This window comes from Aegilops tauschii, chromosome 7 (genome assembly GCF_002575655.3).
Source record: "Aegilops tauschii subsp. strangulata cultivar AL8/78 chromosome 7, Aet v6.0, whole genome shotgun sequence".
Taxonomy (NCBI): Eukaryota; Viridiplantae; Streptophyta; class Magnoliopsida; order Poales; family Poaceae; genus Aegilops; species Aegilops tauschii.
Genome location: NC_053041.3, coordinates 148,918,330 through 149,032,394, shown reverse-complemented (window position 1 = coordinate 149,032,394; position 114,065 = coordinate 148,918,330). Strand labels below are relative to the sequence as shown.

The window sequence follows — 114,065 nt, the reverse complement described above, 5'->3', positions numbered from 1 at the left end:
CTGTGCGAAGTAAACTTAAATTAAATAAGTGAATGTTTGATGTACTGAACGCTAAGAAAAGGTAAGTACAAGACTTCTTGTGTCACTGTTTATGAATAAGGTAAAAGCTGAAATAGGAAGCATATGGATAACTACAGATTAAGGCTTACATAAACTACTGGCATCATGTTGTTCTCTTACTAGAGATTAAGATTTGCATAAGTACAGAACCAAATTTTGAAGCAAGTCGTCTTTGGTTGTACATTATCAGAATGTCCGTGTGGTACATTATAAGCATGACGTGATGGATTTTGCACAACTGTGTGACATCCCTTAAAAAGATTGTCCTTATCTGTTCGAAAACTTGACTAGCCAGAATGAAAGCTCATCAGTTCGAAATAAACACGGCAGGTTAAGACTAACAATTTCATGCTTGTTGTCTTTCTTCATCCATGCTCTTTGTTAACTACGTCAATCCATTTGCAACGGAATAATGTCAGACGCCTTAGTGCCTTACACCTAAATTTTGCAGCTCATCTATCTCTCTCAATATGTTATAATATCGTACTACTGTATTATCATGATCCCCTTCTTAAAGTATAGCCACCCCACTGTTCTGCGTACAGGAAGGACCCACAACAACAACAAAACAGGGGAAGGAGGAAACCAACCAATGTAGCGTTGGCGAATGGCGATATGCAGGCGGTAGCTCGGGCGCACTGGGGCGAGGCAACCGGCCATGTGCAGGCGGCAGTGCAGACGCGACGGGGTCGAGGCGACCGGTGACTTGCAGGCGGCAGCGCGGACGCGTAGGTGTGGAGGCGACCGGCAAGGTGCAGGCTGCAGCGCGGACGCCATGTGTCGAGGCGACCGGCGACTTGCAGGCAGCAGCGTGGACGGGTCGACGCGACCGGTGAGGTGCAGGCGGCAGTGAGGACGCGACGGGGTCGAGGCGGCCGCCTACTTGCAGGCAGCAGCGCGGACGCGCCAGGGTCAAGGCGACCGGCGAGGTGTAGGCTTCAGCGCGGATAGCCATAGGAGAAGAGAAGGGAGATGCGATCTCGAGGTAAGAAGGAAGGAGAGAAGAAAGCTGCGTAGGGAGATGAACGGGATCCTATAATAATGGATTAAAAACTGGCTGTTACAGAGGGTTATCCAATGGAAGTCCGATTTACTTTTTAATCGAGCACCAAATATTTGTGAAAAAGGTTGGATATGCGTGTGCTACTGGGTAGCTATTAGGCAGAGGCTGATTTTACCTGCGGGGACTCAACTTATACTAATGTTTAACGACCAAGCGTTTATGGGACATCATCGTTAATGCTAGTTTTCCTAGTAGTGCCAGCACCTCTTTCTCCTCAAAAGGCTCAGCAAGGGAAGCCAAATCACACAGACTGAACGCAAAATTGTCCCAGTTGAAATCCTTCGACGGGCGTACGTCCTTGTGAAGCATGGCCGAGAAATGTTCTTGGGCCACCCTTTCCTTGTCCTCCTGGGCCGTAGCCCAACCGGCTCCATTCCGTACGCGGCGGATGAAATTCTTTCTTCTTCTCGCGTTAACCTTGAGGTGAAAAAACCTGGTGTTCGCGTCCCCATCCATTAGATTCGCAACCCGAGAAGCCTGCCGCTTCCTAGCTCTTTCCAACACCGCTCGGCTTATCACCCGTCTCTTGAGTCTCATTCTAAGGTCACGCTCTTCCGTCGACAGCGGACGGAGATCCATGGCCATGTCCAATCTAAGGATAACCTCCGAGGCCATGGCGAGCTGCAGCTTCGCGTGTGAGAAGAACCCATTACTCCATTGTCTCCGCGCCATCCCAGTGCGCCGCAACTTCTCAGGCAAAATTCGGCAAGGCTCCGTGTGTGATGTGGACCTGGCCCAGGAGTCGGCCACCACCTGCCCGAATCCGGGGAGCTTAATCCAATAGTTCTCGAACTTGAACTTCCGAGGGCGCCTGGGGCCGCGATCACTCGAAAGAGACAGCAGGCAATGGTCAGAGAGCGAGGTTGCCAGAGCAGATAACACATGAGAGCCAAACTGAAGGTCCCATTCAGGGTTGCAGAAGAAGATATCCAGCTTGCAGAGGGTTGGGTTAGAGCGCTCGTTACTCCACGTGAATTTGCGATTCTGTAAGTGGATCTCCTTAAGCTCACAAACATTCAGTATGTTGCGGAACCGGTTTATGCGCGATATGTTAGCGTTCCGCTTGTTCTTGTCACGTGCCCTGTGGATTTGGTTGAAGTCGCCATTCACCAGCCAGAGGAGTCCCGCCGCCGGCTTTTGCGCTATTAGCTCGGTGAAGAAATCATCCTTGCGAGAGCTAGCTGTTGGCCCATAGACGGTAGTGAGCTTGAAGACGACCTCGGACTCAAGCAGCCTTATCGTAGCTGAGAGGTGGAACTCACCCAACGAAATATCCGAGGTGTCAAGACAGTCTCCATCCCACAGAAGTATGATCCCACCCCTGGTGCCTACAGCCGGCAGTGTGGCGTATTTCTTCAGGAGGAAACCACCAATGTAGGCGGTAGAAGCGTCGTCTAGCACGGCCAGTTTGGATTCCTGAATGCACAGGAGATTGCAAGAGGATGCGGCAATGGCCTCATGCACGGTTGCTCGACGGTCCGGACAGTTGAGTCCCCTCACATACCAGCTAATGACGTTCAAGTTGTGGTCTAACATTGAGAAGCACGAGTCATCAGGCAGCAGCCGCCGAAACGCGAGTCACGCCAGCACCAGAGAAAGTAACAAAGCACAACAGCAGCAATGGAACAAGGCGCAGTACATAGTATTAGATGATAGTGGCAGGTGCCAAAGCCCACACACCCAGCAAGGTCCGGCCATCCAACATGGAACACTGGCACACACATGCAAACAGAAGTTCTGAACTAACATTGGAACTAAACAGACTCAGGAACACAACAACTTGACGCGTTAGACTGCAGCCATGCAGTCCACCTGATCAGCCACCTCGTGGTCTAGACCAGCAGCCCCACCATGCTCGATCAGCGCCTCTTCAACGGCCGTCGCAAGGTCGCAGTCGAGGCGGAAGAGGGCCCGAGGTGCGCCAACAGCTAACGGGGGAAGCTTGCCCCGGCACAGCTCCGCGAACTTCGCGATAGCATCTTCAGTGACCTGGTCGCCTTCCTGCACAATGCCGACTCTACGACAAAGGATCTTCTCGGCCATCTGAGCCACCGGCGTGGACCTGTTCTTGGATTGTAGGCGCGCACTCCTCCTGTTGACCGAGAAGCCAGGGGCCAGAGTCTTGCGTCTCGCCTTGGTCGGCTTCGGCCTGGACGTCACCGGTGTTGGCAGCAGAGGGGACCTTCTCTTGAGAAAAGCTGGCGTGGAATCAGCTCCAGCAGATGCCGGGGTCGCCAACGGGGTGGCCAAGATGGGCGTCGTGTCAGAAGGCTCGTGTGTGATGGAAGGGGCCGGCGAGCAGGGCACAAACACCGGCGTGGAAGGCGACCTAGCCGCCGCCTCGATCGCAGCCGCACACTCCGATCCACCACCATGCAGCAACAACTGCACCTGCCGCCCTTGGTTTGCCAGGGCAGAAGCAGTCTTCGGCGGCTCAGAAAGTAGGGCCGCAGCAGCAGGCGACGGGGTAACCACCGCCGTGGCAGGTCGGCCACCCAGGCAGGCCATGGACGCCTTCTTGATGCGCCAGGCAAGCGCCGCCAGCGGGGATTTAGCACGATCCTGGAACTCAGGGCTTCTCGGCACCGTCCTGGAACTCCGGCGGCGTGTAGAAACTGGGGACTTAGCGCGTGGGCGATGCCCCGAGGCAGGGATGACCGTGCCATCAGGCAGCAGCTGCTCGCGGGAGAGGTCGACACGCCTGCCCTGGTCCTCCACCGCGCGGCCGCGCCGACGCCCGTTGTCGCGCCCGGAGCTCCTCCTCCCGTTACGGCGCCCATCGTCCGGCCTCCTTTCCGGAGCCCTCGAAGGGCTCCGGAAGAACCTCTCGCGCCAGGATCCCAGGCGGTCGCCGTGTCGCCCGCGACGCTCAGCGTCCTCGCGGTCCCGGTCACCGTCGCGACTATACAAAACTTGTATATACAAGCATTGCTTTCCTGGGACTATACAAAACTTTATTTGTCTATGAAGAGGAGATATATTGGATAGATCATGGAGAGCGTACATCCTAGACACTGTGACCTTTTGTTGCTGCTATCTGACCGATCGTTCTTATCTCAGTGATCTGTGCCACAAACTATTATAACCAGAGAATACCCCACATGTTATTGCGACAATTGGTGGATGAAAATTTGGGTTCATAGCATGAGAATTAAAATTTGAAATACATATGACTTATTATATTTGATTAGGTATATTTGTAACAATATTTACTGAACATAAGTAGAATAATTGAAAAGAAAACATTTTTCCATACATGGTTGAATGTTGTGGTGGTCTTTTTCATGCATGATTGCATGTTGAGGTGAGACTTCATAGTATTGAAATAGAAGATGTGGACATATGTGCAGGAGGTGTCTTATGACATACTCCCTCCGTTCCTAAATATAAGTCTTTTTAGACATTTAAAATGGACTAGGATGTATGTACACATATTTTAGGGTATAGATTCGAGTGAATTGCAGAAAACATCGACATTGAAGGCTAGAGTTGCAGAAACCACACTTCTACAGTTTTGTGCCAAAAATCACTAATTCCAAGGCTAATTTTTTGCAAAAACACTAGTCGTCCGGTTTGCTCGTTTTAAGTCCGATTATGACAGATGGGTCCCACTTAACAGGGTGGCGGTGACACGATATAACAGATCACAAATAGACAAAATTGCATGGACCAAACTGTAAAAAGGAACTAAGAGGATAAGGTTGGTGCTGTGAAAAAAAGAGGACAAGGTCATGCCTCGGCCTCCCGCTGCTCAGCCGGCGAGCTCACTCCACCGCCTGGCCATGGACGCCCAAGTTCGCCGGCGAGCCCGCCGTCCGGCGGACGCCCCACCCCGCCTCCCCTACATCCCTTCTCCTCTCTCTCTCTCTCTCCATGAGCTGCTCGCCCCTGCCTGTGTCGCTCACGGCCAACTCCTCGGGTTGCCTCCGGAGCTCCGCCCCCAGCCGCGAGAAACCGCGGCCGGCCACCTCGCTCGCGAGTTCCCAAGGCCTGTAGTTCGAATTAAGGGCCGGCCTCAACCTCCTCCCCGCACGCCGGGTGCTGCTCTGCACGGTCGCGAATACCCACAACGTCGGTGCTGCACCGGAACCGGCGGGATTCGGTCGGGAATCGAGCCGCCGCCGCCCGTTGACCTTCAATGTTGGGGGCTGGCCGCCAGCGAACCCGACAGCCGCCTCGTCCCCGCCAGGCACTGGATCCGGTAGGATCCGCCCCTTCTTGCTCTTTCGACAGGGGCGACCTCACGCCACCTTCCCCCCGGCACTCAACGGTAGCTTCCCGGAGAGGGAGTGGCCGCCGGCGTCCACCACCGGACCGGTGCGAGGTGAACGTCACGGAGGACCCGATTGCTTTCTTTTCAGGGGTCTTTTTGCAAATCATAAATGTATCAGGGTGTAATTTGCCTTTTCCTTTGCCACGTCACTCTATCCAGTGGGACCTACCTGTCATAATAGTGCTCAAAACGTCCTAAGCCGGTGACTAGTGTTTTTTGCAAAAAAATTAGCCTCAGAATTAGTGATTTTTGGCACAAAATTGTAGAACCGTGGTTTCTGCAATCCTAGCCTTCAATGTCGATGTTTTCTGCAATTCACTCGTGTAGATTCACTCATTTTACTCCGTATGTAGTCATTTGTTAGAATATCTAGAAATACTTATATTTTGGAACGGAGGGAATACTTATTAAGTTAGGTGCGGACAATATTTATTTTCTCCCGTTGCAACGTACGGGCATGTTTGCTAGTGGAACTAAATATGGTAAGCAATCCAAATATTTGGAAACTCAAAAATGGAAGGGTGTAGATTCACTCATTTTACTCCGTATGTAGTCACTTGTTAGAATATCTAGAAAGACTTATATTTCGAAACGGGGGGATATTTATTAAGTTAGGTGCGGACAATATTTATTTTCTCCCGTTGCGACGCACGGACATGTTTGCTAGTGAAACTAAATATGGTAAGCAATCCAAATATTTGGAAACCCAAAAATGGAAGGCACGTAAAAAAAAGAAGGACATGTTTGCTAGTGAAACTAAATATGGTAAGCAATCCAAATATTTGGAAACCCAAAAATGGAAGGCACGTTAAAAAAAGAAAGAAAGGAGACGTGGTCGGCAGGATTCGAACCTGCGCGGGCAAAGCCCACATGATTTCTAGTCATGCCCGATAACCACTCCGGCACGACCACCCTTGGAATCTATTTACCAAAAAAGGCTATATAGAGTGACGCGTGGACCTATTGAGGCCCAAATTAAGCTTAGTCGCTGTCTGGCCTAAACGCATGCAGCCCAGGCTACGGTGACCGCAAGGTAGGTAGTCCAAGAGCGGCCCAATTGGTGAAGGGAAATCGAGTTGACCCGGTCATGGTTGTTCCCGGCTGAAGAGCTACGGAACGGACTGGCTCGCGGAATCAGCGAGCGAGACGCCGCGTGATCCGGCCGGTCGTCTGACCCGGGAACCTCCTGTCAAAAATGGACGTCCCTGTCGTACGCTGGCGGTGGTCGATCGGCGACGGCCTCCGATCCGATCCGACCGACCGCGACGTCCCGTGATCGCGACAATGACCGGCGATTCATCATTGCTCAGCTCGTCACGGGCATGCGTGCTCAGATTTGGCGCGGGCACCCCCTCCATCGTTTTTACACGGGGCAGTTAGCTGCTCCTGCCCTGTTCACTCGTCTTCCTTCTTCTCAAGGAGTTAAATCACTCGTTAGATGAGGAGTATAATGCGTACAGCAGCTCTGACGTCCATTTCTCTGCCCACTTGATTTGTGATAATATTACAGTTCCATTGATCCCCTGCTTCCCCGCAAAAAAAAAAAACAAAAAAAAAGATTGATCCCCTGCCTGCGTGGGTACCATGCAGCGCTACACCGGTCGAGTTCATTTTTTGGGGCAAGAACAGGTGCTTACGTCAGCAAAATGATACTACTACTCCTACCGTGTCATTGTCGTTAGGCCGCAATAATCTACATATATCTCCTTGATCACATCTCGCTAAACATCAAAACGGCGTGGACCACCCGAATCTAATTTAAAACAATTAGAGCCTTCTAAATCCAGTTACTGCGCGCCTAGGAATAGGAAGAATATTGGTTAGCACGACGACACACTACCGGCAACGCTAGACTAATCTAGTAGCACGTACTGCTCGCATGGTGGTACGACGATCTCGCCTACCGGCTCCGATCGAGATGATTCCTTTCGGATACAAGTCACCAAAGACGCACTAAATCCATGGCACTTGAGCTTTCTTGATTTGATTAGAATAAAATGTTGACAAACCAACCAACGTTATCTGCTCGTGTACGAGCAGACGGACGAAACATGCGTGATTAGAACGTACATTTCGACGACGTCAGGATGACCGGCAAGCAGGGTAGGAGGGGTATATGCCTGTCACCGGCGCATCAACGGCGAATCGTGATCAAGGGCGAGCCAGGCAGAAAGGAGGGACGACATGCGAGCGCCGGGCCGGCAGCATGCAGGAGCAGAGGATGAGATGAAAGCTGAGGCGCAAAATGGCTCTTTCTGGAAAAGCGCCGCGGCGCGGCAGTAGAGGAGGGAAAAGAGGAGCGTAGGTCGTACCGCGTCCGCATGCATGCGCCGCGAGAAAAGGAGCCGCTGCCCCTGCGCTGGAGTGGACTGGGCAAGAGCGAGAGCAATAGTGGCACGCATCGGCATCGCGCAGCGTGGCGACTGTTGTGCTCCTTGGCTCTGCGCAGACAAAGCTGCTGTTCATGAATGTGCTGATCATCGATAGGTAGATGGATGGCGATGATGCGTCGATCTATCTCCGGCTGGCTGGCCTGGCCTGGCCTGGCCGGCGACGAAAGTGATAAAAGGAGGAAAAGCTACCGCCGGCTAGCCTGCGTTTTGCAGCCGTGCCCGCCATCTGGACGAAGAGATTCCTCTCCTCCCTCTCTGTCGCAAATGATGCAGGGAGGAGGCGGAGGAAAAGGACGCGACGCGGGACGCATTATGTGGGCGTATGTGTGCTCCGTGGGTGTGCGTGCCGGCAGTGTTTAGTCGTCGCTTTACACTCATGATCCCTATGAAAGAATTCCCTGCCTGTATGTCCTCTAATTTTGCTGTCGATCGCGCTAGCTAGTTCCTCGGGCCGGACGCAAGCACACATGCGCCTGCCAGTTCCTGCCTGCCTATCTTTTGAAAAGAGGAATGCGCGCGCCAGTCCTGCAAAAAGCGACCACCCTAGCGAGCGGGCGGGCTATGCCGAGGTCAACATCAGAGCCGGCGACGGGGAGGGAGACCTCCCTCACAAGAGCTACAGCTATAGCTTGGTCCTCGGCCTCGTCCCTCCATCATGCGTCGTCATCTGCGAGCTCATTCTGTCACTACTGTTCCCTCAGTTTTAAAATAAATGACCCAACTTTATACTAACTTTAGTAAAAATTAATATAAAATTGGGTCATCTATTTTGGAACGGAGGGAGTACGTGCCAGCACATTTGCAATGTGCCACTAGAGCCCAGCCCACAGGCCATCACCGGCAGATCAAGTCTACCACTAGTATATTCTCTTCTTGCTAATAAAATGTCAAGTGGTGAACGTCCCACGACAACACAACGCCCCTCATGAACATCTCCTCAAATCCATGTACGTCATAATATAGCACAACTTCATCAACGATCCAACAAATTCAACAGTGCAACAAAACAAATTAAAGCACAGTTCAACACATGCCAAGAGAAACATATGACAATTCGTAGATAGGTGATACAAGAACGAATCATTTGACACTTGCATTCTTCTTCTTCTTCTTCTTCTTCTTCTTCTTCTTCTTCTTCTTCTTCTTCTTCTTCCGGGTCCAAGAGGGAAGCGTCGGCCAACATGATCCTTGAATCCTCAGTCACGTCCGGATAGTCAATGTCGACGTCGACCACCTACTTGTCCACAGCTTCCTTCGTCGCACCCTCCCACTCACGCTACTTCCTTCGCCGCTCCCTCCGGGCGATGTTCTTCACCTTGCAACTGACCCCCACAGATGGGACACCACGGATGGCGCCGAGGAATCATCCATGCGGACGATGGGGGGCGGGGTACTCGGTGACGACATCTACAACGACTCAGACGCTAGCAGCGGTGCAGATGGGGCAACAAGGGTGAACGACGGTTCACAGGCAAGAACTGGAGGATGGGAGGAGGGCGATCGATTTTGGTGGAGTAGGTACTTGGAGGGATTTGGCATGGGTTCGGTATGTCGGATCCGACATGGCGGACGCATCAGGGAGCGCCTGGACCTCCCCATATTCGCCTCAAATATGGGCTAGCTTTAAGGGCTGTCGGGCAACTTAGACATATAACAACATCTCCAGCCGTTCGGCCCCCCAGCGCACCCGGCGATAGCGGTTTGGCCAATGCGCTGGCAGCTTTTTTGCCCTGGGGGCGATGCAGTTTCCAGCCGCGCCCCCAGGTTTCGGCCCCAAGACGCACATAAATTCAAACTTGTCTTTTCCCGCTGCCAAAAAAACACCACAAGTTCGGCAATCAACGGCGATCTGCCACAAAGTTCGGCAATCACCATGCCACAGTTCGGCGATCAAACATAAACGATAGTTCAACGCTCAAAAGGAAGGACGTGTAGACAAAGGAATGCATCAAACGACGGGCTCCTCCGGCGTGGGACTGGCCGGCGTCGGCGTCGGCGTGGCTTCTGTGCTCGGGCTGTTCGGCGTTGGCGTGGCTTCTGTGCTCGGGCTGCTCGGCGTCGGCGTGGCTTCTGTGCTGGGCCCCGGCATGGCTTCACCACTCGGGCTGGGCGTCAGCGTTGGGGGCGCCGTGGTCGACGGCATCTGGTTCAAGATGAGGCCGCGCTCCGCCAAGTACCACGCCTTGACCTGCTCGTCCATCGTCGACATGTCTGTTGGGGAACGTAGTAATTCAAAAAAATTCCTACGATCACGCAAGATCTATCTAGGAGAAGCATAGCAACGAGCGGGGAGAGTGTGTCCACGTACCCTCGTAGAACGAAAGCGGAAGCTTTAGTAACGCGGTTGATGTAGCGAACGTCTTCACGATCCAACCGATCCAAGTACCGAACGTACGACGCCTCCGTGTTCAGCACACATTCTGCACGATGACGTCCCTCAAGCTCTTGATCCAGTTGAGGACGAGGGAGAGTTTCGTCAGCACTACGGCGTGGCGATGGTGATGATGAAGTTACCGGCGCAGGGCTTCGCCTAAGTACTACGATGATATGACCGAGGTGTTAAACTGTGGAGGGGGCACCGCACACGGCTAAGAGATTGTCGGTTGTGCCTTTGGGGTGCCCCCTGCCCACGTATATAAAGGAGGGAGGGAGACAGGCCGACGGCCAGGAGGGGCGCGCCAAGGGGGGAGTCCTACTTGGACTCCTAGTCCAAGTAGGATTCGCCCCCCCTTTTCCTTTCTTCCACCGGAGGGAAAGGAAGGAGGGGAGAAGGAGAAGGAAGGAGGGGGTCGCGCCCCCACCCCTTGTCCAATTTGATTTGGGCAGGGGGTGGCGCGCGCCACCTTGTGGCCCTTCTTCGCTCTCTCCACTAAAGCCCACTAAGACCCATTAACTTCCCCGAGGGTTCCGGTAACCCCTCGGTACTCCGGAAAAATACCCGAACCACTCGGAACCATTCCGGTGTCCGAATATAACCTTCCAATATATGAATCTTTACCTCTCGACCATTTCGAGACTCCTCGTCATGTCCGTGATCTCATCCAGGACTCCGAACAAACTTCGGTCATCAAATCACATAACTCATAATACAAATCGTCATCGAACGTTAAGCGTGCAGACCCTATGGGTTCGAGAACTATGTAGACATGACCGAGACACATCTCCGGTCAATAACCAATAGCGAAATCTGGATGCTCATATTGGCTCCAACATATTCCATGAATATCTTTATCGGTCAAACCGCATAACAACATACGTTGTTCCCTTTGTCATCGGTATGTTACTTGCCCGAGATTCCATCATCGGTATCATCATACCTAGTTCAATCTCGTTACTAGCAAGTCCCTTTACTCATTCCATAATGCATCATCCTGCAACTAACTCATTAGTCACATTGCTTGTAAGGCTTATAGTGATGTGCATTATCGAGAGGGCCCGGAGATACCTCTCCGATACACGGAGTAACAAATCCTAATCTCGATCTATGCCAACTCAACAAACACCTTCGGAGACTCCTGTAGAGCATCTCTATAATCACCCAGTTACGTTGTGACATTTGATAGCACAAAAGGTGTTCTTCCGGTATTCAGGAATTGCATAATCTCATAGTCAGAGGAACATGTATAAGTCATGAAGAAAGCAATAGCAATAAAACTAAACGATCATTATGCTAAGCTAACGGATGGGTCTTGTCCATCACATCATTCTCTAATGATGTGATCTCGTTCATCAAATGACAACACATGTCTATGGCTAGGAAACTTAGCCATCTTTGATTAACGAGCTAGTCAAGTAGAGGCATACTAGGGACACTCTGTTTGTCTATGTATTCACACATGTACTAAGTTTCCGGCTAATACAATTCTAGCATGAATAGTAAACATTTATCATGATATAAGGAAATATAAACAACAACTTTATTATTGCCTCTAGGGCATATTTCCTTCAGTCTCCCACTTGCACTAGAGTAAATAATCCAGATTACATAGTAATGATTCTAACACCCATGGAATCTTGGTGCTGATCATGTTTTGCTCGTGGAAGAGGCTTAGTCAACGGGTCTGCAACATTCAGATCCGTATGTATTTTGCAAATCTCTATGTCTCCCTCCTTGACTTGATCGCGGATGGAATTTAAGCATCTCTTGATGTGTTTGGTTTTCTTGTGAAATTTGGATTCCTTCGCCAAGGCTATTGCTCCAGTATTGTCACAAAAGATTTTCATTAGACCCGATGCACTAGGTATTACACCTAGATCGGATATGAACTCCTTCATCCAGACTCCTTCATTTGCTACTTCCGAAGCAGCTATGTACTCCGCTTCACACGTAGATCCCGCCACGACGCTTTGCTTAGAACTGCACCAATTGACAGCTCCACCATTCAATATAAATATGTATCCGGTTTGTGACTTAGAGTCATTCGGATCAGTGTCAAAGCTTGCATCGACGTAACCATTTACGACGAGCTCTTTGTCACCTCCATAAACGAGAAACATATCCTTAGTCCTTTTCAGGTATTTCAGGATGTTCTTGACCACTGTCCAGTGATCCACTCGTGTATTACGTTGGTACCTCCCTGCTAAACTTATAGCAAGGCACATATCAGGTCTGGTACACAACATTGCATACATGATAGAACCTATGGCTGAGGCATAGGGAATGACTTTCATTTTCTCTCTATCTTCTGCAGTGGTCGGGCATTGAGTCTGACTCAACTTCACACCTTGTAACACAGGCAAAAACCCTTTCTTTGACTGATCCATTTTGAACTTCTTCAAAACTTTATCAAGGTATATGCTTTGTGAAAGTCCAATTAAGCGTCTTGATCTATCTCTATAGATCTTGATGCCCAATATATAAGCAGCTTCACTGAGGTCTTTCATAGAAAAATTCTTATTCAAGTATACTTTTATGCTATCCAGAAATTCGGTATTATTTCCAATCAACAATATGTCATCCACATATAATATTAGAAATTCTACAGAGCTCCCACTCACTTTCTTGTAAATATAGGCTTCTCCAGAAGTCTGTATAAAACCATATGCTTTGATCACACTATCAACGCGTATATTCCAACTCCGAGAGGCTTGCACCAGTCCATAAATGGATCGCTGGAGCTTGCACACTTTGTTAGCACCTTTAGGATCGACAAAACCTTCTGGTTGCATCATATACAACTCTTCTTTAAGATATCCATTAAGGAATGCAGTTTTGACATCCATTTGCCAAATTTCATAATCATACAATGCGGCAATTGCTAACATGATTCGGACAGACTTAAGCATCGCTACGGGTGAGAAGGTCTCATCGTAGTCAACTCCTTGAACTTGTCAAAAACCTTTCGCAACATGTCGAGCTTTGTAGATAATAACATACCGTCAGTGTCAGTCTTCTTCTTGAAGATCCATTTATTCTCTATGGCTTGCCGATCATCGGGCAAGTCAACCAAGGTCCATACTTTGTTCCCATACATGGATCCCATCTCAGATTTCATGGCCTCAAGCCATTTCGCGGAATTTGGGCTTATCATCGCTTCCTCATAGTTCATAGGTTCGTCATGGTCTAGTAACATGACTTCCAGAACATACCACTCCGGTGTGGATCGTACTATGGTTGACCTACGAGGTTCAGTAGTAACTTGATCTGCAGTTTCATGATCATCATCATTAGCTTCCTCACTGGTTGGTGTAGGAATCACTGGAACTGATTTCTGTGATGTACTACTTTCCAATTCGGGAGAAGGTACAATTACCTCATCAAGTTCTACTTTCCTCCCACTCACTTCTTTCGAGAGAAACTCCTTCTCTAGAATGGATCCATTCTCAGCAACGAATATCTTGCCTTCGGATCTGTGATAGAAGGTGTACCCAACAGTCTCCTTTGGGTATCCTATGAAGACACATTTCTCCGATTTGGGTTCGAGATTATCAAGTTGAAGCTTTTTCACATAAGCTTCGCAGCCCCAAACCTTAAGAAACGACAATTTAGGTTTCTTGCCAAACCACAGGTCATATGGTGTCGTCTCAACAGATTTAGATGGTGCCCTATTTAACGTGAATGCAGCCGTCTCTAAAGCATAACCCCAAAATGATAGCGGTAAATCAGTAAGAGACATCATAGATCGCACCACATCTAATAAAGTACGGTTACGACGTTCGGACACACCATTACGTTGTGGTGTTCCAGGTGGCGTGAGTTGTGAAACTATTCCACGTTATTTCAAATGAAGACCAAACTCATAACTCAAATATTCACCTCCACGATCAGATCATAGAAACTTTATTTTCTTGTTACGATGATTTTCCACTTCACTCTGAAATTCTTTGAACTTTTCATATGTTTCAGACTTATGTTTCATCAAGTAGATATACCCATATCTGCTCAAATCATCTGTGAAGGTCAGAAAATAATGATACCCGCCGTGAGCCTCAACACTCATCGGACCGCACACATTAGTATGTATTATTTCCAACAAGCCAGTTGCTCGCTCCATTGTTCCGGAGAACGGAGTCTTAGTCATCTTGCCCATGAGGCATGGTTCGCAAGCATCAGGTGATTCATAATCAAGTGATTCCAAAAGCCCGTCAGCATGGAGTTTCTTCATGCGCTTTACACCAATATGACCTAAACGGCAGTGCCACAAATAAGTTGCACTATCATTATTAACCTTGCATCTTTTGGCTTCAATATTATGTTCAAGATTCAACAAGATCCAAATATGTGTATCACTACAAATAAGTGCCACAAATATGTGTATCACTACAATCAAGATTCAACAAAAATAGACCACTCATCAAGGGTGCATGACCATAAAAGATATTACTCATATAAATAGAACAACCATTATTCTCCGATTTAAATGAATAACCGTCTCGCATTAAACAAGATCCAGATATAATGTTCATGCTCAACGCTGGCACCAAATAAAAATTATTCAGGTCTAAAACTAATCCCGAAGGTAGATGTAGAGGTAGCGTGCCGACGGCTATCACATCGACATTGGAACCATTTCCCACGCGCATCGTCATCTCGTCCTTAGCCAATCTTTGTTTAATCTGTAGCCCCTGTTTCGAGTTGCAAATATGAGCAACATAACCATTATCAAATACCCAGGCACTACTACGAGCATTAGTAAGGTACACATCAATAACATGTATATCAAATATACCTTTCACTTTGCCATCCTTCTTATCCGCCAAATACGTAGGGCAGTTCCGCTTCCAGTGACCAGTCCCTTTGCAGTAGAAGCACTCAGTTTCAGGCTTAGGTCCAGACTCGGGCTTCTTCACTTGACCAACAACTTGCTTGCCATTCTTCTTGAAGTTCCCCTTCTTCCCTTTGCCTTTTTTCTTGAAACTAGTGGTCTTGTGAACCATCAACACTTGATGCTCATTCTTGATTTCTACCTCCGCAGCCTTTAGCATTGCGAAGAGCTCGAGAATTGTCTTATCCATCCCTTGCATATTATAGTTCATCACGAAGCTTTTTAGCTTGGTGGCAGAGATTGAAGAACTCTGTCAATGACACTATCATCAAGAATATTAACTCCCAGTTGAGTCAAGTGGTTGTGGTACCCAGACATTCTGAGTACATGTTCACTGACAGAACTATTCTCCTCCATCTTACAGCTATTGAACTTATTGGAGACTTCATATCTCTCAATTCGGGCATTTGCTTGAAATATTAACTTCAACTCCTGGAACATCTCATATGCTCCATGACGTTCAAAACGTCTTTGAAATCCCGATTCTAAGCCGTAAAGCATGGCACACTGAACTATCGAGTAGTCATCAGCTTTGCTCTGCCAGACGTTCATAACGTCTGGAGTTGCTCCTGCAGCGGGTCCTGCACCTGTGACACCCAAAATTTCATTTGGATTTTTCAAATTTTTTACTTGACTTGAGGGAGGTGATTTAATTTTTTTTCAAAAGAACCCTCCCTTTCAAAATATTTTTTTTATGGAAAGAGTTTTATTTGGATTCACCCAAGACTTGTTTTTGGTCTTGGAGGTTCTTGATTTTTATTTTGGACTCAAGCCAAAATGCTTTTCACTTGGGAAAAATGTCTTTTGAAAATTTCTTTGAAAATGCTCTATAGCTTTTGGAATGATCTTTTCCCACTTTCAACAAATCTCCCTTGCCATGACCCATGTACAAATCCTCTTCCATAAACCTTTCCCCACCTTTGGATCATGATGTACCTCAACTACAGCAGGTTGAACCTCTCCATATAAATTTTTCCCATTTATTTCTATCAAAACAATTTCTACCTTATATCTTGATCATTGGAGGTTTACAAAGGAACTACTCTTTCTGCTTTGATTTTTGCCCCCAAACCTTTTTCCCTTCCTAGTCCTTTGAACCCTCAACCAAGATCCATGAAGATCCACTGGTCTCCAGTTCAAAATTTTCAAACTATACTTGCTGCAAGTTTGGACCAGATTTGCCAAATTTGATGAAATTCATTCAAATCCTTCTCCAAAAATTCTGGGTAAAATCAGGCAGCCTCTGGGTGCATTGAGTGGTCACCTCACCAAGCCCCAGCTCCAGGAAAATTTTTCTTCATACCTAATCATTTCATCGAACACCTTCAGAGCACTGTCAATATCAGGTTCAGTCAAATTCAGTTAACAGTGGCTGAATCACTGTCGTTTTCTTCAGTGTCTGTTGTCGATCTCGCCAGTGCCCGGCATCGCCGTGTTTCCTGTCCCCTCCCGCTTGTCCTCTGCACCGCACGAGCGCCTGGAAGCTTGCGGACATCGGCGACGAGCAGCAGAAGGTGCGCCGCCCCGTGACCGACGCCAGCGGAGCTTTGCGGCCGTCAGAAGAGTGGCGCAGCGCAGACGGCGCCGTCCGGCGCCGCCCAATCCACCGGAGGTCGCCGCGTGGTCTTCCACTCCCCAGTGCGCGCTGCCACCCTCGTCGTGAACCGCTGGGCGCGGAGCGCACTCTCTGCCGCCGTCGTGCCAGTATGGCGACCCCGACGAGGACCAGCGCCATTACGCCATGCCCGATCGAGTTTAGCAGTAAAACGGGACCAGTAACTCCCACTGATGCTGCCTGGCCACCTAATACCCCTGCCAATCCACTGCCTCGCCGTAATTGCTCGCCGGAGATTCTCCGTTCACGGCCACCCCCTCGAGCCGCCTATAAATAGAGGCCCCGAGCTCCAGCTAGTGCCCACACCACCTCTACACTCCACCAAGACCCCGCCTAGCCACTGGAAGAGCCCCGAGGAAGTCTCCTTCCTCAACTCCGGCCGCCGCGACCCGCCACGGGATCCAGCTCGATTCACTCTCGTGCGTGCACCTCTACCTCCCATCTCTTGCCAGTAGCTCTCTAGTGCATCCCTCCTTCTGACCCGTGCTTCAATTCGAAGTTTGCAGCACACCACCACAGTTCCCCACCATCGCCCGAGCCGCCGTCCGCCGGAGAAAGTGTCGCCGTCGACGTGGTGCTCCCCGACGCCCAAGTCCACCACCCACCGACGCGGAAGGACACGCTGATACTCTTGGTACACTCCGATCTCCCTGACTCGCCGTGGTTCGACGCCGACGACCACCGCAGCCTTCGGGCGCCGGCGAGGTCTTTCAAACCTGACATGTGGACCCCCCACGTCAGCCTCTCTTTCTTTCCCCGCGAACCGTTTTCTGTTGGCGCCTTCGGGCAGAGTACGTTTTCTCTGTGGGCTTGCGCGTTTCTATTCGAACCGTTTTCTGTTTTCTCAGTTAAACCCCTGGAACTTTTCTGTTTCATTACAGATGAGTCCCTGGACAGAAACCCTTATAACTTTTTAATAAAAAGTGATTTTTGAGTGATTCTTTTTCTGACAGTCTTAAAATTTTGTCTAGTTTTTTATGGGATTTATTTGAAAAAATTTTGGAACAACTTTTATGCACGCGTTGGTTTTCACGTTAGTATGCTTTTTCGCTATGCCGTAGGTTCCGGAAGAGGTGACGGAGCCGCGAACTTCGCCGAGCTAGACTCCGACTTCTCCGAACCAGGCAAGCATGTTTGAACCTTTGATATGATAGGTGTTTGCATGATTGCGTGAAAGGTTGTGCATGGCATACGAGTATCGTGAGCACCTCGTTGCATGTGAGGCAACTACCCGTGTGTTCCAAAGTTACGGTGATCTCTGACGAGAGATGGCCTAGTCATGTGGTGACATGAAGGGCAGTAAGGTGGTACTGTTGTAGCATGCCAGCCTTACGTCATCCATTGAATTCCGACGTTAACGTGGACGGAGTCACGTTATCGTTCTTCCCCTTTCCGTGCTACCACATGTTTTCTGCCAGAATGCGGTTTAGTAAGTTGGTAACCTCTTTCCGTGTACACACCAAACAGAGGGGCCGGGATGATGGTTCCATGGCCCTGGATTAAAGCCAGTCATCCGGTCAGGGGGCATGGGTGTTTCCGGTTGGGACCGAGAGGGGGGCACCCCTTAGAGCGCGCGTATAGAAATTTTGATCCCATGCTACGCGAGGTTGTAGCCTCCCCGTCTCAAGGTTTTTCTTGAACGTTGCCGAGGGTGATTCCTGGCTTCGGAATGTTGAATGGGTGTGTACTGGTTAGACGTGTTTCTTCCAAAACACCGTAGACGGAACTAGTCCCCGTGACTACTGAAATCCATTGGCTGTGGTTAAAGTACAAACTCTGCAGAGTCAAATCCTTTCGAGTCATCGTATCCATGGTCAAGTATCGTGATCAGTGTATCCATATCTATATCAAGTCCTCGTGGTTTGTTCTTCCTTCCGGTAAGTGAGCATGAGTAGTATAGCTGAACGTTACTCCTGTGGATGGACTAACCCTGTTGTTTATCTCATGCCTGATTATTCCCTGGATATGATTTAAATTCTTGAGTTACTAAGATGTTAAGTTATGAAGCCCTTTTTGTGATGTCGCTCAGACGTCCGACTGTGGCATGTTTGTTATTTACTTTCGTATAAGCCCTTTATGTGATGTCGCTCAGACGTCCGACTGTGGCAAGTTGGTTATTTACTTTTGATATAAGCCCTTTTTGCGATGTCGCTCAGACGTCCGACTGTGGCACGTACTATCCTTTATTTTCTATTATAAGCCCTTTATGTGGTGTCGCCCTGACGCCCGACTGCGGCATTGTTATTCTTGCATTTTCCTCTCGAGGAGTCATTCAGACCCTCGTTTGGCACCCAGTATTTAATTTGGGATTTCGGGAGGACTACCGCCCGACTTCTCTTTTATTCCCTATGCATTTTTGTCTCTATGCCTGAATGCACTTGTTAATCTGTTCATATGCTTCATGTGTACATTTGTTATATCTTATGTCCAAACTGTCTTGCGAGTACTTTCATAGTACTCACCTGGCTTATTGATTTGGCCAGATGTTGACGAAGGCGATCTCTTGGATGAAGAGTTTGATAGTGCGTCCGACGCCTAGAGGAGTCCCAGTCAGTCCTGTGCGATCCCGGATATTGGTCACTTGTATTATATACGCTTCCGCCACCCGCAATAAGTCTCCTCGAGCCTCACTCCGACGCTCGAAGAGCTGTAGTTTTCAGGAGTCATATCACCCACTTCGCGGTGATATTTCCACCACCATTGTTATCGTGAGTTAGTAGTTATGCCACCCTATCCGCCGTTATGTTTTATCGGCGTTCATGTAATAAATTGTTGAGCAGTCTCCGCTCAACCTTGTATTATATTCAGTACTCCTGGTATTTTTCTTCTGTGACCAAGATATTGTCTACCAGTGAGAAGGAATTCTTCTTTACTGGTCCGTAAAAGGGATTGGTCTCTCAATAAATATTTTATTGAAAAACCGGTCGTGACAAGCTTGGTATCAGAGCCAGGCTGACTGTAGGAAGCCACTAGGTGCGATCGCTAATCGGTTATTAGCGTCTTTTGTGCTTTTTCAGCATTTTGCAATTGTAGCTATTTTCTGTTGGTCATCATAAATTGATGACTTGACTACTCAGAATTTTTGCCTACTTTTGTAGATGGCTGGCAGCAACTGCGAGACTCGAGTGTTCACGAACGTGCCCGAGGGGTTTGTCAAACTCCTCGTCTCCACCACCAAGCTCGCGATTGGGCCAGCGACTCGTCCGGAGTTCACGCTTTACCAGCACAAGCTCAGTGACGACGTGTCTATGCACCAAGCTGTGGTGCAATTCAAGGGAGGACGTTCTGCAACTCGCCACTTCCGTTTTGTGGGAAGGGCCATGCCTACGGAGAGGCATGCCATGCAGATGGTGGCCCGTGAGGCGATAGCTCGTCTTCGGGACATCCTTCCTATGATGAAGACTCGTCGCTACCGCTACCTCCCATGCCATGTGCCATATACCTGTCACGATGCATTTTCCTGCCATCGGGGAGAGCGAGATGAAGCCATCGAGATGGTTGTGGAGTATCTCAAGGCTCTGGAGGAGTCTTTCGACAACCTCGTGGACGATCTTGTGGCTGCCCGCATGGACTTAGTCCGGGGCGGTCCTGCCAGCAGGAAGGAGCTTCTCCTCACAGCACCGCCTCTGACATTCGTCTCGTCTTCAGCCTCTTATGCACCGGCCGTTTTGGCCACTGCTCGCCGTCTGCCTACCACTGAGGAGTTCGACCGAGTCATCGCTCCTACTCCAGTCAGAGCTACACCGCCTGCCACACCCGCACTACCACCTGTCGCTCCCGCGCCATCACCGCAGCGCAGTGTTACGTGCCAGGAGCCAGCTAGAGAGGAGGTGGAGGTTGAATCTCCTGCACCACTGAGTCTTGCCCTCGGCAAGGGAAAGGACATCGTCACCATCTCCGACTGAGAGCGCCGAATAGTCGCGCGTTATGTCTGCTTGTATGATGTGTTTTATCTGTACGCTAGTTTGTATTAGTGTGTTCGCTGCATTCCGGAGGAGTATGCTAGTCTAAATAACATGTCAGGATTGTGTACGCACATCCTGAGTGCTGTATCGTGTGTTTGCTTTTCGCGTGTAAGATATATGCTAAGCAGTTCTTCTCCGTGCAAAATCGTTTATATTTTCTTGAAAACCTTGAGGTCTTCTAAATTGTTGCCTTTGCAAGATTTTCCTTGTGACACATAGTTCTTCTCATGGGTTTTGCAAAATAATACCCCAGACTGGAAAAATGTCTCGTCCGTGGACTCGCTCCATGCCCAATCAGCCAGAAGAAGTTTATGGGACACAGACTAGCAACAACTTCACTCAGGGACAGTCCAGTCAACAAGACAGCGAAGCAGCCTTGTCTCAAGTATGCCGTCTCTTCGAACAAAGCCAGCAACAGCACCAAGAGATGATGAATCACGTCATCAATATGGGAAACCACCGTGAACCCTATCAACCACATTCCAAGTTATCTGAGTTACAGAAGACTCGCCCTTCAACTTTTGCTCACACTGATAGGCCGCTGGAAGCCGATGACTGGCTTCGTGATATCGAGAGGAAGCCGATTATTGCTCAGTGCTCAGATAATGAGAAGGTGCTTTATGCACCACACTACCTTACTGGAGCAGCTGCAGCATGGTGGGAGAACTTCCTACACATGCATCCCAGTGAACACAACATCACCTGGGAAGAATTCAAGGAAGGCTTTCGTGGGGCACACATCCCCAGGAGCATCATAAAAATCAAGAAGAGAGAATTTGACGATCTCAAGCAAAGAGGCATGTCAGTGATAGAATACAACGGTCAGTTTACCCAGCTATCTCGTTATGCCTACGACAAGCACATGACAGAGAACAAGAAGATGGAAAAATTCCTGGACGGCCTGGCACCGGCACTAAAATGCCAACTGGTTGTACACACTTTCCCGGATTTTAAAACTCTGGTTGACAAGGCCATTACCTTGGAGAATGAACGCCGTAGTCTGGAAGATCTCCGTAAGCGAAAGAGGGACAAGACGACTCTTGCTCACAACAACCGAAGCAAGACTGAGGTTCCAAGGACAGAAGCAAGGAAATCCACGACTACTGATCTAAGGCCCGTCAGACAGTTTCATGCCAGGGACAAGGAGTTCACGTACCGTCCAGGGGTCACCTGTTATGCTTGTGGTGAAGAAGGGCACTATGCTAAACAGTGCCCAAAGCCGAGGAACTCGGCCCCCAAGCCAAACAATGGTGGGAATAATCCAGCCCCCAAGCGCAACAATTTCAATCCCAACAACAACCACAGGAAGGGTCACCTGAACCATGTAACCAGGGAAGAAGCGCAGAATGCCCCAGACATCGTGCTCGGTACGTTCCCTGTCAACACAGTACCTGCCACGGTTTTGTTTGATTCTGGAGCTTCCCATTCGTTCGTTTCGAAGAGTTTTGTTTTGCAACATGGTTTTCCGATACTTCCCTTGGAAAAATCTATGATCATCAAGTCCCTCGGAAATAAGCAAATCGCTCAGAGTTACTGCCAAGGAGTAATCATTGAGTTCGAAGGACTACAGTTCCAAGCAAATCTCATCGTGTTGGAAAATAAAGGACTGGATGTCATTTTAGGGATGGACTGGTTAACCACTAACAAAGGATTCATTGACTGTTTCAATCGGACCGTGATTCTCACTCACCATCACGGCAAGACAATAAAGGTTACAGCTCAAGAAAGGCCACGGTCACGGCAACCAAAACTGAACAAAGTGGACATTTCAGAACTGAGAAAAGTTCCAGTGGTATGCGAATTTCCTGACGTATTTCCTGAAGAACTGCCTGGCATGCCACCAGACCGAGAGATAGAATTCAGCATCGAACTAGCACCTGGCACCGCTCCCATCTATAATAAACCTTATAGAATGGCACCCTCAGAATTGGTGGAGTTGAAGAAGCAGATAAAGGAATTATTGGACAAAGGATTTATTCGAGCCAGCTCCTCACCATGGGGTTCGCCAGTGTTGTTCGCCAAGAAAAAGGATGGGACACTGAGACTGTGTATAGACTATCGAGCCCTCAATATGGTCACCATCAAAAACAAATATCCGATGCCAAGGATAAATGATTTGTTTGACCAGCTCGCACAAGACAAGGTGTTCTCAAAAATTGATTTGAGATCGGGATATCATCAATTGAAAGTACGGACAGAAGATATCCCTAAAACAGCATTCACCTCCAGATACAGATTATATGAATTCACAGTGATGCCTTTTGGTCTAACAAACGCCCCCGCATATTTCGTCCACCTCATGAACAAAGTGTTCATGAAATTCATGGACAAATTTGTTGTGGTGTTCATCGACGATATTCTGGTATATTCAAGGACACCAGAAGAGCATGCTGAGCATCTCAGAATTGTTTTGGGAGAATTAAGGAAACATCAGTTGTACGCCAAATTTAGCAAGTGTGAATTTTGGCTAAGGCAGGTTGGTTTCCTAGGCCATATATTGAACCAAGAAGGCCTGGCCGTAGACCCAGAAAAAGTCAAAGCCATACTTGACTGGAAGCCACCCGCCAACGTTACAGATGTGCGGAGTTTCCTGGGAATGGCCGGATATTACAGAAGATTTATTGAAGGATTCTCCACTGTGGCAAAACCAATAACACAGTTACTCAAGAAAGACAAGAAATTTGTATGGACGGAAGCATGCGAGAGAAGCTTCCAAGAACTTAAGAAGAAGCTAACAACCGCACCGGTATTAACCGTGCCAGACATACACAAGAGTTTTGAAGTATATTGTGACGCGTCCCGAAAAGGCCTCAGATGTGTACTAATGCAGGATGGCAAAGTTGTCGCGTATGCCTCCAGGCAGCTGCGAAAACATGAGGAAAATTACCCAACACATGACTTGGAGCTAGCAGCAGTCATACATGCACTCAAGGAGTGGAGGCACTTTCTGTTGGGAAATCGCTGTGAAATATATACGGACCATAAGAGCCTCAAATATATTTTCACACAGCCAGAGCTAAATTTACGCCAACGACGCTGGTTGGAATTGGTCAAGGACTATGATGTCGGCATTCACTACCATCCAGGGAAAGCAAATGTAGTGGCTGATGCCCTTAGTCGAAACCCCAGCCCGGACAACGACGGTCCGCAAAACTTGAGGCCTGAGTTTCAGCAAGAGTTCGCTAGGCTCAACATGGTGTTAGTCTCTGAGGGCACCGTATCAAGTCTGGAGATACAACCCACCCTAGTGGAACAAATTAAGAAGGCTCAACAGGGACATCCCAGCATCGAAGGTATAAAGAAGAAAATGAACCTTGGTAAGGCTTCAGAGTTCGTCACAGACAGTGGAGGAATATTATGGTATGGAGACAGACTTTGCGTACCTAACATTGAGGAACTCAAGCAACAAATCCTAACCGAAAGCCACACCGCTCCATACTCGATCCATCCTGGAGGAACCAAAATGTACAAAGACATTCAGGAAAGATTTTGGTGGCACGGTATGAAAAGGGATATAGCCGCATTTATTGCTTGTTGCGATTCATGTCAGCGCATCAAGGCCGAGCATCAAAAGCCAGCAGGGCTACTCCAGCCAAACAACATACCGGAGTGGAAATGGGATGAAATAGGAATGGACTTCATCGTCGGACTACCACGATCACAACGCGGAAATGACGCCATATGGGTCATCACAGACCGACTAACCAAGGTTGCTCATTTCATTCCCGTGAAGACTACCTACTCCACACAGAGACTGGCCAAACTTTATCTCTCTCGTATAGTTTGTTTGCATGGAGTCCCAAAGACTATAATATCCGACCGAGGCACACAGTTTGTCTCCAAATTTTGGGATCACCTGCAACAAGCTCTGGGCACGCAGCTAGCTTTCAGTACAGCGTACCACCCTCAGACTGATGGACAAACGGAACGTGTGAACCAAGTCCTAGAGGATATGCTGAGAGCCTGTGTGCTCACCTATGGATCCAGTTGGGAGGAAAGTTTAACATATGCCGAGTTTGCTTACAACAACAGTTACCAGGCCAGCTTGCAAATGGCACCCTTTGAAGCATTGTATGGACGGAGGTGTCGTACCCCACTGAATTGGTCAAAAACAGGTGACAGCCGTATCTTCGGCCCAGACATGCTTAAAGAGGCCGAGGAGAAAATTAAGCAGATCAGGGACAGACTCAAGACAGCGCAGAGCCGACAAAAGAGCTACTACGATCAAAAACATCGTGAGGTCAGCTTTGAACCCGGTGATTCTGTATACCTACGAGTGTCTCCTATGCGGGGCCTACAACGGTTCAAAATTAAGGGGAAGTTAGCCCCGAGATTTATCGGACCATTCTGTATAGGGGCACGAAGAGGCACAGTGGCCTACAAACTAGACTTACCCAAGGAGCTGTCAGACGTCCATGACGTATTCCACGTCTCACAATTGAGAAAATGTGTAAGTAACCCGGAGAAGCATGTATCTCATGAAAACATTGATGTACAACCAGACCTCACCTACAGAGAGAGGCCAGTAAAGATTTTGGAAGAGTCTGAACGGAGGACCCGTCAGAAAACGACAAAATTTTTCAGAGTTCAGTGGAGCAACCACACTGAGGATGAAGCTACATGGGAAAGGGAAGATTTTCTTCAGGCAGAATATCCATATCTATTCGAGGATCAGCTGAAATCTCGAGGACGAGATTTTTCCTAAGGGGGTAGGTGTTGTGACACCCAAAATTTCATTTGGATTTTTCAAAAAATTTACTTGACTTGAGGGAGGTGATTTAATTTTTTTTCAAAAGAACCCTCCCTTTCAATTTTTTTATGGCAAGAGTTTTATTTGGATTCACCCAAGACTTGTTTTTGGTCTTGGAGGTTCTTGCTTTTTATTTTGGACTCAAGCCAAAATGCTTTTCACTTGGGAAAAATGTCTTTTGAAAATTTCTTTGAAAATGCTCTATAGCTTTTGGAATGATCTTTTCCCACTTTCAACAAATCTCCCTTGCCATGACCCATGTACAAATCCTCTTCCATAAACCTTTCCCCACCTTTGGATCATGATGTACCTCAACTACAGCAGGTTGAACCTCTCCATATAAATTTTTCCCTTTTATTTCTATCAAAACAATTTCTACCTTATATCTTGATCATTGGAGGTTTACAAAGGAACTACTCTTTCTGCTTTGATTTTTGCCCCCAAACCTTCTTCCCTTCCTAGTCCTTTGAACCCTCAACCAAGATCCATGAAGATCCACTGGTCTCCAGTTCAAATTTTTCAAACTATACTTGCTGCAAGTTTGGACCAGATTTGCCAAATTTGATGAAATTCATTCAAATCCTTCTCCAAAAATTCTGGGTAAAATCAGGCAGCCTCTGGGTGCATTGAGTGGTCACCTCACCAAGCCCCAGCTCCAGGAAAAAATTTCTTCGTACCTAATCAGTTCATCGAACACCTTCAGAGCACTGTCAATATCAGGTTCAGTCAAATTCAGTTAACAGTGGCTGAATCACTGTCGTTTTCTTCAGTGTCTGTTGTCGATCTCGCCAGTGCCCGGCGTCGCCGTGTTTCCTGTCCCCTCCCCCTTGTCCTCTGCACCGCACGAGCGCCTGGAAGCTTGCGGACGTCGACGACGAGCAGCAGAAGGTGCGCCGCCCCGTGACCGACGCCAGCGGCGGCTTTGCGGCCGTCAGAAGAGTGGCGCAGCGCAGACGGCGCCGTCCGGCGCCGCCCAATCCACCGGAGGTCGCCGCGTGGTCTTCCACTCCCCAGTGCACGCTGCCACCCTCGTCGTGAACTGCTGGGCGCGGAGCGCGCTCTCTGCCGCCGCCGTGCCAGTACGGCGACCCCGACGAGGACCAGCGCCATTACGCCATGCCCGACCGAGTTTAGCAGTAAAACGGGACCAGTAACTCCCATTGATGCTGCCTGGCCACCTAATACCCCTGCCAATCCACTGCCTCGCCGTAATTGCTCGCCGGAGATTCTCCGTTCACGGCCACCCCCTCGAGCCGCCTATAAATAGAGGCCCCGAGCTCCAGTTAGTGCCCACACCACCTCTACACTCCACCAAGACCCCGCCTAGCCACTGGAAGAGCCCCGAGGAAGTCTCCTTCCTCAACTCCGGCCGCCGCGACCCGCCATGGGATCCAGCTCGATTCACTCTCGTGCGTGCACCTCTACCTCCCGTCTCTTGCCAGTAGCTCTCTAGTGCATCCCTCCTTCTGACCCGCGCTTCAATTCGAAGTTTGCAGCACACCACCGGAGTTCCCCACCATCGCCCGTGCCGCCGTCCGCCGGAGAAAGTGTCGCCGTCGACGTGGTGCTCCCCGACGCCCAAGTCCACCACCCACCGACGCGGAAGGACACGCTGATACTCTTGGTACACTCCGATCTCCCTGACTCGCCGTGGTTCGACGCCGACGACCACCGCAGCCTTCGGGCGCCGGCGAGGTCTTTCAAACCTGACATGTGGACCCCCCATGTCAGCCTCTCTTTCTTTCCCCGCGAACCGTTTTCCGTTGGCGCCTTCGGGCAGAGTACGTTTTCTCTGTGGGCTTGCGCGTTTCTATTCGAACCGTTTTCTGTTTTCTCAGTTAAACCCCTGGAACTTTTCTGTTTCATTACAGATGAGTCCCTGGACAGAAACCCTTATAACTTTTTAATAAAAAGTGATTTTTGAGTGATTCTTTTCTGACAGTCTTAAAATTTTGTCTAGTTTTTTATGGGATTTATTTGAAAAAAATTTGGAACAACTTTTATGCAGGCGTTGGTTTTCACGTTAGTATGCTTTTTCGCTATGCCGTAGGTTCCGGAAGAGGTGACGGAGCCGAGAACTTCGCCGAGCTAGACTCTGACTTCTCCGAACCAGGCAAGCATGTTTGAACCTTTGATATGATAGGTGTTTGCATGATTGCGTGAAAGGTTGTGCATGGCATACGAGTATCGTGAGCACCTCGTTGCATGTGAGGCAACTACCCGTGTGTTCCAAAGTTACGGTGATCTCTGACGAGAGATGGCCTAGTCATGTGGTGACATGAAGGGCAGTAAGGTGGTACTGTTGTAGCATGCCAGCCTTACGTCATCCGTTGAATTCCGACGTTAACGTGAACGGAGTCACGTTATCGTTCTTCCCCTTTCCGTGCTACCACATGTTTTCTGCCAGAATGCGGTTTAGTAAGTTGGTAACCTCTTTCCGTGTACACACCAAACAGAGGGGCCGGGATGATGGTTCCATGGCCCTGGATTAAAGCCAGTCATCCGGTCAGGGGGCATGGGTGTTTCCGGTTGGGACCGAGAGGGGGGCACCCCTTAGAGCGCGCGTATAGAAATTTTGATCCCATGCTACGCGAGGTTGTAGCCTCCCCGTCTCAAGGTTTTTCTTGAACGTTGCCGAGGGTGATTCCTGGCTTCGGAATGTTGAATGGGTGTGTACTGGTTAGACGTGTTTCTTCCAAAACACCGTAGACGGAACTAGTCCCCGTGACTACTGAAATCCGTTGGCTGTGGTTAAAGTACAAACTCTGCAGAGTCAAATCCTTTCGAGTCATCGTATCCATGGTCAAGTATCGTGATCAGTGTATCCATATCTATATCAAGTCCTCGTGGTTTGTTCTTCCTTCCGGTAAGTGAGCATGAGTAGTATAGCTGAACGTTACTCCTGTGGATGGACTAACCCTGTTGTTTATCTCATGCTTGATTATTCCCTGGATATGATTTAAATTCTTGAGTTACTAAGATGTTAAGTTATGAAGCCCTTTTTGTGATGTCGCTCAGACGTCCGACTGTGGCATGTTTGTTATTTACTTTCGTATAAGCCCTTTATGTGATGTCGCTCAGACGTCCGACTGTGGCAAGTTGGTTATTTACTTTTGATATAAGCCCTTTTTGCGATGTCGCTCAGACGTCCGACTGTGGCACGTACTATCCTTTATTTTCTATTATAAGCCCTTTATGTGGTGTCGCCCTGACGCCCGACTGCGGCATTGTTATTCTTGCATTTTCCTCTCAAGGAGTCATTCAGACCCTCGTTTGGCACCCAGTATTTAATTTGGGATTTCGGGAGGACTACCGCCCGACTTCTCTTTTATTCCCTATGCATTTTTGTCTCTATGTCTGAATGCACTTGTTAATCTGTTCATATGCTTCATGTGTACATTTGTTATATCTTATGTCCAAACTGTCTTGCGAGTACTTTCATAGTACTCACCTGGCTTGTTGATTTGGCCAGATGTTGACGAAGGCGATCTCTTGGATGAAGAGTTTGATAGTGCGTCCGACGCCTAGAGGAGTCCCAGTCAGTCCTGTGCGATCCCGGATATTGGTCACTTGTATTATATACGCTTCCGCCACCCGCAATAAGTCTCCTCGAGCCTCACTCCGACGCTCGAAGAGCTGTAGTTTTCAGGAGTCATATCACCCACTTCGCGGTGATATTTCCACCACCGTTGTTATCGTGAGTTAGTAGTTATGCCACCCTATCCGCCGTTATGTTTTATCGGCGTTCATGTAATAAATTGTTGAGCAGTCTCCGCTCAACCTTGTATTATATTCAGTACTCCTGGTATTTTTCTTCTGTGACCAAGATATTGTCTACCAGTGAGAAGGAATTCTTCTTTACTGGTCCGTAAAAGGGATTGGTCTCTCAATAAATATTTTATTGAAAAACATCACATGCAATCAAAATATGTGACATGATATGGCCATCATCATCTTGTGACTTTGATCTCCATCTCCAAAGCACCGTCATGATCTCCATCGTCACCGGCTTGACACCTTGATCTCCGTCGTAGCATCGTTGTCTTCTCGCCAACTATTGCTTCTATTACTATCGCTACCGTTTAGTGATAAAGTAAAGCAATTACATGGCGATTGCATTTCATACAATAAAGCGACAACTATAAGGCTCCTGCCAGTTGCCGATAACTTTTACAAAACATGATCATCTCATACAACAATTTATATCTCATCACGTCTTGACCATATCACATCACAAAATGCCCTACAAAAACAAGTTAGACATCGTCTACTTTGTTGTTGCAAGTTTTACGTGGCTGCTACGGGCTTCTAGCAAGAACCGTTGAAAGGATCGATATAGTTGACTAGAGGGGGGGGGGTGAATAGGCAACTAACAATTTTTAGCTTTTCTTTACCAAATTAAACTTTGCATCAAAGTAGGTTGTCTAGATATGCAACTAAGTGAGCAACCTATATGATGCAATGACAACAAGCACGCAAACAAGCAAGAGATATAACACAAGTAAACTTGCGAAAGTAAAGGGACGAGATAACTAAGAGTGGAGCCGGTGAATACGAGGATGTGTTACCGAAGTTCCTTCCTTTTGAGGGGAAGTACGTCTCCGTTGGAGCGGTGTGGAGGCACAATGCTCCCCAAGAAGCCACTAGGGCCACCGTATTCTCCTCACGCCCTCACACAATGCGAGATGCCGTGATTCCACTATTGGTGCCCTTGAAGGCGGCGACCGAACCTTTACAAACAAGGTTGGGGCAATCTCCACAACTTAATTGGAGGCTCCCAACGACACCACAAAGCTTCACCACAATGGACTATGGCTCCGCGGTGACCTCAACCGTCTAGGGTGCTCAAACACCCAAGAGTAACAAGATCTGCTAGGGATAAGTGGGGGGAATCAAATTTCTCTTGGTGGAAGTGTAGATCGGGGCCTTCTCAACCAATCCCGAGCAAATCAACAAGTTTGATTGGCTAGGGATAGAGATCGGGCGAAAATGGATCTTGGAGCAACAATGGAGCTTTTGGGGGAAGAGGTAGGTCAACTATGGGGAAGAAGACCTCTTTATATAGTGGGGGGAACAATCCAACCGTTACCCCCCACAACAGCCCCGCAGAGGGCTGTACTACCGCATAAGGCAGCGGTACTACCGCTGAGACCAGCGGTACTACCGCTCCCACGACGGTACTACTGTGGAGATTGGAGGGCAGGGGAGATATGGACATGGGCGGTACTTCCGCGGTGGTAGGACGGTACTACCGCTTAAGAGCGGTACTGCTGCTCTACTGCCGCTGCGAAGTACCGCACAATCCGACACGAAAAAAGACCCCTCGAGTCGATGCGGTAGGGGCCTGGTACTGTAGCGGTACTACTGCTGAGGACCCACCAGCGGTACTACCGTTGCGGAGCGGTACTGCCGCTTGTGACCCCTAAGCGGTACTACCGCTGGGTACCGCGGTACTACCGCTGGGACCAGACTCAGCCCAAAGAGAGAGGAAAGAAAATTCCAATGAAGCGGAAAGGCTCAGAGGGTGTAAAGAGGATGTGTACATGTTGATTCCACCCTAGCCTTACCAAAGCGGACCCCCTCTTGATAGTACGGTGACTCCTACGAAACTAATCCACCAAAAGAAGCGAAAGAGCTACACCGTCTTGAATGACACTCCGAGGGGAAAGAAATCGTCTCGTGCCAAATGATGAATCTCTGAAATGCTCAAAGCACACGATTAGTCCGCAAACATGTTGTCATCAATCACCAAAACTACATCTAGAGAGATATGCCTTAACAATCTCCCCCTTTTTGGTGGATTGATGACAACCAGGGATTTGCACAAGGATATATCATGAAAGTAAAGAAACTTAGAACTACAAAATATAGACGGGCTCCCCCTGAATGTGTGCACCTAGTTGGTAGTGCCTTTGGAATGTAGGACACACACATTAGGATCAACACTCCCCCTATATTTTATAGTCCAACAACCTAAGCATAGGATACATGAGAGCAGGTAATATAACATGATAGACAAGCAACTCATAAGATACCAAAGTACTAGAAAGACATAGATAAAGATAAGGTAGCATATGTCTTACACCATATATCTGGAACTTAGGTCTCACTGGCACACAACCAAACAAGGCAAATCGCGAGAAAACACAACGACACAACACAGAAAACGACGACACCATAAAGCACACCATAAAGCAAATCCCTAAGCTCTCTTCCCCTTTGGCATCGAGACACCAAAAGGGCAAAGAGCGACACTACGGCTCCAGGTGAAGGCAAACTGAGGAGCTCTCTCATCACATCCCAGCAGGGTCATCTACACCGCCATCCTCAGTCGGAAACTGCTCGGTGTCGGAATCGGTCCACGGACAGTGCTGCTGAATCCACTCCTCTTCCTCAGTGATCTGGCTCTCAGACCCACTAACAACGGTCGCACCTAGCTGACGCATGAGCTCCTTGTGACGCCCCCTGGCCTTCTTCTCAGCCACATGAGTCATGTACTGACCACGAGACTCCATGCAGAAGAGCTTCTTCATCTTGCGCTTGATCTTCTTTGCCCAAGAGGGCTCTGTCCCAGAAGGCTCATAATCCTCATCGTCATCATCGGCCTCAGTCCCATCCTCGGTCTCCATGTCAGCAGCAGTAGATGGCCCCCCGGATTTAGGGGCTGGGACGCCCCAACTGTCCTTCTTCCTCAGACGCTTGATCTCATGAGAGACCAATTCTCCAATTTCCAGCATCACCTGGGGATGGACACGTGCCCAGGCCTTCTCAATGAGCAGCATGATAAATGGACCATAGATCGGGCACTTGCGCTCAGAAATGGCAGTGAGAAGTTCAGACCACATAACATGAGAAATGTCCAGGGACTCGCCAGTGTTTGCTTCCTTCTCATGCTGGCCGAAGAGAAGCATATCCACGAGATAGGAGCGGACCATATCCAGATTCCCGATGCGAGCAAAGAGGGTCTCTCGAAAGACACGATGAAGGATGTCCAGGTAGGTAGACAACTCATATGTTTCCTTCTTAGTCACAGGGTGAACCTTCACAGTGCAGTAGGGCCAGGGAGCTTGCTTGTGAGTGGAGTTGACGTTGCGGCGAGGGCGAAAGCCAACAGGAGTCTCAAGCCCGCGATCTTCCACATGAAGTAACTCCATGAAGGCCTTCCACTTGACAGACAGTAACTTGCCATTTGTCATCCAGGTCAGAGTCCTTTCTTCATCAGTTCCAAGATGGACAGTAGCATAGAACTGAGCCACCAAATCTGCATCAAAGTCCTTGTTGAACTGCATGATTCTGAGAATGTTGAGCTGAGTACACATCTGAAGAGCTTCACCAAAGTACTCAGGATCCTTCTCCATGGCATCCGTGTCGATGGAGCAAACACTAACAAAGAGATTCTTCTTGGCCTTGATCACCTCAAAGTAGATGGCAAATTGAAAGCGGTTCCAGAATGGGCGGTTGACAAAATTGGGTTCTTAGTCTTCCGCATAGGGGTTGCGGCGACGCCTTTCCCAGAACTCCTTAGCAGACAACTCAGTCACAGTCTTGCCCTTTGGCTTCGTCCTGTTGGCAAGTTTCTTCTGATGTTGAGGCGGAGGAGCCGCACTTGAGGAAGCACCTACTGACTCAGAGGTGCGGTAGCGCTTTGAGGTTGCACGACCGGGGTTGACACGGCGGACTTGCTCCTCAGGACATTCACCACCTGGAACCAAACACACGAACAGAAAAACCAACATGAAATAAAAAGCGTAAGCCTCCAAAAAAAACAACATGGATCAAACAGAGGTAGGGGAATGATGGAATCTGGCAGGCAGCGGTAGTACCGCCCAGCCAATACTCCAAAGACTAGACACAAAGGCTTAGCTCAAAAGAAAAGAGAAACAAACGGCAAGAAAAGAGAGCAAACACAAAGCAACAAAAGCATCAGCACGAGGACAAGAACCACACACCTCTACAAGAGAGGGCGGTGGCCAAGGCCACCTATGTTTGAGTCAATTGGTATGGCACCGCGAAGAATTATCCTTGGGCCCATGACCAAAACCCGTCTTTGAAGCACAAGTACCATAAAAAATGGCTAATGTGAAAGAGTTGATCAATTTATGCATAATAAGGGGAGGGAGAGTTCATTAAGAGAACAACACTCCCCCTATGTCCATGCATACACCTAAACAAGATAACAAGTCGAGTATGGTGGGGAGTGCAAGTGTTCAAGCAACATTGCTCGAATCAATGATATTTAGCTCATGCCTTAACTCGCGAAATCTTGCTTCATCCAACGGCTTCGTGAAAATATCTGCAAGGTTATCATGAGTGTTGACATAGTTGAGCTCGATCTCCCCTCGCCTAATATGATCCCGGATGAAGTGATACCGAATCTCAATATGCTTCGTCTTGACGTGTTGCACCGGGTTGAGAGAAATCTTGATGGCACTTTCATTGTCACACCAAAGAGGCACTTTGTCACAAATGACACCGTAGTCCTTTAAAGTTTGCCTCATCCATAAGAGTTGTGCACAACAACTCCCGGCCGCCACATACTCCGCTTCGGTTGACGAGAGAGACACAGAACTTTGCTTTTTAGAAGACCAACTTACCAAAGAGCAACCAAGGAATTGGTACCCTCCGAAAGTGGACTTCCTATCCACTTTGTCTCCCGCCCAATCGGAGTCCGAATACCCTACAAGCTTGAAGTTTGCTCCTCTTGGGTACCATAAGCCAAAGTTTGGGGTATGAGCCAAATATCGAAAGATTCGCTTGACCGCCACAAAGTGGCTTTCCTTAGGTGCGGCTTGAAAACATGCACAAATTCCCACACTCAACATGATATCCGGTCTAGATGCACAAAGGTAAAGTAATGAACCAATCATGGAGCGATATACCTTTTGATCCACCGCTTTACCATTGGGATCGATGTCAAGTTGGCACTTGGTGGGCATTGGAGTGGACGCCGGCTTGACATCACTTAGCTTGAATCTCTTGAGCATGTCTTGAGTGTATTTGGCTTGGTTGATGAAGGTTCCTTCTCTTCTTTTCTTTACTTCGAAACCGAGAAAGAACTTCAACTCTCCCATGGAAGACATCTTGAACTTTGAGGTCATGAGTGCGGCAAATTCCTCATTGAAAGCTTTGTTAGGGGAACCAAAGATAATGTCATCAACATATAGTTGGCACACAAACAACTCCCCTTTGACCTTCTTAGTAAAAAGAGTGGGGTCGATTAGCCCAACTTCAAACCCACGATCTTGTAACAACTCGGTAAGGTGGTCATACCATGCACGTGGGGCTTTTTTAAGGCCATAGAGTGCCTTATCGAGTTGATACACATGATCGGGAAAGTAGGGATCCTCGAACCCGGGGGGTTGCTTGACATACACCAACTCATTAATAGGTCCATTAAGAAAAGCACTCTTCACATCCATTTGTTGCAACTTAAAGTTGTGATGAGAAGCATAAGCAATCAACAAACGAATAGATTCAAGGCGAGCAAGGGGAGCAAAGGTTTCACCGTAGTCGATACCCTCGACTTGGGAGTAGCCTTGTGCCACCAATCGTGCCTTGTTGCGGATGATGGTCCCATGAGCATCTTGCTTGTTCTTGAATATCCACTTCGTTCCAATGACATTGTGGTTCCCCGTTGGCCTTGGCACTAATCTCCACACCTTGTTGTACTCGAAGTTGTTGAGTTCTTCATGCATGGCATTGAGCCAATCCGGATCTTCGAGAGCTTCATATACCTTTTGGGGTTCCACACAAGAGACAAACGCGTGATGTTCACAATAGTTTGCCAATTGTCTACGAGTGCTTACCCCCTTTTGAATGCTTCCAAGCACATTCTTCATGAGATGACCCTTGGTGGAGAGCTTGGAAGCAATCTTGGCGGCACGACGCTCCAATTCCTCCTCGGAGGTGAGTTGAGGAGCGGTCACTTGATCATCTTGAGCGCCGTCTTGAGCTTGTTCTTGATCTTGAACTTGCTCGGAGGAGAGAACTTGACCTTGGGCATGACTTGGTGTGTCACCACTGTCTTGAGCATGATCTTGCCCTTGGTCTTGTTCATGAGGTTGAGGGCCTTCACTTTGTTCTTTGGAAGCGTGTGGGCCTTGGGTTGGTGATGGCTCCACTTGAGTGGAGCATTGTCCTTCTCCTTCGGCCACAAGGGGTTCCTCAATGGGTAGGATAAAACCAACACCCATTCTTCTTATGGCTTGAGGAGGAATTTCATCACCTACATCACAAGTGCCACTTTGCTCCACTTGGGAGCCGTTATTCTCATCAAACTCCATGTTACATGTCTCCTCAATAAGTCCCGTGGATTTATTGAGGACACGGTAAGCATGAGAGTTTGTAGCATAACCAACAATTATGCCCTCATATGCTCTAGCCTCAAATTTAGACAACCGAACACCTTTCTTGAGAATGAAACACTTACACCCGAACACCCGAAAGTACTTGAGGTCGGGCTTGTTACCGGTGAGTATCTCATATGGAGTCTTGTTCAAGCCCTTGCGGAGGTAGAGCCGATTGGATGCATGACACGCGGTGTTGATGGCTTCGGCCCAAAAGTTGTATGGAGACTTGAACTCCGCCATCATGGTCCTTGCCGCATCCATCAACGTCCGGTTCTTCCTCTCCGCGACACCATTTTGTTGAGGGGTGTAAGGTGCGGAATATTGATGCTTGATCCCCTCATCACTGAGAAACTCATCCAAGGTGTAGTTCTTGAACTCGGTGCCGTTGTCACTTCTTATTGTCAAGATCTTTGCATTGTGTTGACGTTGGGATTCATTTGCAAAGTCAATGACGGTTTGTTGGGTCTCACTCTTCCTCTTGAAGAAATACACCCAAGTGTATCTTGAATAGTCATCCACAATTACCAAGCAATACTTTCTAATCCCAAGACTATCAAAGGATGGAGGCCCAAAGAGATCCAAATGAAGGAGCTCCAAAGGCCTCTTCGAGTAAATGAGAGTCGTGGGAGGGTGAGCCTTCTCATGAAGCTTTCCTTCGATACAAGCACTGCAAGCACGATCTTTAGCAAAACTAACATTCATTAGTCCATGGACGTGGCCCCCCTTGAGAAGACTTTGCAAAGATCTCATATTGACATGGGCTAAACGGCGATGCCAAAGCCATCCCACGTCAACTTTAACCATTAGGCATGTCGCGGTCTTAGTGGGTCGCTCCGAAAAGTTAATCACATAGAGACCGTTCTCGACATGCCCAACAAAGGCTACTTTAAGAGTCTTGCTCCACAAGAGGGCCACGGTATCAATATCAAAGAAGGTGGAAAAGCCCATGATAGCAAGTTGACGAACGGAAAGTAAATTGTATGCAAGGGACTCAACAAGCATGACTTTCTCGATCGTGAGATCATGAGAAATGACTACTTTGCCGAGTCCCAATACCTTAGAGGACGAGGCATCACCCCACTCGACATTGGTGGGCATAGATGGAATCTTGTGCACGTCCACCACCAAGTCCTTGCTTCCGGTCATATGATTTGTAGCTCCACTATCGAGCAACCATGATCCCTCACTGGAAGCAAACACCTACAAGAGATCAATGCTTGGTTTTAGGTACCCATTTTGTAATGGGTCCTTTGATGCTAGTAACAAGGGTCTTAGGAAACCAAATAGACCATTCAATGTACTCATGAGGAGAACCAACACATTTGGCATAAACATGCCCATCACTAGCACGGCATAACACATAAGAAGGATTAAAGTCGCCGGCTTTGTTGGATGGGGTGGTATTGCCCTTCTTGACACCGCCACCCTTCGCATTGTTCTTCTTCTCCTTGGAAGCACCCTCTCCCTCCTTCACAAAAGTTTGCTTGAGAGGAGGAGGTCATTTGGTCTTGTCATTCTTCTTCTTGTTCTTGGGCTTGGGTGCGAACCCAATCCCCTCCTTGGCCACAACTTCCTTTTGGTTTCTCAAAAGGTCGTTGAGGTTCTTGTCACCTTGTATGCATGACACAAGGCCTTTCTCAAGTTGCTCCTTCAACTTAGCATTCTCCTCAACAAGATGCACATGCTCACAACAAGGGTTAGTAGCATTTGCATTATCAATTAACACATATGAGGAAAGGTGGCTTTCTCCTTAGTTAGCTTTACTTGGAGTTGATCATGAGACTCCTTGAGGCTAGCATGAACACCCTTCAAGACTTTGTGAGCCTTGTCGAGAATGTCAAACTCCTCTTTAAGTCTAGCAAGATCAACCCCAAGTTTTGCCTTCTCGGAGTTTAGCACACGAGACACAACAAGAGCATGATCAAGATCTTTCTTTAACTTAGCATGATCATCGTTGTATGACTCCTCAAGAGCCAAACGAAGACCACGCTCTTCGTCAAGAGCATTGGAAAGATCCGAAATCTCATCGGCATAGTCACGACTATGCCCCTCCATCTTAGAGATGGTATCTTCGTGAGCCTCGATCATGTCATTGGCTTCACCAAGTTGTTCCAAAAGAGCAACGAAGTGCTTCTTGGATTTACCCTTGAGTTTACCCATAAAGGTCTCAAACTCATTTTCCTCCATATTTGTCCCCTCTGTTCATCAATGCTATCCATCGAAGAAGGATGATTAATGATGGTAGTTTTGATGTTGGGGGTTACCTTGTTGGTGGCTTTAGCCATGAGGCACTTGGCGGTGATGTTCTCATTGGGTGAGTCGAAGAGAGACTGTCACGACCGGCATTCCGGGATATTAATTTCCCAGAAAGCGGCCCTTGTGTTCACCAGCCCCAGGATTACTGTTAGCTGATGAGGCACCAACTTGATACAAGAATTCCAAGCAAAGTACAAAATATGTAGTACAAGACCATTGTGGCCTAGGAGTACAACACTTGGTTTCTAGTGGTTGATGGCGGAAGCGGTTTGTGGTTCATCTGCGTCTATGGGACTCCATTTCCCACAAGAACAGCTGACCAGGATAACTCCTATCTTCGCGAGGCTGCTATCAACACTGCATAGGTTCCGGGGCTGTCGTCGTAACGCTCTTCTCCACGCAAGAAATCTGGCCAAGACAATAGCCAGGGACAAGCCAGTGAGTACGTTTGAATGTACTCGCAAACATTTAGAACACGGGTGTAATATAACAAGGGGGTAATCATGCTCCGGAATATTCCATGATCATAACGTCTGTCACGAAATATACGAAAATCTGTGATGCATGCATGCAGGAAAATTATGAACATGCAATACGGGAGTAAAAATAGAATGCACTGACCGAGTGTCTGAAATGACTCCTCGAAAGGTTGCAAATAAATGAGCAATGCCTCAGTCGGGCGTATGAGCGACACCACATAAAGGGCTTATAAAGAAAAATTAAATAACATGCATGCCGCAGTCGGGCGTCTGAGCGACGCCACATAAAGGGCTTATAAATAATAAAGAAATGACAAACATGCCGCAGTCGGGCGTCTGAGCGACGCCTCATAAAGGGCTTATAAAGGATAAATAAACAACAAGCTTGCCGCAGTCGGGCGTCTGAGCGACACCACATAAAGGGCTTATAAAGATTAATTAAATAACATGCATGCCGCAGTCGGGCGTCTGTGCGATGCCACATAAAGGGCTTATAAAGAATAATTAAATAACAAGCATGCCGCAGTCGGGCGTCTGAGCGACACCACAGAGAGGGCTTATATAAGAATAATCACAGTGAATATCCAGGAGGTAGAACAGTCCCAGGGATACTCAATAATTCAAATAATGTAAATGGTTAGTCCATAATAATAGTAAACATAATCCTCATACGTCGCAGGCCATAAACAAAATCTAGTCTAGCCGTTTCTCCATCCGAAGACCGTCACTAACATAATCATAATCCAATGATCTAGTCTAGCCGTTTCTCCATCCGAAGACCGTCACTATGCTCTAGTTTAGCCGTTTCTCCATCCGAAAACCGTCACTATCCTAATCATAATCCAATGATCTAGTCTAGCCGTTTCTCCATCCGAAGACCGTTACTATGATTCTAGTTTAACCGTTTCTCCATCCGAATGCCGTCACTTGACCCATCTCAGACTGTAGTCCTTACACATGGATGTGGCTATCCGAATAGATATAACCTCTGCAGAGTGTGTACTCTTTTCCCACGAGTAACGGATTTATTTAGTCCATCGGGACTAATTCCGCCTACAGCCTTTTAATTGAAAACACGCCTGACCTGCACACACCAGCTTAACTTACCGGTGTCTGGAATCACCCACAACACCTGTCAAGCCAAACTCTAAGTGGGGAGGCTATAACCTCGACGTAGCATGGGATCAAATTTATATCGCGCGCTCTAAGGGGTGCCCCCCTCTCGGTCCCAACCGGAAACACCCATGCCCCCGGACCAGGTGGCATGCCTACCGGAGGCCTCCGGTATCTTCCACCATGGCCTCTCTGTACGGTGTGTGCTTTGGTAAGGGGTTGACAACTTACTGAACCGTACCCTACCTGCGGCAGGGACAAGTGGTAGAATAAAACAAGAAGGGGAAGTTACTGAACAAGACTCGACTTACGGCCGACTCAGGAGGTCCAAGCATTCTCCATAAGACAAATATATTTCCATTAACAGATAAAGTCACCACCCATCAAACCTCACCATGCCGTACCGGACACACTCGTCTCGACGAGGAACTAGGGACAACTCGTGTCTACCCAAGACAGCGACCTTCCCCGCTTCCTTCCGGTATGCATGAAAAGCTCACGAGAATGACTACTATCATCAGCATGACCATTACTACCAACAAAGAATCTCCATTGTGCATTCATGCGAATAATTTCTATCGTCACATAAAAATAACGTATGCTCCAAGTCAAGTGGTGTTGTAACCGTATCAAAACACCTCACAAAAATATTATGCCAGAGTTCAGAATGCTTGCCTTCAAGTGTATGCATGTGGGGGTGCACTTTTTGAAGGTTGCCTTTTTCTCCAAAATCCTATTTTGAGAAATATTCAAATAACACATATTTCAAAAACAGTACAAAAATTTGTCCCAGATATTTTTGAAATAAATCTTAAAATAAACTAGATGAAATTTGAGAGAGGTAGGAAAAAGAATCAACTCATTTGGAGTTTTATTTTAAAAGATATAGCCAGTCAAAGATTAGTCAAAGTTCCGTTTTTAAATAAAACCAGAAAAGAAAACGCTTCGGGGGAAAATACGCTTTCGAAGCAGAGGCGACGTACTCGGGACTTTGCGCTATCACTTAACCAGAGAGGACGGGCGCGCGGGTCACTGACAGTGGGTCCAGGGGGCCCACTGGTCAGGTTTGACTGGTCTTCCCTCCCTCCTCTCTCTCTGCCCGAATGGTGGCGGGACTCCGCCGATCGCCGTCGACGAACGGCAGCTCCCCACGGGGCCCCGAGGGCAGGGATGGATCCGCCAGACCGGGGCGGTCCTCCCAGTGGGCGCTAGGCAGGTGGGGACGGAGGAAGTCACCGGCGACGAGCTCCGCGGCGGACGGTGGTTCGGGAGCAAAGGGGGCTTCGGGCTATGGTGGTCCTTGGTCGAGTCTGAGGCGCTGGGCAGCTCCGCAAGACCATGGGGAGACGTGTGGTGACGTTGGATGGACGAGGAAGGGTCTGGTGGCGACGCATTGCACTGGATTGCGGCGGCGACCGAACTGGCCGGAGGCGGGGAAGAGAGCTTCCCGACGTCGATTGCTGGGTGATGGGGGCACTAGGGGGTTAGAATGAGGTTGCTTGAGTGCTAGGTTGAGCTCGGGATCCCCTTAAATAGGCGCTCGAGGTCGTACCCGCGGCGGCCGTGGATAGGATCGCCGGCGACCGCGGTTCTGTAGCTGCAGGACTACGTGGCGGCGACGAGCGCTTGCCGATGGCTTGCGGATAAGCTCGGGCTGTTCCCAGGGGGCAGCTGGCGCGCGCGGGTGGCTTGGGCGGCGCCGACCACGGCAGAGCCCGCTGCCGACGCCGCCGTGCCGCCAAGGGAGCCCTGACGGCGGCGCTGTAGGGCGCCAGAGAAGCTTGGATGGTTCTGGTGAGTGGGCGAGTGCAGGGCGCGGCTCTGCAGGTGAGCAAGGGCCAGGGGTGTGACGCGGCGACTCGTGCGCACGCACGTGCAAAACGCGCGCTCTGGCCGCGCCCAGAGCACGCACACCAGGTGTTCGACGAAAAGCCAGCGCGTGCTAGAGAGCTTGGGCGATGCTGGTAGTTAACAGGCCAGGGTTAGGGATAGCTAGGAGGTTAGTGGACATGCTGGATGGGTCAGGGGCTCAAGTCCACAATGCAAACTAGAGAACATGCCAAAACTGTTCCTGCACACAGGGTGTTCGACAGAATGCCATGGGCATCTAGGCAACTCTTGGGATGGCCAAAATCTCCAGATCCTAGTCTCTTTAGGAGCTAAAGAAGGTGGTAAGGTTAGTTTGGCAAAAGCAGAAATTTGTTAGTGCAAGTTTTTGAGAAAACCAGTTTTGGGCAGAAACTATAGGCTATCATTGCATGCACTAAAAATACTCCAATGGGTCCAATCTCCTGGACTTAAGGGTTTGGTAGGGAGGACTGTAAGTAGGAAAAAGCTCATGGACACTAGAGCAAAATAAAATAGGGTTGCAGTACAAATCACCAAACTGGACCAGAATGAAGATGAGGTTGATTCACTCAAATTTTCCAAAGAACATCACTAGGTTTTTGTATGAAGGTGAATTATGAGCATCTACTGACATCTCCAAACACTTGGAAGAATTTTTAGAAGAATATTTAAATAGGTTGTAGTGCAAAAATACCTACTGGACCAGATTTGAAAATTGATGTAGAGCTCAAAACCTCCAATAACCAAAGGATAATTTTGCATAAAAGTGATGTGGAAACCTCACATGACATCCCAAAATTTTGGTGAAAATTTTAAAAGCATTTATCAAATGGTTGCAGTGCAAAAAGGGGCTCCAAATTTATGAAAGATCATTTTAAAAGAATAAAGCTCATGAAAAACAATTATGCAAATAAACCCACTGATAAAAAATTGATTTAATAAAGAGGGCATACAAGTTCCAATAATACTTTTGGAAAGTTTCCATTTGAGGTAAAAACCCACAATATTAAAGAGAAGAGGGGTTCTGAAATCAAAGGAGAAATCCAGAAAAATAAAAATTTAATTTCCTGGCAAAATTTTAATTAATAAAACAAGGTCAAATTTTTGGGGTGTTACAGAGACATCCGTGGAGTCATCGCAATGGCAACGGAGGCCATGGCAACTGACTCACCATCTTCATCATCGTCATCATCCTCATTGTACTCTTCTTGTACCACCAATGCCTTGGGAGGAGTCTTCTTGGTGAAGTTGCTCTTGTTGGGGAACGACTTGGCCTTGTCCTTTCTAATGAGCTTGCCACCATTGTCTTCCCTCTTCTCGTAAGGGCACTCCGCAACAAAGTGGCTCGCATTGCCACAATTGAAGCAAGTCCTCACTCGTTGCTTGCCCTTTGCGCCACTTGAATTGTTCTTGTTGAAGTTTGGCCTTGTGTTCTTCTTGCTCCAAAATTGCCTTGAAGCAAGAGCCATGTGTTCATGATAGGCATACTTCGTATCTTCGAGGTTGCCCTCCTCTTCTTCCTCTTCATCCTCTTCCTCCATACTAACCTTGGCCTTTAGAGCAAGGTTGGGCTTCTTTACTCTTTGAGAGCGAAGAACCGCATTGTCGGCGGTCTTGTCCAAGATGCTCATAGCAACGAACTCATCCAACACTTCACTTGAGGACAAGGTGTGGAAGTCCGGCCTTTGACGAATTACGGAGGACATGGCTTTGTGGTAGGGCAACATTGCCTTGAGGAATTTGCGCTTGATCCAATTGTCATCCGTGTCCTTACTTCCATGATCTCGGAGAGAGACCGCGAGTTTGGTTACTCTCCGAAAAAGCTAACGAGGTTCTTCATCTTCTATGATTGCAAACTCGCCGGCTTCATCTTGCACCACTTCATAGTTGGAGCGTTGAATGCTTGCGCTTCCCCGATAGAGGGAAACAACTTGGAGCCAAGCATCTTTGGCCACGGTGTAGGGCCAGAGATGAGGAATATCTTCGGGTGGGATTGCTTCTTGGATGATGAAGAGATCATTCTCATTGAATTGATGATCCACAACTTCTCTAGGAGTGAAGTTACTTTGGTCATGCGGATAAAAACCTTCTTCAATGATTCTCCAAAGGTTAGTGTTCACATGATTTAAATGACACTTAAAATGATAGACCCAAGAATCAAAATCTACATTCTTCTCAATCTTAGGAGCCGGGCCGGCATGATTTAAATGAGTGGAAGGGAGCGGTCCACCATAGACAAGTGGAGGTTCCATATGGGCAAAGATGCCAGTGCCATTTTTACCACTAGAAGAAGGAGCTTTCTCGCTAGTAGCTTCCCCTTTGTCGGAGGTAGCATCTGTCACCTTGTTGGCGGGATCACCCACTTTCAACGGTGCGGTGGAAAGCTTAAGCCCTTCTAAGTATTTATTAAACATGCTTTCGACCTCGGTAGTCATGGAGGTTTTCAATGTGTCCAACGCCACATTTAATTCCTCACGAGAGACCGCAGTTCCCCCATCTCCCGTAGACGAGACCGGATTCACACCGGAGTGCTCCTCCACACCGTCTACAACGTCAACCATACTCTTCGGACGGTAAAGTCCTTCAAAAGAGACGAGGCTCTGATACCAATTGAAAGGATCGATATAGTTGACTAGAGGGGGGGGGGTGAATAGGCAACTAACAATTTTTAGCTTTTCTTTACCAAATTAAACTTTGCATCAAAGTAGGTTGTCTAGATATGCAACTAAGTGATCAACCTATATGATGCAATGACAACAAGCACGCAAACAAGCAAGAGATATAACACAAGTAAACTTGCGAAAGTAAAGGGACGAGATAACCAAGAGTGGAGCCGGTGAAGACGAGGATGTGTTACCGAAGTTCCTTCCTTTTGAGGGGAAGTACGTCTCCGTTGGAGCGGTGTGGAGGCACAATGCTCCCCAAGAAGCCACTAGGGCCACCGTATTCTCCTCACGCCCTCACACAATGCGAGATGCCGTGATTCCACTATTGGTGCCCTTGAAGGCGGCGACCGGACCTTTACAAACAAGGTTGGGGCAATCACCACAACTTAATTGGAGGCTCCCAACGACACCACAAAGCTTCACCACAATGGACTATGGATCCGCGGTGACCTCAGCCGTCTAGGGTGCTCAAACACCCAAGAGTAACAAGATCCGCTAGGGATAAGTGGGGGGAATCAAATTTCTCTTGGTGGAAGTGTAGATCGGGGCCTTCTCAACCAATCCCGAGCAAATCAACAAGTTTGATTGGCTAGGGAGAGAGATCGGGCGAAAATGGAGCTTGGAGCAACAATGGAGCTTTTGGGGGAAGAGGTAGGTCAACTATGGGGAAGAAGACCTCTTTATATAGTGGGGGGAACAATCCAACCGTTACCCCCCACAAAAGCCCCGCAGAGGGCGGTACTACCGCATAAGGCAGCGGTACTACCGCTCCCACGGCGGTACTACCATGGAGATTGGAGGGCAGGGGAGATATGGACATGGGCGGTACTGCCGCGGTGGTAGGACGGTACTACCGCTTAAGAGCGGTACTGCCGCTGCAAAGTACCGCACAATCCGACACGAAAAAAGACCCCTCGAGTCAACGCGGTAGGGGCCTGGTACTATAGCGGTACTACTGCTGAGGACCCACCAGCGGTACTACCGCTGCGGAGCGGTACTGCCGCTTGTGACCCCTAAGCGGTACTACCGCTGGGACCAGACTCAGCCCAAAGAGAGAGGAAAGAAAACTCCAATGAAGCAGAAAGGCTCAGAGGTGTAAAGAGGATGTGTACGTGTTGATTCCACCCTAGCCTTACCAAAGCGGACCCCTTCTTGATAGTAGGGTGACTCCTACGAAATTAATCCACCAAAAGAAGAGAAAGAGCTACACCGTCTTGAATGACACTCCGAGGGGAAAGAAATCGTCTCGTGCCAAATGATGAATCTCTGAAATGCTCAAAGCACACAATTAGTCCGCAAACATGTTGTCATCAATCACCAAAACTACATCTAGAGAGATATGCCTTAACAACCGTTCTTACCTGCGCATCAAAACCACAATGATTTTTCATCAAGTATGCTGTTTTAACCTTCAACATGGACCGGCCGTAGTCAAACTCGAGTCAACTAAAGTTGGAGAAACAGACACCCGCTAGCCACCGGTGTGCGAAGCACGTCGGTAGAACCAGTCTCATGAACGTGGTCATGTAATGTCGGTCCGGGCCGCTTCATCCAACAATACCGCCGAATCAAAGTAAGACGTTGGTGGTAAGCATGAAGGAAATATGCCCTAGAGGCAATAATAAAGTTGTTATTTATATTTCCTTATATCATGATAAATGTTTATTATTCATGCTAGAATTGTATTAACCGGAAACTTAGTACATGTGTGAATACATAGACAAACAGAGTGTCACTAGTATGCCTCTACTTGACTAGCTCGTTGAATCAAAGATGGTTAAGTTTCCTAGCCATAGACATGAGTTGTCATTTGATTAACGGGATCACATCATTAGAGAATGATGTGATTGACTTGACCCATTCCGTTAGCTTAGCACTTGATCCTTTAGTATGTTGCTATTGCTTTCTACATGACTTATACATGTTCCTATGACTATGAGATTATGCAACTCCCGAATACCGGAGGAACACCTTGTGTGCTATCAAACGTCACAACGTAACTGGGTGATTATAAAGATGCTCTACAGGTGTCTCCGAAGGTGTTTGTTGGGTTGGCATAGATCGAGATTAGGATTTGTCACTCCGAGTATCGGAGAGGTATCTCTGGGCCCTCTCGGTAATGCACATCACTATAAGCCTTACAAGCAATGCAACTAATGAGTTAGTTGTGGGATGATGTATTACGGTACGAGTAAAGAGACTTGCCGGTAACGAGATTGAACTAGGTATTGAGATACCAATGATCAAACCTCGGGCAAGTAACATACCGATGACAAAGGGAAGAACGTATGTTGTTATGCGGTTTGACCGATAAAGATCTTCGTAGAATATGTAGGAGCCAATATGAGCATCCAGGTTCCACTATTGGTTATTGACCGGAAACGAGTCTTGGTCATGTCTACATAGTTCTCGAACCCATAGGGTCCGCACGCTTAACGTTGGACCTGATATAATGTTCATGCTTAATGCTGGCACCAAATAACAATTATTTAGGTCTAAAACTAATCCCGAAGGTAGATGTAGAGGCAGCGTGCCAACCACGATCATATCGACTTTGGAACCATTTCCCACGCGCATCATCACCTCGTCCTTAGCCAATCTTCGCTTAATCCGTAGCCCCTGGTTCGAGTTGCAAATATTAGCAACAGAACCAGTATCAAATACCCAGGTGCTACTGCGAGCATTAGTAAGGTACACATCAATAACATGTATATCACATATACCTTTGTTCACCTTGCCATCCTTCTTATCCGCCAAATACTTGGGCCAGTTCCGCTTCCAGTGACCAGTCTGCTTGCAGTAGAAGCACTCAGTCCCAGGCTTAGGTCCAGACTTGGGTTTCTTCTCCGGAACAGCAACTTGCTTGCTGTTCTTCTTGAAGTTCCCCTTCTTCTTCCCTTTGCCCTTTTTCTTCAAACTGGTGGTCTTATTGACCATCAACACTTCATGCTCCTTTTTGATTTCTACCTCCGCAGCCTTTAGCATTGTGAAGAGCTCGGGAATCGTCTTATCCATCCCTTGCATGTTATAGTTCATCACGAAGCTCTTGTAGCTTGGTGGCAGCGATTGCAGAATTCTGTCAATGACGCTATCATCCAGAAGATTAACTCCCAGTTCAATCAAGTGATTGTTATACCCAGACATTTTGAGTATATGCTCACTGACAGAACTATTCTCTTCCATCTTGCAGCTATAGAACTTATTGGAGACTTCATATCTCTCAATCCAGACATTTGCTTGAAATATTAACTTCAACTCCTGGAACATCTCATATGCTCCATGACGTTCAAAACGCCGTTGAAGACCCGGTTCTAAGCCGTAAAGCATGGCACACTGAACTATCGAGTAGTCATCAGCTTTGCTCTGCCAGACGTTCATAACATCTGGTGTTGCTCCTGCAGCAGGTCTGGTACCCAGCGGTGCTTCCAGGACGTAATTCTTCTGTGCAGCAATGAGGATAATCCTCAAGTTACGGACCCAGTCCGTGTAATTGCTACCATCATCTTTCAACTTTGCTTTCTCAAGGAACGCATTAAAATTCAACGGAACAACAGCACGGGCCATCTATCTACAATCAACATAGACAAGCAAGATACTATCAGGTACTAAGTTCATGATAAATTTAAGTTTAATTAATCATATTACTTAAGAACTCCCACTTAGATAGACATCCCTCTAATCCTCTAAGTGATCACGTGATCCATATCAACTAAACCATGTCCAATCATCACGTGAGATGGAGTAGTTTCAACAATGAACATCACTATGTTGATCATATCCACTATATGATTCACGCTCGACCTTTTGGTCTCCGTGTTCCGAGGCCATATCTGTTATATGCTAGGCTCGTCAAGCTTAACCTGAGTATTCCGCGTGTGCAACTGTTTTGCACCCGTTGTATTTGAACGTAGAGCCTATCACACCCGATCATCACGTGGTGTCTCAGCACGAAGAACTTTCGCAACGGTGCATACTCAGGGAGAACACTTATACTTTGATAATTTAGTGAGGGATCATCTTATAATGCTACCGTCAATCAAAGCAAGATAAGATGCATAAAAGATAAACATCACATGCAATCAATATAAGTGATATGATATGGCCATCATCATCTTGTGCTTGTGATCTCCATCTCCGAAGCACCGTCATGATCACCATCGTCACCAGCGCGACACCTTGATCTCCATCGTAGCATCGTTGTCGTCTCGCCAATCTTATGCTTCTACGACTATCGCTACCGCTTAGTGATAAAGTAAAGCATTATAGGGCGATTGCATTGCATACAATAAAGTGACAACCATATGGCTCCTGCCAGTTGCTGATAACTCGGTTACAAAACATGATCATCTCATACAATAAAATTTAGCATCATATATTGACCATATCACATAACAACATGCCCTGCAAAAACAAGTTAGATGTCCTCTACTTTGTTGTTGCAAGTTTTACGTGGCTGCTACGGGCTTAGCAAGAACCGTTCTCACCTACGCATCAAAACCACAATGATAGTTTGTCAAGTTGGTGCTGTTTTAACCTTCGCAAGGACCGGGAGTAGCCACACTCGGTTCAACTAAAGTTGGAGAAACTGACACCCGCCAGCCACATCTGTGCAAAGCACGTCGGAAGAACCAGTCTCGCGTAAGCGTACGCGTAATGTCAGTCCGGGCCGCTTCATCCAACAATACTGCCGAACCAAAGTATGACATGCTGGTAAACAGTATGACTTATATCGCCCAGAACTCACTTGTGTTCTACTCGTGCATATAACATCAACGCATAAAACCAGGCTTGGATGCCACTATTGGGGAACGTAGTAATTTCAAAATTTTCCTACGCACACGCAAGATCATGGTGATGCATAGCAACGAGAGGGGAGAATGTTGTCCACGTACCCTCGTAGACCGAAAGCGGAAGCGTTAGCACAACGCGGTTGATATAGTCGTACGTCTTCACGATCCGACCGATCAAGTGCCAAACGCACGGCACCTCCGAGTTCAGCACACGTTCAGCCCGATGACGTCCCTCAAACTCCGATCCAGCCGAGTGTTGAGGGAGAGTTTCGTCAGCACGACGGCGTGGTGACGATGATGATGTTCTACCGACGCAGGGCTTCGCCTAAGCACCGCTACAGTATTATCGAGGTGGACTATGGTGGAGGGGGCACCGCACACGGCTAAAAGATCAAACGATCAACTGTTGTGTCTCTAGGGTGCCCCCTGCCCCCGTATATAAAGGAGCAAGGGGGAGAGGTGCGGCCGGCCAGGAGGGGGCACGCCAGGAGGAGTCCTACTCCCACCGGGAGTAGGACTCCCTCCCTTTTCCTTGTTGGACTAGGAGTGGAGGGGGAAAGAGGAGGGAGAGAGGAAGGAAAGGGGGGGCGCCGCCCCCTCCCCTTATCCTATTTGAACTAGGGGGGAGGGGCGCGTGGCCCTGCCCTGGCCGCCTCTCCTCTCTTCCACTAAGGCCCACTATGGCCCATTAAGCCCCCGGGGGATTCCGGTAACCTCCCGGTACTCCGGTAAAATTCCGATTTCATCCGGAACACTTCCGATATCCAAACATAGGCTTCCAATATATCAATCTTCATGTCTCGACCATTTCGAGACTCCTCTCATGTCCATGATCACATCCGGGACTCCGAACAACCTTCGGTACATCAAAACATATAAACTCATAATATAACTGTCATCGAAACTTTAAGCGTGCGGACCCTACGGGTTCGAGAACTATGTAGACATGACCGAGACACGTCTCCGGTCAATAACCAATAGCGGAACCTAGATGCTCATATTGGCTCCCACATATTCTACGAAGATCTTTATCGGTCAGACCGCATAACAACATACGTTGTTCCCATTGTCATCGGTATGTTACTTGCCCGAGATTCGATCGTCGGTATCTCAATACCTAGTTCAATCTCGTTACCGGCAAGTCTCTTTACTCGTTCCATAATACATCATCCCACAACAAACTCATTAGTTGCAATGCTTGTAAGGCTTAAGTGATGTGCATTACCGAGAGGGCCCAGAGATACCTCTCCGACAATCGGAGTGACAAATCCTAATCTCGAAATACGCCAACCCAACAAGTACCTTCGGAGACACCAGTAGAGCACCTTTATAATCACCCAGTTATGTTGTGATGTTTGGTAGCACACAAAGTGTTCCTCCGGTAAACGGGAGTTGCATAATCTCATAGTCATAGAAACATGTATAAGTCATGAAGAAAGCAATAGCAACATACTAAACGATCGAGTGCTAAGCTAACGGAATAGGTCAAGTCAATCACATCATTCTCCTAATGATGTGATCCCGTTAATTAAATGACAACTCATGTCTATGGCTAGGAAACATAACCATCTTTGATCAACGAGCTAGTCAAGTAGAGGCATACTAGTGACACTCTGTTTGTCTATGTATTCACACATGTATTATGTTTCCGGTTAATACAATTCTAGCATGAATAATAAACATTTATCATGATATAAGGAAATAAATAATAACTCTATTTTTGCCTCTAGGGCATATTTCCTTCAGAACTCTCCTGTGAAGCTCTGTTGGATCGGAGTTCGTGGGACGTCATCGAGCTGAACATGTGCTGAACTCGGAGGTGCCGTGCGTTCGGTACTTGGATCGGTCGGATCGTGAAGACGTATGACTACATCAACCGCGTTGTTCTAACGCTTCCGCTTTCGGTCTACGAGGGTACGTGGACGACACTCTCCCCTCTCGTTGCTATGCATCACCATGGTCTTGCGTGTGCGTAGGAAATTTTTGAAATTACTACGTTCCTCAACAATGGCATCCGAGCCAGGTTTATGCGTAGATGTTATATGCACGAGTAGAACACAAGTGAGTTGTGGGCGATACTAGTCATACTGCTTACCAGCATGTCACACTTTGATTCGGCGGTATTGTTGGATGAAATGACCCGAACCGACATTACGCGTACGCTTACGCGAGACTGGTTCTACCGACGTGCTTCGCACACAGGTGGCTGGCGGGTGTCAGTTTCTCCAACTTTAGTTGAATCGAGTGTGGCTACGCCCGGTCCTTGTTGAAGGTTAAAACAGCACATACTTGACAAAAAATCGTTGTGGTTTTGATGCGTATGTAAGAACAGTTCTTGCTCAGCCCGTAGCAGCCACGTAAAACTTGCAACAACAAAGTAGATGACGTCTAACTTGTTTTTGCAGGGCATGTTGTGATGTGATATGGTCAAGACGTGATGATATATAAATTGTTGTATGAGATGATCATGTTTTGCTAAAGTTATCGGCAACTGGAGGAGCCTTATGGTTGTCTCTTTATTGCATAAGATGCAAGCGCCATGCAATTGTTTTACTTTATCGTTATGCGATAGCAATAGTTGCAAAAGCAATAGTTGGCGAGACGACCATATGACGACACGTTGATAGAGATCAAGATGATAGAGATCATGGTGTCATGCCGGTGACGATAGAAATCATGACGGTACTTTGGAGATGGAGATCAAAGGCACAAGATGATGATGGCCATATCGTGTCACATATTTTGATTGCATATGATGCTTATCTTTTATACATCTTATTTTGCTTGGTTCGGCGGTAGCTTTATAAGATGATCCCTTACTAAAATTTCAAGGTATAAGTGTTCTTCCTGAGTATGCACCGTTGCGAAAGTTCGTCGTGCCGAGACACCACATGATGATCGGGTGTGATAAGCTCTACGTTCACATACAACGGGTGCAAGCCAGTTTTGCACACACAGAATACTCGGGTTAAACTTGATGAGCCTAGCATATGCAGATATGGCCTCGGAACACTGGAGACTGAAAGGTCGAGCATGAATCATATAGAAGATATGATCAACATAGTGATGTTCACCATTGAAAACTACTCCATCTCACGTGATGATCGAACATGGTTTAGTTGATATGGATCACGTGATCACTTAGATGATTAGAGGGATGTCTATCTAAGTGGGAGTTCTTAAGTAATATGATTAATTGAACTGTAATTTATCATGAACTTAGTCCTGGTAGTATTAGCATATCTATGTTGTAGATCAATAGCTCGCGTTTAGCTCCCCTATTTTACTTTTGATATGTTCCTAGAGAAAACTAAGTTGAAAGATGTTAGTAGCAATGATGCGGATTGGATCCGTGATCTGAGGATTATCCTCATTGCTGCACAGAAGAATTATGTCCTTGATGCACCGATAGGTGACAGACCGATTACAGGAGCAAATGCAGACGTAATGAACGTTTGGCAAGCTCGATATGATGACTACTTGATAGTTTAGTGCACCATGCTTTATGGCTTAGAATCGGGGCTTCAAAGACGTTTTTGAAATGCCACGGAGCATATGAGATGTTCCAAGAGTTGAGATTAGTATTTCAGACTCATGCCCATGTAGAAAGGTATGAGACTTTTGACAAGTACTTTGCATACAATATGGAGGAGAATAGCTTAGCTAGTGAGCATGTGCTCAGAATGTCTGAGTACTACAATCACTTGAATCAAGTGGGAGTTAATCCTCCAGATAAGATAGTGATTGACAGAGTTCTCTAGTCACTATCACCAAGTTAATATAACTTTGTGATGAACTATAATATGCAAGGGATAACGGAAACGATTCCCAAGCTCTTTGTGATGCTGAAATCGACGAAGGTAGAAATCAGCATCAAGTGTTGATGGTTGACAAGACCACTAGTTTCAACAAAAGGGCAAAGGGAAGAAGGGGAACTTCAAGAAGAACGGCAAGCAAGTTGTTGCTCAAGTGAAGAAGCCCAAGTCTGGACCTAAGCCTGAGACTAAGTGCTTCTACTGCAAAGGGACTGGTCACTAGAAGCAGAACTGCCCCAAGTATTTGGCGGATAAGAAGGATGGCAAAGTGAACAAAGGTATATTTGATATACATGTTATTGATGTGTACTTTACTAGTGTTTATTGCAACCCCTCAGTATTTGATACTAGTTCAGTTGCTAAGATTAGTAACTCGAAACGGGAGTTGAAAAATGAACAAAGACTAGTTAAGGGTGAAGTGACGATGTGTGTTGGAAGTGGTTCCAAGATTGATATGATCATCATTGCACACTCCCTATACTTTCAGGCTTAGTGTTGAACCTAAATAAATGTTATTTGGTGTTTGCATTAAGCATGATTATGATTGGATCATCTTTATTGCAATACGGTTATTCATTTAAAATCAGAAAATAATTGTTGTTCTGTTTACATTAATAAAACCTTCTATGGTCATACACCCAATAAAAATGGTTTCTTGGATCTCGATCGTAGTGATACACATATTCATAATATTGAAGCCAAAAGATGCAGAGTTAATAATGATAGTGCAACTTATTTGTGGTGCTGCCGTTTAGGTCATATTGGTGTAAAGCGCGTGAAGAAACTCCATGCTGATGGGATTTTGAAATCACTTGATGCTTGCGACCCATGCCTTATGGGCAAGATGACTAAGACTCCGTTCTCCGGAACAATGGAGCGAGCAACTGTCTTGTTGGAAATAATACATACTGATGTATGCGATCCGATGAGTGTTGAGGCTCGCGGTGGGTATCGTTATTTTCTGACCTTCACAGATGATTTGAGCATATATGGGTATATCTGCTTGATGAAACATAAGTCTGAAACATTTGAAAAGTTCATATAATTTCAGAGTGAAGTGGAAAATCATCGTAACAAGAAAATAAAGTTTCTACGATCTGATCGTGGAGGAGAATATTTGAGTTACGAGTTTGGTCTTCATTTGAAATAATGTGGAATAGTTTCACAACTCATGCCACCTGGAACACCACAGCGTAATGGTGTGTCCGAACATTGTAACTATACTTTATTAGATATGGTGCAATCTATGATGTCTCTTACCGATTTACCATTATCGTTTTGGGGTTATGCATTAGAGACAGCTGCATTCACGTTAAATAGGGCACCATCTAAATCCGTTGATACGACACCATATGAACTGTGGTTTGGCAAGAAACCAAAGTTGTCGTTTCTTAAAATTTGGGGTTGCGATGCTTATGTGAAAAAGTTTTATCCTGATAAGCTCAAACCCAAATCGGAGAAATGTGTCTTCGTAGGATACCCAAAGGAGATAGTTGGGTACACCTTCTATCACAGATCCGAAGGCAAGACATTCGTTGCTAAGAATGGATACTTTCTAGAGAAGGAGTTTCTCTTGAAAGAAGTGAGTGGGAGGAAAGTAGAACTTGATGAGGTAACTGTACCTGCTCCCTTATTGGAAAGTAGTTCATCATAGAAATATGTTCCTGTGACTCCTACACCAATTAGTGAGGAAGCTAATGATGATGATCATGTAACTTCAGTTCAAGTTACTACCGAACCTCGTAGGTCAACCAGAGTGAGGTCCGCACCAGAGTGGTACGGTAATCCTGTTCTGGAGGTCATGTTACTTGACCATGACGAACCTACGAACTATGAGGAAGCGATGATGAGCCCAGATTCCGCGAAATGGCTTGAGGCCATGAAATCTGAGATGGGATCCATGTATGAGAACAAAGTGTGGACTTTGGTTGACTTGACCGATGATTGGCAAGCCATAGAAAATAAATGGATCTTAAAGAGGAAGACAAACGCTGATAGTAGTGTTACTATCTACAAAGCTAGACTTGTCGAAAAAGGTTTTGACAAAGTTCAAGGTGTTGACTACGATGAGATTTTCTCACTCGTAGCGATGCTTAAGTCTGTCTGAATCATGTTAGCAAATTGCCACATTTTATGAAATCTGGCAAATGGATGTCAAAACTACATTCCTTAATGGATTTCTTAAAGAAGAGTTGTATATGATGCAACCAGAAGGTTTTGTCGATCCTAAAGGTGCTAACAAAATGTGCAAGCTCCAGCAATCCATCTATGGACTGGTGCAAGCATCTCGGAGTTGGAACATACGCTTTGATGAGTTGATCAAAGCACATAGTTTTATACAGACTTGCAGTGAAGCCTGTATTTACAAGAAAGTGAGTGGGAGCACTACAACATTTGTCATAAATATATGTGAATGACATATTGTTGATCGGAAATAATGTAGAATTTTCTGGAAAGCATAAAGGAGTTTTTGAAAGGAGTTTTTCAAAGAAAGACCTCGGTGAAGCTGCTTACATATTGAGCATCAAGATCTACAGAGATAGATCAAGACGCTTGATAAGTTTTTTCAATGAGTACATACCTTGACAAGATTTTGAAGTAGTTTAAAATGGAACAGTCAAAGAAAGAGTTCTTGCCTGTGTTACAAGGTGTGAAATTGAGTAAGACTCAAAGCCCGACCACGGCAGAAGATAGAGAGAGAATGAAAGTCCTTCCCTATGCCTCAGCCATAGGTTCTATAAAGTATGCCATGCTGTGTACCAGACCTATTGTATACCCTGCCCTGATTTTGGCAAGGGAGTACAATTTTGATCTAGGAGTAGATCAATGGACATCGGTCAAAATTATCCTTAGAGGACTAAGTAAATATTTCTTGATTATGGAGGTGACAAAAGGTTCGTCGTAAAGGGTTACGTCGATGCAAGTTTTGACACTCATCCAGATGACTCTAAGTCTCAATCTGGATACATATTAAAAGTGGGAGCAATTAGCTAAAGTAGCTCTGTACAGAGCATTGTAGACATAGAAGTTTGCAAAATACACACGGATCTGAATTTGGCAGACCCATTGACTAAACTTCTCTCACAAGCAAAACATGATCACACCTTAGTACTCTTTGGGTGTTAATCACATGGCTATGTGAACTAGATTACTAACTCTAGTAAACCCTTTGAGTGTTGGTGACATGGCGATGTGAACTATGGATATTAATCACATGGTGATGTAAACTATTGGTTTTAAATCACATGGCGATGTGAACTAGATTATTGACTCTAGTGCAAGTGGGAGAGTGAAGGAAATATGCCCTAGAGGCAATAATAAAGTTGTTATTTATATTTCCTTATATCATGATGAATGTTTATTATTCATGCTAGAATTGTATTAACCGGAAACTTAGTACATGTGTGAATACATAGACAAACAGAGTGTCACTAGTATGCCTCTACTTGACTAGCTCGTTGAATCAAAGATGGTTAAGTTTCCTAGCCATAGACACGAGTTGTCATTTGATTAACGGGATCACATCATTAGAGAATGATGTGATTGACTTGACCCATTCCGTTAGCTTAGCACTTGATCGTTTAGTATGTTGCTATTGCTTTCTTCATGACTTATACATGTTCCTATGACTATGAGATTATGCAACTCCCGAATACCGGAGGAACACCTTGTGTGCTATCAAACGTCACAACGTAACTGGGTGATTATAAAGATGATCTACAGGTGTCTCCGAAGGTGTTTGTTGGGTTGGCATAGATCAAGATTAGGATTTGTCACTCCGAGTATCGGAGATGTATCTCTGGGCCCTCTCGGTAATGCACATCACTATAAGCCTTGCAAGCAATGCAACTAATGAGTTAGTTGCAGGATGATGTATTACAGTACGAGTAAAGAGACTTGCCGGTAACGAGATTGAACTAGGTATTGAGATACCGACGATCGAACATCGGGCAAGTAACATACCGATGACAAAGGGAAGAACGTATGTTGTTATGCGGTTTGACCGATAAAGATCTTCGTAGAATATGTAGGAGCCAATATGAGCATCCAGGTTCCGCTATTGGTTAATATTGACCGAAAACGAGTCTCGGTCATGTCTACATAGTTCTCGAACCCGTAGGGTCCGCACGCTTAACGTTCAGTGAAGATCAGTAATATGAGTTTATGTGTTTTCATCTATCGAAGGTAGTTCGGAGTTCCGGATATGATCACGGACATGACGAGGGGTCTCGAGATGGTCGAGACATAAAGATTGATATATTGGAAGCCTATATTTGGACATCGTAATAGTTACGGGTGAAATCGGGATTTTACTGGAGTGCCGGGGGGGGGGGGGGGGTTACCGGAACCCCCCGGGGGTTAATGGGCCTTGTTGGGCCCTAGTGGAGAGAGAGAGGGGCCGGCTAGGGCAGGCCGTGCCCCCCTCCCCTTGAGTCCGAATAAGACAAGGAAGGGGGGCGGCGCCCCCCTTGCCTTTCCCCTCTCCCACTCCTTCCTTCCCCCTCCTAGTGGGACTAGGAAAGGGGAGTCCTACTCCCACTAGGAGGAGGACTCCTCCTCCTGGCACGCCCTGCAAGGGCCGGTCAACTTCCCCCCTTGCTCCTTTATATACGGGGGCAGGGGGCACCCTAGAACACACAAGTTGATTGTTCCAAGCCGTGTGCGGTGCCCCCCTCCACCATATTCCACCTCGGTCATATCGTAGCGGTGCTTAGGCGAAGCCCTGCGTCGGTAGCAACATCATCACCGTCATCACGCCGTCGTGCTGACGGAACTCTCCCGTGAAGCTCTCCTGGATCGGAGTTCGTGGGACGTCATCGAGCTGAACGTGTGCTGAACTCAGAGGTGCCGTGCGTTCGGCACTTGGATCGGTCGGATCGTGAAGACGTACGACTACATCAACCGCATTGTTCTAACGGTTCCGCTTTCGGTCTACGAGGGTACGTGGACGACACTCTCGCCTCTCGTTGCTATGCATCACCATGGTCTTGCGTGTGTGTAGGAATTTTTTTAAATTACTACGTTCCCCAACAAAGCAGTATGACTATTATCGCCCACAACTCTTTGTGCTCTACTCGTGCATATAACTCTACGCATAGACCTGGCTCGGATGCCACTGTTGGGAAACATACTAATTCAAAAAAAAAAATCCTACGATCACGCAAGTCTATATAGGAAAAGCATAGCAACGAGCGGGAAGAGTGTGTCCATGTACCCTCGTAGACCGAAAGCGCAAGCGTTTAGTAACGCGGTTGATGTAGTCGAACTTCTTCACGATCCAACCGATCCAAGTACCGAACGTACGGCACCTCCGTGTTCAGCACATGTTCTGCACGATGACGTCCCTCGAGCTCTTGATCCAGTTGAGGACGAGGGAGAGTTTCATCAGCACGACGGCGTGGCGGCGGTGATGATGAAGTTACCGGTGCAGGGCTTCGCGTAAGCACTACGACGATATGACCGAGGTGTTAAACTATGGAGGGGGGGACCGTACATGGCTAAGAGATTGTCTGTTGTGCCTTTGGGGTGCCCCCTGCCCACGTATATAAAGGAGGAAGGGAGAGAGGACGACGGCCAGGAGGGGCGCGCCAAGGGGGGGGTCCTACTTGGACTCCTAGTCCAAGTAGGATACGCCCCCCCTTTCCTTTCTTCCACCGGAGGGAAAGGAAGGAGGGGAGAAGGAGAAGGAAGGAGGGGCCGCGCCCCCACCCCTTGTCCAATTCGGCTTGGGCAGGGGGAGGCGCACGCCACCTCGTGGCCCTTCTTCCGTCTCTCCACTAAAGCCCACTAAGGCCCATTAACTTCCCCGGGGGTTCCGGTAACCCCTCGGTACTCCGGAAAAATACCCGAATCACTCAGAACCATTCCGATGTCTGAATATAACCTTCCAATATATGAATCTTTACTTCTCGACCATTTCGAGACTGCTCGTCATGTCCGTGATCTCATCCGGGACTCCGAACAAACTTCGGTCATCAAATCACATAACTCATAATACAAATCGTCATCGAACGTTAAGCGTGCGGACTCCGCGGGTTCGAGAACTATGTAGGCATGACCGACACACATCTCCGGTCAATAACCAATAGCGAAAACTGGATGCTCATATTGGCTCCTACATATTCTACGAAGATCTTTATCGGTCAAACCGCGTAACAACATACATTGTTCCCTTTGTCATCGGTATGTTACTTGCCTGAGATTCGATCGTCGGTATCATCATACCTAGTTCAATCTTATTACTAGCAAGTCTCTTTACTCGTTCCGTAATGCATCATCCCGCAACAAACTCATTAGTCACATTGCTTGCAAGGCTTATAGTGATGTGCATTACTGAGAGGGCCCAGAGATACCTCTCCGATACACGGAGTGACAAATCCTAATCTCGATCTATGCCAACTCAACAAACACCTTCGGAGACACCTGTAGAGCATCTTTATAATCACCCAGTTACGTTGTGACGTTTGATAGCACACAAGGTGTTCCTCCGGTATTCGGGAGTTGCATAATCTCATAGTCAGAGGAACATGTATAAGTCATGAAGAAAGCAATAGCAATAAAACTAAACGATCATTATGCTACGGGTCTTGTCCATCATATCATTCCCTAATGATGTGATCCCGTTCATCAAATGACAACACATGTCTATGGCTAGGAAACTTAGCCATCTTTGATTAACGAGCTAGTCAAGTAGAGGCATACTAGGGACACTATGTTTGTCTATGTATTCACACATGTACTAAGTTTCCGGTTAATACATTTAGCATGAATAATAAACATTTATCATGATATAAGGAAATATAAACAACAACTTTATTATTGCCTCTAGGGCATATTTCCTTCAATGTCCGCCCCCATCAAGAACGCAAGGTCGGTGTTCCTCTTCTTCGCGGTGAGGTTGGTCCGGAGAAGGTCGAGCTTGAAGGTGTTGTTCATCATCAATGTTGTCCACCGCTCCTCGGATTTCTCCTTCCTCTTGGCGACATGGTTCTTGGCATCGGCGATGCACTGCTCGATCAACGATTGCAGCCGCTCGGCAGCCGGTGCGGCGTCCTTCTCCGTCTTGGCTCTTTTGTTGCCGTCCGGGCGCCCATCCGCCGCCCTCGGGCCAGGCGCGTCCGGCTTGTACGTCTCCTCGGCCTTGGCGAGGCTGCGCCGGATATCCGTCCACTTCTCGCACTTCTCGATCCGGGTGAACACGTGGAGGAACTTGAACTCTTGGTCGCTGCTGTCCTAGCGGAACATGGTGATCATCCGAATCATCTGCGCCGAAGAACAATTGTCGGCGACGTGCTCGGCGAAAAGAAGCGAGAGCCGGCGGCTGTGCATACCTGACCCTCGAAGTTGGCGCCGCTTTCCGGGCGAGCCGCGATCTCCTCAACGATCCCATGCCATTTGTTGAAGGCCGTTTGGATGATCGCCAATGGTTCGACATGGCCTTTGCTCCGCGCTGCATGTGGATGGTCACGAAGTAGGGGTCGACCAGCTTGCGCTCATCGAACACCGACTTGATATGCGTCCAGTACGTGTCGGCGTTCTGGTTCGCGCCGGTGACAGGGTCGAGGCTGACGGTCTTCCATGCTTCGGCGAGGTACTCGTCTTCTTTGGACGTCCACTTGACGCGCGGCTCGTCCGTCCTGGCCCCCTGCTTCTTCTTTTTCCCTTTCCTCGCCGGCGCCGACGTCGGCTCCATCTCCTCCTCCTCCTCCCCCTCCTTGCCGTCGTCGAGCTCGTCATCCATGTCGCCGTTGGGGTACATTGTGTCGTCTTGCGCGTGGAACCCGGGGGAGGAGGCGGCGGCGACTAAGCCGCTCGTGATGATCTCGTCCATGTCGGCTTCCGTCGCGTCCGGGTTGCCGAAATATGACGACGAGGCTTGCGAGAAGGGCAGGGCGCCACAGCGTAGAGGCGATGTCGGGGAGGTTGTGTAAGTCGGCGGCGAGTAGTTGTACAGGGGGTACTGGAGGCCAGCGAACGCGGGCAAGGGAGTGCGCTGGTCGGGGTTCAGGCCGAAGGGTGAGGCGCGCTGACCATGTGGGAAGGTGATGTTGGGGTTGAATCCACCATGCGCGTCGCTGTCGACGTAGCCAGGCGAGAGTGCGTACCCCCAGGGCGGTGGCGGCGGCGAGAAGCTGGCCGGCGACGCGACGCTCTGCTGGCTCCACGCAACTTGCGGGCCGTGGCCGCCGGGCGGATTCATCATCCCCGCGCGAGACGCCTCTTCCTGCTCCGCCGCCGCCAACGCGGCCGCGTCCCGGGCCTTCTTGGCGTTGAGCATATTCCACCGGTTGGTGGTGACAGCCTCCCGGCGCTGAACCTCCACCCTTCACTCGACGTTCGACATGCCCGGTGGTTTTGCCATCGGCGCCCTCGGCTTCCTCTGCTTCCGCTGGGTGGAATCGGCAGCGGCGCGAGGGGCCGAATACTTCTTCAGCGGCATGGCGGGATGGCGGCCGGATGGCGGGGAGCAGGAGGTGAATGGCGGGAGAGGAGGGGCAGAAGGGGGGAAGCAATGAGAAAATAGAGGGAAAAGTGGGGGGTCGGCGGGAAAAGGCCTGTCCCTTGCCGACAGAGCGGACCCACGCGCCTTTTGGCTTCGGCCGGTGCCCCCCGGGGGCCTGGGTTCGGCTCGGGTTCGCCGGCTAATATTTCGACCCAAACAGGCGATAAACAAGGTCCTGGGGGTGCGACTGGGCCGATATTTCGGCGCCGGCACTAAAAAAGAGCCCTGGGGGCATGTTGGGGGTTGGGGGGGGGGGGGGTGGAGATGCTCTAAGTTTGAGGGGATCGGTTGGGTCCTATTTTTGTGATCTTTCACTGACTAGGTCACGCATCGAGCGGATTTGAGGGGGTCAGGCTGTAGATTCTTCTAAGTGCCATCACCTTGGAGACCGGTGAAGCACAAGCACCGGTAGCATACGGGTGAGCGAAGAGGATATTGTACATGTCATGTGGTCATGGCAAGGCACTGAAGCAGCAGCAGCCAAAGCGGGAGTATAGGAGGGAGGGTAGGGCACTCAATGCGGCCAATCAGCCCAACATGTGAGGGGCTCCAATTCGGGTCAGAGAACAACCGACAGCTCCAGCACGTTATTGGCCTCATCCTGCAGCGCTAGCTAGCTAGCTCTCTTTTTCCCACCTGCACACTGCATGCGCCCGCCTGCGCAGCCCCGCGTTGTGGCTAATTATGTGGCCATGCCCATGCATCATCCCGCCCATCCAAGGACTGAGACTGAACATATGTTTGCAGTTAAACCCATCATCATATCCCGCTCGATCCATCCGTCGGCAAATCCTGCATCAGTGGCCGCACAAGAATTATGGATGAATAGTTAGCCAGCTACTAGCTGTCTAGCTGCATGCATCCATCTACCAGTGTCGCCTGTCAGTAAGTTAATTCGCTTGCTTACTTTTCAACGGAGACTGCAGCTACTAATGTCGCCGACCAAGCTCGATTACTTGACGATGATGGGTGTTGCTACTAGTCCTCTGGGGCGTGCGCTGGTCGTTGGTGCGTGTAGGTTGACCGCGGACGTGTACGTACGCTCGCCACTTGGTGTGAGCGTGATGTACTGACGTCGAAACTCGAAGATAATACAGTCCACCGCACGCACGCACGCACGCGGTCAAAGCGCGCGCGCGCGCAACTTGCACTGCGCACGTACGTACGTGCCGAGCTGTCGACGGTATATCTGCGCTACGCTGCGCTGCTAGATCTCACGAGGGCGCTGGTCCGTCCGTGTACCGTGCATGCATGTGGGCTGTGGCTCGTAGCCGGAACAAGGTGGGAGGATCGGCTGATCGGGCAGGGGTGGCTCGTGTACGTACGCACCGTGGCCAGCGGCAATTCAACCCGGGCCCGTCCGTGGCGGGCGACAATAAGGGCAACCCTGGCGCGCAGCGCAGTCGCAGCGAGGACCACCCCCACGCCCAGCTTTACATATGGGGTAAGTCGCAGGGCAGCCGCAGCAGCCCGCGCGTGGGCCTGTCGCCCGATCTCGCTCCCGTCCCGTGCGCGCGCACGGACCGCCTGCATCCGCGCGCGCGCGTCCATCCATCATCGCCGTCACTCGCACGTACACGGCTCCTTCTCCGGGCCGCGAGACCGTCGACCGGGCGAGCTCCTGCTCCCCGTCGGGTTGGTGATGCAAGGGCGATGAGTACGTACGTGCGGGAATCGTCGGTGGCGATGGCCGGGTTAATCTTCTTCTCGCCGAAGCTTTGGCAATTATTTCATGGGCGGGCGGGCGTACGTTGCGTTGCCCCGGCTCGCTCGGTGCGCGCTACTGTTGGGCGCCACTGCTGCACCTCGCCTCCTTGCGTTTTTTGGCACGCCTCGCTGGTGGTGCTACAGTGGGGCAGGACCGGCCGCGCTCATATGCATTCAAACCAAAGGAGCTTTTCTACTAGGTACATCGATGCCGGCACAGTTCAAACCAAACAGAGAGATTACACCGCCCTAGCTACACTACACCCTAGCCGGTCCTTGACGTTGAAACGTCGACGGCGATGGTGTAGTGGTTTTCCTAGACAAAGTTAGCGCGGAGCCCTCACGGAGAGGACAGGGTACGTTTAACGTGTCAACTGTGAAGGATGGATGTTACGTACGTACGTATACGTAATATGCTTACACGTACAGTTGGACGAGACAAGAGTACAAAGTGCTGGGCAATGGCATTGGCATGGCATGGCAGCCGTGCTTGTTAATGCCACTGTAGCTTCTCCAGTGGAGTTCACACAATGAAGGGGCCGACTGTCTATTAGTTGCCCGAAAAAAAAAACAGTTCAATCACTTTTTCCTCCTTCATCTGATCTCCATCCAACGGTAGAGATGGCTTCTTCTTCCCTCAGAAGTGCCACCCTCCGTCGCTGGCCTAACCACTTGCCGTCGGCACCTGTGGACGGCATCAATCCGCCCCACCGCACCAACCAACCTGACAGATCCGCCGCGCCACCTCGGCCTTCCCTCTAAATCCCATTATTCTTCACGCCGGCGACCATCCTGCACCCCGACACCTTGGCATCCAAACAAGTCAAAGCCTCCGCCGCCTTCCGACCTTCCCTCTAAACCCCGTCGTCCTCCACGTCAGCGACCACCCCACACCCGAACTAATCAAGCCTCCGGCTCGCCTCCGTGGTCGTCTATCACATCGTCATCGGCTCCATCTCGTTAGCACCTTCCTCCTAGCTGAGTATCGATATTGAAGTTAGTTGGGGTGTGGGGCGAGTGCGTGATAGATGGAACTCCTATTTACGGCATTTCTTCTTGCACTTCCAACTTGAAGAGGAAGAAGCATCTCTCTTTTCATCTTCAATAGATAGGAAAAAGGATCTTGACCTGAAGCCTTCGACCAAAGAAAGGGAGATTTGGTGAAGTCAGAGGTGGTTTTCCTTCCCTAGATTCATGGAAGGACTTTTTGACTCTTAAGGTTTCAAACTGATCGAGAAATGAATGATGAGTTGTTTATGTTCCTGCTGAATCCACTATTATCGAGCCGTAGCCTAGACGCCTTGACCCCTTTCTCGAACCTAGCTAGGTTCAATGCGTGGGGAGGAATCGACTAGCGTGTCATTTTTTTTTGCAGGTGCGTGCTTATTACCCCCTCTGTAAAAAAAATATAAGAGCGTTTAGATCAGTACTCTAGTGATCTGAACACTCTTATATTTCTCTACGGAGGGAGTAGCAAACATGGAGAATTAATGGCAGCCATGCTATGCATAATGTCTCTTCTCTCCAAGAATTTGGATAAAACCCTAATTGGTAAGATCCGGAGGATACAAATTAAAAGGTGAGAAAAATAAAGTTCTTTAGATCGTTTGGCGATCCACCTATGTCGCTTGCAAAGATTTATAGCAATTTGCCCTGATGCAATGAAATGCAAGTTGCAACCGTATGAACCGTGCAAGAATTTGGAGAAGGATCGAACAAAGCCATAACAAGCGATCGAGTCAAGAACAGAAACAAACCAAAGAAGAACAAATCCAAAGACGAAAATTGGTAAGCCAAAGCTGTCGAACGGACCAGCGGTCACGAAGCCCTACGAGTCGCTGCCGCTCATGCTCTCGTTCGGCTCGCCACCCCCGTGCTGCAGATGCTGATGCTGGTTCTGATGTTGATGGCGAGTAGTCCCTTCAGCCGCTCCATTGTGCCCCGCCACCGTGACCTCCGACGCCGCTGCATGCTGCCCACGGTACGCGTTGAGCGCGGCGAGGATCCCCATGTGCCCCTCGCCCGCCGCTGCTGATCCACCGCCGCCGGCCTGGCCGAGCCCCAGCTGCTGCGCGTGCACTGCCATCGGCGCGGGGATGTTCATGAAATGTAGCCCGCTCGGCACGCCGCGGTACACGGTCGCCGAGCCGCCGCCGCCGCCGCTTCCGGGTTGCGGGAACGTCCAGATCGACTCACCGCCACCGGCAGGCGCCGCTCCGGCGGCCTGGGCGTTGCTCGTCGGCACCATCCACACAGTGCCCGGCATTTGGCTCTGCGTGTACCCGGCCATCTGCTGCTGGTACTGTTGCTGCTGTTGCTGTTGGTGTTGATGATGTTGTTGTTGCTGCTGCTGCTGCATTTCTTGCTCCCAACGCCGCTTCCTGGACAGTTCCGTGTTGGCCGCGGCCGCCGCCGACGACGGTGAAACGTCGAGGCCGACGCTTCCGGAGTGGAAGCTCAGCAGCAGCGGGGACGAGGAGGAGGTGGTGGTGGAGGCCGGACTCTCGAGGCCGCCGCCGAACCCGAGACCGACGAAGCGGTCCCACGCGTCGGCCCGTGGGCCACCTCCGAAGCGAGAGCCGGGCAGGCCTGCGGCGCGGAGGTGGGCGGGTATGGTGGAGAGCATGGAGCCGGAGGAGCGGAGGGAGATGTTGAGAGAGGTGAAGTTGGCCGGGATGGTGCCTGTGCCGGTGGCCGCGATCACGGCGGGCTCCGCCTGCTGCAGGAGCCACTCGATGGTCTCGCCGTCCGTCTTGTGCCCCAGCTCCCGCGTCAGCTGGAACACCCGCGCCGCGCAGATCGCCGGCATCCGGATGCGGCGGCCGCGGCCGTCCACCTTCGTGTGCCGGTCCTTGCTCGTGGTCCGCTTAGGCGGCGCCGCCTTCCGCACCTGCAGCTCCCCCGTCGCCGACCCATTCGTCCCGAGCCCAGCAGCCGGGGAGACGGAGCACGGATGCTCCTCCTTCTTCTCGAGGAGCTGCAGGGGGAAGTTGGGGCGGCGACCTCCACCGGCGTCCCCGGTAACGTCCATGGTCTCGATTAGGCCATAGACATATACACACAAGAACACACGGTGCTGTCTTTTGGTTGGGGGAAGTTGCGCGGTGGGTTCGGTGACGTGCCGAGCTGTTCTTGTGGGGTTCTGCTCAGCTGGTTAGGTGATGTGGGGACGGCGGTGGTGGCGGCGGCGGCGGCGCTAAGAGTGAGAAAGAGATCGAACAGGAGAGAGAGAGAGGGAGAGAGGGAGCTAGCTGTTAGGGAAACACTCTAGCTAGGTTGGCGAGAAATATTTTTCATATGGTTGTATGATGATGAGAGAGAGATGGGCGCCCGTGGAGATCAATCAACAAGCACTATTTTATGGTGTTTTGGTGGGTGTGCCTCGTCTGTGCGCTGCAGGGAAGACGATGGCTGGAGGAGGGGGGGGGGGGGGGGAGCATATGATAGGGGAGGGGAGCGAAGGTAGAGAGAGAGAGAAGGGGGGAGAGAGAGCGAGGGAGAACATCAAGGCAGGAGATGATGGTGTACTTTGTCGGGATTGGAGGAGAGAGATCACGACGCATTAAAGGTATGTTTTAGGAGAGAGAGGATAAGGAGGACGGGAGCGAAATCATTAGCTACACTTTAGCTCTTGTTGGCGGTAACGAAAAGGACCCCAGAAAAAAAAAGTCGCTTCTTTGTATAGGTTTCACACATACATGTAACTTTTTTTCTTTTATCCTTTTACAAAATGATGCATGGGCTCCTACGAGTATCTCTCATGGACTGAGCCGGCGAGTTTTGAGATTGATGAAGTCATCACATGTGTCTCGTTAACAAGATCATTGCCTCCCAATGAAAGAATATTCCGTCTTTATAAGACATCAAAGCGTCAAATATAGGGTTTGATCCCTGATGGACCGGGGTACCACTCCCTCCTAGACATTCAACCACATATTGGTTCTCACATCAAGACGGGTTATAAACATGATAAATGTCAAAACCGAATCTTTTGTAACCCCTGCATCGTGAGCTGATGTCGACCCGACCCGTTCCGTCCGCGGTAAAAGTAAAAGAGCCGAGAATTAGGCTCTTTCCCAGCGGGAGGCCGCCAGAGAAGCCAGAAAAGATCCAAGTTGGGATCGGTTTCCAGCCGACGCATCCCGTGTCTGGCGTGCCAACTGACGGTGCAAAAAATTCGGCCAGTACGTATCCTCGGTAGGGTTGCTAACGTGGCTGGAAGTACTAGATCGGAGGTCGCATAGGGGTTTTACCCAGGTTCGGGCCTCTGGTGAGGGTTAATACCCTGTGTCCTGCTTTGTGTTGTAATTCATGATGGTTATACCTCGTGCTAGGGGTTACAGTGAGGAAGATCAGTTTCTACCGAGAGTCTAGGTCTACAGGAGTAGATGGCGATGAGAATCCTGTGGCCACCACCTTATGTACACGGTGGGGGCTAGGTTTTTACAGGAGTTGATCTGATCTGGACGTCGTCATCTTGACTTAGGGTTCAAGATGATCTCTAGGTGCTTTATGCGATCCTCCTCGCTCCCTTTGACCGCCGACCCTTTGGTGGGCCTCATGGCCTCGTGGTAGGCCTGTTGCCGGGCTCTTGGGCAGAGCCCTCCTAGTGCACTACACCTCACTGTAGGCGTGCCCTGTGGGTCCCATGTGCCCTCTTGGCAGGACCAGAGCCATGCCGTGTGGTGGGGCTCAATGGGCCCATGAACGAAAAGATGTGACGGAGGGGGGCCACAGGGCCTCCACGCGTCCCACTAGGCTGTGTAGTGGGGCTATGTAGAGCCCCTGGCCACCGCCATCCGACACCCTTTGGCCTATGTTTTTCCTCTGACCTAAAAGTGAGTCGGGGAATTTACTAGATTTTTCGTCGCCGACTCGAGGCGGAGCACTTTTCCCTCTAGTAGGTTGATTCTACATGAGATTCATCCCTCCGTGAGGGGGGATTAAAAGCCGTCATCATCACCAACACTCCGATCACCAACCTCTGACCTAAATCCGCCATTCTGAATTTTTGGTATTTTTCTGAGCTCCAAAAACTAGTTTCTCCACTGGACATGATTTTGTGTTTTTCTGCAATTTTTCGGCAATCTCCCCTCCTCCATTGTAACATGCAAATTAAGATGGAATGCATATAATAATATGCAGAACATGGATAATTATGAGAAATTTATACTAAGAAATAGTGATGCAAAATGGACGTATCCGCGCGCCGGGGGGGGGGGCAACCATCTCTCCCACTTGCATCTTTTGGGACTTAATGTGAAATATACTTGAACAAAGATTAGCCACCAACAATGAATCAAATCAAATGCCTTCCCCTCACTTCCCTTATAGAATCAAAGCTATGACCATTTATACTCGATGATACTGACACGGAGGTCGTGATGTGATTGGCGCTCATGGTGTCCTCCATGGCACCACCGACCTCCATGATGGAGTCGTCCTCCAAGTATGCCACAGGCAGTGGCGGGGGTGGCCAGCCAGGGCCCGGGCCCTCCCCAATATCCTTTTTGGTACTATCACTAGTGCAAAATCGGGCTTGAGTCCCGGTTCGTAAGGATCTTTAGTGCCGGCTCTAAAGGGTGGGGACTAAAGGCTCCTCCCCCTTTAGTGCCGATTCGTCATGAACCGGGACCAAAGGCCCACCACGTGGCACGAGCCCGCGCCAGGGGGTTGGGGGCCTTTAGTCCCGGTTGGTTACACCAACCGAGACTAAAAGGTTTAGGGGTTTATGGGTTTATGCTTTATTTTTCTTTAATCTTGTGTTTTCCATTTAAAACATATTTTATGCTACTACATATTGTACACGTCATGAATATATATAAATAGAATTTCTCGTAGAACCGATCATATATATATCATCGAATTTCTCGCACGACCATTCACATACACACACACACATACAATTTGGTATATAGAATTTATCCTACAAACAACAGATCATTACATGGAGGCATTACAACTTGTAATGGTATTCTCCTTTGGGATCTGTGACCTGGTCGAGCAAAAATCCCGCTATTTCCTCTTGGATTGCTCGTACGCGATCCGTTGGTAGGAGCTGATCCCGCATCTCCAACATCTTTAAAGAAGGAGATCAATATGAATGCATTAGTTGTCATGTGTATATATATATTAGATAATGTTATAAAAATTGTGAATAGTGTTCTGGCAAACACATACCCAAGTTTATCTAGCATCTTTGGACCTTTCGGACGTTATAATGTGAATGTTCTCGCAAACGTAGTATGCGCATAAATCATGAAGGAAATATGCCCTAGAAGCAATAATAAAGTTGTTATTTGTATTTCCTTATATCATGATAAATGCTTATTATTCATACTAGAATTGAATTAACCGGAAACTTGATACATGTGTGAATACATAGACAAAACAGAGTGTCCCTAGTATGCGTCTACTACACTAGCTCGTTAATCAAAGATGGTTAAGTTTCCTGACCATATAGTCATGTGTTTCCAAGACCCATCCGTTAGCTTAGCATAATGATCATTAAGTTTTATTGCTATTGCTTTCTTCATGACTTATACATATTCCTCTGACTATGAGATTATGCAACTCCCAAATAACGGAGGAACACCTTGTGTGCTATCAAACGTCATAACGTAACTGGGTGACTATAAAGATGTTCTACAGGTGACTCCGAAGGTGTTTGTTGGGTTGGCATATATCAAGGTTAGGATTTGTCACTCCGTGTATCGGAGAGGTATCTCTGGGCCCTCTCGGTAATGCACATCACTATAAGCCTTGCAAAGCAATGTGACTAATGAGTTAGTTACGGGATGATGTGTAACATCCCAATTTTCAATTTGGATGTTATACATAGATCATCATATGCATATCATATTTTATTTACATTTTGGTTGTGATCCTAGAAAATCCTAAGCAACTCAAGGACCTACGGAGAGAGTTGGGGATTTCATTTATTTTCCTATTTGAATTTTACTCAAATTTGAAAAGAGGATCAATTTGGTTTTAATATTTTTCTCTCCAAATAATTCTAATATTTAAAATAAATGAGAGAAGATAATATGACTTCTTCAAAAGAGAGGAATATTGGAGGAATTTTTTTAAAATCAAATAAGTATTTTATTTGGATTTTATTTGCTATTTTATTTGAATTAGAAAAACATGCATTTTTGAAAATTGCATTTTTAGGCCAAAAAATGTTCACCTCGTTCTAAATATTTTATTTAGCCGGTGAAAATTGTTTTTGGAATTTTTAGAATTTTTTATATTTTATTAGGATTTTTTTCGGCGGATTTTTTTTTAAAAAAAAGCTTCTCGCCCGACTGGGCCGAAGGCCCAGCCGAGCCGGGCCGAAGCCCACGTCGCCGCTGCCTTCCTCCCGCCGCCGCCGTGCGAGGCACGGACGCCGAGGAGGAGTCCGAGCCGGACTCCACCCCGCACCGGCCCCTCCTCCAAGCCGCCCCGGGCCTTTATATAGCCGCCGCCCCGCCGCCTCTCCTCCTCACCTCGCCCACCGCAGCCGCCGCCCACCGCCGCAGCAGCCGCTCGCGCCGCCCGCCGCCGCCGCCGCACTCCGCGGACGCGCCGCCATCGCCGTCGCACCCCGTGCCTGCGCCGCCGTCGCCCCACAGCGCCGCCGCCGCCCCGCGCCGCCGTCGCCACTCGCCAGACTCGCCGCCACCCGACCCGCCGTTTTTTTTGTTGAGCCGGTAAAACAGCCGAACCGCCGCCGATTTTTTTAGTTTTCGGTTTAGATCGGTTTTTTTGAGTTCGCTAATTAGCGAACGTTCACTCGAACGTCACTGTTAGCGAACGTATTCGCCCATTTGTCTCTGATAGCGAACGTTCGTTCGTTAGTGTTTTTCTTTGTATTTTATTTTTTGGCCAGGGACCTATCCGCGATTATTTTTATCGCAGATTAGCCTATGATCTTCAAACCCTCGTAACTTTTTAACCGTTCGTCCAAATCCAGTGAAACCAACGCCGAAATCTTCGTCTCGAACCCCTCTTTCTAGTTAATCAACTTGAACATGGTTTTGAAAAAACTAACATTTGGTTGCAAGCAGATTAGAATTCGAACTTTTGTTGATCATAGTTTGAGTTTCGTAGCTCCGATTCGATTGATTCTTTTTGCAAATCGAAGCTCTTCAGTTGAACTTTTAGCTTGGACTTTTTCATCTGAGTTTTATCCTTGCATCTATGTTTGAGTGCTTATGTATGCTATTGTTTTTTTGTGATAGAGTTTCCGGAGTGCGAAGCGTGCTACTATGAGTCACTAGGGTTTTCCGATCGTCAGCAAGGCAAGTAACACTTTGATTATACCCCTTTGTTACCTAGTTTTTATGCATTTGTTATACCCCTCAAACATCGCATGAGTAGGATTTATTTGACATGTGGTTATGGGGAAGTAGATGATGAGGTAGAACCTATTGCCCTTTATTTCAAACCTTGGGAGTTACTTCTACGTTGTGCTTATTGCTATGCTATGCTCGTAGACGTGGATTGTTTGAGTGTATCCATGACAGATGTGAGAGTTGATAATTAATAGTTAACTTAAGGTGGCTACTTTAATACACATCTGGGTGGATTGTTTGTGGGCACCTGGCACTACTAGGAAAAGGCCTACTAATGGCGCACCTAATTTGGCTATTAATGGCGCATTAGTGGTGCGCCATTAGTAGCACGCCATTAGTATATTTTACTAATGGCGCATCACTGGTGCGCCATTAGTATCTGGTATACTAATGGCGCACCCCAGATGCGCCATTAGTATATACAACAGTGCGCCATTAGTATGCCTCCCAGGGGGCCATCTATACCCAGGTGCTTTGGCATACTAATGGCGCACAACAACTGGATGCGCCATTAGTAACTTCGGCATACTAATGGCGCACTGTTTAGTGATGCGCCATTAGTATCCTCTGGCATACTAATGGCGCACTATGATGTGATGCGCCATTAGTATGAATATTAGGTTTTTTTATTTTTTTATTTTCTGTTTTTTGCACAGGTTACAAAATGTATAATTGGACAAAATATAGACAGCACACATCAACAACAGATTCATCGAATACAATACAAGATTAGTCTCTGAATACAATTCATCATTTTAGTCTCCGAATACAATTCATCATATTAGTCTCCGAATTGAAAAGACCGAACAAAATGTATAAGTATGAATCATTATATTACAAGTCTCGAGACCGCGAGTTTGTCTTCACATTACAAGTCGATATCGATCATCTAAACTACCATCACATAGAAGAGAGCTGCGGTCATCACGATGAGCATCATCACGATGAAACTCGTCTTCATCCGGTTCCTCCAACGCTCCCTCCCCTCTCCCGCTAGATAGCGGGCGTATCTAGATTCGGCCTCGGCCCTAGTGGCGTACCCTTTGTAACTGTTACCGCTGAATCGGTGAACCTGTCTCCGACACTCCTCCCAGTCGTCGTAGACTCCGGGAACCTTACCCTTGTACACGACATACCACGACATCGCTATGCAGTAGCCAAACGAAACGTTAGTACCAATTCACAGACAATACATAAGCAATATATAAGTATGCAACAGAACGATCGGAAGAGAAAAGCAAGACATTAATAGCATCGATTACATCTAAGTTGAAGGACTCTCGAAACCAAAGAGACATACTACAAGTTCATTAAAGTTTAATTACAACATGAGCCAATCGATGTTTCAGAACTAGACACAGCATCACTGCTTTCGACTCGACTCAAGGGACCGGAGCGTGGATGAAGCCGCCGTCTATCGTGGGAGTCATGAAACAACGGGCGTTGTCAGCCTGCATTTGTAGGATTGTGTCGATGTCACTGTTGGACGGTTGATTTCTGAGGTAGAACTGCCCCGAGGTACGAAGGACATCTTGATGGATGATTTCCGCAAACTCCGACTGGATGCGAAAGAATTCTTGTCTGATGTCCGCGTCCTGGATTGCCGACACGCTCGCGGCCCAATCTTTGAGTCTACTCGGTAGCAGTAGTTGATGATGGTCCCGTACGATCGCCCGCATGTGATGGATGGCGTAGTAGGCACCCTTCTGACCGCCAGGCGGCTGCTTGACGCAGCAGAACGTCGTGTTGTGGGAGAACACGTGCTTGCCGTACTTACGAATAGGCCTGGTGAAGGTGCCTCCAGATTTGACGTAGCCGGGGAGAACATCATCAAGAACCTTCTTGACATTTGTGTAGTCTACGTTCGACTGACGGTCCGGGTCGAAATACGTGGCCATGGAATATTTGGGGCTTAGGAGGATGAGCGTGCAATGTGTGTCACTGCAGAAAACACGGAATGTTAAAAGAAAAACGATCGAAATCTAAGAATTCATATGTTACGGGGCGGTTGAGGGGAGGACTTACTCGGGAAAGTAAGGCACAAGGAAGTTGTCCTTATCTTGGTTTGCCAGAATGACGCCTTCGAGGTAAGAACTCGCGACTTGCCGGTCTCCAGCGCTGCCCAAGATCTTGGCACGCATGTAGAAGGGGTCGACTATCACGATGTCCGGGGTCTTGTCGCGAATGATCCGCATCTCCATACTCAGCGAAAATAGCCGAACGAAGGTGTAGTGCAGCGGATGAAGGTTCAACATAGCGTGGATGTCATTAAACCGCAGGACGATCGTACCCCCGATGGAGTTATCCACAAAGCCTTTGCCCTCTGGCACCTTGGCAGCGAAAACCGGGTATGCCACATCCTTCTCTCGGAGACGCCGCTTCTCCAAAGAAAGAACACTGTCATGCAGACTCCGCATAGCACCGGTTGCAGCATCGAGCATATTTCTCGGTAGCATCGGCCTACCCGCCACATGCACCCTCCTCGAGATATCCGCAGTTTAAGGTGGCCCGTCCTGAGCACGGATCGTACTCGGTGCCGGCTGGCCCGCACCCTTGTTAGTCTTTCTTTTGCGTGCCTTCTTCTTGATCTCCTGTAAGGGAACCGAGTTCTGCTCACAGACCGCCTTCTTGAGTGTGTTGGGGCTGATCATATTTGGCACCTCGCCTATATGAGGCTCGGTGAAGTCGGCAGCTGGAGGCGTCTCCTGAGAGCTGAACTGCAGACGACGCCTGTTGCAACTTGGCTTCTCCGCGGTACCAGCTAGATCGCACACGTCTTTTGTTGGGTTGGGTTCTTGAGAAGGAGGCCCCATGAAGTCGCCACCGTCCCCATGATCGGCAAAGTACTGATCGACGTTGGCAAATGTATCATCGTCGTCGTCGTCGTTCTGATCCTGTGCCATATGCATGTTTGGATCCAGTGGCATAGGGATGTCCGGCACCGTTGCGGCGGTCTTGCCATGGGGCCGACTTGGCGCCGACACGACTGGCGGTGTTGTCTTTGGGGTGGTGTCCCCCGCCCCCAAACGAATCTGGCTCTTCGGCCAAAGCAGGGGCCAGCTCAGGCAGGCGCTGAGGTTCATCACGTCATCATCGTCGGCCCCGATGGGTCGAATCGGAGGTAACACCTCGTCGCAGCCTGGCAGCATGTAAAGGGTACGACAGAAGCTTCTGCTTGAACCAACGCGTGAAACATGAGTTGTGCTCTTTGAGTATATCTCCGTCCGTCCTCTGTTGGCCTCGGTCATTGTACGTCTTCTTAATAAAGGTTTTGTGCTCTACCACCCAAGGATCGACCACGTCTATGTGTTGTAGCGCGACTAGGTTTGCTCTTTCAAAGTCGGCGAGTCGACCCTCGAAGTCGACATGCATTTCGCGGCGACCCTCACGGTGACCCCATCCAGCGAGCCTGCCGAGGTGCCTGTTGACGGGCAGACCAACGGGGTTCTCGATGCCTAGATAATTCGTGCAGTAGGAGATGCACTCTTCGGTCAGAAAGCCCCTGGCTATGCTTCCCTCTGGACGTGACATGTTGCGAACGTATCCTTTGATGACACCATTCATCCTTTCGAACGGCATCATGCTGTGCAGGAACGTCGGCCCGAGTTGGATGATATCGTCCACGATATGGACCAGCAGATGCACCATAACGTCGAAGAATGCGGGCGGGAAGTACATCTCAAGCTCGCATAGTATCACCACGATCTCTTCCTGTAGCCTTTTGAGTTGCCTCACGCCAACAGACTTCCGAGAGATGACGTCGAAAAAGTTGCATAGGCCAAATAGCGTTTCACGGACGTGCGCGTCCATGATCCCACGGATTGCAACTGGAAGTATCTGCGTCATCAGCACGTGACAGTCGTGAGACTTCATCCCGCTGAACTTCAGCTTCGCTAGGTCTAGGTATCTGCTTATCTTCCCCGCGTAACCGTAAGGAAGTTTTACTCCTACGAGGCAGGTGAAAAACTGCTCGATCTCCTCCTGACTTAGAGTGAAGCACGCGGGAGGGTAGTCATTTCTGGTCTTCTTGGCCTTTTTGCCTTTGCGACGACTTTCCGTGTCCTGCTTCGCCTCATCATCATCATCATATATAGCGTGAAGCTCCTGCCTGATGCCCATTGATTTCAAGTCTGCCCTTGCTTTCGGCCCATCTTTGGTCCTCTCTGGCATGTTGAGCAGGGTACCAAGCAGACTCTCGCACACGTTCTTCGTGATATGCATGACATCAAGGCTGTGAGGCACACGGTGGATCTTCCAGTACGGCAAGTCCCAGAAAACAGACCTCGTTTTCCATACCTTCAGCAGCGGCTCTGGCGCCTTTCGCTTCTTTCCCGGCTCTGGCGCCTTTTGCTTCTTTCCCGGCAGTGGGCAGTCTTTCCAATTTTTCAACAGCTCGTCTATTTCCTCGCCGCTCCTCGTACGCGGGCGTCCTCGGAGTTCGGTTTCACCATCGAATAGATCCTTGCATTTTCTCCACGGGTCATCGTCGCGAAGCCACCTTCGATGTCCCATGAACACGGTTTTCGAAGACCCGGGATCTCTATCTAGCTGGCGATACGTTGTGTCATCCATGCACCTGACGCATCCAGAAAATCCGTGGACCACCTGCCCCGCGAGATATCCGTAACCGAGATAGTCGTGCACCGTCGTGAGCAGCGCGACTCTCATAGGGAAATATTCTTTCTCTGCGGCGTCCCACGTATTGGCTGGCGTTTTCCACAGCGTGTCAAGCTCCTCTTTCAGTAGCCCCAGATACAGATTGATGTCGTTCCCTGGTTGTTTCGGTCCTTCAATTAGCATACTCATGTGAATGTACTTCCTCTTCATGCACAACCAGGGGGGAAGGTTGTACATCCACACAAACACAGGCCAGGTGCTATGTGTGCTTCTCTGGCTGCCAAACGGATTGACTCCATCGGTGCTCGCGCCCAGCACGATGTTCCTTGGATCGTTCCCAAATTCTAGGTCTTCGAAGTTCAACGCTTGCCACTGGCTCGCATCCTTAGGGTGACTCAGCATCTTGTCTTTTTTATCTATCTCCGGATCATTTGCGTCATCTTCTCGCTTCTTCTCCTCCCTATCCGCGTGCCAACGCAGGAGCTTTGCTACCTTAGGGTCCGCGAAATACCGCTGCAGACGAGGAGTGATCGGAAAGTACCACACCACTTTTCGAGGAGCTTTCTTCCTCTTCTTGTATCGAGTGACGCCGCACACCGGACATATGGTAGACTCCGCGTGCTCGTCCCGATAAATGATGCAATTGTTCATGCACACATGGTATTTCACGTGCGGTAAATCCAGAGGACACACGATTTTCTTCGCCTCCTCCAAACTGGTCGGGCACTTGTTCCCCTTGGGAAGACGTTCGTGCCAGAATGACATGTTCTCGTCGAAGCATGCGTCAGTCATTTTGTGTTTTACCTTCATCTCCAGAGCCATGAGCGTTACTTTCAGGCGGGTATCCTCGGGCCTGCATCCTTCATACAATGGAGTAACCGCGTCTAACTCAAGTTGATCCATCTTGGCTTTCTCTCGGGCGGCAGCTCTTGCGTTATCCGTCTGCTTGAGAAGCAGCTCTTGAATATGAGGGTCCTGCACCCAGCCCATCGATGGTCCAGCGTCGTCTGCTCCGCCGGCATCATCATCTTCATGATCATGCCCGTCGTCTGCTCCGGCATCTTCCTCATCATCATGTCCTGCATCTTCTACATGATGACTGTGTACAGCATCACCGTCGTGATCATCTCCTGGGGATTCTTCGTCTTCTCGCCCGCCCGAGCCGCGGTGGTTGTCTTGCTGCCCTTCCTCATTTCTTGCCCGGCCCCCATGGACGACTTCGTAGTCATCTTCATCACCTTGCCACCGATAGCCATCCATGAAACCACGCAAGAGCAGGTGGTCCCGCACCTGCCAGGATTCCGGGTCCGCAATAAGGCTCTTCAGCTTGCATCTTCGACACGGACATCTTATCTCCGTCTCGTTCTTTTGAAGCATCTCGGCCTTCGCGGACCTCAAAAACCTATTCACGGTGCCTTCGGTCATCATGCGGACCATGGTCGCCTGTGGGGTAGAGCAAAACGATATTTTAGAACCAAGAAAAAATTTGGCATGACTTTCCCTAAAAATAGGACCAAAAAGAATGCTTAATGCCAAAATTCTTGCCGAAACGGAAATGAATCAATATTCCGGCAAAATATTGGCAACTATCGCATTTCAAATACCGGTACACCTCCAAACACAAACACATATGCAACACCACAAACATATGCAACACCACGAACATACATAGATCTAGCTAGGCCATAAAAAGTGCATGTGCACATTGTTGTTGGGAGAACAACATAAATATAGCTTCCCCCCTTACTTACCTATCAAAACAAGGTAATTTAACCACTTAAATTGAATGAATCTATGGTGGAAATGAGGTGAAAAAGAGGAGGCACCCGAGACAAGGAGGAGGTGGAGAGAATGAAGTGGGGAGAAAGTGAGTGTGGGTAGGAGAGGCTGTCCAAAATATCTTGTTGCTGCCCACTTACTAATGGCGCACCAACTCTAGATGCGCCATTAGTAATCCAGGTTACTAATGGCGCACCTTCTGGTGGTGTGCCATTAGTATGTTTGGACAGGCGCACTAGTTAAAAAAAAACTTCTGATACTAATGGCGCACCCTGGGCCAGGTGCGCCATTACTAGTTACAACTAGTAATGACGCACTGTGTCTGGATGCGCCATTAGTATGTTTGGACAGGCGCACTAGTTAAATTTTTTTTTTGATACTAATGGCGCACCCTGGGACAGGTGCGCCATTACTAGTTACAACTAGTAATGGCGCACTGTGTCTGGATACGCCATTAGTATGTTTGGACAGGCGCACTAGTTAAATTTTTTTTTGATACTAATGGCGCACCCTGGGCCAGGTGCGCCATTACTAGTTACAACTAGTAATGGCGCACTGTGTCTGGATGCGCCATTAGTATGTTTGGACAGGCGCACTAGTTAAATTTTTTTTGATACTAATGGCGCACCCTGCGCCTGGTGCGCCATTAGTAGTTTCAACTCTAATGGCGTATCAGAAGGTGGTGCGCCATTAGTATATACTAATGGCGCACCGCTTGTCTGGTGCGCCATTAGTGTCAATCCCATCTATAGCCCTTTTTTAGTAGTGTGGGGAATCCAGTGTTGTCCAAGGAGATCTCGAGGAATCCGTGTGATCATCCTATGGTTCGCCACCCAGTCTCAAAGGGATCATAAGATTATTCATGCTAGAAACTTCCGTGTGCAGCCACAAGCCATTATGGGCTCTGGCATAGTTGAGTAAGTTGTGGGAAACCTTTCCATGATGAGCTAGCAGATGTAGGGGATTGTAGGTGTACCGGCCTATCTATCGGTTATGGGGACTTCTTCGGAAAGACTGTGTCTCGGTCATCCGTTTCTCAAACACCATGAAGTGCGAGAAATACAAGGAGGAGATCGAGTCTTGTGGGGAAAAGTGCGCAAACCTTTGCAGAATGTACAAACTAATCATGGTTTGCCGTGTCCCCGGTTATGGACATCTTGAGTATCTGGTTCTTGAATTATTGATTTGATCTCATCACTCTTAATTAATTTTGTTGGGTTGTTAATTACTATTTAATTGGGATTGAGATGGGGTTTCCATTCTCAATGATTTTCAACCAACTTGTTAGTTAAATAAAATATATTCCTTTGCAGTAGGGAAAAATTGGCTTTACGCAAAAGTGATAACCATAGAGCTTCCACCAGCCATATATGCATGTAGTGATAGCAGTTATCTTGTTCATTGCTCTACAGTGTTATTTTGCCAGCATATTCCATGTGCTGACCCGTTTTGGGCTACAACGTATTATGTTGCAGACTTTTCAGACGAAGAGTAAGGTGCGCTAGGTTGTTGTCGTGCACTCAGCTATCCGTTGGAGTTGATGGACTCATTTACCTTCGATGCTTCCGCTGTTATCTTATTTAGATGGCCTTAAGCCATATTATTGTAATAAGTTCTCTTTTGAGACATTCGATGTAATAAGTGTGTGATTGAACTCTGTTATAAATCCTTCAAGTACTGTGTGTGTCAGCATTACAGATCCAGGGATGACACTTATACACAGATATTTGACCGTCTAAGGTCGGATCGCTACAAGATGGTAACAGAGCACATGCTGACTGTAGGACGTGACTACTAAGATAAGCCATAGGTCATTCTTCTCTACTCATTTCTGACTCTCCTCCATTTTCTACTCTATAGATGGCGGACCCAAGGAACAAGTTTGCTCAACCGGATGAAGACACACCATTTGGACGACACTTGAAGGAAGTCACTAGGTACCTGAACATCGGAATACCAAGCTTCATCGGGACCTACACCGCCACTTTACCAGAAGAGGAGCGTTGGATGATTCGAGCTCATGTTCCAGGAAGGACATTTGCGCCAGTTACCGAGCCCATAGAGTTTTCCTTTGATGCACCAACTGGAGTCTAGGGAAGAGCATGGCAGCCCACATCGCCATGGGACGCATCGGCGAAGTTTACAACAAGGATCTTAAGGACACTATCTATCAGATAGGTGGGCGCCGAGATGAGCAATGGGAGATGATCAGCACCAGGAGGGACAAGTCCATTGCAGCCTACATCCAGGAGTTAAACCAGCACATTCGACGTCAGGAGAACCAAATGTGCGCCATCATGTTAGATCTGAAGAAGGTGATGACCGGGAACATGGAGCTTGAAGAGGAACTCAAGTATATACGCGATGGATATGAGGAGGAAATCGTAGTGCTACTGGAGAAGAATGAAGACCTGAAGAAGAAGCTAGGAGTATTCATGGGAGACCCCGCACCTGAGGAGGACATCCATTCTGAAGTACATCATCATCGATGACACCGACTCCGACCCTAACAGTAGTGATGATGATTACGAAGACGAAGCTGGAGCGGACATCATGGAGTCTTCCACTGATCAAAATTTCTAGATGACCACCATATTATCAGTAGTATTCCCCATGTATATAGTAGTAGTCCGAGTATTTTGTAACGGTAGTTAGATCGATTGTATGCCCTTGTTTGAATTGAGTGATATGATATGAATGTGTTTGTCTCATGTGCATATGGGTAGAGATCTCTCTTTAGACCTCACTCTATTCTAATCTCTTCCCTCTAAACCCATCAGATGCCTCCGAGACGTGACCCCTGATTTGTCTTCCCACCGGAGCTCACTCAGTTGATCCAACAGCAGAATGCCTTGATGCAGTTGCTAGTCCAGAACCAAGGCAACAACAACAACAACAACAACAATAACCCACTGCCACCACCTCCAGTTGACAACTTAGCCCGTTTTCTAAGGTTGAATCCGCCGGTGTTTTCCAGTAGCACCGAGCCGATTGTTGCTGATGACTGGCTCCGCAGGATTGGAAGGGAGTTGACCACCGCTGGTTGCACAGGTGCTGAGAAGGTGCGCTTTGCCGCACACCAACTGGATGGACCCGCAGCCTCATGGTGTGAGAATTACACAGCCACTTTCCCCATAGCCAATGTCACTTGGGATCAGTTTCAGCAAGCTTTCTGCACTGCACATGTCTCAACTGGAGCTATGAGCATGAAGAAGTAGTTTGCAACTTACGCCAGGGAAATCGTACCGTGGGGCAGTACGTGGATGAGTTCAGTAAGTTAGCTCGTTATGCCCCGGATGATGTGGCCACAGATGCCGCGAAGCAGGAGAAGTTTATGGAAGGACTGAATGATGAGCTAAGTATGCAGTTGATGGTGGCAACATTTGCTAACTACCAGGAGTTGGTAGACAGGGCTCTTATGATTGAAGGGAAGCAGCAGCAGATAGAGAGCCGCAAAAGGAAGTACGGACAAGGGAAGTATAATTCTGGAGCTCAGCAGAAGCCCCATTTTACCCCGAACTCGGGAGGATATACCCATAACCATGGAGGCCACACTCACAATGGAGGAAGTTCACATAATCACAGTGGCCCCAAGAGTGGAAATGGGAATGGAGCAAGCAGCAACCAAAACCGTTCCAACCCAACAACACCCGCTAAGAAGGATCTGAGTCATGTCACCTGTTACAAGTGCGGGAAGACTGGGCACTACGCCAATGATTGTTTTGAGTTGAAGAATGGCAATGGAAATGGAAGCTCTGGGAAGAAGCCCAACCCTTTCAACAGGGGACAGGTGAACCGCGTTAACGTGGAGGAGGTTGAAGAGCAGCCAGATGCAGTAATAGGTAAGTTTTTGATTAAGTCATTTACTGCAATCGTTCTTTTTGATACTGTGCATTGCATTCATACATTTCGAGGGGTTTGTGGATAAGTATAAATTGCCCATCAAAGTTCTTAAGACACCTATGTAAGTAAGCTCGCCAGGAGCGGAGTATATGACAAGCAGAGGATGTTTTCAGATGCCATTGACCATGGGTAGGCATGTTTTTTCCTTAGGCCTAATAATTCTGGAGTCACAAGGATTGGACGTGATACTAGGCATGGATTGGCTATCGATGTATGGAGGAAACATCGATTGCGCCAGTAAGTTAATTATGCTCACCACCCCAGAGGGTAAACGGATTAAGTATGTGTCTCGGCATGCGCCGAAGAGGACCCAAGTTAATTCCCTCTCAGGAGTTGTTCAGGAGGAAGTGCCTGTTGTGAAGGATTACCCGGATATATTTCCAGAGGAATTACCAGGCATGCCGCCAGATCGAGATATAGAGTTTCTGATAGAGCTGTTGCCAGGCACCCGGCCCATATTGAAGAGACCGTACCAGATGCCCGCAAATGATCTGGAGGAAATTAAGAAGCAGATTAAGGAGTTATTAGAGAAAGGTTACATTCGACCAAGTTCGTCACCGTGGGGAGACCCAGTGCTCTTGGTTGAGAAGAAGGATGGATCTTTGAGAATGGTTGTAGATTATCGTGCGTTGAATGAAGTGACGATCAAGAACAAGTACCCACTACCGATGATCAATGATTTGTTTGTCCAGCTGCAAGGAGCTAAAGTATTCTCCAAGATTGATCTGCGATCGGGATACCACCAGCTGAAGATCCGAGAACAGGATATACCCAAGACAACTTTTACCACAAGGTACGGGCTATATGAGTACACGGCTATGTCATTTGGATTGACCAATGCCCCTGCCTATTTCATGAGTATGATGAATAAGGTGTTTATGGAGTTCTTGGATAAGTTTGTTGTGGTGTTCATTGATGATATTTTGGTATACTCGAAGAATGAAGAGGAACACAAGGAGCATTTGCGTTTAGTTCTCGAGAAGCTCAGGGAACATCAGTTGTATGCCAAATTCAGCAAATGTGAGTTTTGGTTGAAGGAAGTTGGGTTCCTTGGACATGTTATATCAGGAGAAGGTATAGCAGTAGACCCTACCAAGGTTCAGTCAGTCACTGAGTGGTTGGCACCCACCTTAGTTGGAGAGATCCGTAGTTTTCTTGGACTCGCAGGATATTACCGGAGATTCATTGAGAATTTTTCCAAGATTGCGAAGCCCGTGATGGAGTTGTTGAAGAAGGACACCAAGTTTAGGTGGACCAAAGAATGTGAGGCTAGCTTTCAGGAGTTGAAGAAACGTTTGGTTACAACCCCAGTGCTAATACTTTCGGACATACGCAAGGATTTCCAAGTGTATTGCGATGCTTCTCGCCAAGGACTTGGAGGTGTACTTATGCAGGATGGAAGAGTTGTTTCATACGCCTCACGCCAGCTTCGACCGCATGAGTTGAATTATGCCACACATGATTTGGAGTTAGCAGCCGTAGTGCATGCGCTCAAGACCTGGAGACATTTTCTTATTGGAAACCGTTGTGATGTGTACACGGATCACAAGAGTTTGAAGTACATTTTCACTCAGAAGGAGCTAAACCTCAGGCAAAGGAGATGGTTGGAGCTTATAAAGGATTATGATATGAAGCTGCACTATCATCCAGGAAAGGCCAATGTCATAGTAGACGCTTTGAGCCGGAAGAGTTATGTCAATACCCTCGTAAGCGGAGGACTACCGCAGGAGTTAGTTGACGATCTCAAGGAACTACGTTTGGAGATAGTTCCAAGAGGTTCTTTTGCAGCAATGGACACTACAAAAAAAAGACATCCGTGACATTTTGGGCCGAACGAAATTTTTTTCTGTCATACTTATGACACTTCTATGACGATAATTGTGACAAAACCCGGTATCATCATAGATGTGGTGGGGTCCTACTTCTATGACAAAAATCATGACATAAAATGGGCTTTTCGTCCTGGGCGGGCCGGAGACGCAGCTGCATGACATTCTCTGGGCCGTCCATGACGGAAAAAACCGTGGTAGAAGCGAGGGCGAGGAAAATACCGGGGTGTTCCCGGTTACGGTGGGTGGTCGGGGCCGAGCGATGTGCGTTTCTCTCGTACACGCACGCGCGTGGGTGCGAGGCGTTGGGCTCTAACTGAACCCAAGCGAGGCATTGGGCTCTAACTGAGCCCGAGCGATTGCACTGCAGGCTACACGTTACTGAACCCGAGCGATCGATCGATGGCTGTTAACTGAACCCGATCGAGCGACTCCTTCGCTACTGCTGCTAACTGAAGCCGATCGATGCTGCCTCTGGATGAATGGTGAGCGTTGCTGGGGGGATTTGGATGAACAGGACCCCGTGGTGTTGCCTCTGGATGAACAGTGAGCGTTGCTTGGGGGGGGGGGTTGGATGAACAGTTCCCGGTGGGGGTGGATGAACAGGACCCCGTGGTGTTGCCTCTGGATGAATAGAACCCCGATCGATCGAGCCGGTTGGGGCTGGATGGACAGGACCCCGTGGAGGGCTTGATGAACAGGACCACCCCGTGAAGGGCTGGATGAACAGTAGACGGTGGAGGGCTGGATGAACAGTAGCCCCTGGAGGGATGGTTGAACAGGAGCCCGTGTAGAGGGCTGGTTGAACAGTAGCCGGTGGAGTAGCACACGATGGAGGCTGGATGAACAGGATCCCGTGGATGAACAATCACAGGTGGAGGCTGGAGGAGGTCGACGGTGGATGAACAGTAGCCCGTGGAGGCTGGAGGGGGTCGATGGTGGAGATGAACAGTATCCCGTGGAGTCCCGTTTTGCGGTACACCACACTCCTCCCGATGAACAGGACCCCCGTTTCGACCGTAGCGCTCCAACACAAGTCCGTTTCCTCCGTTTTGCGGTACGCCACACCCCTCCCGATCAACAGGACCCCCGTTTCGACCGTAGGAGGTCCCGTTCCTCCGTTTTGCGGTACGCCAGACCCCTCCTGATGAACAGGATCCTGTTTCGAACGTGGCCGATCGAACACAAGGCCGTTTCCTCCGTTCTGCGGTACGCCATGCCTCGTTTCCATCGGCTGTTCCGTCCAAGCCCTCCCGATGAACACGACGACACATTCCGTTCCGACCTAGCTGGTTGGCTCCCCATGAACACGACGATGCAGTTTCTCCGTTCTGAACCAGCCATGTACACGAGCCCTGGCCGTACGTATGCGCAAGTAGGTGTTCAAGACCCTGCCCGTATGTACGTACGTGGCCGTATTTTCTTTCATGCACACTTGCCGCTGTACGTACGTGTACAGGCTACGTGCGCGCCTCTACTACGACACATGCGTGCCTCTACATCGACCAGTATGTACGTACACGTTCGCGACCAGAATGACAACGCTACGTACGCTTCGACCAGGTGGGTCCCGACCGTCAGGCACTTCCTTGCCTGCGAAGATGTAGCTGGTGGGTCCCAGTAGTCAGGGGGGCGAATCGTTTTTTTTGCCCGGACGCACTTCCTTGCGTGCGAAGATGTAGCTGGTGGGTCCCAACAGTCAGGGGGAAACATTTTTTTCGCGAAATACGGTGGCCCGTCCGGTGGGTCCCCGCTGCCAGGTGGAGGAATAATTATTTTGCGGGTAATAAGGAGGCACTTCCTTGCTGCGGCCGTGGACCCAACTGTCAGCCTATCCACGTACAGTCCACGTCTGATGGAAGCCGTTCCTTGACCACGTTGACCACGCCGCGCCGAGAGCACCAGGGCGGTGGACGACGACGAGGCCTAGGAAGGGGACGACGCGGAGCCGTGGAAGACGTGGCAGTGGATGCCCACGCGTAGAGGAGTATGAGGGTTCACTGGTTCGCTGCGGTGTGAGGCTGCCGTCGCCGCAGGGCCTGGCCAGCGGTGGGAATAGTAGGGGGCGGTGAGGCCTCTACGGCAGCACAGCCGGCCACGGGAGGCAGGAGCATGCGGCACGACCGGTGCTGCTTTGGGCGGCTGGAGCAAGAAGACCAGAGGTTGAAGAAGCACTACGGCCGTTGGATGGACATCGTACGGTCACTGGAGCTAGAATCGTTCATATTGACTAAGTTGACAAAGCACTCCGTCCCCGTCAACTTAGTAGGCCCACAAGTCAGCCTCCCACCAAGGTGGGTCCCAACTAGCAGTGGGAGTATTACTTTTTTTGTGCGTAATAAGGAGGCACCTCCGGTGGGTCCGAGCTGACAGCGGGGGGAACGTTTTTTTCGCGAAATACGTTGGCCCGTCCGGTGGGTCCCAGCAGTCAGGGGGAAAATGTTTTTTTGCAAAATACGGTGGCCCGTCCGGTGGGTCGCTGCGGTCAGGTGCTACCTCTTGAGAAATGCGTTGGTTTTCCCTTGAAGAGGAAATGGTGATGCAGTAAAGTAGCGTAAGTATTGCCCTCAGTTTTTGAGAACCAAGGTATCAATCCAGTAGGAGGCCACGCTCAAGTCCCTCGTACCTACACAAACAAATAAAAACCTCGCAACCAACGCAATAAAGGCGTTGTCAATCCCTTCACGGTCACTTACGAAAATGAGATCTGATAGATATGATAAGATAATATTTTTGGTATTTTTATAATAAAGATGCAAAGTAAAATATAAGGCAATCAAAATAGCTAAGTGTTGGAAGATTAATATGATGGAAAATAGACCCGGGAGCCATAGGTTTCACTAGTGGCATCTCTCAAGAGCATAAGTATTACGGTGGGTGAACAAATTACTGTTGAGCAATTGATAGAATTGAGCATAGTTATGAGAATATCTAGGTATGATCATGTATATAGGCATCACGTCCGTGACAAGTAGACCGACTCCTGCCTGCATCTACTACTATTACTCCACACATCGACCACTATCCACCATGCATCTAGAGTATTAAGTTCAAAAGAATAGAGTAATGCTTTAAGTAAGATGACATGATGTAGAGGGATAAACTCATGCAATATGAAATAAACCCCATCTTGTTATCCTCGATGGCAACAATACAATACATGCCTTGCTGCCCCTGCTGTCACTGGGAAAGGACACCGCAAGATTGAACCCAAAGCTAAGCACTTCTCCTATTGCAAGAAAGATCAATCTAGTAGGCCAAACCAAACTGATAATTCGAAGAGACTTGCACAGATAACCAATCATACATAAAAGAATTCAGAGAAGATTCAAATATTGTTCATAGATAAACTTCATCATAAACCTGCAATTCATTGGTCTCAACAAACACACAGCAAAAGAAGATTACATCGAATAGATCTCCACAAGAATCGTGGAGAACTTTGTATTGAGATCCAAAGAGAGAGAAGAAGCCATCTAGCTAATAACTATGGACCCGAAGGTCTGAGGTAAACTACTCGCACATCATCGGAGAGGCTATGGTGTTGATGTAGAAGCCCTCCGTGATCAATGCCCCCTCTGGCAGGACGCCGGAAAAGGCCCCAAGATGGGATCTCACGGGTACAGAAGGTTGCGGCGGTGGAATTAGGTTTTCGTGGATGCTTCTGTTGGTTTGGGGGTACGTAGGTATATATAGGAGGAAGAAGTACGTCGGTGGAGCAACATGGGCCCCACGAGGGTGGAGGGCATGCCCAGGGGGGTAGGCGCACCCCTGCCTCGTGCTCTCCTGGTTGATTTCTTGACATAGACTCCAAGTCCTCTGGATCACGTTTGTTCCGAAAATCACGTTCCCGAAGGTTTCATTCCGTTTGGACTCCGTTTGATATTCTTTTTCTGCGAAACTCTGAAATAGGCAAAAAAATAGCAATTTGGGCTGGGCCTCCGGTTAATAGGTTAGTCCCAAAAATAATATAAAAGTGTATAACAAAGCCCATTAATCATCCAAAACAGAATATAATATAGCATGAAGCAATCAAAAATTATAGATACGTTGGAGACGTATCATCAGGTGGAGGAATAATTATTTTCCGCGTAATAAGGAGGCACTTCCTTGCGGCTGCCGTGGACCCAGTTGTCAGCCTCTCCACGTACAGTACTCTTCCGATGGAAGTCGTTCCTTGACCACGTTGACCACGCTGCGCCGAGAGCACCAGGGCGGTGGACGATGGCGAGGCCTAGGAAGGGGACGACGCGGAGCCAGGGAAGACGCGGCAGTGGATGCCCACGCGGAGAGGAGTACGAGGGTTCACTGGTTCGGCTGCGGTGTGAGGCTGCTGTCGCCGCAGAATAACAGGGGGTGTGGGTGAGTGGAGGGATGCTCTGGCCAGCGGTGGGAGTAGTAGGGGCGGTGAGGCTTGCGCGGTAGCACAGCCGGCCACGGGAGGCAGGAGCAGGCGGCACGACCGGCGCTACTTTGGGCGGCTGGAGCAAGAAGACCAGAGGTTGAAGAAGCTCGACGGCCGTTGGATGGACATCGTACGGTCATTGCAACTAGAATCGTTTATATTGACTAAGTTGACAAAGCCCTTGGTACGCGTCAACTTAGTAGGCCCACAGGTCAGCTTCCGAAACGCTGCGCCCCAGATGTCAGGGGGAGGAATCATTTTTTGGGCGGGTGAAGCTAGAATATCCGAGATTGAAGAAGAAGCACGGCATCCGTTGGATGGACATCCAACGGCCACTGCTGCTAGAACCGTGTGTTGACTATAAGTTGACAAAGCCTTGCATATGTGTCAACTCTCTCTGTTCTAAGGGGACGCGTCAACTTAGTAAGGCCACATGTGTGTGGCAGAGAACTTGTAGCCCATTTGAGATTTGTAAGAATGTGCAGCCAATTTTTGAATTCTAACGGAATTTACTACAACCCATTTACAGTTTGTTAAAAGTACATCCCATTTCAACCAACCGTTCAAAACAGAATTCAATAAAATTTCCCACATTTTGATGGGATCCGAAATATTTTTATCCCAAAATTTCTAGTCAGATTAAATACAATTTCAATATAAATTTATATTATGTAAAAATCCACCGAAACATTGCGCTCGCAACAATTAATGAAATTAAAATTTTCAATATCCAAAAATAATATTTTATAAAGTAATTACGTGTTTGGTGCATTTTTTATAGTTACTGCCCAGTTTTTATAATTACATCCCATTTATTAGTTCTTAAAGCCCATTTTCTTGTTAAGCCTAATGCATCCCTCCTAGGAAAGATTTCCAGCCCAGCGGGGCGGAGAATAACAACTTGACCTTGCCTGGGTATTCCTAAAAAAAAGTATAGCTGGGCTAGCCATTTTCAGCTTGAAAAAAATTAATATCTGGGCTGGATATCTGGCCTGGGCTAGACGGGCCACAACCCGCCCAGTTAATAGCTGGAGCGATGTTTTCGTTGTTGTTCAGAGGAGAAAAATTAATATCTGGGCTAAACATCGCTCAAGAAAAACTCTGCAGTGCTCACGCCTCAAAAACACAAATACTGCTCGAGCTGCTTGGTCCCAGCTGTTGGCCGCTTCTTGTGTAATTCTCTCATTTATTGACTACATAGGTTGACAATGGTGTGGGACCATGATGTCAGGAAACCAGGAGGAAGCAAATTTTTTATAGTTTTATATACTAATAAGGAGGCACTTGCGTACGTGCGGCTATGGCCCTGGTGGGTCCCCACTATCATCCTCTCCAAGTAAAGTCATCTCCTCATCCTCATGTCCGTTGACCATGTTGACAACGCGAGACGGCGGTGCCACGGCGAGCGCAACAACTCGAAGGACGACGGAGAGGGCCTCGCGGGCCCTACGGATGGTCTGATACAACGCCCGCTGCTCATTCGGGAAGCCAGGATCATAGCGCCACATGTTCGCGACGACATTGTTGTTCGCTTATTCACCGGTGCTCGTTGAGGAGACGGAGGTTGCAGCACAGGTCCTCCTGCGCTGGTAGCTCTTCCGCCATTAGGGCGTCAAAGTGCGGCCGTACCTGCTCTATGGTGAACACGGCATGAACCGGCTTGGACAGTGGCGCCGGCTCCTGGTCGGAAGCTACGTCCATCGTCTGATTGTCGTCGCTCAGCTCGGCGAGGTAGCTGGTGAGCTAGCATGTCAGGCTGCTGGACCGACCCACTGCCAAGCACGAGTCTGACTGCCCTGGCCCACCCAGACCGCCTCCCTCGCCCGCGCGCGCTTTCCGCCCGAAATGGTCAGCGCCGCCCGCCCCGCTTCCCGGTGCATGCGATTGCTCCACCTTCAAACGACACAAGTGCCGTCCGTCCATCCTTCTGCCGCCCACATTAATGATACGCGGTTGCTGAGGCGGCTAATACGGCGCCACACGTCCGTCCCTCCGCCGTCCACCATTGCTATCTAAACTGCTGCACCGGCCATAGCCGCAGTCATCCGCATCCGTTCCTATTCTCCTGTCCACACCACTACTGCCCACCATGGCTTCCTCGCGCTCCAGCACTCTTCGAGACAGGCGGACGACGGACCACAAGGAGATGGCAGCCATTGCTACCGACTGGCTGGCCGGCAGGCAGCCGGAGGACGACGACGTCCCAATGGAGAACATGGTAGTCGACGATCCGGCGCCAACCCCCTCCTCTGCTCCATCCTCGTCGGTGCATTGCACCATGACCATTGGCGAGGCCCATGCCCAATATATGGACACGGTGAGGCAGAAGCCTGAGGAGTAGTTCCGGGAGGCGCATGCCGACGCCTCCTACAACCACCATCTCCTCCAGGAGCACCTGCAGGCGGAGGAGCAGATCGCCGCAGAGCGGGCGGAGCAGGAGGCGCTGCTCGACTCATACCGCTCCGCCCGCGAGGGCTGCCTCGAGTGCTGGCGGTACCGCATGCGGATGGCGGAGGTTGGGGCCGCCTACAAAGAGGGCGATGAAGCGGGCGAGGTGCTGTTTGGCGAGAACGAGGACGAGGCAGAGGAGAATGCCGGCTCCAACGAGTCCCCGCTCCGCTGGCGTCGACGAGGCCCTGCTCCGCCGAGGCCCCGCGACACCAACAACGAGGCAGAGGACACCGTCGGCTCCTCCGAGGCCCCACCCTACCGGCAATGAGGGGGAGGATTTCCCCCGCTCCGCCGAGGCGCCGCCCGTTGGCAACGAGACAAAGGACATCGCCGGCTTCGCCGAGTCCCCGCCCCGCTGCCAACGAGGCCGCGCCACATAGAAAACGAGGAAGAGTAGAACACGGTAGGTTGCCGCCGCTCGGGTCCAAGTAAGGCCACCGCTACTACCCTCCGGTTGCTGGCACTGAGCTGTACATCATGGAGCAATTCTATGATTACAGGATGATTGAAGAGTGCTCCGTGGTTGAGCAAGCTCATGAAATACAGTCATTTGCTAGAGAACTTGAGCACTTCAGTTGTATGCTACCGGACAAGTTTGTTGCCGGAGGTATCATCACTAAGCTTCCTCCTTCGTGGATCTCATTGGCACTCTTGATGTGGAAGAAAAGGCGAGAGCAAAGGACACACGCGCTCGAGGAATTGAGGGAGGATCTAGTGCCAATCTGGTACAGAAGAGGAACTTCCAGCCCCACAAGTTCAAGAACAAGGGCAAGTTTGATGGTAAAGCAAAGTTTGATGGGAAGAACAAGGCTGTGCAATGCACGAACTTCAAGAAGAAGAATGACAAGAAGAAAGGTGTTTTTCATGTGGGGATCCTGATCATTGGGCTCCTAGTTTCCCTAATCGCTATGACAAGCTAGGCGGGTTGACCACTAACGGCCGGTTAGCTTCTTGGCGGCGACGTGGAGTCGGAGAGCTATGTCGGAGAAGGACATTGCTTCTACTTAACTGCTGGTGCAGTTGGCTTACTGACACGTGGGCCCAACAGGTATCTGGGCCACATGTCAGTTACGCAACTGCACCTGCAGTTAAGTCACTGAAGCTTCTGTTCGGCTCAGCCGGACACAGGTGGGTAGCTTCGGTTAATTAATTATACCTCCAGCGCACCCCTTTTTAGTTGAAGAATGTTTGAAATGTAATGAAATCCGGCATGCAATTTATTTCGATTAGTTCGAATTATTGTATCACTGGCATTGGATTTACATGCAAAACAATATGTACTAGCATTATTCCCAGGGTGATCACCTCATTTGCATCAGTTTCACATGTACTCCCTCCGGTCCTTTCTAGTCTGCATACAAGTTTTGTCTGCAGTCAAAGTATCTCTACTTTGACCAATCTTATAGAAAAAAGTATGCACTTTCACAATGTGCGAAGTAAAAAGGAACAGAAGGAGTAGAAAGAGTTTGAGCAGCTTTTTAGCGTTCCTGTACATTGCAATCAAACACACAGGCCTGGCAATTGATGAGAACATTCAGAACAATCGATGATTATGCATCTCAGCGATTCACATGTCAGAGCCAATATTTACTTCACAACTAAAGAATAAAGAAAAAAAATGGATCGACGCTGCTGACAGCAAAGGGCGTCCCATTCGAAAATACCAAATGCACACTAGTAGAAAAAGGGGCTTTTACCCCGGTTGGTAAGGGCCTTTTGTCCCGGTTTTTGAACCGGGACTAAAGGGTCGTTACTAAAGCCCTAACCCTTTAGTCCCGGTTCTTACACGAACCGGGACAGAAGGTCCTCCACGTGGCCGCTGCTGCCAGCCCAGGCAGGGCCTTTTGTCCCGGATGGTGTCACCAACCGGGACCAATAGGCATCCACGCGTCAGCATTTCAGGGGCTGGGGTTTTTTTTGAAAGGGGGGAGGGGTTGGGGGGTTTTGGGGGGTTAATTTAGGTGTTTCATATATTGTGTTAGCTAGCTAATTAATAGAGAGAAGTGTCCTCTCTTATCTCCGTGCTTGGTCGACGCTACGTACTATATACGTATGGAGAGGACTAGACACGCTAGCTAGTAAGCAAATGAAGGAAACAGAAGACCGTCATGAACATATGCATACAGAGAGAAGTGATATCGACCACCTCTCCTTCTCCGAGAGATTGGTCGAACAAAAAGTTCTCGTTATCTGTCTGACACTACCGGCTACATATATACAATAATTATCTCTTACAATATAATCTCCTAATTAAATTGTAAGAACACAGGGTCCACATAGTATTCTCCATTTTCAGCGATCACGTGGTCAAGGAAGAATGCCGCCAATTCCTCTTGAATTGCTCGCATACGATCTGGTGCTAGGAGTTCATCCCGCATCCGAAACATATAATTTGAAGAAGGGGGTCAATACATATATATATATGAATAAATGAAACTCGACACAAATGATGGTAATAAAATAAAATTGTGAATATTATTTCTTACGCACTTCATATTGTTCGTCAGAGTAGCCCCGCTCACAGGTCGTGTGGCGGATAGACTCGCAAACATAGTATCCACAGAAATCATTCCCTTGTTCCTGCCACAACCACTTTACAAGAAATAGAGGTCAATCTAACTGATAAGCAAGCATGCTAAATGGTATTGATGAAACTAGCGCTTGAATCACTAGGAGATGTGCGGAACATGCAACTATAGTACTTACTTTCGGGTGTCTAAATTGCAGCTTCTTCGGCAGTCCCGGAGCTTTTGTGGTGAATTTTCTCCAAACCCTGCTAGACAAAGAAAACAATTACTTGATATCAGGAAATGAACAAAGTTGCTGATATGGTGGATAATGATCGATTTAACTTACTTCTCGAGCATTTGAGTCATGTCCGCATAGTCCTGGGGATCTTTTCGTCTCGAGTCTAAGACGGTTACTACTCCCTGCTCAAGCTTAATCTCTAGGAGAATATAGTGGAAGCTGCGCATGCATGCATAAGTCATCAATTACATTACCATAACCTGGACTAATAAGGGAAACCGAATATGCACAAGACAGTAACACTCACTTGAAGTTGTAAGGAAAGAGTATTATATCTTTGTTTTGATTTAATACCAACGATCTTAGCAAGTTGGCCTCGACTTCTTTGGCATGTTTTTCAACCGTATATGCATCTATGAGATTTGTGTTAATGAACCCAATATCACCGATTTGTCTTTTCTTCAATTCGGCGATCTTCAATCTGCATAATATAGTGAGGATAATTATAAATACATGCAATGAAAGAGCTGACCTATATAGAGAGACTTAATGACAGAAGTAGTACTACTTACAGACAGTAGCAAGTGATCGTTGATTTATCGAGGGCCTTTTGATTGAAAAACTGGAAGAACTCCTCAAATGGAACATTCAGCAGTTCAATTCCAACGAGGTCATGCTCCGGTTTAACTCTCAGCGTCAAAGTATTCATCCCATCAGACTCTCTGTAGGTTTTCATGTACCAATCATGTAATCTTCGCATCATCGTTGTTAGAGATCTTTCATCTTTGACGAGAGGCTTCCCGTAATGGTATTTGTGTTCGTCCACCTCCATGATTTCATAACGTACATCGTCGGGCAGGTAATCTCCAAGATTGCTATAACCGGCCACCATCCTCGGATCATTAGCGACGATGTCTTTAGACACCTTGAGCGGGGGGCACGATTGGTTTGCTTGTTCGCCGAGCTGGGCAATTTTTTCCCAGCTCATCGTTCTTTTAACCTTTGATCACTGACAGTACTTCCCGACCGCTCCGCTTCGACAAATGTCTTTGTAATAATGCGCTCACAGTTGCCTTTCGGCGGAGACTTTGGTGGTTTTGTCAGGGCAGCCAGAGTGCGCTTCGCTTTCACCGGATCTACCTTCTCCTCCGGAGGTGGATGTTTCTTTGCTTTCACCCCTTCAAAGAAGTTCTTCACTTCGGCTCGCACGATCTTCGCGTTCTCCTCCTCGGTCCTCTCGTATGGTAACTTCTCTGGAGTCTTCAGAGAAGGATCGAATCTGTATTGCCTCCCGCCTCTGGCAGCTGTACTACTAGACGCCGGCAGAGCAGACGGAGCGGCTGCGGCTGTCTTCTTTCCTTGCTTACGAGGCGGAGGAGAAGGACTACAACGCGCCGGAGCAGCCGGAGCGGCGGCGGGTCTCTTCCGCCCTTGCTGACAAGGCGGAGAAGGAGGAGGCTGGCTGCTCTGGCACGCCGGCGCAGACGGAGAAGGAGGCGGAGTGCCGCCACGCACCGGAGAAGGAGGCTGAGTGCCCTGATCACTCGCTGGAGGAGGAGGTGGAGTGCCGCCACGCGCCAGAGAAGGAGGCAGAGCGCCCTGATCACTCGCCGGAGGAGGAGGCGGTGGAGTGCCCTTACTCGCCGGAGGCGTCCAGTTCGGAAGGTTAATGAGCTCCTTCCGCCATAGGCACGGAGTCTTCAGAGCTAAACCCAGCCGAGTCTCCCCTTCACCGGTAGGGTGGTCAAGCTGGAGGTCCTCAAATCCCTTCGTTATTTCATCCACCATCACCCTAGCATATCCTTCTGGAATCGGCCGGCAGTGGTAGGTTGCGCCGGGTTCAGGAGGTAAAACAGAGCCAACAGCCGCCTTGACTTTGAAGTTCTGCCATTGCGCCATAAGGTGGCAATGTTGAGACTCTGTGATAGCATCCACGGGGTAGCTAGCAAGAGTCGTCAAGACATGCTCCGGCTGAAGCAGCTCGGTGGAAGCCACGCTGCTTCTCCGCTGAGATGGCGGGTAGCTTCGGGGGTAGTTTCGGCATGTCGATTGCCATCTCGTTCCTCTAGCGCTTGAACCCTTTCGTGCAGCTTCTAAATTTGGGTCTGCTCCATTTTTTTCCTCCTCTCTTGGCTTTTGTAACCGCCTGCGTCTGGAAAACCAGCCTTCCACGGAACGGAGCCTGGTGTGCCTCGTGTCCGTCCAGGGTGCTCAGGATTCCCGAGGGCCATTGTGAGCTCGTCGTTCTCTCTGTCTGGAACGAACGTCCCTTCCGGCGCTGCATCGATATATTGCTGAATCTTCTTGACTGGTATTCTCAAAAGCTCGTTCGTCCAAACGCACCTCCCTGATACAGGGTCCAATTTTCCGCCAGCCCCAAGAACCAAGTCCGGCAACGGTCTGTCCAGTTCATTGTCTGTGGTTCGATCCCTTTTTCAAGCAGATCATTCTCAGCCTTGGCCCACTTAGGCCGGGCTTTGAGGTAGTCACCTGACCCCGTGCGATGGTGAAGATTCTTCTTCGCAACATTCTTCTTGTTTGTCGCTGACATCTTCTTACTCTTTTCCGATGTCTTGTGGGCCACAAATGCGGGCCAGTGATCTGTGAACTTCTCATACCGGCCGATGAATTCTGGTGTCTCTTCTTTGTCGACAAACGTTTTCAGCTCATTCTTCCACCTCCTGAATAGGTCTGCCATCTTCTTAAGAGCATGAGACTTGATTAATTGCTCTTTAACTGGCTTCTCCGGATCCTCCTCAGGCGGTAGGGTGAAATTTGCCTTCAGCTCAGTCCAAAGATCATCTTTCTGCATATCATTGACATAAGACACCTCAGGGTCTTCCTTCTTAGGCTTATACCATTGCTGGATGCTGATCGGGATCTTGTCCCTAACAAGAACCCCGCACTGAGCATCAAATGCTTCCTTTGTCCGGATGGGTTCAATCGGTTGGCCGTCGCGCGCGATTGTGATCTCAAACCTTTCATCCGAGCGCAACTTTCTCTTCGGGCCTCGTCTCTTTACCGAAGTTGTGCTTGATCCGGAGGGCTAGAAAAAAGAAGAAAGACGAGAGTTAATTAATATGTGTACATACCAAAACAATGAATGCATCAATTAGCTAGTCAGCACAGGCTTAACTAATATATTTACCTGGCCGAACTCTGTTCGGTCACCGGAGCCGTCACCACGGGCTCCTTCTTGCACCAGCATTGGGTCACCGGAGCCATCATAATCATGTCTTTCCTCCTCCACTCTTCGATCACCGTAGCCTGCTTCTTCACCCTGTTTTTCCAGACCATCATTGTCGTTAAGATACGACAAGATATCACCTCCGGCTAAGATTATGTCCCCCAACACCTCTTCTGCTTGCTCGTCTCGTCCGTGCTCCATTGTTTCTGCAAATATTACAACATGGCAATTATTACACAAACATCACAGCAGGTGGATATATTAGTGCAAACGTAGACCTAGCTTATTCCGGGTTTGGGGTGGCCTTGGCAACGCTTCAAGGGTAGGGGCGCGGCGGGAGGGGGTAGGAGACCGACATCGTTTTTTTCTAGGGTTTGGGTGTCCTCGAGAGTTTTGGTCGAGCGAGAGGGCCCGGGGGGGGGGGTGCTCCCGTGGTATAAGTTATCACGGTCGAGAGGGGGTATAAATATCGACCGTCCATCATGTCGAAGTTATCTGGGAGGGAGTTATATATATCGACAACGACGGCATACATACATGGGAAAATAATGTTATCGGGGAGGGGGTATATCGACCCCGCCCCCCACGTGTTGAAGTTATCGGGAGGGGGTTATATCGACAACGACGACATACGTACATGGGAAAATAATATTATCGGGGAGGGGGTATATCGACCCCCCCTCGTGTTGAAGTTATCGGGAGAGGGGTATATCGACGACGACAGACCCGATAAAACATAAGAAAACAAAGAAGAAATAAAAAGAGGAGGAGAAGAAAGGAATAGAGGAGAAGATCGAAGAAAAGAAAGAAGAAAAAAAAGAGGAGAAGAAGAAAGGAATAGAGGAGAGAAGAAGAAAAAATAGAATTTTTCTATTTTTTCTTCTTCTCTCCTCTATTCCTTTCTTCTTCTCCTCTTTTTTTTCTTCTTTTTTCCTCTTCTTATTTATTTCTCCTCTTCTTCCTCTCCTCTTCTTCTCCTTTCTTCCTCTTCTTATTTTCCTTTTTCCTCTCATTCATAAAAAAATGTTCAAATAGAAAATTTCGAAAAAAGTAAAGGTTTTGCCTAATGCATTGTTCATATGAATATACAAACATTTGCATATTCTACAATAATTAATATCACCAAAAAATCTATGAACAGAAAAAATCCTAACTTTTCTAAAAATCTATCTTTTGCATATATACATGAACATATATATACACAGAGAACATATATACATACATATATACATTTTTATAAAAATGCAAAAAAAAGATCTAAAAAAGGGACATATAAACAGATATACACACATACATATACTCATACATATACATATAATCAGGAAAAAAACATCATATATATGTGCAGAAAAAATAGGGAGGAAGGGGGCAGTGCCGGCCCTGACCAAAGGATGAGAGGTGCGGCGTGGTCGGGGTAGGGGCAGAGGCACGGCGCGCGTCGGGGTAGAGGCGACGGCGGCGTGGTCGGGGCAGGGGCAGAGGCGACGGCGGCGTGGTTGGGGCAGGGCGAGGCAGAGGCGACGGCGGCGTGGTCGGGGCAGCTGGGGCGACGACGACGTGGTCGGGGCAGGGCACGCGGCGTGGTCGGGGCGGGCCGCCGGCGGCGTGCTCGGGGAAGGGGCGGCTGCGCGTCGACGAGGCAGCAGAGGGCGGCGACGGCGTCGACGGGGCGAGCTCGGGCAGCCTGGCGGCGTCGTCGGGGCGGGGGAACTGATGTAGAGATGAATCTGAAAAACGCGAAGTGCTTTCTTATATACTGAGAGCATTGGTACCGGTTCGTGGCACCAACCGGGTCCAATGCCCCCCTTTAGTCCCGGTTGGTGCCACCAACCGGGACCAAAGGCCTCTTTTCAGCAGCCCAAAGGGCGGGAAGTGGCGGCCTTTGGTCCCGGTTGGTGGCACCAACCGGGACTAAAGGGGGACTTTTTGTGTGTTCAAAATGCACCATTCAAAGCCACATCATCAATTTTCAACCCTTTCTGACTTCATTTGTTATTTTTCATGCATTTACTAATTATTTTGAGCTATAAGACCCTAAAATTGAAAAGCATTTCAAATGAACTCTGAAAAGGTTGAAAGTTGGCATGCTATCATCATTTCATCCACATAGCATGTGCAAGAAAGTTGAGAGGGTTACGACAAAAACTAGATGCACTTCGTGTACAAAACGGACAATGGTATCATACTCGTCTGTTACAAAGTTGGCATGGTATCATCATAATAGTTGCGGGAGAAAGTCTTCCCTTTTTCTTCGCTTGTGTCATTTGCTTATTGCGCTGTAACCATGGATAATCTTCATCATTTACCAGGATGCTTGGGTCAGCCTTGACTTTGAAGGGAGGAATTTCATGAAACTTTTCATAATCTTCAGACATGTCTGTCTTGCCCTCCACTCCCACAATGTCCCTTTTTCCTAAAAGAACTATGTGGCGCTTTGGCTCATCGTATGATGTATTCGCTTCCTTATCTTTTCTTTTTCTCGGTCTGGTAGACATGTCCTTCACATAGATAACCTGTGCCACATCATTGGCTAGGACGAACGGTTCGTCAGTGTACCCAAGACTGTTCAGATCCACTGTTGTCATTCCGTACTATGGGTCTACCTGTACCCCGCCTCCTGACAGATTGACCCATTTGCACTTAAACAAAGGGACCTTAAAATCATGTCCGTAGTCAAGTTCCCATATGTCCATTATGTAACCATAATATGTGTCCTTTCCCCTCTCGGTTGCTACATCAAAGCGGACACCGTTGTTTTGGTTGGTGCTCTTTTGATCTTGGGCGATCGTGTAAAATGTATTCCCATTTATCTCGTATCCTTTGTAAGTCAATAAAGTCAAAGATGGTCCCCTGGACAACGAGTACAACTCATCACAAACAGTGGTGTCACCTCTGAGACATGTTTCCAACCAACTGCTGAAAGTCCTGATGTGTTCACATGTAATCCAGTCGTCACACTGCTCCGGGTGTGTGGAGCGCAGACTGTTCTTGTGTTCATCGACATACGGGGTCACCAAGGTAGAGTTCTGTAGAACTGTGTAGTGTGCTTGAGACCAAGAATATCCGTCCCTGCATATTATTGAGTCCCCTCCAAGCGTGCCTTTTCCAGTCAGTCTCCCCTCATACCGCGATTTAGGGAGACCTATCTTCTTAAGGCCAGGAATGAAGTCAACACAAAACCCAATGACATCCTCTGTTTGATGGCCCATGGAGATGCTTCCTTCTGGCCTAGCGCGGTTACGGAGATATTTCTTTAGGACTCCCATGAACCTCTCAAAGGGGAACATATTGTGTAGAAATACGGGCCCCAGAATGACAATCTCGTCGACTAGATGAACTAGGACGTGCGTCATGATATTGAAGAAGGATGGTGGGAACACCAGCTCGAAACTGACAAGACATTGCGGCACGGCACTCCTTAGCCTTGGTATGATTTCTGGATCGATCACCTTCTGAGAGATTGCATTGAGGAATGCACATAGCTTCACAATGGCTAATCGGACGTTTTTCGGTAGAAGCCCCCTCAATGCAACCGGAAGCAGTTGCGTCATAATCACATGGCAGTCATGAGACTTTAGGTTCTGGAACTTTTTCTCTGGCATATTTATTATTCCCTTTATATTCGACGAGAAGCCAGTCGCGAACTTCATACTGAGCAGGCATTCAAAGAAGATTTCTTTCTCTTCTTTCGTAAGAGCGTAGCTGGCAGGACCTTCATACTGCTTCGGAGGCATGCCGTCTTTTTCGTGCAAACGTTGCAGGTCCTCCCGTGCCTCAGGTGTATCTTTTGTCTTCCCATACACGCCCAAGAAGCCTAGCAGGTTCACGCAAAGGTTCTTCGTCACGTGCATCATGTCGATTGAAGAGCGGACCTCTAGCTCTTTCCAGTAGGGTAGGTCCCAAAATATAGATTTCTTCTTCCACATGGGTGCGTGTCCCTCAGCGTCATTCGGAACAGCTAGTCCGCCGGGACCCTTTCCAAAGATTACGTGTAAATTATTGACCATAGCAAGTACGTGATCACCGGTACGCATGGCGGGCTTCTTCCGGTGATCTGCCTCGCCTTTGAAATGCTTGCCTTTCTTTCGACATTGATGGTTGGTCGGAAGAAATCGACGATGGCCCAGGTACACATTCTTCCTGCATTTGTCCAGGTATATACTTTCAGTGTCATCTAAACAGTGCGTGCATGCGTGGTATCCCTTGTTTGTCTGTCTTGAAAGGTTACTTAGAGCGGGCCAATCGTTGATGGTTACAAACAGCAATGCGTGCAGGTTAAATTCCTCCTGTTTGTGCTCATCCCACGTACATACACCGTTTCCATTCCACAGCTGTAAAAGTTCTTCAACTAATGGCCTTAGGTACACATCAATGTCGTTGCCGGGTTGCTTAGGGCCTTTTATGAGAACTGGCATCATAATGAACTTCCGCTTCATGCACATCCAAGGAGGAAGGTTATACATACATAGAGTCACGGGCCAGGTGCTGTGATTGCTGCTCTGCTCCCCGAAAGGATTAATGCCATCCGCGCTTAAACCAAACCATACGTTCCTTGGGTCAGCTGCAAACTCAGCCCAGTACTGTCTCTCGATTTTTCTCCACTGCGACCCGTCAGCGGGTGCTCTCAACTTCCCGTCTTTCTTACGGTCCTCACTGTGCCATCGCAGCAACTTGGCATGCTCTTCGTTTCTGAACGGATGTTTCAACCGTGGTATTATAGGAGCATACCACATCACCTTCGCAGGCACCCTCTTCCTGGGGGGCTCGCCGTCAACATCACCAGGGTCATCTCGTCTGATCTTATACCGCAATGCACCGCATACCGGGCATGCGTTCAGATCCTTGTACGCACCGCGGTAGAGGATGCAGTCATTAGGGCATGCATGTATCTTCTGCACCTCCAATCCTAGAGGGCATACGACCTTCTTTGCTGCGTATGTACTGTCAGGCAATTCGTTATCCTTTGGAAGCTTCTTCTTCAATATTTTCAATAGCTTCTCAAATCCTTTGTCAGGCACAGCATTCTCTGCCTTCCACTGCAGCAATTCCAGTACGGTACCGAGCTTTGTGTTGCCATCTTCGCAATTGGGGTACAACCCTTTTTTGTGATCCTCTAACATGCGATCGAACTTCAGCTTCTCCTTTTAACTTTCGCATTGCGTCCTTGCATCGACAATGACCCGGTGGAGATCATCATCATCGGGCACTGGTTCCTCTTGATCTTCAGCAGCTTCCCCCCTTGCAGCATCATTGGGCACATCACCTGGTTCCTCTTGATCTTCAACAGCTTCCCCCGTTGCAGCATCACCGTATTCAGGGGGCACATAGTTGTCATCGTCCTCTTCTTCTTCGCCGTCTTCCATCATAACCCCTATTTCTCCGTGCCTCGTCCAAACATTATAGTGTGGCATGAAACCCTTGTAAAGCAGGTGGGTGTGAAGGATTTTCCGGTCAGAGTAAGACTTCGTATTCCCACATGTAGGGCATGGACAACACATAAAACCATTTTGCTTGTTTGCCTCAGCCACTTCGAGAAAATCATGCACACCCTTAATGTACTCGGAGGTGTGTCTGTCACCGTACATCCATTGCCGGTTCATCTGCGTGCATTATATATAATTAAGTGTGTCAAAAACCATTACAGAACATCATGAATAGATAATTAAGTGACCAAATTAATAGAAGTTCATCATCACATTAAAACCAAAGTACATACATAGTTCTCATCTAACAACATATATATAGCTCTCCAGAGCATCTAATTAATTAAACCATACATTGAAACTATGTAAAACATTTCAACGCGAAAACAAATGCGATCATAATCGCAACCAAGGTAACAATTGATCCAACGGCATAATGATGCCAAGCCTCGGTATGAATGGCATATTTTCTAATCTTTCTAATCTTCAAGCGCATTGCATCCATCTTGATCTTGTGATCATCGACGACATCCGCAACATGCAACTCCAATATCATCTTCTCCTCCTCAATTTTTTTATTTTTTCCTTCAAGTAATTGTTTTTTTCTTCAACTAAATTTAACCTCTCGACAATAGGGTCGGAATTTCCGGTTCAACCACCTCCTAGATAAATAAAATCTATGTCACGTTGGTCGGCATATTTGTCATAAACAATAAATGAACCAAATAGTTATAAAAAGATAATATATAGCACAACCGAATCATAGACAGGACGAGGGCCGACGGGGGCGGATACCAAAACCATCACACTATGTAATAAGAAGGAATAATAAAAGTAATAAAATTAGACAAGTATCTATCTAAAGTAAGAATTTTTTTCTTTCAGAAAGAAGATAAGAACAAGAGGCTCACCACGGTGGTGCTGGCGATGAGATCGGCGCGGGCGATCGACGGCGGTGAAGACGGGGACGGGACGTGACGGACCACTAAACCTATACAAATCTCGGGGAAAATGGAGCTCGGAGGTCGAGTTTCGAGAGGAGAAAGATTAACTAGTGTGGCTCAGACATTTCATCGAACACCTCATGTGCATAGGAGGTGAGCTAGAGCACCCAAATGCCCTCCCCTCGCCCGCCAGAAAGAACAGAGCACTGTGGAGTGCTCTGCTGTGGCGATGGGGTATATATAGGCAACTCATTGGTCCCGGTTCGTGGCATCAACCGGGACTAAAGGGGGGGGCATTGGTCCCGGTTGGTGCCACGAACCGGTACGCATGCCCCCCTTTAGTCCCGGTTGGTGGCACCAACCGGGACTAAAGGCCTTGTGCTGCCCCGCGTCAAAAGTTTAGTCCCACCTCGCTAGTTGAGAGAGCTCGAGAGTGGTTTATAAGCGCTGCTGTGCCCACCCTCTCGAGCTCCTCTCAACTGCAGGCTTTTGGGCCTAACCGTTCTCTTTGCCTGTGGGGCCTACTAGGCCTTCTGCAGGCCTAAATCCTGGCCCATGGATGGGTTTCAAGTCGTATTCAGGCCGTGGTGGCCGAGTAGGTGGCATAATTTTTTTCCCTATTTTTTGTTTTCTCTTTTGCTTTATTTATTTTGTTTTGTTTCTACTTACAACAAAAAAATTATTTATTTTATTCCATTTTGTTTCTAATTACCTATGTATTTTACTTTATTTATTTTATTTTTATTTATTTTACTGCTGCTATTTTTATTTATTTTATTAAGGTTTATTTATTTTATTTACTATAGTTTATGTTATTTTATTTTATTAAGGTTTATTTATTTTTATTTATTTTATTAAGGTTTATTTATTTTATTTACTATAAAAAATGAACAGATGCGCCTATGGAGAAAATTCAACCTAAATTCATAATAAATTTCTATGAAATTCAAAGAAATTTACTCTGAATTTAGGTCAAATTCCCTATATAAGGGCATCTATTTTCACTTTGAGAGGAGCTCAACAAGGCAGAGAGGGACGGGCTTATAAACCGGTGTGAGCGCCCTTCGGTTGGCGAGGTGGGACTAAACTCTGACCGCTACTAGGACCAACCCTTTAGTCCCGGTTTGTGGTATGAACCGGGACTAAAGGGTGAGCCTCTGGTCCCAGTTCAAGCCACCAACCGGGACCAATGGTGGTGGGCCAGGAGCGAGGCCCATTGGTCCCGGTTTGTCCCACCAACCGGGACCAAAGGGGCCGGACGAACCGGAATAAATGCCCCCACGAGGCCCGGCAGGCCCCTGGCCGCACGAACCGGGACCAATGCTCACATTAGTCCCGGTTCGTGACTGAACTGGGACTAATGTGAATATTGCCCTGTGACCAAAGCCCAGTTTTCTACTAGTGGCATGTCTTCTTGCTAAAATCGATGAGCAAAATTTGACAAGGTTTTCCCATTCCAAAATATCAAATGCCTACGATTGTGGAATGGGCAGGGTTTGCCATCAGTTCGGACATTAACATGGCACCTCGTGCTAAATAAACCAGCTGTTCTTTTTGTGCAGTTCCACCAAAATCAACCAAATTCGCGCGTAGCTTGTATGATTTCGCCCTTATATGTTGCAACGCCTTGAACTTATCGGCACCTCCTTTCTTGTGGTGGAAATGAATGATTCTATGTATTCATGAACATTTTGTGCAGTTCCCATTGAAATCAAGCTGAGCACCCCTGTTTGCACGAATACAAAAAAAGTGATTAGTATAAAGCAAACTGTACTATGAATTGACAGTTTAAACAGGCACCTACATGGTCCATGTATAGCACACTTTTAGAAAATGGAACTCACCGGAAAGAATCCTAGAACAACATTGTACTCGCGCATCACAGCAAGAAAATGGAGATTTGCCAGTCCTTCTGAGCTTAGTTTGGTCTTGTGGGGGGTAATGTAACCATCCTTCAACTGCTCCTTCTGATGAGAAGATAGATAGGGCTTCTTCATCCTGGCATAATCGGAACTAGTCACTTCACGTACTCCATATTCTTCTTCAGAGGAGGATGATCCTGTTGTGCAAAGACAAGAGGATAACTAAATGCTAGCATCCCTGTTTGCTTGAAAAAAAAGAAAGGAAATATTTAAAACAACACAGATGAAGCTCTTCTCAAGGACAATACCACTTTTTGATGACAGTATCTAAACAGTAGCACAACACCAATAGAGATGACAAAGCTCAATCATATGGATGAAATCAGTGGGCGAGTACCAACCTTTGTCAGGAGGCTTATTGTGTAGAACATACAGATGAAGCACTTCTCCGGAACCATCTGTTGCTATCTACTGTGGTGGCCATGCTTACTATATACTCCTCGATTAGATTAATGTTTCCAACATCTTCTTGTGCAGTTCCACTAAAATATATGGTATCTTCAAAGAAGATCCCTGTTTGCACAAGTAGAGATAATTACATATTACATTAAGAGTGGCATCAAATCAGTGGCAAAACAATTGCTCGTTCCGGCCATAGCAATAAATTAAGATGCAAAACTATATCATTACTTGGGTCATCACAGTTCCAGTGCTTCATTACAGCACCAGGAGTTGATTTTTGTTTTTCTTCTGCTTGTTCTTCCCCTTCATCACTTGGTTCAATAACAGACAAGCTTCGCCTTCAATGTAAGATTTGGCATGTCAATTAGGTTGCACAAGTATATCACTAAACAATGACATTAATTTTCTGATGAAAGTGGCAAAATACAGGCCAACAGTTGTGAAATATCCTTATCTTACCTCGGGATATTGCGGTGCACATACAGATTGGAAGTCTTGTCTCCATCTGGGCAGTTCACTAAAATCAAGCAACATTACCGTACAAGTAGCACAACATATGAAAGCACATTGCAGAATCATGTGAAAGAAGGCTAGTACTGACCTCTCATGATGCGGAATTCAAACAACTCACAAGAACAAGATCTAAACCAAATTGGCCAACACGGATAGGAAGTAAGATCTCCTCTTGTGCAGTTCCACTAAGATCAAGCAATCAAGCAACGTTGTCGGTGTGACATTTTGGTTGAACTACACAAAACACTCCTAAAACAAAAGTGTTTTGTGCAGTGCAGCAAAAGGTCACAATGGCAACAAGGTGAAGTAGATAAGCCTGTTTACACAGAGGTGCAAAGGAAACAACTAGTGGTCAATAACGGTGGATGACACAGAAGATAACAAAAATAAGCATCTACCTTATCTAAATGGGAAAGAAAGCAAAAAAGTAGCATTTCTCAAATGGTGGCATTGATTAATATTAACAATAAAATTCGTTAAACATGTAATTTGCTTTTAACTGTGGCATTGCATCAATTTTCCAGCGGCATTATTAGAGGGTGCTTGTTTACAGGGACATTTTGATGGAGGGACTAAAAAAACTCCGTGTCAGTCCCATCTAAACCAAACAGGAGGGACTTTTAGGGACTAAAAGTGGGCATTTGGGACTAAAGAAAGAAGACCCCGAGGGAGAGTATTTTTGGGGCTTTTTCCAACAGTTGCCCCTGCCACGCATCACACCTTGTCTCTATTAGTTCATTACTAGGGGTAACATGGTCTTTTAGCATGTCATTTAATAACCTCTAGTCCATGTTTAGTCCCTGGAACCAAGTAGGTAGGGACTAGGGAGTTTTTACCAAACAAGGCCTTAGATTAACAACAGCTAAAGAGTTGCACGGGACAGTGGACGCACCAGCACCATGTGCATCTACCGATGTACTGGGGTGATGCACAGCCTGTTGCAACAAAGAACAAACAACCAAGGAGCATATTTATGTTGGTCTCAGTTTTGTTATCTTTAGACACCTTTCCCTATGTGAGCGCAACAAATCTAGTCCTGCTCAAACTCTACAGCCTTGTCCCCCAAAACAAAAGATCAGTTCGTTACAGATGTGCGTACTGTGTTTGTCATTGTTTTCCCTTTTCGACCAACGTAGGTGCTGCATAGCCAGTCTGTACTAGTACTTTCCCCACTTCCTTTCCTCTGTGAACCATGTCCTAGATTTATGCTATACAACTTTCCCCACAACTTTCCCCCATTCCTGTCCTCTTTGAACCACGTCTTAGATTCATTCGATACAACTTTCCCCCTTCCTTTCCTTTTTGAACCACGTCCTAGATTCATGCTATACAACTTTTCCCACTACTTGCCCCCATTCCTTTCCTCTTTGAACCACGTCCTAGATTCATGGTATACAACTTTCCCCACTACTTTCCTGTTTGATCCAACACCTAGATTCGAGTGCAGAAGCGAACAAAGCCCACATGCAGCTAGAGCAATGCATGTGGAATAAGTAAATTATACCTTAAGGTTCTTGGGGTGTGGTTCGGTGGGCGACCGGAGGCCGTTCGACCGACATATGTATGGCGGCGAAGAAGAAGGGGTCGGAGGCCCTCCCGCGCCGCCGCTGGGTGAAAGTGAACAACTGCGCCGGTAGTGGATTCCCTCCCTCGCCGACGGCAACAGCGTTAATCCTCCTTCCCTTCCCGGCGGACAGATCCTTCCGGCTCTTTGACCGGCAGTGAGGGGAGAGAGAGAGGCCAACGAGGTCTTGTTTAGATTTGGAGAGGGTGAGAGAGTGTGAAGAGAGCAACTACAAGCAGACCAGCAGTGAGGGGGGAGAGAGAGGCCAACGAAGTCTTGTTTAGATCTGGAGAGGGTGAGAGAGTGTGAAGAGATCAACTACAAGTGCTGAGGCTCCAGCGTGTATATATATACCGGAGAGAGTGTGAAGAGTGCAAACCCTAGAAAACAAGCACCGAGGCTGGAGCTTATACGTGATGAGGTGATTATACGGTCACTACGAGATCGTATAGCTCCGTATCCATCCATTTTGACCAGTCAAAGAATCCTCCTGGCACGAATTATGCTCAAGTGTAGTTATCGAACCCGAGACCTCAAATTTGATGAGCGAACAGGCTAACCAGCTACACAACCCTCCCGTTATGTTCAATGAGAGGAAAATAACCAGCTACACAACCCTCCCTCCGTCTAGGTGTAATAAGTCACGTTAGAAGGTGCAGTAGGACCAAGGTGCAAGCAGATTGGAGGAGAAGGAGAAACTTGACCGGTCATTCCTCCAATCAAAGCCGTGATTTCTGTCTCTAAATGCAACAATTAATCCAAACAACTAAGAGATGTCGTTTTAGCTACCATGCAGGGCCACGTATTAACTCGCATGCAAGCCGACTTTGATTTCTAGACTGATCAACACGTAGTTGCGGTCCATGCATTGGGTTTCCGGGGGAGATAACAAGGCAGAGTAAGGAGCGTTTGGTTACATTGCTTAGGCTGGTCATAGTGGTGAGTAACTTGGACTAGTACAATATGCATATGTTACTAGTCTATGTTACTACTACGCAAAGTTTGCCGTCTGAAGCGAGCCGATCTGGCTCTCCTGAGCTAGCAATGTTTTTCTAACCCACCCAAGCTAGCTGGCCCCCAAAAGCTAACATATTTTAACAGTTCCAAATGCCTAACCTTTCCCGGCTATGCTATAAGCTGTTATTGCTAAGGATCCAAACGCTCCCTAAGTAACAATGCTCGCTAGCAACGAGGCCAGGAGGGGATTGAGATGCGAACTTAATGGATGACGCCTAAACATTTTGGGAATATCTGATTTCCGTAGGATGACTTAACACCTAGACGGAGGGAGTACTACTCCTCAGTCCAGTTTTGATGGAATATTCGTCACCTCTTCTCTTCTTGTACATACTCCATTTGTATCTCACTTCCTGTGGCTTCACACTCACACGATTTTCCTATTCTATGAACCTGTGTGTGCGTGTGCATGTGCGTGTGCGTATGTGTGTTTAACATCATGTGTGTGTTAGAGAGAGCAACAGATCGACCTACTCCTACAAAGAGATGGTGTGTAGTGTACGATTTTAGCCGCGAGAGTCGGTGCATCCTCTCGTTTCCGCGCGTCCGGTAGGGACAGGCGAACAGCTGCCATGCCCGCTGTTGGGGATATTACTACAAGGTGTAAACCGGCCAGGGAAGCCGGGTTATCCCCATAATGAATAGTTTGTACTTAAAGCCCATGAAGACAAGGAATAAGGCGGTTCACTACAGAGACTCGAAGGCCCAAGGCCCAAAGGTAGATTAAGGCCTGTAGCTATAAACCGCCATGTAATACATGACTTGTATTGTAAGGTATGACAAAGTAGAGACTGAGCCGGTATGTGTATAAACCTGCATCGGGACTCTGTAAGCCGACGGGCGTCGACCTGTGTATATAAAGGCACGACCCAGCGGCGGTTCAAGGACGACACACAACAACTCGAGACCCAGGCAAAGCGTATTCGCTCCCTGGTCATCGAAACCCCATCAATTCCATCACAACTAGACGTAGGCTTGTACCTTCATCGTAAGGGGCCGAACTAGTATAAAACTCTCTTACGTCCCTTGTCTGCTTTAACCCCTTTAAGCTAACCCGTAGCGATGGCTCCACGACTAAGTCCTTTCTCTAGGACATCTGCCGTGACAAAACCACGACAGTTGGCGCCCACCGTGGGGCTATCGCACGATGGTTTCAAGTTCTTGGAGGGCAACTTCGAAGGACTCAAGGGTTACGCTGTGGGCCGGATGACCAAGAGTCGTCGCGGCAAGCTCTACATCGACGATGCAGGCCGGGGCCCCGAGGCGGGCTCAATCGAGTACGGGTACCGGGTCCCCTTTGGTGGCATACACGTTTTCATTGGCAAGATCGGCGAACCGGGCCCTGAGCCGGACATCTGCACAGACCTCGTCGAAACGGCTCAGCGTGCGAGATCTGCCCGGGTCAAGCCTGTCATGAAGCATGCCTTCGTGGGAGTTATCCATGGAGGGGAATATGAGGATAGATCAGAATCTGGTGGTGAGACCGCCGTTTATTCTGGCGACGAGTCATCGACCGGAGAGACCGAGTCGTTATATCAGTTGCAAGATGGCCGGATTGGGGGCTGTTCCTATGGCGACAGTATTCCGGACCCCTTTGATCTGCCAAACCGGGTTGCGATCTTCATGGCCGGTACGCAACCAGCGCTCCACTCTTCGACCGCAGCGGCGATGATTTCCGGATCGGCAGCGGCAACAGCGGCCGGGGCAGGAGGCCCTGTGCGACCACCAGCTCAGGTTCTATCTGATTTGTTTGACGCATTGGCAATGCTGATGGCGGATGTTAAGCCGGCGGATCAGGATGCGCACAATGCGGAAATCGCGAAAGTGAACGATCAGATCACCCAGGCCCAAGCTGACTTAGCAGCTGAGGATATCAGGATAGCCGCGAAGCGGGCCGCTTTGGATGCACAAGCTTACCGGATTATGCTGGATCAGAGTGCATCGAACGAAGTCCTGAAGAGAAGGCACCGATCTCGCCTGCCGCCGGTTTATGACGCTAGAAATCTCTTTAACACCCCGGGAGCAGGGACAAGTAATCCGCCGGTGGTAAACCGGGCGGAGGCACCTGGAGCAGGGTGCCCGTTCAGCCAGGTTTGGTGGATCTGCCCCGTCAGAACAACGTTGTGGAACCTCATGTCCCCACCCCACCGGGTCATTATTCTAACCCAATGGACAACATTGTCGCGGCCGCTTCTCGGCTGGCGGCCATCCCAATCGAAGGCGATTCTCCAGCGGCGGTCGAGACGCGTCGGGTTAAGGAGCTTCTTCAGACAGCCCTGATTCAACAGGAGGCTTATTCATATAGTCGCGATCGGATTCATTCCACTCTCCGTCCAAGCCGGAGTCACAACAGGCGTATGGATGAACCGGCGGTATCAAGCAATGCGCGGAACCGTGATCCGCCCCGTGGCCATAACCCGGCAGGTGGTGCCGGTGATGCTCAGGATGTGGTGAATCGGGCTCGGGCACGCAGAGAGGCCGAGTTAGCCATGCATCACGAGGCCCGTCAGCTCACTCCGGTTCGTCCAACCACATCGGTGGAACCAGGAGTTACCTCTAGTTCCTTGGGAGTGCCATGCCTTGTCCCGGCGCTGCACAATGTGCGCCAGCCCAAAGATTTCAAGGGCCCGCGCAAGGTACCGAATTACACCGCTGATTTATCCCCTGAAACATGGGTTGAAAGCTATGAGATGGCCATGGAGATGCTGGATGTGGATGATGCGGCATGTGCGAAGTACTTCACCATGATGTTAGAAGGAACGACCCGCACTTGGTTAAAGAGTTTACCGGCTAATTCTATCAGGTCATGGGCTGAGTTGAGAGCCCGGTTTGTTCAGAATTTCAAGGATACATGCAAGCAGCCCATGTCAATTGTGGACTTAGCTGCCTGTGTCCAGGAGGAAGGAGAGTCAACAACCCATTGGGTGCGCCGGGTTTCGGAGATTTTGCATTCATCAGACCGCATCAACGCTGACACCGCAGTTTTACCATTGGAAGGCAATTGCCGATTTCAGCCCTTGAAGTTGAAGTTGGGATGGCTCAAGCGTCATTGTAATGACATGGGAACCCTTATGGCTGCACTGGTGAAGTATGCCGACTCTGATAGTACCAAGGATCCCGAGTCTGACGATGACAAGACAGGGAAGGGAAAGAAGAGCGGCAACACCAAGGGGCAGCACCACAACCCGGCCGGTCATGGGAACAGCGGCAAGCGTAAAGCAGATCACGGTTTAGATTTTGTGGCTAACACTAATATGCACGACAAGGGCCAACGGCGTAAGGGTAAACCGCCCCGGCGGAATGGAATGCCGAATCCTAATCCGGACCGATTGTCGTATCTGTTGAACCAGCCCTGTCCAAAGCATGGGACGAAGGAGGAACCATCTACACACCTCTGGAAAGATTGTTATATCATGCAAGAGTTCAAAAATTCTGACTCTTTCCGGTATGATCATGGATCAGGAGGCGGTTCGGGCTCTGGCTCTCATGGGCCGGGTTATGGCGGAGGAAATTCCGGTTCAGGATTCCACAGCAATCAGGGTGGACATAACAATCAAAGTAACCAGGGTAATCAAAGTGGCTATAATCATCAGAGCAATCAGCAGCAGCAGCAGTCGGGTTAACAGAGCAACCCGAAGCAGTTGAATAGCGGAACAGTATCATGTCTTCACTACTAGCTTGGACAAGCGCGATCAGAAGCTTCATAAAAGGATGGTGAATGCCATTGAACCGGCGGTGCCCCTTTATTTGCGCTGGTCCGAGCAGCCCATTGTGTGGAGTAGAGATGATCATCCACCCCGGGTTGACAATCCGGGTCATCTGGCTCTGGTGGTGGCACCTCAGGTGGGAGGTTATAAGTTCACTAAGTTACTCATGGATGGAGGGAGTAGTATCAATATCCTTTATTATGAAACTTTCCGTCGCATGGGGCTAACAGGTAAAAATCTTAAACCATCCAATACGGTGTTCCATTGTGTGGTGCCTGGTAAGTCGGCATATCCTGTTGGTAAGATAGCCCAGGAGGTGGCTTTTGGAGATAAGCATGACTCGAGATCAGAAACATTGACCTTTGAAGTGGTGAAAATCAGAAGCCCGTATCATGCCCTATTTGGACGGCCAGCTTATGCCAAGTTTATGGCACGACCTTGTTATGTCTATCTACAGCTCAAGATGCCGGGTCACAAGGGAACTATAACCGTGCATGGAAGCCGCAAGATTGCTCTGGAGTGTGAAGAAGGTGATGCGGCTTATGTTGAGTCGGTTTGTGCAACAGAGGAGTTGAAGTTTTACAAAGACAATGTTGATCCGGCAGATATGACTTCGTTGAAGAAACCAACTAACGGAGCATGATCCGGCCCTGAAGTTTAAGTCGGCTGATGAGACTAAGCTTATTGACTTTGTGCCTGGCGATTCATCCAAGCAGTTTAGCATCAGCGCTAACTTGGATCCAAAATAGGAAAGCGCGCTCATCGAGTTCATCCGTGAGAATCGGGACATCTTTGCATGGAAGCCTTCTGACATGCCAGGTGTACCGAGAGAACTCGCTGAGCACACTCTCAATGTTGATTCCAAGTATAAACCGGTCAAGCAGCTTCTCCGCCGGTTCAATGAAGAAAGACGCAAAGCTATCGGAGAAGAAGTAGCCAGGCTCTTGGCGGCTGGATTTATTGTTGAAGTATTCCATCCTGAATGGTTGGCTAATCCGGTGCTGGTCCTTAAAAAGAACGGCACCTGGCATATGTGTGTGGACTACACAGACCTTAACAAAGCTTGTCCAGCAGATCCTTTTGCCCTCCCCTGTATTGATCAGATTATTGATGCTACGGCAGGTTGTGAGCGGTTAAGTTTTTTGGATGCATATTCTGGTTATCATCAGATCAAGATGGCAATTAAGGACCAGGAGAAGACAGCCTTCATAACTCCCTTTGGAGCCTTCTGCTATGTGTCCATGCCCTTTGGGCTCAAGAGTGCACAGGCAACTTATCAACGGTGTGTGCAGAATTGTCTTCATAAATAGATCGGCCGCAATGTTCACGCCTATGTGGATGATATTGTGGTGAAATCAAGGAAAAAGGAGACATTGACTGATGACTTGAAGGAAACCTTTGATAACCTACGGGTTTATAAAATGATGCTTAATCCGGCCAAGTGCGTCTTTGGTGTACCTGCAGGTAAGCTCTTGGGTTCTTTGGTGTCTAACAGGGCCATTGAAGCTAATCCGGAAAAGATCAAGGCCATCACCTCCCTGGCTAAACCAAAGTGTATCAATGATGTTCAACGCCTGGGAGGCCGAATTGCCGCGTTGAGCCGGTTTGTCAGCCGTCTTGGTGAGAAGGCCGTTCCTTTGTATCAGATGCTGAAGAAAGCGGATAACTTTGTCTGGAGTGACGCCGCTAATGAAGCATTTGAGGACTTAAAGCGGCAGCTAGCTAATCCGCCGATTCTTGCTGCTCCGATTGATAAAGAACCGTTGCTGCTCTATGTGGCAGCTAACGCTCGGGTTGTCAGTGTGGCTATTGTCGTGGAGCGCAAGGAGGCAGGAAAGGAATATCCGGTTCAGCGGCCAGTTTACTATATTAGTGAGGTACTCATTGAATCCAAGCAGAGGTACCCACATTGGCAAAAGTTGGTGTATGGGGTTTTCATGGCAAGCCGGAAGCTTAAGCAGTATTTCCAAGGTCATCCCATCACGGTGGTCAGCTCTGCTCCTTTGGGGGATATAATCCAGAATAGGGAGGCAACTGGTCGAATTGCTAAATGGGCTATCGAGCTCGGGCCTCACGGGTTGAAATACATACCCCGAACGGCGATCAAATCTCAGGCACTTGTGGATTTCATCAATGATTGGACAGAATTACAAGCGCCAGAAGATAGGCCGAATCACACTTATTGGACTATTCATTTTGATGGGTCCAGGCAATTGGAGGGCTCGGGGGCTGGAGTCGTGTTAACTTCCCCACGAGGTGATAAGTTTTGTTACGTTCTCCGTTTGATGTTCCCTTGCACTAATAATGCAGCTGAATATGAGGCCTTACTCCATGGTCTACGGATGGCTAAGGAGATGAATCTCAGCCGAGTTAAATGCTTCGGTGACTCGGATCTGGTGGCTCAA

At 48.4% G+C, this 114,065-nt stretch overlaps 1 protein-coding gene, 1 non-coding gene and 1 pseudogene across 2 annotated transcripts; all 3 read right to left on the bottom strand.

Moving 5' to 3' along the window:
• Positions 1-6,226: 6,226 nt before the first annotated feature.
• Positions 6,227-6,308, bottom strand: TRNAS-AGA (transfer RNA serine (anticodon AGA)). Its single transcript has one exon. It is a non-coding gene; the product is annotated as a tRNA-Ser (tRNA).
• Positions 6,309-9,431: 3,123 nt separating this feature from the next.
• LOC109754170 (uncharacterized) lies at positions 9,432-61,140 on the bottom strand (annotated as a pseudogene).
• Positions 61,141-64,486: 3,346 nt separating this feature from the next.
• LOC109754208 (uncharacterized) lies at positions 64,487-66,322 on the bottom strand. Its single transcript, XM_020313120.4, has one exon. It carries the CDS (start codon positions 65,939-65,941, stop codon positions 64,739-64,741), a length of 1,203 nt encoding a protein of 400 aa, XP_020168709.1. The 5' UTR covers positions 65,942-66,322; the 3' UTR covers positions 64,487-64,738.
• Between the last annotated feature and the right edge of the window lie 47,743 nt (positions 66,323-114,065).

Coding starts and splice junctions, on each gene's coding strand:
- LOC109754208 (XM_020313120.4), bottom strand. CDS start 65,941: ATGGACGTTACCGGGGACGCCGGTGGAGGTCGCCGCCCCAACTTCCCC.